The following is a 120947-nucleotide window of genomic DNA, read 5'->3' on the forward strand; positions in this document are numbered from 1 at the left end:
GCGGGGCAATGCCCCAGCAGAGCTGCCAGGAGTCCAGCAGCTTGTGTAGCTGCTCGCTGGGGCCTCACCTCCCTGGCACAGCTGGCAGCAGATGATTCTGCCTCTGAGGACCATGGCTTTAAGCTCTGGAGTCCCCCGTGGTGTGTGCTTGCTCCCAGCATGGCCACAATGGCAGGGAGCAGCTGTTAGAGACAACTAGATGGAGGAGGTGTAAGCACGCACGTTTGTGGATGGCAGAAAGTACCATCTATGGCCATGCACCAAACGAAGTCATTACTCATGAGTTAGCAGCGTTAGTAAAGATTACTACATAGTCATCCAGCAAGGAAAGGATGCTTCATCCTGTGAGTTCCTAAGCAAATGTATCTGCTGCCTCATCTTCACAGCTACTTTTGACAGCATGTGACAACATGACTGAGGGAAAGGTGAGACTGCTGTAAAGATCCTCAAAAAAAGGATGTGGGAACGTGGTATTCAACAGAGGACACTGCTAACGAAATCGAAATTTGGAAGCTCGTTTGGAATCAGCAGCCTTAAGGAAAGACAGTGCAACCGAGAAGGAATGAGGAGACTCTTGCCTCCAGAAAGTGATTTTATGTGTTTAAAAATAAATGTCAGGCGGAATTCCACGACTGAGCAATTCACTGCAAATGTTCCTCTTCTTGTTTCCGCTCGGCAGCACCCAGTTTATGGAAGCAATGTAGGTCATTTTTTCCCCAGTGACGCTGCACACTGTGCTGTCCAAGTTTTCTGCACCAGTCATTTCCCTCCAGGAGGTTCTGACTGCTTTCGGTACCAATTTCTTTCTTTCTTTCATCAGAAAATACAATGGGCACTCCCTTCCCAAGTAATGAGTGTCAGGGGTGAGGGCTTGTGCCCAGATTTCGGTTGTGCAGATGAAGTTGTGTGAGAGCAGGCACTACTGCTAGTTGGGACTATACCCTTGTGAAGTGGTTTTGGATATAAAAAAGCCTAAGCGTGCATAGAGAAACTAATGGAAAGTCCCCAGTAGTTGTCACGGCAGCTGGTTTTACCAGAGGAGCAGAAAAACAACTCCTTAAGGGATTTCAGAAGCACAAGAAACAAAACTGAAGAGCAACGCTTCAGCAAATGCCTGAGGTCCAGCAAACAAAACAATCTGTGTTACACACTGGGAATGTTTCATGTGGGATTTCCAACTTGTATAAAATTCCAGTGTGAAAAAGCACCTGCTCTACCTTCTCTGGCATCCTTTGTCCTGATGAGAGCTCGGCAGGGGGCAAGAGCTTTTCCCACCTCTCCACTGCCTCTCACCTCCCTGGAGATAGATTCAAGCCAAATTTTAATAGAAAACTGAGCCAAAAGGGATTTTCCAGGAGGCATCCAGCCTACAACTTGTCTCCGTGGCAGGGTCAGTTCAGCCTGTTTTTCTTGATTGTCCAAATGGCTTTTGGGAAACCTGTAGACAAACAAACACTTGGGAGTAATTTCTTTCAGTCTCTGAAAATGGTCCCAAGACTGAAGGCAAACTCTTCTTTCAGTAAAAGCTGAGGAGCACGAGCAGAGCTGCAAGCAGAGGCAGAACCCACTTTCCTTTACGTGTGGACACTGCTGTCTGCGGCTGCCAGTCACTTACCACCTACATTAAACACATTTTTTTTTTAAATTAAAGGGATAATGGTCGAGACCAGCAACAGTACCACTCTTTGCCCTTCTTGGCAGATCCCCCTAGAAGTTCTCTCCTTGAACTAATACCACCTGCCAGCAGAGAAGTCCCAGGATACTGTTTCAAAAAATAATGAAATGCCTAAATCAATTCAGAAACCTTCAAGTACTTTAATCCAGGTTTTTAGCTGAGGATTGTTGTAACCTTGCATTTTCCAAAGCCACAATGGTACTTCATAGTTAGTTATTCATGACCACACACTTCTGGAAATCATGACTAACCCAACAGTCTCATGCCCAGCTAAAACATCATCCCTGAGGAGAAGCAAACTTCCAGACTTGCAGTAAAGTGCCCCTTTCGCTTGAGCTTGCTATCTGTAATGTGTAAAGGTAGATCCTTACCTCAAATGAACTGATGGATGTGCTGGACGTGTTGGTGTACAAATGTTACAGGATGTGTCAGCAGTGCAGAAGTAGGATCATAAGGAAGAGGAGACTAAAAATAGCGCGATTAGGAATAAAACAACCCTACAGCACTGGAAAGGATATTAAATCCACTTCTCTATTTTAGGCTGATTTCAGTTTAGCAGAGAGTAGGAAGGATGGCCAGGGGCATATACCCCACCCACGCCTTCTGCTTGCTGCTTCACCTTGCTCTGAAACAGACAGTGTGGGCCAGAGCCTGAAATAAGACGTTGGACTTAGCACGAAGCTGTGTCTGATTTGTCCTGGTATTTCCCCTGGTTCTGTGGGACGGGATGTCACGGCACAGGGGATAAGATCTTACATCAGCATCACTGAGCAGCAGTCAGGGCGTTGAAGCAAGGCTAGCACGTCACTGTTGGCTTTTTTATTCTGTGTCTTTCCATAGTTCCAAGTGAAGATGGAGTTGCCACCACATGGATAGCACTGTGATTCACAGAGCACTCAGAAACATTACAAGTGAATTTTGTGGGTTTTTTAAGCTTTTGCCTCCCGCTGCTAACAGCTAATAAATGTTGGCGTAGCACGAAAATACCACACAGGTGAGAGAAAGTTAATCTTTTGCCAATGTTCAAATAAGGCGAGTAGAATAACTACCATGAATATTACCCATCTAGCTTTATCTCAGTGTAAAGCATGCTGAAGGAAGAAGTGATTACTGAGTGCAGACGATTAATCTGTTTCACCTTGGGAAGATAAAGCACCTTTCAGAGAAATAAATTGCTGTAAATGGGCATGGGCAAAACAGGTCCATCTCAAATGTATCAAAAATCTGAAAAACTAATTACATTTGAACTACTCAGAAACGTCCTCGCTTTGGTTGGAGGCTTGCAGGGGGGTCACTTGCAACGCAAAAGCATTTTAAATAAAAGTCTGCACTTAAGTAAAGCATAAGCCTAAAATATGATAAATTATTAAATTACTGATCAAAATATAAAATAATTCTCAGCTGCCAGCATATCTTAGACTATCCCAGTGGGATTTTTTTTTCAGTGGAGCTTATGCAATGACTACCATCCCTTTTCAGAATGCTTTTCCCCATCAATTCAGTCCTATTCCATTGGTTTGCACCGAGGCATCACCTGCAGAATAGACCTGCTCATAGAGACCGAAGCTGCAATAAAACCAACTGAAGGAGGAAGCCATCAGTGTCCTTGTGAAGCCATTTATGACCATATGGAGCAGATGCAACCAAAAACACCAGCTGACTGAGCAGCAGGCCATTGTCTGTGCTTCATGTAAAGTAACTGCACATGGTACACGATCAGCAAGATCCAAGTTCAGGCTGTGCTTGCACAGTATGATCTTTATCTTGCACCTGTCAGCTGATCAAGCTGAATTCCTTCATTGCATTCATGCTGCAGCATGGAGGACACACCAAAGCAATGCAACAACTGGCTTGAGTGTTTACCTGCTGGGCTTCCCCAGCACTCGGGAAATCTTTCAACAGTATCAGGTAGGTGCACTTTAGTGGTGGAAAAACCTGACTGCAAAGCTCTTTCCTAAAACAAACACTGGGAGCCAAGCAGCTGCATCTGTGTGCCCTGTCACGTAACTGCTGTTACTGCTCTGGAAGGTAACTCTGAACCATATCGAACTTCTCACTGCTGGTTTCAGAGAAATCCTCCCTGTTGTTTTTTTTTTGTGGACATCAGAGCATGCTCATACTTATGTATCACAGCTGATGCATCTTTCTGGGTTAAAGACTCTCCCACTCTTGAGAACTTGGAATTCTGAAGTGAAAACGTTTGCTTTAATCTCAGACATCCTGCTGATATGTGCCACAAAGCAGTCTTTGTGTCTAGAAACTTGTGAGAACAGCTATGGCCTCGAGCTCAAAACTGTTTTTTCCTCCCTGGTCTCCTAGGGAATAGGGAGAGGAAGAGATCTGAGAAAGTATGTGGAAAGCTTGGAAAACCCCTGGTGTCCCATTAAACAGACATTTCAAGTTACTTGACTAAAGTTTTGTCTCTCAGCGAGGCACTTTTGTCCACCAGTCAATGTTTTACATCTTCAGCTTAACTCTTGGCACCAACCCTGCCAACTGACACAAGAGCCAGGACCACAAAGATACCTTGAAAATACTCAGGCTCTCAGAGACGGCCAGGTGAGAGAGATTTCCCCTACAATCCATGGCCACTGGGTACCCAACACTTTTGTACACTTGAACCTCTCAGCCCTACATCACGTGCAGCACTGAGAGAAAGTGCCACTTGTTACAGCAGGTGAGTGATCTTCAAGGGATCCTCTACATTCACAGAGTGCATAAAGAAACCTGCGATGGGTCACTAGGTCTAAAGGAACCTAATGAAATCTCTGGTGTCTGAGTTAGATCTACTGCAGTTTAATTCTTCTGGGATATGGCGTTGACATTGGCACCATTCAAATTCAAGTTCAGGTACTGTGTTATACCACCTGTTCCAACAACAGCAAGTAATTGAAAGGGATTTGATATCTTATCTGGCAGTTTGCCTAGCCTTCTCCTATCCTAGCATTACTGAGAAGTAAGATTCTGCTTTCCAGTGTGTAATTATTTCCACTGACTTCATGTGCTTAATGACATAGCCCAGCTGCCCTCACACTTTGACCCACATGTGAAGGAATGAATTACATTCTCTCATTAAAAAAAATCTGCAATGAGTTGCATGCAGAAAATTTAGCAGAAAGTTCTTTCACAGATGCCAAATAACCCATCTTTAAACAAATACTACTGTCTAACTTACTGAAATAGAGCTTGAGTAACGTCCCCTTAGCTGTGTGAGCAAAGAGCACAGAATGGTCACCAGTGCCAGGAGTAACTAAAACACGCAGAGAGCAACACCCACTGCCAAAGCACTGTAAAATACATGTGAAAAGAGATATTCAGGGAAGTGTTAGTGATAGGTCAGCAGAATTACTAGCTGGGGAGGCTACCTAAGAAGTGAGCACTATTTGACTTTGAGAGCTGCCTTTCTGTTCTTTCTTGCACTTCAAATAACTAGCACCACTAGATCCAAACGTCAGTTGTTTCAGCAAAAGTTCAAAGAAGTAGGAAGCTTTATTGCATACTGATTTTTCCCTGCCAGAGGTTCAGCTTTCAGCCCAGAAAGATCACAGAGAGGGCCTCAATTCATTCCAGTTACAGAAGATACCAATTATTCTTACAATTATAGAGAATGCACAACAGAGATTGGCAGTCAGAGCAAGGCAGTGCTTCTGGAGTTCATGTCCCATTAAAAACACCCATTTTAAACAGTGTACCACTGTGCAGTTGCTGGCTTCCACATCTGCATTTACCACAGGTAAAAGTTACAAATCAACATGCCGACTGAAAATTGAGTTATCATCAACACTGTCTCTCCCCGTTATAGAAACAGCAGCATAACAGGGCCAGTAACACCACCTATAGCAACCATGGGGCTGGAGCAGCAAGGTACCTTCTCAGTTAGAAAGGACAGCCATTCCCCAGGCTCCCCCTCCCCTTTCATATTCACCTACACAGTTTCTTCAGGAGTTCCTTCATGTCACTGGCCTCTAGCCTGTTAGACTAACAAATCAAGAATCACAAAGTAATACAGTAGAAAATTAAGTCCTTTGCATCTGCAACAACGTGTAGATTGCCACTCAGTCTACGCTCTCAGGCAGATGACTTAATACTTAATGTAAGAGATACCCACCCCCCATCCAGTTGGAATCCTTTGCTCAAGTTTTTTTAGACCCAGAAAGAGAACATTTGTCTCCAAACTTAGGAAAGAATCAGGTGCAATAGGAATCCAGTGGGTCACCTTCTTTAAAGAGAACACCAAACTGTGTGGAAAAAAGACTGTCCGTTCCTTGGCTGACTTGGAATCTCTTACGTGATGTCCTTCTTTCTTGGGGGCCGGTGAATGTTCCTCACCACGCACTTCACCATCCATTCAATTCCCTCGTTCACTCCTTTGCTAAGGAAATAAGATAAGTAGATAAGATTTAAAAAAAACTCAAAAAAAACCCAAACAAAAAAAAACAACCCCCAAAAACCAAACCAACAAACAACCAAGAATAAAAAACACGGCTCATGTCGTCCCTAATTGAGCCCTTACAAGAACAAGTGAAGGGTTCTGCTCTGCAGTTACTTATTGGCCTTACTATGTTAGTTTCTCAAACACGCAAACAATGGGGATCTGTTTTCTTTTACTTCGCTATGTAAACTCCATCCTTTATTTTTCTGGTGTCTGTACAAGTCTACATCCAGTTTAGTTAGTCATCAACTCTGTGGAAACCTTAGGATGAACAAGCACCAAACCACTTGACAGTCAGCTGGTTTGAGGTTATTCTGCTACAAGCCTCAGCCTTGTTGTATCACATCTTCCAATCCTGGCTCCAACTTTCTGAAATCATCTGTACTGGGGCTGCAAGCAAGTCACCAGCTCACCGGTCTCCATAACTTCCCAGCCAGGACTTCCACAATTTACTTTTTTTTAGTGCAAACTCAAACTGAAATTTTGAAAGGAAATTCCACCCAGATCAAAACTAGAAGTGTTTGTACAAAAACCCCACAACAACTGAAAAGGCTGCATTTCATAAGATTATTATCTGATACTTCTCTTCCAGTCAGTGCTTAACCATTGTTCTTGTGGTCATTCATCTGCTTCATGGCATTTGATTCTTAGCAATGCAGACAACAGAGATCTTTCTCATGGTTTAAGAAGCTTTTCTTACCCTTTGCAGTAGTTTATTGTACAATAATACAGCTTTCTTGCTAGATTAAAAAAAGAAACCTCAGAGCTCTGGATTCGGTACAGGCAGTAATTCAGACGGGAGCATTTCTAGCCATCTGGAACAGTACTTTTGACTCGTGCCAAATAGCACTTTTCACTCAGAGAACTGAAAGTGTAACCAAAGTATTGCAAGACTCAATCTGTAATAGTGGTGCTAAGATAGCAAGAATCTAGTGGGATGGTCAAGGTCATGACACGCAGCTGTGTAGGCCTGAAGAAGAATCAGTCTTCCAAATTTTGGTCTGTTCTAGCCTTTGTATCTTAAACCACAAGCGTCCCCAGTGTAAGAACACTCTTGGAGACTGTTATGTTATCTACATAACAAAGCTCATCTGCACGTCAAAAAATAGGAAAGCAGGAGCATAATTACTCCACCAACAATGGAACACGACTGATTTCTCTGGCAGTGGCATAAACAGCTGTATTTTCAACTGACTTCTTAAATAAAAGCCAGGAGCTGCAGCAAGCCAACAACTGCAACGATTAATGTGTAGGGAGAAGGGATGATAAAAGACAAAAATCAACAGCTCCATATGCCTCCAAGTGCCGTTGCTCTCAGCCAGTAGCACATTTTCATTGTGTTTCATAGGCAGCATTTACAGATGAAGTTACTGACCTGGTGCAAGTCCAAGGTTAACAAACAAGTACCTGTCACTGCTGGGAAGGCAGCGCAGCTCTCTTTCAGGGGTTATTAAATCCTACAGTACTGCTCTGCTTGTGTGACACCCTGCAGCTGTCCAGTTAACTAAACCACCATCCATTCTCATACTTACCCAGTAAGAGCAGAGCAGGCTTGTGTCAGGCAGTCTCTCTTCCCAATTTTGTTAATGCAGTCACTAAACGCTGTCTTGATGTCAGGTATTGACAGACAAGTCTGCAAGGGAAACCAAGAACTTGCTTTCCATGCTACAGGAGATGGTGACCTTCTTCCAAAGTGAATCTTATCACATCCACAGTTCTGCTTCAGTCAGGATGGCACAGCACCGTTAGGTTAAGCCCCCTCACCCACTAACACAGCAAAGGATTTTTCCTAAGTTGTCGGCACATTCCTTGACATTAAAGGCAAGGCCACCCTGGACTTGTTTGTTTGCATTTTGCATGCAGGAGAAAATGCTGACAGCACTGAACACAGCACATTTTCTGAGGCCTGGTGTCACTTTGTTCTTGATCACTATCAGGTCTTGCACTTCTGTAAGGTTGCTAGGAGATTGCAGGGAAGTGGTTTTAAAATACACAAATGCATAAACCCCCCAAGAAACCAGTGGATTACTTTCCTGACATGAATCACAGCGTTACCACAAAAAATTATTCTTAGAGTTACAAACACAACAAAGCAGACCTGCCCTACTGAAGTCTAGACTTGCATCTTCCTCCCTGAACACAGAAGCAGGTACAAGAAACATCACCAGCCTTTAAATCCTTTTCTGATCTTGGTGCTCACTTTTCTGCAGAAGCCTTGGACAAGCCATTTAAGCACTTTAGCTGGCCACCAGCCCAGCTTTCTTCCTCTCTGCAATGACATTTTGGACCTTCAATGAGGCTCAAATACATGTTTTGGGCAAGTATTTACTCAAACGACAAACTGGACCCTTGTGAGTCTTGAGGATTAGTCCAGGTGGACGTACACTTTGAAAGAACAGACAGGAATTCAGTCTTCTACAAGTCTGGGCCTTAACTTACCAGAAAGATGGTAATTAATGATACCAGCTATCCATTTTGCAAAATACTGGTTCTGGAGAAATTAAATACAGGAAACTACTGTGGGGATGACCATGTGACAAATAAGCAGGTTTCAGTGCTTATAAATAAGAAGGGTTCTTAAGAAATGGCTTGAAATGAGTTTAATGACAGCCAATTCACCCAGTGCCCTTGAATCCAGACTTGTGATTTGCCACTGTCAACGGCCTAGAATCCATTAGTTGTGCAACTTTTGATGACTGGACTTTCTTATGACCTAAGTTACATTTCAAACTTGCAGTTCCAATCAATGAGCTGGAAGTCGTAATCAGAAATGTTACTTACTTCACTGCACCAAAGCCCTAACAACTTACTTGAGGACTTCTGCCAAATGAAAAGACTGCAGCTCATAAAGATGAGCTGTCATGCACAGGATAAATGGCTAAATAAATTTAAAAAAAAAATCAAATATTAACTTTATAGGAAGAGTCAGACTGAACTTGAGAGTTGGAATTCATACCAGTAGGTCTGGAAGATGGGCAAGAGATTACTGCAAACAATCACTCTCTACAAGCTTGTAAAAGATGCTGCTTTAGTTTTGGTATGACGTTCACTGTGAAATAAGAAAGGTGGGTCCAACTGCCTCTTGAGTTAAGGCAAAGCTCTAGACCAGTCAATCACACAACAAGTGGGAAGAGGGAAGAGCTGCACGTCAGTAATTTGAGCTATTTTTCATGTCGTTACTTTTTTTCAGTAAATGAGACTTGGCAGCAGGAAGGTTAAATCCCACGGCAGCTGCAACCGAGCAAACTTTTTTTGAAATATACTTTAAGCTTCTCACAGTTTAATATCACAGTATAATAATTTCTCCTTTTCTGAATGATGATATATTTTAAAGTCTTTTTAAAATACATCTGAGAGAAAGTGCTCAAGGTAGGAAATGACAGTGCAGAGCACAGTCATGCTGTCCTTTATTTCTACTTGCACAAGTCTGTGCAAAGCAATCAGGCAATGGACTTCCCCAAAACTGCCAGCAGACCAGCACACCTGCACCCATCCAGCAGCACACAGAATCCACCTCCTTCACCTTGTCCATCTTTGAGGCCTTTGAGAAGTCCACTTTTCCCAGGGCAGCTTACAATTGCTGTAGCCATTTTTTCCCCCAGCTTAATCCATTAGAATCACTTCCTTTTCTCACCCTCTGGTATAATCGTGGCCTGCCCTAACTTCCACAAAGCTGTCTACAACTACCTGAAGTCTAAACTACCTGAAAGGAGGTTGTAGTGAAGTGGGAGTCGGCCTCTTCTCCCGGGCAACTAGCGATAGGACAAGAGGACACAGCCTCAGGCTTCGCCAGGGGAGGTTCAGGTTGGCCATTAGGAAGAATTTCGTTTCAGAAAGGGTTATTAGACATTGGAAGGGGCTGCCCAGGGAGGTGGTGGAGTCACCATCTCTGGAGGGGTTTAAGAAAAGACTGGACATGGCACTTAGTGCCCTGGTCTAGTTGCCATGGTGGTGTCAGGGCAATGGTTGGACTCGATGATCCCAGACGGCTCTTCCAACCTGACTGATTCTGGGATTCTGTGTCCAGCCATTGCTCTCCACAGAAAGAGTTTTGCTTCTGAGGAGACTTTGCCCTGTTTACACTGTTTATACTAGGATGTCACTGCATCACTACACTACACCTGTTTTGAGGAACGTCTTTTTCCCCTTGGGATGAAGTACAGTAATACAGCAGAGGGGACAGCACCACTGAACCATCAATTCAGAGAAGCCTTTTTTTAGTGTTCAAGGGGAAGCCATGAACTGGAAATCTTGTCTCACAGCAGAGGATGAGGCAGATTACCCATCACTTGAACGAGGAGCATTTGAGCTTCTCATGCTCAGCAGAAAATGTCAGCTGTGGCTTCCAAGTTCCCCTCTTTCCTATCTCCCTATATACATTACAAAATACGTGTTTACAGATGTGTTTTGTTTCTCAACTGAAACCACATAACCCAAGAGCAAACTAGGGAAGCTGGATTTGCACTCACATAAACAGCATACCATTACAATAATAAAATCCACAGCTGACCTTTCTGGAGTGATGTTATCTACCCTACATTTCAGAGGAAACTCACACAACTTGACGGATCGTATTTCTATCATCTCATCTTCCCCAAAGGAATGCATTCCAAACCATTGTTTCATGAAGGCTCTTCAAGGCATAGTCTAGCCAGGACTGACCTGCCTGCACAACCACATTGCTTTTATGAAGAGCTCAGAACAGCACTACCCAAATTAAGACTCGGGAATGGCACACCTAGAAATATATGAAGCAGCAAGGCTCCATTTCTGGAGTCACCTGCAGAAAAGCATGAGTGGTTGTTTTATGCAAAAAAGGTTGGATGGTAGAGTCTTTGTTTGCCAAGTCCAGTGCAGGAAAGATGATGCTGTTGCTTGGCCTAACGTCAGGATAAAATCTGAAGTGTAGGCTCTTCAGCCATCTCAAGAGTAATCAATCAGCAGAATGGAACTAAAATAGAAACAACAGAAAGGTGGATAGCCTAACTAAAGCTACTTCCTAAAAAGCCTAACCAACCTGACCTATGTTCTGTGCTATCTTTTATTATAAGCTTATTTTAAATTTAAAAACATAAGCTTGTTTAAATTGAAACAAGCTTATTTAAATTAAAACTAATTTTACAGGGAAGCTGTGGTATTTCTGAAGTTGGAAATTAGAATGGCTGTCAAGCAGAAAGCCTATTTTCTAACATCTGTGTGGAAAATAGATAACACTGTGAGTCTTCAAATATACGCTGCTACTCACCGTGACTCCTCATTTTTCAAAGAGATGAGGAGGCTTTTCAATGCTCTGGAGATTTCAAATTAAACTTCCACAATTTATCTTAAGATTAGGAAGGCAAGACTTCCTCCCAAAGACATCAGACAATACCCAGTTATTTTCATATGCTATTTTTTCAGCTCAGTTTTTCCAGTATTTTTCATAGTGTTCCAAAATGAGCCATTCTATCCTCAAGTTTTAACATTTCATTGTACAGCTCAGACATATAGAGCTCATATAAACCTTCACAGCGAAACAGCAAATATAAATTCTTATTTTGCAGCTTTTTCTGCATGAAACAGCAGGTAAGCAAAACTACCTAATCCTTTCAGAAGTGGCATTCTGACTTGAAAGGGAGTCCACATGAATTATTATACCTTAGACATTTAATTACCCTACAAAGCAATAGTTCCTTTAAAAAACAAAACAAATGCTCTCCTACAACACACATTTGACCCAGTCTCTTAATTAATTACAAAATCATCCAGTTTTGAAGCCCCTGCTAAACACAGAGCATTCTCCTGGTACAAAAAACCTCATATACAGTATTGTCACGATATTAGAATTGCTATTTCGCAGTCTGTGACTGTATTTCATCTCCTGATACGGCCAAACACCACTCCTGCTTGGCAGTGCTGAGTGGATGCAATTTACCATGGGCTGGTTGTACCTATCAACAGTGGAATTCTTTTCTACGAGGAATTCAGCATCAAGGCCAAAAAATTCTTACACTTTATGCAATTTCAAGCATTTCAGGCACTGAGTCAGAATGTTTGCTAGCTTATTGCGAGGAATGTAAACTTTAAAAAAAAAATAATCTAGGTCAGACATACTACTTCTGGCATATTTCACCACGAGTCTTCTGCTGGCCTTTAAATATGTAATCATCACGAATTATCTTTCATCCGCAAATACCAGCAAGGTTAAGATACCACTAATCCTCCCTTATCATGATCCACACTGACGACAGACGGATGCTGGTGGGAATTCCCCACTACAATTATATGTCTGAAGATCCAGAGCAGAAAAATCTCTACCAGTGATAACCCTGCCATGTTCAATTCTGCTAAACTGGTGCAAGGGAAACAATAAGCTATAGTTCCTTTAATGTTTTGGTAATAGCATTGATGTCTCTTTGCTCTGTGTCCATATCCAAGATCATACTCTAGGAACAGACCTCTAAACAGACAATCTAGCTATTTCTTAAGAATAGGTGTATCTCCAGTCAGTAGAGTTTTGCTAATCTCTTGTCACAGTTCTATGACTGCATCTATGGGCTGGTCTTGGACCCTCCAGAAGGGGCAAGGAGTCAATCATGGTTTTTATCTTGAGAGCCTCTTCCAAATACTTCTTTCTAGTCATACAAAGAAGTCCACTTGTTCAATTATTTTTCCTCAGTCTGGCTAGGGTGCCAGAAGAGCTGGCGTCTGCAGTATGCCCGTAACAAAATATGCATATACAGCCACAAGAGAAACTGGAACAGCTTTCCAGGTCACTGCATATAGTTTCATTCTCAACAGCTAAAGACAAGAGTGCAGACTGCTCCCTGCTGTAAAGCTGTAGAGTTGCATGGAAATATGAGAGTTAATATTCTGGTTTCCACACAGAAAAGACAGTCGATTTCCCCACATACCAGAGTTCACAGCAGAGTCAGGACCAGAAATCAGGAGTCCTATCTCTTAATCTCATGCTGCTTTTCAAGTGGAACTACATTTATTTCTATGACTAGATCATCTTATGATCATCCGAAGAAATCTGTTGTGTTGTAAACGTGAAGTGTAACCAAATCCTCCTTTAAAGCCAAAGTGATTTCTATGAAAGCCTCAAGTATTTCTCACAAGTACACTCACTGAGATAGGTGTGAAGTCCAGGGGAAGAAGCTGGGAAGTACTGGCATACTTTGAAACAGATACTGACCACAGCTGCCAGGGCTGGTACTCCAAATCCTACTCAAAGTCTCTGGTTCCACCTAGAGATTAATCACTCGAACTGCAGCACTAGAATTCCAGGTACAACACAGGGAAAGGAGGTGGGAAACATGGAAAATACCACGACTGCTTATCCCTTGCCATTCACTGCTGTCATCGATGGAATGCTCCAGGACAAACAGAATGTTTAATTGAACAGATCTTATCTGGCTATGGGAAGAGGATGATATTGCTTCACATACATTTGCTGTGCTGCTCCCAGGTAATAGTAGAGCAGCACAAACAAAGCACACTAAACATTTTTTGCTGAATAAACAGGAAAAAACAGTATCAAGATATCAAGTCACGGTACAAGAAAGACCCACCATAGCTACGTAGTCTGTTCTGTTTACATAAAAAGTTCAAAACAGCTGAGATGGACGTGCCTGTAGTAATCTCACTTATGCCACCAGAAAAGGGTTGGAGGAGAAAGGAAAAAATTAAAACTAAATTCAAAGCAATTATTTCCAGCAGCAGGGAAGCGCCATAGGATCAGTTCAGGAAAGTGAAAAAAATTTAACATGAATGCAGAGCTCACCTTTCCAAGGCTTATTTGCTCACTTAAGTAAATCTGCAATAATCTTACCTCTACATCCTGCTTGTTAGCTAACACCAGAATGGGAACCCCTTCCAGAGCTTCGCTGGTAATCATCTTCTCTATAAAGCACAGAAACAAAAACAGAGAGGTTTAGCCAGTGCTGGAAGTTAAAGTTGTGCAAATGACACAGGCTATCAGGACACAGGGATGAAGCAAGAGGCTGCATCTTGCATCACGGTTTCATTTGATAAAACTTTTCAAGTCTATTTTCTTCAGAGAATTTTTTCCAGATCAAACTCCAAACTTTATTTCGATCAACAAGCACGTCACTGAGAATTAACAAGGTGATAAACACAGAATAAGGAATACAATTTTCAAAATCATTAGCATAGGCACAAAAAGAGATTCAAGGCCATTATAGGCAACAGAAGTGAGTCCTGTGTTACAGACAAGACAGACTTCAACAAGAAAGTGCAAAAGCACTACAGATGTGTCATCAGCAGGGCACAGAGCTTCCTTCAAGGACACAGGAACACACATGCCAGGAATGAGAGAGCTATGCCACAATACAGCATGAAATCACAGTACAGGTAAAACACAATGTACTCACCAAAAGCTCTTTTAGATTCTGAGAGCCTCTCCTCATCAGTGGAGTCAATAACATAGATCACTCCATGAGATTCAGCATAATACTGAATGGAAAACACAGATATTAGTGTATCGATTCCCTAGGACCATTTGTTCCTCTTCCTGATTTTTTTTTTTAAATTGGTACAATTTTGATACACATGGAAGAGATCAACCAGTTAGAGCCAGCTGTTTCCATAGCATATGTCTGGAGAGAATGGTGGCACACAGAATGCATTGCCTGTTCTGTTTGCAGGCCTATTGAATATAACAGGTGAAAAAGCTTATCTGTCCCCCCCCAAAAAGCTTCTCTCTACTGGCACAACCCTCACATACGGGTTGGTAATTGCTGTCTGTAAACAATAATGCAAATATTAAGCATTATCCTCGCTAATCTTGCATAGATATTCCAATCTCTGGAAGAGTGTTGCTGCTAAACACTAGGGTTACTAATAAGGCTGTATGATTATTAAATGATCATACTGCTTCAATTCTAAAAGAGACAAAAAACATTTATAAAAGAAAAAAAAAAATACATCTCCAACCTTGTCCCAAAGAGACTGTAGCTCCTCCTGTCCGCCAAGATCCCAGAACATTAGCCGAGTTTTGCCAACATCAATAGTACCAACTAGAGGGAAAGAAGGAAAGACAAAGCAATGAACACTGAAGGTGTTCTCCAAAGCATCAACACCTGCACAATCCCCTAAGGAATCCGCGGTAGAACAGTCTTCTAGAGGAACAAATCACATACAGGCTAAGAAAGCCTATTTTATTCTCTTACAAAAAACCAGGGAGAGTGGGGAGATACAATCTCTACTTCCAGGAACTATTTTGCCCTTGTCAATTCTTAAATATTTCAAACAAGAACCAGCTGTGCGGGAAAGCTGAAAAAATTCCAGAGATTTACTTACTGTTTAAGCCTACAGTGGTTGTGATTTTGGACAAACTCATCCCTTTGTAGTTCTTGTTAAATCGAGTTTTAGTTTGTTCGAGGAAGGTCTGAAAAAGAACAAGAAAAAGTATTTACTCTCAAATATTTTACTGGCTGGGGTAATCCTACCCCAAACCTGCCTTTTCATTTCTGCAGACTCCTGCTCCAACAGATACCGCCCTACCAAACCTTGGAACAAACCACTCTTATTCCCTATTTTAGCAAGGAAAGAAGGGCTCACAGGTGATTACAGGACTACCAAAGCCTCAGCTACATCCCTGAAAGCTTATACTAAATTTAAGTAAGAGGGAAAAGTTGATTCTTTGGTGTGACATCACTAAAGTAACTCACAACACAGCCAAAGAAAGACTGACCTGTCTGTTGCAAGTTTTCTCTTTGGAGGATGTTTAGAATTGCATGTGCCCTCCACACAATGGGTAATAAACAGCACTTACGGTTTTACCAGCATTGTCCAAACCAAGGATCAAGATGCAGTACTCATCCCTCTGGAACATGTATTCATAGAGGCCGGACAGCAGAGTATACATCCTGCTCCTGCAACCAGTACCAGGAAATCATTAACAAACAGGTCATTCCCAAAAGTCTCTCATTCCACAACGCAAGTTTTTCCCAACACCAGATAAACAAGTAACATTATTCTTTTATCAGTAACTCTCATATTTAGGCAACCCCAGGACAAATCACTGATCTAAGAGAGATCATGCAAATAGCTCAAGATCCAATTTTCAAATGCATGCAAGTGAGGGATTATCTTCCAAAGAGCTTAACCTCTGTTTCTGCACGTAGTGCCCAGCATCCACCACAAACTCAACCCTCATTTGAGAACTACCCTGACTGCTTTGGGGCTTAAAGGAGAGCTAAAGAAGAGCTCAAACATCTTTTGCAGTACATGCAAGACCCACAGAAAATGAAGCCAACTTCATACAAATGCACAGAATGGGTATTTTGAGCAAGAATGTACAGGCCAGGCCCTCCCTCCTTGTTCCCGATCCCATATCATAGGATCTTGAATGGTCAAACCGAGGACAGTGTATCTTAAAGGCCCCAAAAATCCCCTGCCTAACTTAATTTAAGCCTTATCTAGCAATAGTCTTCTATTACAGTACCCACCATACAAGTATTTTGTCATCTTACAACGCCACGAAGACAAGACAGGTAAGTCAACAAGCCAAAAGCACAAGACTAAGAATCAGACAAAGCGGCACCGACACCTGCAGAAGCCCACACGGTTTTGGTTGTTGGATTTACACAAACAAGGCAGAGGAGATTTTCTAAGACACGGGAAGTGTTGGTACCAAGTGCTACAGCTGACTCACATAACATTGCAACAACTTTTCTGTTTAAATACAAAGGGAACCTCAAGGCAAAGACTTGGAGAGGCAACTGTCTTTGAGCAAGTGTGCAGATAAATAATCACTTTGAAGTCAAACAATGTTGCCGAAAGGGAAAAAAAAAACGTGTTCCAGCCCAGAAGTAAGGGATTTCTGGGGCTCAGCGTGAGGACAGGGCAGCTCAGGGCTTCACCCGCCGAGGGAGCGGGGACCCTTCACCTCCGGCCGTGCAAGAGGCGCAGGCTCACACCGGCCCCGGGAAGGCATCGAGGCCGCAGGTTGGGGACAACCCCCCCGGCGCGCTCCCCTTTCGGGCCAACAAGCGATCCTAGGCGCGCCCGACCACCGCCGCGCTCCCCTTAGATCCGGGAGACCCCCCCATCCTTCCCCTGCCACAGCCTGACAGGGGAGAGGGGGAAAACCGACCCTCACCGCCATTTCCCCCTCACGGCCCGGAGCCAGGTCCCTGGCCGGGCCGGCGGCGCCTCGCAGGCCCGCCCCAAGCCTAGCCGTGCCCTGCAAGCCCCGCCGTGGCCCTTGCCGTCCCTCCGAGCGCGGCAGGCGGAGGACAGGGCCCGAAGCCCGCGGCCCCTCACCAGGTACCGGAGACGCCCCCGTCACGCAGCGCCTCACCGTTCCCCGTCGGCACCGGCCGCCGGCACCGGCCCCGCGGGGCGCTCTGGGAAATGTAGTTCTGGCGCCGCGGCGGGGCGGGGCGGGCGGACTACAGCTCCCAGAATGCTCAGCGCCACGGCCCGCCAGCTGACCCGGGTGCGCAGGCGCAGTACGGGGGGTGGCTCCCTGCTGTAGTGGCGTCACGCGTTGGCTGGAGAAGCCGGAAGTGGAGGCGCGGGCGGCCGGAAGTGGGCGGGGTGTCATGGCGGCGGCGCAGTAGGGCAAGGGGGAGCTGAGGGGTGAGCGGAGCGGCCGAGGCAGGGACGGGGAGAGGGGCTGCTGTCGGCCTCGGAGTGGAAAGGCCGCGTCGCGAGCGCCCAGGCTGCGGGGGGAGTGGTGCCGTGCGGGGGCCCGGTGGGCTCGAGCGTGCGCCGTGGCGGGGGAGGGGCAGGGCAGGGCAGGGCAGGGCAGGGCCGGGCCTGGCCTCTCCTCGGAGTCGCTCATCACCTTTCGCCGCCTGTTTGCTGCAGGAGCATCGCCAGGTCGCTTCCAAGGAAAGAAGCGGGACGGTGGGGTAGATGGTAGCTTCTGCGAACAAGGGCTTTTTATCCAAAAAGTTGCTTATCTTAAGTAAACTCTTTGACTATGTTCTGAGTTTCCGGAAAGGACACAGTTAAACACACCTTGATTTTGCTCGTAATGGATGAAGAGAGTCTGGAAGCAGCCATTCAGACCTACAATGCCCAGCTGCAGCAAGTGGAGCTGGCTTTAGGGGCAGGCCTGGACCCCTCGCAGCAGTCAGACTTGATTCAGTTGCAGGAAGATTTAAAGCAGCTGATAGAACTGACTGAATCCAGCCTGGTGTCTGTTAAGAAGAGCAAACTTTTGGCTACGTTAGATACAAATGCATCCTCCTCCTCCTCCTCCTCCCCAGTAGGTCTCCTGAAGCAGGGGACCAACCCAGACTGTTCTGCCCAGGATGAGGAGTATGCAGCTTTTCGGGAAGCCATCGCTGAGCTTGGAACTGACGAGAAGCCTTCAGCTGATAACGATGAGATATCATCAGAGAGAGATGTGGAAACCGGTGACAAAAATGAATCAAAGTACACCGAAGAGGAGGAGGAATCTGGCAGAGAGGAGGAGGAGGAGGAGGAGTTGAGTGGGATGAAGGTTAAAGCCCCCTACTACAGTTCATGGGGTACCCTGGAGTACCACAACGCCATGATTGTGGGGACAGAGGACTTGGAAGACGGCAGCGCAGGAGTCAGAGTGCTTTATCTCTACCCAACTCACAAGTCTCTGAAGCCGTGCCCGTTCTTCTTGGATGACAAATGCAGATTTAAAGAGAACTGTCGGTAAAAAAGAAAAAGGGGTGGGAGGGGGATTACATCCTTCCTGTAGCTAAAGGCCTTGTCATTCAGAGGGATGAACCTCCTCTGAGAGTACCGTGTTTGGCTTTTATACCAAATGAAATTTTGCCTTTTGTTTGTGTTTTTACACTGTGTTACGGTAAGCAGTGGCATCAGCTTGGCTGTTTTCTGGGATGAAATGGAAAATCCCATGGGAAGGTTGCAGAGACTTTAAATAATCAATCAAGTGGCTAAACTGATAACTGATTAAGTATTTTAAAATAAAATATCAAAGCTTGTCTGTTGACAGTGCACACATTCCAGTTGCTGTAGAGTCTCCATCTTTGGAGATCTTCAGAACTTAACTAGATAAGGTCTTGAGCAACCTGATTAGTCTTTGAAGTTGGTTGTGCTTTGAGCAGGAGGTTGGACTAGATACCTGTGTGATCCTGTTTATCTCAAAGGACCTGTGAACTTTTTTACTGGATGTGGCCCTGGGGTGGGATGCATTCTTTATTACACGGCCTAAATAATATGTTTAAGATTAAAAATGAATGACTTGAGTAATTGAAATAATGCACAATACAACTTCCGTAATTCCTGGTGAAGGTTCATCACCGCTGACAACTCCTTTGCATTTCATTTAAGGAGAGAAGGAATTTTTATTTAAAGCCTGCTCAAATGAGGTAGAGATAATTCCTCTTCTGCCTCTCCTGGCAGGTTTTCACATGGTCAGGTGGTCTCTGTGGAAGAGCTTCAGCCGTTCCAGGAGCCCGATCTGAGCGCGCTGGAGGTGGGCTCGGCCTGCCTGGCGAAACACAGCGACGGGATATGGTACACTGCCAAAATAACTGGTGAGTCCTGCGTGGGGGTGCTTTGCCAGGGCTCTGTGTGGAAGATGAGGGCTGATGCTTCAGTGAATATAAAACTTGACTATTTTGGTTAATGATAGAAAACCAGTAACTGTGTAGCTGCATCCCTACACTGAAAATCCTGACATAGCAAGAAAAATGATCTGAATTTTGTCAGTTTGGGAAGGGAATAGGCTGGGAAACAGGAGGGTGTTAGACAAAAAGGAGACATAAAGAGCAGGAGTGTGGCAAGGAAATGGCTACGTTAACTGCGCTGCAGGGGAAGAGTCAGGTATTGCAGGAATTTGCATGCAGATTAGGTTAGAATTGCAATAATCTCTTGTTAAAACAAAAGCCAGGGGAGCTGGCCCTGCCCATCAGCTGCTGATACGGGCTTCCCCATGTCCTGGGATGAGTGAGGGTTTATTCTCTCTTTCTGTCTTTGACTGTTGTTAGGTCAGAGGGGAGCAAGTCTAACCTCTATTAATTCCATTTCTCAGCAGCCCATCTTCATTTTCAGAAATAAACCTTCAAGTAGCAACACAGGCATTGTGGAAATAGCTTTTCTTTGCAGTGAGAATGAAAGACACAAACCTAAGCACAAATTAAAAACAAAATTTTTTAAAGCACGTGTTCCTTGGGCCTTCCCCCTCTCCCCTGTCATTCCACTGGAGCTGACTCTGTTTAAGAAATCCCTCTGCCACTTGTGTATTGGAGACTTTCTTGAACTCTTGCTCCTCGCTTTTCCTTCTGTAGACATCGACAGTGGTTACTACACTGTGAAGTTTGACTCCCTGCTGCTCAAGGAGGCTGTTGTGGAAGGAGACAGTGTCATTCCCCCGCTGCGAAGTGAAGATGGTGCCTTGTCTGCTGAGTCTGATGAGGACAGTGTTGATGATTCTGGTTTTGCTAAAGGTGAGAGCGGGGACAGTGTGAGCGAAAGCATCTTGTGATCCAGGGCTGCCTTTCTCTGGGACCTGCTGAATTACCCTCCTGCAGCTTTCATTATAAGTGTCTCACCTCTGATGAAGGAGTAGCTGGTCTCTATATGTTGCTGAAAGAGAATGGTAATTAGCTATTATGTTACAATTGCAAACTAAAATCTTTGTTTTATGCAAATTACTGGGCTAATGAAGGTTGAAGGTTTCCATGGGAACTTCCAACACATAAAAGAAGAGGGTGTGATATTTTAGAGCTGAGTTCCAAGCTCTGAGTCTGTTGTGTGGCTGGTTGAGGTGAGCTAATAAGTGAATAAGGAGACTTCCTCGTCTCTGGGAGCTCCGTGTGGCTCCGTGACACAAGAGTACAAGACCCCAGTAATTGTGAGTGTTTGGTCCTCCCAGGGCCTCGATGAGGTCGCAGGAACAGCCGTGCACTGGTTTACTATTGAAAGCTGGCACAGGGAGAGCCCAAGTGACTTCTTTGAGATTACACAGACAGCACTGTCCCTGTGCTAGTGCCACAGGTATGTCACAGGGACAGAGTTGTGTTCTGGAGCTCTTTACATTTAGCCTAGTAGAGGTTATTGGATCCTAGTAACACTAAATTAGCATTGTGGCCTAGAGGAGCCTCATAACAGAGACATGAGCTGGAGGCATAGAAGAAGTATGACGTGCCACTGTGCCAGATTTTACTCTGATGGTGTGTGTCAGTCTGTATCACCATCCTAGCAGGAAGGAAAGGAAGCATAAAAACTTCTGGATGATTCTGCCTGGAACTGTGAGATGGTATGTGCTTTAAATCAAGTGAGATCTCTTGTTTAAGTGACTCACTGTGCTGTGTTCATAAAAGGTGACAGCTCAGCAGGAACTCAGTAAGGCTGGAGGAGCAGCCGAGTGATTCTAGGGTGGCAGAAGTATATTGTACTGCCTTGTGAGGGGTTTCCATGCCGTGTGGGTGCCCCAGATGAAGGTTTTGCATAGCAGCTTTGTTTCTGTGTTTCACTGATCCTTCTCTTCTGTGCCACAGTGATAGATTCAGGAGTTCCAGAGAACGGGGAGTGGACTCCTGCGTGCAGTTCCTCTTTCGGTGGCTGGGAAGCCCATACCCGTGGTATCGGCTCCAAACTGCTGGTTCGGATGGGATATGAGTTTGGGAAAGGTAAGGGGAGAAGGTCCTGGTGCTGTGAGAGCCTGACTGCCTCAGTGGATCCAAAAGCTAGTTAAGAAAAACAAGATTTTGGATGAAACTGAAACTTTCCTGTGCTGAAGGGCCTGTTAGATAAGGCTCAAGCTACATGGTGGATCACAGCTGTGTTAGAAGGCAAGAAGGGATAACTTATTTAGGGATAACTTATTTAATCGAAGTAAGTGTGTATCAGCCCCTGTATGGTAATAGCAAAAATTGGAGGCATTTGGAACCATGGTCAAGTTCATGATTAAAGCCGTGAGAACTGTTGTGTGAGATGTTCAAAGGCTGTAGGTAGAAGGGAACTGATCTGTGAAGCTTCTGATGTCTGTGTTAAAGCATCTCCTGGCTCTAGACACAGACTTCAAAGCCTGCTGAACTAGCTTCTCAGTACACAAATTGTGTGGAGCCTTGGGGGCTTTCAGAGGGCAGCCTGCTACTTGGGTTTGTCTCTAGTTCTCGCAGAGGAACCAAACCAGTTTTAAGAAGAAGCTGAGAACGTGAGGCTGAACCTAGTTTCGTAGAAACCAGCCTGACAGATGGCCTCAGGCTTTTTGTCACATATCTTCTGTAGAAGGCTCCTGTCGCAGCATCCACCGTGCTGTGGCCTTTGCCACTGCCCTTGACTTGGCAGGTGGTCGTGGCTTTTTGTACCTCAAAAGCCTGTTTGCCTGTTCTAAGCTTGTGACTGTCAGCGTGAGCTTGTGGTGGGAGGTGACTCGAGAGGGGACGTCCCCACTTGCAGTAATCGCTTGGTGTCTCTCCTCAGGGTTAGGGAAGAATTCTGAGGGCCGAGTGGAGCCGGTGCAGGCTGTGGTACTTCCTCGAGGGAAGTCCCTCGACCAGTGTGCTGAGGTGCTTCAGAAGAAGAAACAGGGGAAGCTGGACCCAGGCAAATCAAGGAAATGCCGAGCAAAGGGAAGCAGCTCTGGACAGTCCCCTGCAGGCAGCCGTAAGCCTCCCCACAACGTGTTTGACTTCTTGAATGAGAAACTGCGAGGGAAGAGTGCTGGGGAGAGGACTGGAGGGGTGGCACTGCCGCAGAGGAACAGCAAAGAGATCTACCATGCTAGCAAGAGCACCAGGAAGGCCCTGAGCGTCCGCCTCTTCCAGACGATGGAGAAGATTGAACGAACGCAAAGGGATATCAGAGGAATCCAGCAGGCCCTGGAACGCAACATTGGACGGTAGGAAAACATTCTGTGTGGGACTGCAGCATGAACTGAGGATTCTTGGTGTTTCTGGGAAGGGGTGGGCTTGAAATGAGGTGCAGGAGGAACAAGTGAGACATAATCTGGATGAGACCTAAGGGGAGGTGGAGGAGAGAGACTTTAGCGTGTGCTTCAGACCAGCTTGGACACTGGCAGATGTATCTGGGGTCCTTTGGCTGGAATTCAGGCTGTGGCAAAGAGAGGAGCTCTCTGAGGGAAGGTACTGGCGTCCTCTCCTCAGGCCCATCTCTGTAGCATTGCTGTTGAGCATCACAGGAGGATATTTTCTAGCCCAGATTGTGCTGAGCATCAGGTTCTTCCTGGTTTTCAGCAAGTCACTTGCACTGATCCCACAGGAAAGGGCAAACCCTCCTGAGAACGATGACGAGCCTTTGATCTCATGCAGGATGACATTGCCGTAATGCTTTTTGCTTTCAGGCACAGCGTGGCTACAGCTCAGCTGGAGGAGAAGCTGGCTAATGCACACAGACAGCTGGGGCAGCTGCAGGCCCAGGAAGCCAGTCTGCAGCGGGAGCAGAAGAAAGCAGACACGCATAAGAAGATGACTGAATTCTAGTCTCTGAGAAAGGCGTTTGACTGCAGTGATTCTCCTTCTAGCCAGCCCTGGCGCTCGTGGCCTCAGAGCCTGGGTGAGCCATCCTGCTCCTCTGGGCCTCAGGCTGCCCAGCCTGAAAACTGGGCTGAGAAGCAGTTGTTTCTAAAACGAGATGCTTCGGAGCTCTGCTGGGAGGGGGAGGAGGATGCATCCATCCAGCCCTGAAAGCATTCAGTAAGCCTGAGCCTTGTGTAAGGACTAGCTACAAGAAATACGATTCTCTGCTCTCTTGTACACTTCTTTTCTCTGTTGTCACTGCTGTGGCACCTCCATCCAGAGGGTGTAGCTACTCAGGTGGTAACACTGCTGGCTACGCACCAGCTGAGGAGGGGCTTTGAAAGCCCCACATCCTGCCATCAACTGTGGCTTGTGTTTGCAGCCAACTGACGAGCACAAGCGGAGGCAGGGTCCTGAGCACACTCAGAAAAAGCTCGTTCTGGGTGAAAACAACAAAGGCAAGTGGCTTCAGCTGCTCTCTGCCTTCAGGTTTTTGCTGTGGGCTTTAGCAGAGAACTCAGTTGTTTTGGGAGCAGTTCCTTGTAGCCCCAGTGTAATGAACAGACAGAAAACTGGCAGCGTGGAGGTGGGTACTAGTGGCCTCAAGCATCAGATTTCATCAGTTTGACTGTAAGAGTATCCCTAGGACATGCTGTAGCCTAACTCGTTGACTTGGCACGGGAAGCTGCACGGTTCCCCAAGCAGAGTGCCAAAGCTGGGGGAATAAGACAGCAGAGTACAGATTCTCAAACCTCATAGAACGACTCCACGGGGAGCCTTGTGATTTTTGCCATCATTACTTGAGTTTTCCTGTCCTAGGTGGCTCGCTGAACAGAGGTCCTTTTATTAAAAAACCCTCAGGACCCAGATCCAGGATGGACAGGGCCCCGGATGAGCACAGAGATCAGGAGGTGTATGTGTGCCCAGCACGCAGCCCTGTCTGTGGGGGAGCTCCAGGCTCTGCTGGAAGCAGGCCCAGCAAGCGAAGTGCCCTTCCCTGCAGCGTGGAGAGTCTGTGGACAGGAAGGATGTCTTCTCCCCTAGGTTATATTCTACATTGGCAGCAGCCAGGCCTTGCCCCAGAGGAGATGGTGGTTTCATCAGACTCAGTTTCTGGTGGGACTTGTGCATTGTAATGGCTTTTTTTAAAAAATTTGCAATTTCATGCCAGTATCTTAAGGACACTTTTTTTTGCTTAATTTAAGAAATCGATTTCCTTTTATTCTGGTAGTCATTTTTCCAATGAAAAGTTTTGCTCCTTTAGTACCACTTTTTTTATCTGTTCCTAAGAAACTTATAAAGCTGTCAGCCTGGGCAGGGCTGCGCCGACTGGTAGGGTCAGGCTGCCAAACTAACCAGAAAATCTAAAGCTGCAGGAGATACGATCAGAGTTGTTCAAGTCATGTGGGATTTAGCATTGCTGCAGACACACCTCAGCAAAGGCAGAGTGACAGCAAAACTAAACGAGATGAACATCTTCAGGAAACCTGTTAGGGTGACCCTCTGCTCCTGGAGAACGCTTGGCTCCTGCTGTGATGGGCACCGTGTAGATGTGGAAGGTGTGGGTGGCCTTGAGCACTTCAGCATCCCTCGGTTCCTAACTGAATTGGCTGATCATTATTGTTCTGAATTCGTGTTCTCCACGTGCTGGGCTTAACTCAAGGGTTTAACAACAGTTGCTCAGTGCCCTTCCCTCACAAATGACTGTTTGTTTCCCACTCTCAAGTGTTGAGTGATGACAAGGATTAATGGGCCCAGCTTAGCATGGGTGCTTGCTGAAGTGGCCCATGACTGGTGACCTGCGCCGGGCAGAGAAATTTCTCAGGTTGGTTTTGTGCTCTGACACCATTTAACATCATCCTCTCGTTAAGAACGGGGTGTGTGAGCCCTGTGCCTCAGCTAAGTCGTATTTTGACCCTTCCTTGGGATCTCCACAGCCTCCCGTGTCAGACTCCTCTGTGAATGGCTGCCCTCCCACCCAAGGCAGTTCACGTCCCTGGTGAATAAAGTTGGGTTTTATTTTTCCCTTCTGTCCTTGTAAGGCGTTGCTCATTTGCAAGGTAACGATGAGCTGTGGCGACCCATCCTTCTACTCCCCTGCTGGCACTAAAACCAGCTCGGCGGGAAGCGAGCGCGGCAGAGGGTGCTCTGGTGTGCCGGGTGCCTGCAGAGCCCGTCTGCAGCACCGCTCGCAGCCAAGGCGGGGAGGAACCCAGCCTACCGTTGCGTGAAGCACCCACCTCTGCAGGCCAGGAAGCGAGCTGTGGTGTGTGCTGCGTGGTGTCTGCTCGGAGCTGGCTGCTCTGGAAGGAGCTAAAGAGGAGTGGGCGAGCTCAGATCAAGATGTTTGAAATGTTTGGGAAGCCCTAATGAGGAATAACTGCGGAATAAAAGAAAATTCTCCAGGTTGGCTGGCAAGGAAGAGAGCATGATCGGGTCCCTGCTCTTCACGCTCACCAGCTTTTGAGTTTCTGCAAAGTAAGTGGTGGTTGCTTGCTTGGCAAACTTGGGTATCGGCTGCTAAACCAGGGGTTGAAAAATAAGGGTTTAAAAACCCCTGATGCGTACAGAAATGGCAGCGTTGTCGGGGATGCTGTTGCAGCTAGCTGGACTGGACAGGCAGGATTCCTGCTCTGCAGTGGGGAAGCATCAGCTGGGTGAAACCTTCAGTTGGCTGCGAGGAGGCTGCAGGCTTTGTGCTGCTGAATGCTTTGTGCTCAGGAAGCGTCTGGGCTTGAAAAGGAAGAGAAGGTGCTTGAGCTTGGCAGTGCTGCTGGGGTCCCATGGCTTGAATCTAGAGGTCGAGTGGGAACCGATTACTTCTGTGGTGAATGAATTGTTGAGTTCAGAGGTGTGGGACGTTGTTTTTTTTCAACAGAAAAAAATTCCGGTTGTCTTGTGGGGAGGGGGACTGGATTTTTTGTGTGGAACTGCTGAGATCTTGGCTGCAGGTGAGGAGGCTTCAGAGAGCGTGGTCCTTGAAGCACTGTCTTCTGTAAACCTGAAATTACATAAAACTACTGAATTTGTGGCAAGAAAACCCCTGTGACAGGCAGGGGATTCTGGAGAAAACGTGCATCTCCTTCATACCCCCGTCCTGAATTTTGGAACCTGGCTTCCCAGAACGGCAGCACCGAGGTCTCGGCTGGTGTCCTGCTGCGGCTCAGCTCTGCAGAAAATCTTTCTGGCAGGTTCTCGACTTAGAAGTGCATTTCTCTGCCCAAGCGAGCGCGTTTCCAGCAGTCGTGGAAGGGCGGGAGGAAAGAAAAACGCTGACACGGTGTCAGCCTCAACCAGAGCCACCCGGTGTGGGCAGGCGGGGCGCTTACCTTACGGCTTTAAAATTATATTGTCTCAAAAGCCCCTCCAGCATACGAGTAGCGATCAGGGCTGTAATTAGAAGCGTGCACCTAAGTTTTGTGACACTGGGGTCTGGCATTTAGAAATATAGTTGGTCCTTTCTAAACGAAACGCCTCCAGAGGAGTTTGACCATGAAATCTCTCGCTCCCGCTGCAGAAATGCGAGTGAGGTGGGTGAGATCTGCCTGCTCCATGTTTGAAATAGTCTTAAAATTTACTAATTGCATCCCATGGTCTAGGGAGGGCTCGATGTTGACTAACTGTTACGGGGCTTTCACTTTTCATCATTGAAAAGAAAAAAAAAAAGATCTACTTCTGCTTCTCGGGACTTTTTTCTGTACAACTCCCCAGGGTACCTGAGCTGTGTTTGCCGCAGCCGTGTTCGCAGTCACTGGTGGAAATGAGCTTGTAACGTCGTCCTGGTTTCTTGCAAGTGCACTTTTAGTAGTTTCATAGACTTTCTTCTCGCCACCCTGCACTGTTTTATCTGGGTAGATGAATCAGAGGCCAGGCAAAGTTGTCAGCAGCAGCAGCAGCACTTAATCTTAAAGTAAATTTAATCTTGTTTTCACGAAGCCCAGCTGAGAAACTTGTGCCTTTTGTAGGAGTCACAAAAAACTCCCCCATCCTGGAGTCACAAACCGACTGCATTTATCGTGCCTGTGCTCAGCTATCACGAAAGGGAGTCACCCCTCCTCGGCGGGCTGCGGGCGCGCGTCGCACGTACGCGATGGCTGTCGCTGCTCTCTCTTCAAAGCCATCTTGGCTTGCGGAGGCAGCGCGTTACGAAATGCCGTCTGCTGAGTCTCCTGCCCTGGAGAATGGCCCCGGGACGGGGAGATCAATAACTTTATTGGCAGGAAATTCAGGTGTACGTTGCAGAAGGTCTGTTTGAGACTTTGCCTTGCAAACCTGCTCAGTCATACCTAAGCGGCTTCAGTCAGGCACTGGGTTTTTCTCTCAAATTTATAATTTTGGGAGGACCAACGTGTTGTCCCAAGAACTGGCTTCTCCCAGCGACTGCTGAGCCTGAAGGAGCATGCACTGGGCATTTCTGTAGGTCAGAAATCCAGGAGCAACCACCAACCTCCTGCTCAACAGAAAGTAGGTCAGACGAATTTCTCTATATTAATTTCAGCTTCGGAAGCCTCTCCCTTCATTCTTCAATCTTAAAAATTCAGGGGTGGAAAATCCACCTGCTGTGGGCTAAGCTGCCCCGTGTGTGCCTGCCTCAGCGTGCTAAAAGCTCCCACTTCGATTCCGACATAACACCAGCTCCCAGCCATCAGACCTCGTTATAATTTTGTCTGCTGAACCTCGCATCCTGCTCCACTCTGCCCCGAACGTAGTCGCTTCTGCAGCCTGCGATCCTGTCGCTCTAATGAGCTAAACAAGTTCAGCGAGGACTGTCTGAGGCGACTGCCCGTGTTGCAGGTAACCCGTATAATTAATGTATGCTCAGACAGAAAAGCAGTGTTGTCTAATTAAAACGTCGTTGGAGAGGGAACAACCTTCCCTTCCCAGCTCTGATCTAAGCCTGTCTGTCCAGCCCGGTTGGTCCCTAAAACCTCCCTGTCTCAGTTTCCCCGTTGAAATAATTGCTCTCCAGGCATTAAGGCTTCAGTCGGGGAAGTTTCCAAAGGTGTGGGAAGTTCTCAGATAAAAGGGTGCTACGAGTGGGCAGAGACTCGCTGGTTATTGGGGTAAAGATGCGCCGAAGATGCTGCCGTGTGGGACAGGGTGCAGGGGAGAAGGGAGCGAGATCGGTCCCTCAGTGGGCACAGACCTTCCTGCGCGGGCTGGGGCTGCTGTAGCACCCAAGATTCACTTGAGGTGAGGTGGGCTGGAGGCTGGCTTCTCACCGGAGCTCGTCTGACCTTTCTCATTAAGGTACGTACGAGGGTAAGCCACGCAGAGCGTGCCCCATGGGCTGATGGCTGAGCGGGGACGGGGATGATGGGGTTTGGGTGTCACCAAGAGCCCCCCTGGGAAAGGTGTGGGATCCTGGCGGGCTGGGGAGCATCTGCTCCTTGTGTTGGGCTCCCCGGCACCTTCACACCTCTGCACCGCTTGCTCTGGCCTTGCCGCTGCCGTGGTTTGCAGGGCAGGACCCTTTTCCTTGAATAAAGCACAAGAAGAGGGCTAGCGTTGGGCACGGCACGGCTTTTTCTTGACGCAGAGGAAGGTGGTCCAAAGGTCGGGCTGCTTCTGCTCTTGTGTCACAGCAGAGCGGCTGCAGAGCCGGGGGGGTGGTGGCGGAGGGGGTGTGGGGTCTGTGCCAGTGCCAAAGAGCCGGCCCGGCCGGGCTGGTGCCTGGTTGCGATCCCGCAGCTCCTGACCCCGGTGCAGAACCCGCTGGGATGCTGCAGGGAGCGACAATGGGTTCCTGCGAGAGCAGAACCGTGCGGTGGGGTTTGCAGGGCTGGGCTGGGTGCAGCCCCCCAGGACCTGCACACGGGGACACCGGTGACGCCGGCAGCACCATCGCTCCCACCCAGGATTTTCTCCCTGGTGACTCTGCAAGTCCCATGGCCTCGGTGGATGGGACCGGGGCTTGGAGGGGAAGAGGGGGAGACCCGCTGCGGAAGGAGGGTGTCCCAATGCAGGCCGCCGAGCCTGGGGTGCGAGGAGGGAGAGGCGGCTGCGAGGCTGAAGCTCGCCCCGTTTCCGGGAAGCTGAGTCATCTGTTTGCCCGTCACCCCACAACCTGCACTGGGGAGCGGTGCCACCCCCATCCCACAGCCCAGGGCAGTGTCCCGGTGTCCCCAGAAAGCATGCTGGCACTGTTGGGATGGCTCCAGAGGGTTTCAGGGTGCACAGACATCTCCTTTTCAATGTCTTGGTGGCAACTTGGGAGCTTGAATCCTGTTGGGTTTGTTGGTTTGGGTTTTTTTTTTTTCAAAAGGAACCAAAATCTGAAGTTTTTGCAGGGAGTGGCAGAGCACCCGCTGCGGGGTGTCTGCACCAGGCTGGGCAGAGGAGCAGAGGCATCACGGTGACCCTGGGGAGGGCCGTGGCTGGCCAGAAAACGGGGCCCCCAGTGCACGTCCCCCTCCAGAGCATCCAGAGAGACCCCCTGCCCGGGGGGCTGCACTGCAGGGGCCCTGGCAAGCCCCGGGGGCCGTGGAGCACTGGTGGGTGTCAGGGTGAGCCCAGCAGCACCCAGCTGCACCCCAACTCGTGTTTTCTCTCCCACAGCGGTGTCAGAAGCAGCTCCCCCATGGCTGGAGCCGGCGGCGAGGGGCTGCCGCGGACCCCGCTCCTGCCGGCCGGCGCTGCCCTGGCCCTGCTCGGCGTCCTGGTCTACCTGGGCACCCTGTGCGCTGCCTGCAGACGGTACGCGCTGCCCACAGCCCCTCCTCTTTCCCTCCTGGCGCTGGGGACGGGGCTGGGGACCCCTCGGTGGCATTTGGTGGCTGCACATGGAGACCCTGTGTGTGCCTGTCCTGAGCTGGGACCGCTGGGATGTGCTGCTCTGCTCACCCCAAAGCCCCAGCTGCAGCCCCAGTGCAACCCTGCCTGGCCTGATCCTGCACCCCTGTGCCTCGCTGTCCCCCGCCGCACCCCCTGTGCCCAAAGGAGCCGGTCCCAGCTGGGGAGGGGGGACATGGCATCCCTGGAGCAGTCTGGGGGGGGCTGAGCTGCGAGCGGGGTGGGCAGGATGGGTGATGCCAGGGGCGATGCCAAGGGTGATGCTGGGGATGCCCAACATGTCTCAGCAGGGTGCAGGATGAGACCACCCCCCCACCCAGCACAGACCCTGCTGCGGGGCTGGCGAAGGAGCGGGCTGTGGGTTTGGGGGGTGCTGCTGCTTCAGCGAGGGAGCACCCAGCGATGCCCCTTGGGGCCAGGTCAGGGTCCCGGGGCACCCGCTGCCCACCTCGGGCTCATCCCGCTTCTCCCTACAGCAAGGGCAGGAAGAAGAAGGTCCCTCCGGACGGGGTGAAGCTGGTGGATGAGGTAAGCGCCTGCTGGGGGGGGCAGGATGAGCCCCGGGGGAGCTCGGGGCACCCCAGCTCCCGGCCACGAGCCTGACGTGAGTTGCCCTTGTTGCAGTCCCTGCTCAGACAGACGCAGCTGCGGTCGCTCAGCAAGTCCGACACGAAGCTGCACGAGCTGTACCGGGTGAAGGCCAGGGATGACAGTGAGTGGCCATCGAGCTGGGGGAGCAGCCGGGGTCGGTGGCCCTTGGCAGGTGCCCGCAGTCCCCGCACCACCCGGCGAGCACATCATGGCACACACACACGTGCCGCAGAGCCCGCCTGGTGCCGGCGCAGGGGTTGGTGCTTGCTGCATCCCCGGCGTCCCCCCACCCATCTCCTCTCCTCTCCCCGCAGCTCAGCGACCTGCCAGCCTGGATTTCCCCTGTGCCATGTCCCCCGCTGCCGACGCCCTGCACAGCTCCGGCGTCAGCGTCCTCCTGCACCGGGAGCTCCCCCAGATCCCCGTCCCCGAGCCCCCAGCCGCCTCCCCGGCCCCCGACCAGACCTACTCCAACCTGCTCTTCACCCCGCTGCGGAAGCCGGTGCCAGACAGCGTCTACGAGTGCCTGGCAGTGGGGGGGGAGGATGCCCCGGTGCCCCCCGCGCCCACCGGCACCCGGGTGTCCCCCCCACGTGCCGGGCACGGTGCCGCCGATTACGCCTGTGTCCGCAAGGTGAAGAAGCCGGTGCCCGCGGAGGTGCAGGATGGGGCCGCAGCAGGGCCTCCCGCAGCCCCACGGTGCTGGGACGGCATGGGCGATGCCCCCCGGGCGAAGGTACGGCTCTGGGGGGGCAGCAGGGATGGGGCACGGGGCTGGGGCTGCCCTCGCTGATGGGGCACACGGAGGGGATGTAACTGCCTCCCTGTAACGCCCGTGTTGGCAGCGGGGTGTAAATCAGGCTGCTGCATTTCCAGGGGAGCTTTTAGGGGTGGCAGGATGAAGCTGAGACCCCGAGGGCAGGCGATGCCCACGGTGCTGGTCTCTGTGCCCTGCAAAAGGCTCCCTGAGTCATGCAAAAAGTGGGATCCCCGATGGGTAACCCCACTGCTGGGGTCCTGCCGGGGGCTGGGGGAAGCTAAGGGGGGCATGGGGATACCCCGTGGTGGTGGGCAGGGATTGCCCCTGCACCTCCACCTTCCTCTTGCAGCTGGAAGAGATGTACTCGACGGTGTGCAAAGCCACCAAGAAGAAAACCCAGGTCCCTGCATCGTCCCCGAGGGAGGCGGGTGCTGGGTGGCCGCCCACCCGCCGGGAGGAGGGTGCCCCGGCTGGGTGCTGGTCCCCGGCAGCCCAAGCCCCCCCAGACCCCTGCTACGAGTCCATCAGTGACAGAGCCTGGACTGCTCAGGGCCGTGGCCCCGACCCAGACTACGAGGCCGTGGACGTTAACTGGAAGAAGGCGGCGAAACGGGACAAGCCGGGGAAGGCCGGTGCCCCCGAGAACCTGTACGAAAGCGTCGGGGACATTTGGGCGGGGGAGTCCCGGCGAGCCTCGGCCAGGACGGCGGCCAACGGCCTCGAGGTGTACATCACCAACCTCTAGCATCCCCCAGGAGCGGGGTCCTCGCCGCAGCCTGGTCCCACCCCGGCCGGACACCATCGGAGGGGGGGTTCCCCCGGGACCGGCTTTCCAGGGGGTTGAGCCCCCCGGGGATGGGCGCACACGAGCCCAGTGTCCACCACGGAGGCTGCAGCCCCGCAAGCGCTTTCTGTGTATATTTTATGTTACTTTTCTGTAAGTGTCCTTGTCCCGTCCGCACCCGATGCCAGCAGGGTGATAGAGGGATGTCCCGGGGGCTCATCCCGACATCGGGCTGATCAGGGAGTCTGCAGGGCGACGTCGGGCGCGAGCTGGGTGCCACGTGGGAGCCCAGTGGGACGGGGCTGGCACTGCCACCAAGGTGGGAACTGGGTTGGGACTGGTTATGTTTTGGGGTGGCTGGTGGCAGGGCTGTGGGCCAGCCCCGTGGCCCTGGGCTGCAGGATCAGGCCCCTCAACTGCAGGGTGATGCCATGGGTGAGGGTCACCATCCTCCTCCCTCTGCCTGGGGCAGAGCAGGGCCCCATCCAGCCCCGAGCAGCTTCGCTCCCATCCCTGAACGTCCCCGGTTATGGGGAGCAGGGGCCAGCCCCGTGTCTCGGTGCAAGGGGGAGCGGGCCATGGGCTCTGCTCTGGGGTGGCTGCCCGTCCCCATCACCCGCTCCCACTCTCGGACATGTGCAGGGGTGCCTCCGTGAGCAGCCATATCCCAACCACCATTAAAGGGCTGAGAGGGGTTTATCCTTGTCAGGAGAAAACGCTCTTAAACCGGATCTAAAACCCTGGGGCTGGTGGCTGGTGCTGCTGCTGCAGCAACATGGTGGTGCCAGCAGTGGGAGAGCAGCTTCGGGCGCAGCGTAACCCTGAGCGGGTGCACCCACGGGTGGTTTTGCACCTCCAAGATGAGGACGCGCAGCCACCGAGAGCTGCCGAGATGGGGTGGCCCGTTCCGGAGCAGGGACTTGCTCTGGGGCTTTGCGTGGGGTCGAGGTCGGAGCCGGGGAGCGTTTGCACCGTCCTCGCTGCCTGCTCGCCTCCGTGGTGCTCCCGCAGCCTCAACGGGTGCCAAAAATGCTCGGGAGAGCTGGTCACGCACCCAAGCCCTTGGAGCCTGGGGCTCAAGCTCAAGCTTGCCTCCTCTCCTTCCCGAGGGGAGTTTGGCACCCCTGCCCCAGGGCAGCCGGGTGTCCCCAGGGCAGCCGGGTGTCCCCAGGGGAGCTGGGTGTCCCCAGGGGCTGCGCCTCGGGGTGGGCTCTGGAGGCACTGGGAGGTGGGTGCTGCGCTGGTGGTGGCCCCGGTTCCCCTGCAGCCCCCCGGGATGCAGCGCAGCCGCTTTGCTCGCCTGAGGCTCACCGGAGCTGGCTGGGACCTGCGGCAGCAGAGCCACCATGCTGTGCCATGCTGTGCCGTGCTGTGCTGTGCCATGGCAGGCAGGAAGCCACGCGCCTGCCTTTGGCAGCTTTGCCCTTACCTCGAAGCAGGCAAAGAGATTAAAAACGAAAACAAGGCGCTCGGCAAAACCCGCTGCAGGCTGGAAGACGTTGAAGCTGGGAGGCAGCTCAGGCGCTTCGTCAGCCCCGCGCTCGACGCCAAACCACAGCGGCTCGAGATAGGGGAGCCGGCCCCGGCAGCTGCTCCCACCCCCTGTGAGATAAGGGCCCTGATAGAAAATGGCACGGGGCGGCTGGTGCCAACGCTGCCACGCTCTTCCTGCTGCCAGCCGCCCCGCGCCGCTGCGTGGGCTCCCCCCACGCTGCCTCCGGCCGCAGCCGTCCCTTTCTCCATCATCCCATCCCACGGCTCCCGAGGGCCGGGTCCCTCCTGCACCACCCGAATCCCCTGGGAGCTGCCTTCGGGCTGCACCGGCCCCGCGCAGGAGCATCACAAGATGGTGAGATGGGCCCTGCGCTGCCTGCGGGGTCAGGACAGTGCTGGAGGCTCAAAAACTGGTGGTGAATGAAGGATCCATCTGAAACATCGCTTGGAGCCTCATGGTCTGGCTGGGAAAGTCGGGGTCGGTGTCAGAGCGAGGGGAGCGGGTAGGGCTGGGAGCACCCGTCCTCGTCCCTGGGGACAGCCAGGGGCCCCATGGGCTGCGGGGTCCCCGCTCCTCCCTGATGGCTGGGAGCCCACTCAGGGCCAGGGTCCCCGTCATGCTGCGAGGGGACGGTGCTGAGAGGGGACGGTGCTGAGAGGGGACGGTGCTGCACGGTGCCATTCCCACAAGGGGGAGTGAGCAGGAGCGCAGCGCGTACGGTGTTGTACGGTGCTGTATGGAGCTGTACGGTGCTGCACGGTGCTGCACGGTGCTGTACGGTGCTGTACGGTCCTGTATGGTGCTGCACGGTGCTGCACGGAGCTGCACGGTGCTGCACGGTCCTGTACAGTGTTGCACGGTGCTGTACGGTGCTGCACGGTCCTGTATGGAGCTGCACGGAGCTGCACGGTGCTGCACGGTCCTGTACGGTGCTGTACACTCAAAGGATCTGCACCCCACGTCCTTCCCACCCGTACACTCTACGGCTGCACGCAGCGCGTGGCTCTGCACCCAAACCAGCCCCACACCCAAACAGCCCCACACGCCACGTGGCTCCGGACCCCGTACAGCCCCGGACCCCGCGCAGCAGCTCAGGAGAGCCCAGACAAGGCCCCGGCTCCCACTGTGACACCACCCGGGAGAGGGGCACCATGGCCCAGCCCGGCCCTGGCCACAGGGGCATTCGGGTACCACGGTGGCATCTCCCAGGGATGCCAGCACCAGGATGCCACCCTGCAGAGCCACCTGCCCGGGAAGGGGGTCGGGCTGGTGGCACCTTGTGCGAGGGGCAGGCGATGCTCGCTGGAGTTGCACAACGCCGGAGCCGCCAGCTCAGCGCTTCGGCCGCGTTAACGATTAAACCGGAGCGGGGGGCGGCCGCGGAGCCACCACCGGCAGCACACGGGCTGGTCATCACCACGCCGGGGGACCCCGCGGGTGGCCATGCTGGGTGACACCCCGTCTCTTGGCCGGGAACGTGGGGGCTCTCTCGGTTTGCTGGGTTTTTCACGCTTACAAAAGCGCCTGGCCCTGGGTACGGCGCAGGGCAGAGGTGACACCTCCAGCCACCCCCAAGGGCAGGGGACAAGGGGTGGCCGAGCACACAGAGACTCCAGCCCCTCTGCCATGCCAGGGACATCGCCCCCCAGGCAGGGGATCCCCAGGGGGGCACCCAGCACCGCCAGGGCCCTGTGGGAAACACAGGTGTTGGCCAGCCCAGGGCTGCTGGGGGGATGGCCGGGGGGGACAGTGGGGTGGGGACAGGCAGGGGCCACCGGCCAGGACAGCCACATGGACTCTGTCCTGGCCTTCAGGCTGCGGGTCGGTAAATCAGCGAGCAGCAGGGCCCGGGCGGCCCCACGCCAGCACCCGGCGTGCGCAGCCCTGCAGGTTTTGGGGCAGGCGAGGAGAGGAGTGTGGCTGGGCACCAGCCCGGGCACCTTGAGCACCCCAGGACACCCCAAGCACCCAGGGCACCCCAAGCACCCCGGGCACCCCAAGCACCCAGGACACCCCATGCACCCCGGGCACCCTAAGCACCCTATGCACCCCAGGTACCCCATGCACCCCAGGTACCTCATGCACCCAGGACACCCCAAGCACCCCATGCAGTAAGGGCACCCTACACACCCTACGTAGCCCACGCACCCCATGCACTCCAGGTCCCCCACGCACCCCACACCCGGCCCTGCCATTCTGGGTGGCTTTTGGCAGTGTTTCCCCGTGACGGGCAGCACTGACCCAACCCATGCAGGGCCGGGGTCCCCTTTCCCACTGGGAACTGCTCCCCCACCCCAAAAATCCAGGCACAGTAGAAGGCCAGTGTAACTCTTGGGGGAGCCCTACAACTTCAGGGGGAGCCCTGTCACTTCCAGCGGGTCTAAAACTTCGGGGGAGCTTTGGAGGGGGGCTTCTGGGGCTTGTATCTTTGTAGGGAGCCACACAACTTCTGGAGAAATCCTATAACTTACTGAAACCCCTGTAATTTGGGGTGGGGGCCATAACTTTGGGGGGAACCCCACAAGTTCTTACACTGTTTCAACCCTGTGGCTTTGAAGGAGCCGTAGGAGTTTTGGGGGGGGGTCCTGGAAGCTGGCGAAGCCCCGCAGTTTTGGGGACGATCCTTAATTCCGCCCTATAATAATAAACCCAGAACTTTCTGGGGACGCCCTGCAACTTTCGGGGAGTCCCTTGACTTTGGCGGGGGGGGGGGCGGCTTTACGGGCCCCGCCTGTCGCTGTCGGAGTCCCCAGAGTAACGGGGGGTCCCGAAAGGCCGGTGTGAGGGGTGCGGGGGGTGCGGGGTTTGGGGGGGGGCGGCGGCGGGGCGGGGCGGGCGAAGATGGCCGCTGCCGGCGGGGGCGTGACCGCGGGGGGCGTGTCCCGGCGGAGGGGGCGTGTCCCGGCGTGGGGGGGCGTGTCCCGGCGGGTAAAGTGGCAGCGCGACGGAGCCAATAGGAAGAGGCGAAAGCGGCCGCCGCGTTCCAAACCGGAGCGTTTGGACCAATGAGCGTGCGCGGAGGGGGCGTGGCCTGGCCGGCGCCGACACCGGGGCCGAGCGCGGCGGAGCGCGCTGCCCCCCTCCCCGCCCCGCGCGCCGGGCCCGGCCGCGGCCGCCGCCGCTTCCCCCCCATGGAGCCCCCGCGTCCCTCCCCGGTGCTGTTGGCCGCCGCCCGCCGCCGCCGCCGCGATCCTCCGCTGCCTTCTCCTCCTCAGCCCTGCGCTGGTAGCGGCGGCGCCGCCCTGAAGGTACCGGGCGGGGGGGCGGGCGGGCGGCGGCGGCGGCGACCGGGGCGTGGAAGGGGCGGGGGGGGGGGAGAACCGGGGGAGGGGGGGCGGTGACAGCTGACAGCGACCGGCCCGAAACTTTCCCCGCTAAAATGGCGCCGCTCGGGGACAAACTTCGGGGGGGGAGTGGCGGCGGGGCGCGGGGGGGGGAACCCCCCCCCCCCGGTGGGATCTGGTGCTTCTCGGTGCCGGTAGATCCCGGGAGAGGAGAGGGATCCATCCCGGGTGGATCCCAGCGCTGTCCCAGAGGATCTGCCTGGGAAGGGATCCGCTGGATGCTGGTGCGTGGGAAGCGGTGCCGGGCTGGAGCGGAGCGTGAGGGGATCCCAGGGATCCACAGGGATCCCGGCCCGACCCGCTGGGGATCTGCCCCGAGAGGGATCCGCTGGGTGCTGCCGCGCAGCCGGAGGACGGTGATCCCGTGGAGCAGACCCCCGCCTGCTCCCTGCTCTGCAGAGCTCCCAGGGGATCCCTGCCGGATCCCAGCCCTTTGGGATCTCCCCCGGGGATCTGCCCCGGAGGATCCGCTTGGTGCTGGCAGTCGGCCGATGGTCACGGCGGTGTGGGAGCAGCCCCGAGGAGGGCACCGAGGGGGCTCCCTCCTTCGCGAGGCTCCGGGGAGATCCCCGCTGGATCGGAGCCCTGGGTGATCCGCCCACGCGTGGCTTGTGGAGGGATCCACCCGCTCGCCAATCTTGGCCAGCGAGTGCCACTGACCTGGGTCAGCCCCACGGGAAGGGCTGCTCCCCGCTGCTCGGGGGATCCCCCAGCGCAGCCCCAGGGAGATCACCTGGGATCCGCCTGGAGCGGGATCCACTCGGTGCCGGTGCTTAGTCAGTGGGTGCTGCCGTCTCCGATGGGCCTGGCAGGGCCAAGCCTGCTCCCTGCTGCGCAGAGCTCTGCGGGGATCCCCACTGGATCCCGGGTGATCTGCTCAGGGAGGGATCCGCTTGGTGTTGGCACATGGCACGTGGGTGCTGCCACCTTGGAGCTGCCCCACAGAAGGGTGTCAGGTCTTCTGGCTCTGCGGAGATCCCTGCTGGGTCCCTGGGGATCCGCCGGGGAAGGGATCCACTGGCTGGGGAAGGGATCCGCTGGCTGGGGAAGGGATCCACTGGCTGCCCGCGCTCAGCCGGCGGGTGACAGCGCTGGGAGGAGCCCCGCAGGAGGGTGCTGGCTGCTCCCTCCTCTGCAGAGCACCGGGGGGATCCCGGCTGCGACCTGGTGGGATCCACCCGGGATCTGCCGCAGAGGGATCCAGTGCTCCGGGGATCCCCTGCTGACGAGCACCCTCTCTCCCACAGGCTCCTGTCCGGGGGCTGCTGGCGGGGGCCGAGGGCTGGCTGACGCGCCTGGGGGAGCCGCCGCCGCCGCGCCGGGAGCCGGCCAGCCGCGAAGCCGTGCTGCGGGCGCTGGACGCCGGGCTGGAGCGATGCCTGGCGCTGCATTCGGCGTACATCCCCGTGCCCCGGCACAGGTAGGACCACGACAGCGGCGGGACGGGCGACGGCGACCACCCTGCCAAAACCTCCTGCCGGCACCGGCTTCGCCGCGGGAAGCTGGGGATTTTTTTCACCCGCTGCAAGAGGACTTTGGCCGCTCGTCCGCAGCGCCGGGGGCTCCGGCTGCGACCGGCCGGCCCGGGCACGGCAGCACCGAGGGCTCTGCCTGGCCAAGGGGCCATACACGAGCCCTCGAGCGGTTGCGGTGCTCAGCGCCGGCGTTGCCGAGGGCTCAGAGAGCATCGCCGCTCTCCAGCACGGTGTTTATCCATCCCCACGACACGAGAGGTTTGCAAAATGGCTTCTGTTGCTCCTGACCTCTCGCTTTTCTTTAATTTAATTTTTTTTTTGTAGTGTTTTTTTTTTTTTTTAATGCCACTTCAGGAAGTTGGTTTTTTTTTTGGCCCCGGCTGAGCAAAACCCCGTGTTTCGCAGCAGGATGCAGGTGCCGGTACCCGCCGGCACGGCGCTGCCCGCGGACTCGTAGGGTTCCCCCCTGGAGGGGTAAACAGCGGCGTTTTGGCTGCCTGCCTGCACCGCTGCCTGCGCCGCTGCCTGCGCCGCGGGGTTTCCAGTCTGGCTGCTGGGGTGATGCCCGGGGCATCACCCGTGGGTGCCGTTGCACGTGGTGATGCTCCCAGCACGGTGAGGCCACCGTGACCCTGTGCCACCCACGTCCCCACCCTGGGATGGGTGCAGACCTGACCACCATGGGAAGGGGGTCCCGGCACCTCGGTGGGGGATGATGGCTCCCGGGGGTGCTCGTCCGTCCTCAGCGCAGCCCCCCCCTTTGCTCTCGCTGGCAGGAAGCTCTCGGGCAAGGCGGGCATCGACGAGGTGATGGCGGCCACAGTGCTCACCAGCCTCTCCACCAGCCCACTGGTGCTCGGTCACCCGCCGGCCACCCACACCCCAGGTAAGAGCGTGCCCCTGTCCCCCCACTGTGCCTGGAGACATGTCCCATGGCAGGACCTGACCTTCCTCCTCCTCCTCCTCCTCCTCCTCCTCCTCGGCAGATCCTGGCGGTGAGGTCTGGAAGGAGGCGCCCGCCATGTCCTCCAGCTGCAGCAGCAGCAGCAACACCAGCGGGGACTGGAGCTGGGACCCCCCCAGCGACCGCTCCACCCCCTCCACCCCGTCACCTCCCCTCTCCAGCCACGTCCCCAGCACCTTCCTGCCCACCCCGCTGCCGGACGAGGGCCCCGACGAGCCCGACGGCACCCACTTCGTCTTTGGAGAGCCCATCCCGCGGAAGAGGAAGGTGGGGTGATGATGGGGATGGGGATGAGTTTGGGGTTGGGGATGGGGCTAGTGAGGATGAGGAGGATGAGGTTAGGGGTGGGGATGCGGCTGGGGATGACAATGAGGAGGATGTTGGGGATGGGGATGGTATTGGGATGAGAGTGGGGTTGGAGATGATGAGGATGGGGATGATCATGAGGATGGAGTTGGGGATGGGGATGACGTTGGGGACAGGGCTGCCAGCCTGACGCCTCGCTCCCGCAGAACTCCACCAAGGTGATGTTCAAGTGCTTGTGGAAGAGCTGCGGCAAAGTCCTCAGCAGCTCCTCAGGGATGCAGAAGCACATCCGAACCGTGCACCTTGGGTAAGTGTGTGAGGTCCCCCCGGACACCCCCAGACTCCCCCTGTGCCCATATGGGGTCCTGCTGTGGGGGGAGAGGGCCACCCCAGCCAGACCCCGCTCTCCCCACAGTCGGAAAGCCGACCTCGAGCAGAGCGACGGCGAGGAGGACTTCTACTACACGGAGCTGGACGTGGACGTGGACTCGCTGACGGACGGGCTCTCCAGCCTCACGCCCGTCTCGCCCACCTCCTCGGTGCCACCCGCCTTCCCCGGCCCCGAGCTGCAGGCCCCGGCGCTGCCCATCCCCGACCTGGCGCTGGCCTCCCCCTGCAGTCCCCCAGCCCCCCCCGGCCTCTGCCACGTCCACACCGACCACGCGTACCAGGTGAGGGGGGGGATGTGGGGCTGGAGGGGTGGCTGCTGCGCTCGCCCCATCGCCATCACCCTCGGCTCCCCCCCAGCCGCTCGGGGCCATGTCCTCTGACGTGGGGCTGTCCTCTCTCGGCAGGGCTGCCCGACCCCGCCACGGCCACCGCTGCCCCCCGCCGCGCCCACCCTGCCGCCCCTCAAGCCACCCGCTGTCCCCAGGTGAGCCATCACCATCCGTACCCCCCCACCCCGTCCCCTCATGTCTGTGTGTGTCTCCCCCCCCCCCGTGACATGTCCCCTCTGCCCGCAGGAGGCCGCGGGGGGAGGCCAAGAAGTGCCGCAAGGTGTACGGCATGGAGAACCGGGAGATGTGGTGCACGGCGTGCCGCTGGAAGAAGGCCTGCCAGCGCTTCCTCGACTGATGCCACCACCACCACCAGTGCCACCAGTGCCGCCACCACCGGTGCCACCGCCGCCGCGGCACTCCCTCCTTCTTGCACATTTTGCACTTGAGGTGCCTTCGCGCCCCCGCCCCCGTCCCCCACCACCCCGGGGCCCCCCCGGACTCAGGGAACGGCCCCCCCAAAGCTTTATGCACACAGACCCCCCCCCTGCCATGGAGCTCATCGTGTCCCCCCTCATTTTTTTCCTTTGACAATAAGCTAAATCTGCCCCCCCACACACCTTGCCGGCACCACAGCGGGGGCTGGCAGGGGCGGCCGGCTGCTCCTGGCCCCCTCCCCATGCCAGGCTGGGGACCCCCCCCCCCATGCCAGGCTGGGGACCCCCCCCAAGGCCAGGGGGGCTGCTCAAATAAGCTGTGCCTGCGCCCGGCGGGGGCTTGGAGAAGGGGGTGTCTGTTCCTGTCCCCCGCCGCTCCCGGGGGGCACCCCCAGTGCCCGGGGCAGAGGTGGGCGCCTGCCCCCCACCCCTCACCCCCTTCTCGGGGGGTTTTTACTCTTTGTATCGTCGTTTCTCTCTCTCCTTCGTACCGGGGAGCAGCGGCTCCCGCCGGGGCGATGCTCCGGGAAGTGCCTGCAGGAACGCGCCCATTTGCACTAAGCCAAACTGCACAGACGTGTCTTTTTTTTTTCTTTAATTTTTTTTTTTCTTCGTGTGTTTTTATTTTTTAAATAAAATATATGAAAAAAAATTCGTATTTTTAAATACTCCCTCCCAGGGCACAGGAGCGCACAGGCTGCGGCGCTGCGGCAGCGTGATGCCTCCAGCCCCAGGGTGGGTTTTAAGGGGCTTTATTCCCTTCAAACCCTTCTTTTTCCCCCCCCAACCCCCTCTTTTCCCCCCCCCCCAACCCCATTTTTACCCCCCCAAACCCCCTTTTTTCCCCTCTCGGCCCAGCACTCGCCTGCCCAGGCAGCGGCCCAGGGCTGGTTTGGCCGGGCCATGCCACCCCCCCCTCCCCGCACCCCTCCATGGGGACAGGGACGGGCATGTGGCTCTGCCCCCCCCGCCTGGGGCCATGCCAGGGCAGACCCCCCCGTGCAGTGGGTTCCCTTCTCATCAGGGACCCCCCCCTTTGCAGGGTCCCCTTCTCGCAGGGGGTCAGACCGCCTCGGCCCCATGGGCCGGGCTAGGCCCCAACTTGTCCCTGACGCGGCGCCGACGGGGGTTTGATGTGTCAAATCCAGAAGAAAAAAAAAAAACAACAAAATAAATATTTGGATTCGTTTGGGTTTTTTTTTTAAATTATTACTGTTCTGTACTTCCTTTCGAGAGGGGCTCTGTGCTGCGGGGTGGGCAGCCCCGGCCCCTGTGCTGTCACCCACACCCCCCTGAGACGGCATCGCCCCAGGAGCTCTGCCAAAGGGATTAATTTAATTTCAAATAAAGCCCTAAAAATAGGGCTGAGACACTGGGGTGGGGGGGAATGAGGCGCCTGTTTGGGATGGGAAAGGCCAAGGCAGCGTCACCCCCAGGCTGGGGCTGAGCGTGGGGAGCAGGCCCCGGCCTACAACCTAATCCCTACGTGCAAGATAAAGAGAAAAAATAATAATATATTTAAGTTTTTACAATAAAAAACAACCACCAAGACAAAACCATAGCAGCAATTTCCCAATTTATTGAAACTGATTGATTTTTGCATGTCTGTCTAAGCTAAATCCCATCACAAAGTAAGGACTAACCAAGAGGCACGCGTCCGGCGTGCCCGGGCCGACGAGAAACCGGGAGATCGACTAGAAAATAAAGCTCCTATTTACCCGAACTACATTTACAGAAAATCAGTACAACACAGCCATGTTCTCCCACCGACTTCTGGGTACTAAAATCTCCTCAACCTCCCCCAAAATATTAAAACACGTCTTCAATACAAACACAGGTTTATAATAATTAATATAAAGTCAGTATAATATAGAATATTCCCAGCAAAAAAAAAAATATAATCAACAATCTTCAAACACTGTCCTTTTTTGTTTAGCTTTATTTTTGTAGACAGGTTTAAAGCACGTTGAAAAATAAATATATATATGAAAGCATACACACAGCACTCTTACTATGCGGAACTGAAAGAAAAAAAAGGCAGAAATTCAAAACACAATAATCTAAAAAAATAAAAAGAACCATGAAGTATGGCTTTCGTAGGAGTTGCACATGTCACAGAATGAGCGAAAATAAGGTTATCTTTCCTAATATTGCAAAAAATTCCAGTTTTTGCAGTATTTTCATGGAGTTTCTTTCCTAAAGAGCGACGTGCAAACGGGGGGGCTCAGTGGGACACCCCGAGCCCCCCAGCCGGGTCGTCGATCCCAAACCCCACCACGACGCGGGTTTCGCTTTGGAAAAGCGGAGGAGTTAAAGGCATGAGCGGAGAGGAGGAATCACACGGGACCTGATGCTAGAGCGGGTTTCCTTTTGTACAAAAAATCTTCCTTTTGGAGTCCAAACCATTAATTTTTGATTAATAAAAAGGAACAGGACAGTCAGTGCAGCCCTCCGTGAGCCGCAGCCCCCTCTCACCCCCCCCCGCAGAGTCACGCCGTAGCTGCGAGGCTTGAGGGTGACCTTAAAACATACAAAAATGGGTAATTTATGATTTTTAAATAGAATTTTTGGAAACACCACCTTGACCCACGGCCACGCCAGGACCTCGCTGTCGCGTTAAGGACGTTCTCGAGGGCAGCAGCAGCCCCCGGCCCCCTCGGGCAGGACTCGGGGTGCTCCTCGGGGACGTCTTCCAGAGGGTGAGGGCAGGACGACGCTGTTCGCACCCCGTTCTGGGTGAGACGGGCACAGAGCATGGCTTGAAATGCTCTTTGTGCTCCTGGCACACCTTCATATTTAAAAAAAAAATGAGGATAATAAAGAAATTCACGGAGGGACATTTACAGGGATGTACGAACGCCTCAAAAAAATTAGTCGCAAGTTATTGAGACCAAGTGTATCAATTTTTTACCTATAAGGGAGTTATTTTTTTTTAACTAAATCTGTATATATATACACACACACACACATATATATATATATTTAGAAAAAATTAAAAAAAGGGAACCTCAGTGAAGTATACAAAGCCCTGAAGGGAAATACAAAGAGCAGACACTAGAGGTGACTCGCAGACCAGGCAGGACGAGGGGGTTGGTGTTTGCATCTCACAGAGCAGGAGTTTGCATAGGCAGCGGGGCCAAGAGCTCCGCTCACACGTGGCGACTGATTAAATGCTATAAAGTTTCAGCATTTAAAAAAGAAAAAAAAAAAAAAAAGCCCGAAATTCCTTTTTTTGAACCCAAGCGCTCGCCGGAGCACCGGAGTTCAAAGGCTCGTTCCTGCGTTTCCAAACCTGTGCCCCTCCCTCAAACAAAGCACTTAAAATATATGTCAGGTGTTAGAAGGATTTTATTTGTATATAGTGTGTGTTAGTAAGCTAGAAGCATGTGCTAGATGATAACGGTAACATCGTAAAAGTCAGCTTTTACGTGGATTTTCTGTTTTTCTCTCCTTTTTTTTGATTTATTTTTTGCATACTCGGCTCGAAGAGCTGCAAAGTGGCACTTTGAGGGAGTGCCCCTAAAAGCCACCTGGCTTTACTGCCCCCCCATTGGAAAAAAAAAGGAAAGAAAAGGAAAAAAAAAAGAAATTATAAAATATTTCCTGCGAATTAAAGCTCAGCACCCCATAACTCATTACAGAAATCGAGTCACACGAGGGTGGGGATGGAGCGAGGAAGAGGAGGACTTGGACCACCATCTGCTCCTCCTCAGAAGGTCCGACGGGGGATGCACACACGGGCAGCGGAGCAGAGGGGCGAGATGGAATGTCACAGAAACCGAGGGGTTTTGAACGGTTTGGGGTTTAAAATTTTTTTTTAAAATAGATTTTTACATATAAAAAGCAAAGCTACAGGTTATCTTTGAAGTACTGTATGTATTTGTCTACATGTAACAGGGGAGGCTGCAAGTTCAGGGCCTCAGACACCCCCTACCCCCCTCCATATTTACAGGATAAATGACAATAAATACAGAGCCCGCGCTCCAAGGGGCCAGGCAGGGGGACAGAGCAGCCACCTCGCCCCGGGACCCCCCCAGCCGCTGGGGAAAACGCACAGGAAGGTCCCACCGTACGCTGCTGGGTTTGTTTATGCCTTTGTGAAGGCAGCAGGAGGGCTTTGCAAGCAGCTAAAATGCAAAATTAGATTTTTGCAGTTTAATAAAACTGTTTCTGCGCGACCCGACCGCTCTGTTTAGGTATTTAAAGAGGGTTATCCAAGTCCCACCCAACTCCTTCAATCCCACCGAGCAGCAGCAGCAGCAGACGGTGCCCGCGTGGCCCCACGGAGCCAAACGGGGGATTTTAGGGAAAACCCACGTTTGCAAATCACTGACCGACAGAGCAGGAGCCTGGGAGCTGCCGGGGGCTCCCAGGGACGGCGGCCACCAGTGGGACCCGGGGTGACACACGCGGAGAGAAGGGGCGAACGCCCGCAAGGAACCGAGGAGCAGAGATGGGAACCGAGGAGCAGAGAGGCTCCCACCCAACCCTACCACCACGTGGCTTCAATCCTTCGAGATTATTTGCTTCACTGGGATTTATTGTACAACATACTTTTTATTTTCCTTTGCTGGGTGGAACCACGCTCTTCGTCATGGACCACCAGACCTGCTCCACACCCCGCCGGGCTCGCCCTGTCCCACCATGGGGGAAAATAGCACCTTGAGGCGTTTGGCTTTCTGGGAAGGAGTTTTCTTTTCAAGACACCATCGTCAGACATTGTATAAAATTGCTCCATGGCAACGAAAGAGTGAGGTCTTCAGCTTTTTTTTTTTTTTTTCCATTTAAAAAAGCACCAGAAGCAAAGAGGTGAAGGGTAAACCAAGCTTCTCCTCAGGAGCAAGACACTTCCAACGCGTTGTGTTGCTGTTGTCATTTAGGTGTAGCTGGAAGGCGGCAACAGCGGCCGATACAAACAAGGAGAATCCAACTACCTGGAGCAGCCCCACAGAGTCTGTTAGGAGATGCTGGGAGAGGAACCTGGTTCTTATTTAAATAAAAAGGTTTGAAAATTTACATGGAACCAGTGCAGCTAAAGCTGAAGGCGCTCGTCATGAATTAAGCAGGTGTTACGCCTGGAAATTTTTAGATTGGCAAGGAAGAACGATGTACCCAGGTGAAATCCTGGCCCCACCAAAGCCTCCGGGACAGGAGCAGCAAGGTTTCCACCCAGCCAGGATCTCCTCACCTCAGCTTCTCGCCTTTCCCACTTCATCCTGCACTTTGCCAAATGCCTCGTCTTTGCTACGGTTTGCATATATTTACGGAAAAGGCAGCTGAGCAAAGGGAGAAAAGTGAAGATAACTGCAGAGAAGAATGACAGGTAGAGAATTGCCCGTGTCCTTCAGAGCAAAGGGTGCTTCTGGAAGCACCAACACGCATTGCAGCGACCGCAGATAACCAAGGCTGGAAGACGGGACATGGGTAAGACGCCAGTAGGTCCAAGAGGCATCATGATCTTTCTTTGATGGTGACTCTTTTGGAAGCTAAGAATCTAAGACACGGATTGTAAGGCTGTAATCTGACTTGCCTTTTGATCTATTTGGCTCCACAAAAAGTAATAAAAACTCTCTTTAAATAACTTTGCAAAAAGCCTGTATCACCAAGGGAAGCCCTCCAAGACACACATCAATTTGCTTCCACGACATCGGCTTGTAATTCCCCCGCTGCTGGGATTTTAGCACACAAAGTGTTAAAAAAAACAACCACCACAAAAAAAAAAACCTGCTTCGGACACACAAATCTCCGCAGTGTGGGGTTCAGGGTGGGAAGGGTAGGAGGACTCATGCTTCACCCAGCTCTCTACCTCACTTGCATGCAACCTGGCTGGCTCGGCCGGAGCGGCGGCCGTGGTCGGGGCTGTTCACGAAGGGGGAAGGGGGAAGGCGAAGTCAGTCGTGTCGCTGGAAGCGACGCTGCTAAGACAGTATCTGAGTGGAACAGAGAAGGACTTGTTTAGAAAACACAAGAGTTATTTTGCACACATGGACAACCACAAGGCTACTTAGTTTTTCCAACATACTCCTTCCTCCCGCACCCTCCCTCCCCCTACAAACAACAGAGCGAAACAAAACAAAACAAAACAAATCCCTAAGAAATCCAGGTAAAATCCTTGTCGTTCTCCCCAGAGTTGTCCTGCTCCTGCGGAGAGTCGACGTCTTTGTCATCATCTAAAATCACATCATCTTGTGACATTCCCACGTCATCCTTCCACTTGATGTCGTCGTCGTCTCCCATCTCCTCGTCTCCTTCCACTTTGATGTCATCTGGGTCTTCCATGTACTGCCCTTCCCCGGGGTAGCACTCGTCCGGAGACCCTTCCCCACCGTTGTGGTCCAGGTGACCAGCCATGCCTCGCCCGGAGCAGTCGGCGCACACTCCGTGGCGGCGCGAGCCGTGCTTTATCCCCACGCTGGCCGCGGACATGAACACTCGGTTGCACACTTTGCAGACGTATTTTTTATCTTTGCTGTGGACCTGGAAAAGGAGAACGGTCAGAAACGTTAATGCCAACGGAGACGGACTGGGAGCCGCAGGGAAGGACACGCTCCCTGTCCTTCTGCGAAGGCAAAGCCACTGCAGCCCACGATGGCAGTCTGAGATTGTCACGGGCTTTCTGCGTGAACTCAAACCCACCACAGTTATCTCAACCCTGTCATGGTGTCATACAATGGAAAATCCTTTTGAGATTTGTCATACAATGGAAAATCCTTCCCTTTGGGGAGGTTCAGGTTGGACATAAGGAAGCATTTCTTCTCAGCAAGGGTCATTAGCCATTGGAAGGGGCTGCCCAGGGAGGTGGTGGAGTCACCATCTCTGGAGGGGTTTAAGAAAAGACTGGACATGGCACTTAGTGCCCTGGTCTAGTTGCCATGGTGGTGTCAGGACAATGGTTGGACTCGATGAGCCCAGAGGGCTCTTCCAACCTGACTGATTCTGTGATTCTGCTCAAAACGTTCACCTGCTTCTCTCTCAAAGGAAACAGCCAACCCATGCAGCGAGAACTCCTGAATTCCACCACGAGGAGCCTCATCAGGTACTTTCATTTATATATATATATATATATATAAAATACACATATATATATATTCATTTTATTTATATGTAGAATTGTGAAGCTGGAAGGGACCTACAACAATCATCTAGTCCGACTGCCTGACTACTTCAGGGCTGACTAATATATAATATATGTATATTTATTTTCTTTTTTTATATATATATATATTCCTTTTTTTTAATATATATTAATGCCACACTGTGACAGCCCAGGAGCTGGCCTTGGCCAGGGCCCTGCTGCTGGCACTGATCAGCAGGAGACGCTTAGGGAAGCGGTGTAGGAGCAGAGGAGGATCCACCTTGTACTACTCTGTTCTGTGGTTGGTGATTTGGGGTCGTCCTCAGCAAGCCCCTTCGTGCAGACCACCAGCTACCAGCGCCTCTGCGCATGTATCGCTGGTGCTAATCCTTTTTTGAGCTCATTTAAATTTCTTTTCACGCTTACAACGCCTGCAGGAAAGGTTTTGCTGGTTAAACATCCCTTGTGTGGAAAAGCCCTTCCTTTTATTTTAAATCAGCTGCCTGGCGAGGCCAGTTCCCCGCTCCTGCCCCAGCGCGGGATCACCTGCTCTCACAACCACATTCCCCATCACCCTGCGCTCGCTGCTCGTCCACAACACCCCGCCGAGCTAAAGGTATTTGGGAAGAGGACAAATTGACCCCTCTCACCCCCTCGGCCCTCGCTACCGCAGGACATTCGCTCAGGCTTTGCGCTGCGCCGCTCCCGCCCGCGTTCAAAGCCTGCGAGCTCTTCTGATGTTGGCTTCAGGTTCTCCTCGCTCTGAGCTGGTCCCTGTATTCTTCAACTGCATCAAGCACAGTCATTGTATTTTTTTTTTAACTACGTGTCAGCTTTTTTAAAAGCAGCTGGACAGGGCTGGTCAAAGTCATCTAACAGGCTCAATGGGCATCACTCATTTTTTAACTTAGAAGAATGATTTTCAAGCATCAGAAGCTAAATAGGATCATGGAAGCGGTCAAGGGTGGAGAATAAGGGCTGAAGGAGCCACACAAAAGAAGAAATTATTGAACAGGTACTAAACCAACACACAACTGAACTGTTAAACACCTGATCATCCTCCTCCCTCTTCCCCAACACCGACAGTTTAGTCAGCGTATTCTAAGTGAACCCTATTACTGAGCAGAAATTAATCCTATTTCCCTTCTTGCCAAATTAGTAAGTATTTAACATGAGAAAGACCACGTTTGAACTGACTAAATACCGATATTCCAAGGGAGAGGGGGGCAAACGTGCTGACAACATCCTAAATTTCCTGCAGTAATAACTGAGTTCACTGCGGATTTAAAAAAAAAAAATTAAAAATAATAATAAAAAAAGGTCTAGTTGACAATGGTTGGACTCGATGATCCCAGAGGGCTCTTCCAACCTGATTGATTCTGTGTGAAATAGCAGCTCAGCGCACAAACAAAACCACTCTCTCCCATTAAATTTATCCTGCCACCACACAGAAGTATCACTTGAGATGCAAAGATTTTCCAGAGAAAATCTTGTTTTTACTTTAATATTCCAATTTGAAGAAAAGAAGCATTTCTATTCAATTTAAATTTTATATAAGACTATAAAATCATGCTTTTTAATCTGAGTTAAACTAGAATAGTCCCTTTTGTCTTCGGGTTATCAATTGAGGAACTGAGAGAAACAAGGGTTTTGGTGTGTCAAACCTACTTCCCTTTCCTACACGTTATTTTTATAACACGTATTTTTGACGCACACCATCATTCATCTTCACAGATCTACCCGAGAGCTCACGATTAAGCCCCAGAACATCAGACGCACCAGAAATAAGATGACAAGCCAAGCAAAGCGCCCGGACCCAGCAGTTCAATCCTGCCACGAGCCCTCCAGCCCACACGGCTGCTTTTGTAAACGAAGATCACGGTGCTGCTCCCATATAAAATACCCCTTTTCGTAGCTTCATTTCAAAAGAAGCTTCAGATAAATAAGGAAAATGGAAATTTTCTGGGGCCTTACAACAGTACCAAAACCCCCTCCGAATCGCTGTCCTTTTTTCTTCAGCGCAGCCATTCCAAGACACCTCTGAGACGTTCACAGCTCTTTGGAAAGGAAAATAAATCAGTATTGTCAGGGCTGCACTTTTGTCGGGAACTGGCACTAAGGATTTGCAATCCAGCTGGTATTTTCTAAACCAGCTTCACTCCTGACATAAAAGAAGTCATACAGAGCTTCAGACAGACACATATCCTCTCCCGTCTGTGCTCACAAACAGCTGATTTCATCTCCCTGGGTGTGTAACAGAACTTGAACTTGAGACAGAATCACAGAATAGAATCACAGAATCAATGAGGTTGGAAGAGCCCTCTGGGATCATCGAGTCCAACCATTGCCCTGACACCACCATGGCAACTAGACCAGGGCACTAAGTGCCATGTCCAGGCTTTTCTTAAACCCCTCCAGAGATGGTGACTCCACCACCTCCCTGGGCAGCCCCTTCCAATGGCTAATGACCCTTGCTGAGAAGAAATGCTTCCTAAATGTCCAACCTGAACCTCCCCTGGTGAAGCTTGAGGCTGTGTCCTCTTGTCCTGTCGCTGGTTGCCTGGGAGAAGAGGCCGACTCCCACTGCGCTACAACCTCCCTTCAGGTAGTTGTAGACTGCACTAAGGTCACCTCTGAGCATCCTCTTCTCCAGGCTAAACACCCCCAGCTCCCTCAGCCGTTCCTCGGAGGTCAGACCCCAAGTCACCCACCTAGAATGATTTCAGCAGCAAAAAACTGAGAACTAAAATTAATTTGCACATCACCTCAGTTTCACTCCTGGAGGGTATAACGCATCTTCCTGCCGTCCCCACAGCATGTAAAGATCTGCTGCTTCTCATTAGCACAGAAATTTATAGAGCAAGGAAAGGGACTGCACATTTTGTTACACTCAAGCCAAGCTGCATCACTGCTATTAAACTGCCTTTGGATGCAGTCACTTGCAGGGCTGGGATGAGGGAATTAAAAGTTCTTTGTGGCTTTTTGAGAATTACAACCAGGAAAACATAATTACTCTAAGCACGCCTCCTGCAGTAAGATATTCTTTACATTCAACATTTAATAGATAATATAAATATGGAAAAAGTTATTTAAATGACTTCAACGTATCAATTCTTAGTCACTAAAACTGTCGACACTCTTGTGATTTTTTTTTTAATATCTCACTGTATTAGACCCTCACAGCTACCATCCGCAGTATTTAAAAAGAAATACAAGTTTTCTCTATGAGCTTAATTAGAGGGGCAGCAGAGCTTGTTACTGAAATAATTACATAGAAACTATTTGCTCTTCCACAATATCACCTCTACACCAAGCTTTGAGAAACCGCTTTAAGATGGAAAATTAATTGTCCCCTGAAAAAAAAGCAAAGTTTGGCTTAAAAACCTTTGAAAGGTGGGGAAAAAAAAAAAAAGATACTGGGGAAGCCTTCAGAGGAGAAAACAAAATACAGAGCTAAAGGAGACGAAGCTCCTGGTATCTTTAACTGAACAAACACCTTACCAAGGTGTGCCGCTTCATGTGCTCCCGGCGCGTGAACTTCTTCCCGCAGATCTCGCAGGGATAAGGTCTCTCTCCCGTGTGGGATCGCATGTGTCTCTTCAGGATGCACTGATGCATGGCTGAAAAGCTGCAGTACGGGCACTTGAACTTCTTCCTGATGACTGTGAACTCGTTGACTGTAAAAGAGCAAGAAAGACACGCAGGTGACTTTCAGAATGTCTCAAAAGCATCAGTCTTCTCGTTTACTAGTTAAATTAGTTCACTGTGAAATCACACTTTCACCTCTTAACCATGACAATTTTTTTAAATCCTTCTACTATATTATTGCACTGACATTATTAAGGCTAAGAGCTTCAAGTACCTTCATCAGAGCAGCTTTCGGACAAGCCAGCACACAAACATTTAGCGAGTCTGTAACGCATGTTGCCTAATGCTCGTTAAAGAGCAACTAAAGAGGGTTGACAATCTACTATAGTTCTGATTTACTACAATGGAATATCCTAAATATCAGCATCTACAATTCTAACATGATTATTTGTGAAAGGAGTAGCTAGCTGTGAACAGAAGACCACAAATGTAACACCCCGACAGTGCCACGCGCTTTAGTTGTATTTATGGGGCGATGCAAGAACGTCATCCCGCGCCCCAGGAGCACTTCAGCGAGGGTGCAGAGACCCAGGATCACCCAGAAGAAACAGGGCAGTTACAACCACCACACTCTGCACTACCCAGCTCTCAACCAGTGCTACCGCTGCGGCATCTCCTCCTCCAAAGTCCAAGTGCAAGATGCAAAATGCAGCAGGTGAAAACAGTATTTGCTGCTCCCTGAAGACACCCACCCACGACAGACTTGGAAGCAACCGTCCACGTGGGTATGATTTTAAATCTCCACCTTCTAATAATTCTATTGCTTTCCATTAGCATGTTAATTTTCACCCACTTTCCTCCTAATTATTGTCATTTCTCAAAGCAATATATTGTTTACATAACAACGAGGGGGGAAAAAAAAGAAAGCAAGTTCTAATTAATCACCTTAAGTACGCTATCGTGTATGTAAATGGCTTTTGGTAAATGAAAACAGGCTGTGGAGGAGAGCTGAGGGAATCGAGAAATACCAGACCTGCCACACAGCTTCTAACACACCGAGTACTCTGCAATACTTTTAGATGCTCATTGAAATGTTGTCTCCTACAAATGCCCTACTAGCTGAACGCACACCCCACATAATGCCCTGGGAGTTACACTTAAAAATGGCCTTTTTTAAGAAAGTCAGTACTCGGTGTCATTTATTATGTCCAAATTAACTGTTAATGTTCTTTTTTTAAAGTTTACTTTGCCTCATATTTGCAATACAGATAAAACAACGTGAAAAGTAACTACCTTACGTAAAAGTACAAACTACATGATGCTATAAAGAGACATTTTAAACAGGGTAACACCACCCTTCGTAGTCAGGAAAGAAATGTTTCAGGACAAGTTCATCTTAGAATACTTTTCTAAGTAGTTTTTTATTGTTCTAATGCAGAGTAAAAGGCTCAAGACCTTAAAAGTTGCCATTATATAAAATTTGTCTTTGCATTTGTTTTGACTATTTGGGATTAAACACAGCCTCCACACCGGGAACTTTGAGGAAAAAATCCTCCCTTTGATCAGCAGTTTGAATTGGATCTGATAGTCTCATATTCTTTTCTCGTGCTCCCAACTTGCTGCTTTGGCTGCTCAGCCACTGCTGAGTCCAGCCTACAGCTGGTATTTTTTTTTGGTGGCTTGGTGGGGTTTTTTTCAGCACGTTTGTAAAGCTGTCAGTGACGACAGGGGGAGTGAACGCTAGAGAATATTTTATTCCCCCGTCAGTAAGGATTACTCGCTGCGAGCAGAGTCCTGAAGGGCTGGTTTGAAGTGACCACGCACCTGCCCTGCTCGGGAACCTCCTGGAGCAGACGCTTCCCCACGGCCTGATGCCCACAGCCCTGTGCAAGCTCATGTTGAAAACCTGACAACAGGGCTGGGCAGCCCTTCTCCTGTCCCGTGCCTCGCTTCTGATTTACAAGAGTTTTTTGGAAACAACTAGACTATGAAAAGTCTTTAATATTCCAGGAAAAGTATTTTTTGCTTTACCACCTTCTCCTTTGGATGTGACACCCCCTGTCTACACAAGCAGAGGCAAGGAGCCCACTTTTTTCCACAGGAAAGTCTTAAGCAAGTATCAATTTTATGATACAAAGCTATTTATGATGAATACGTTTCTGGTTTAATCTTGTAACTGCTCGAGCATTAGCGATGGGCCGCGCAAACGCGTATATTCCCCGGGATCACTATAAACCTATTACTATGGAGTCTAGACAAGGTAAGCAAGCTCTAAGCTGATCAAGGGAAGTCAAGCGGGGACACGTAACCCTCGCTCCTCCAGCCCAAGGCCACGTCCAGTGCTAACCACCACGAACACTATGTTTGCAGACCACAGCCAGCAGGACGAGCTGCTCAGCAAGTCGTTAACCACCTTGGAGAAAAACTGACACGTAGATCCTCCCAGCAACCAGAGCCCAAGATTACGAAGCAAAAGTGCTTTACAGAAGAGAACACCACAAAATCCCTCCTTTCCTACACCACCAGACTGTGCCTGATCCTGACATTTCCCAGATGACCAGCTGCCTCCTCTCCTGTCCCTTCGCTGTAGGGCTGAGCCACTGCAGGGGCTGGAAAGGCACCTCCAGCCCTTTGGTGCACAACCCGCACCATCGGCACGCCACCTTCATACACTGATAGCCAAGTGTTCTCAACACATAAATGTATTTCCAACATCACATCCATAACACTTTCTGTTTTTAAGATCCCTCACACTTCATATTGCCTGTATTCAGCTTAAATCACTCAATAACATTTTCATCTCCTAGCACGCTTACATTTAAAAATAGTCAGAGGACACTTTTTGCAGCTCTAGTTTTATTGAAAACTATTTTTTTCCACCAAATAGCCACATATTTAGTTCTTGTATCTACAAAAGTAAACACCTGAAAAATAACATTGTTAGAAAAATAACTGCATTGCAGAGGTAACATTTTCACAGTACTGTTAAATAGATGCACCCACGAGTACATATATTTAGTGAACAACATACCAACTTTGGTACAGGTATAATCTTTTGTCTAAATGACAATATTTTATAGAGCTTAAGTATAGCAGCATTAAGGTCCTAAGAAATAATCTCTGACACAATCATCACGACCATTAACAGCAGCACCACAGGTAACGAGCTACTGGGCACAACCATAGGGAGAATAGCACCAAGAAGGGGAGAATGTAAAACAAAACAGTGCCATAGTAAAAAATGTAGGTACTTCAGTTCCCTGAAAGATTTACAGAAGGTGTGTGTTTTTAAAACCAACAAAATAATGCTTGGAAAAAAGCCTTTGGTATTGTCATCTCAAGTAACTTGACTGATCTCACTGAGACTGTTAAGTGAAACAGGCTCCTACAGCCCTGACTTGAGAGAAGGGAAAGCCCCAGGGATTTACTGCCCGGCAGAGCTGGTTTGTATTAACTGTAAACCAATACGTAGTCAATAATCCCTGAAATCCTACACTCATTTGCTTATTATGAAGAATTCACAAACTTGAAGGCAATTCTTGTGCCCTTAATCCGCATTATATTTAACGTTATAAATACCAAGATGCAATTTAACTGTCAAAATTACAATTCCTATCATCTTCCCATGCTGTTTTCTAACAGGAAAATCCTGCTTTTACAAAGAAACTCCGTAAGCCTCTGCTGCGTGACACCCTATGGTTCACACATTCAAACAAACCCTAGTCCTGATCCTGAAGGGCAACACTGGAAATTCTCAGTGCTGAAGTCAGCAAGCACCCAGATGTACAGGCCAAGTAAAATACCACTTAAACCTCTGTTAGAGAGAATTAGTTAACCTGACTATAGAAAAATAGTTCCACGTTGAATTAAATTCTCAACTATGAGCAAAATGAACAAACATGAAGTGTCATTAGCTATTATCACGTGAACGAAGCCTTTTAAAATGCGCTGAAATTATTTTTCCTGACATCTTTTCTGATTCAGACAAATCCTACCACGCTGCTCCCAAATTTCCAGATAAGACTCATTTTGGTCACAACTTTCTCTTCTGGCTCAGCTTTCTCCTTCCTCACTTGCTGTTTGTTTAAGCGCAGAGTAAATTACAAGGCAATTAAACTGACATCGTAACGAGGGAAGCTGACAGACTATGAACTATACCCATTCACAGACAGCCGTGATCCACAATGCCAAACATGTCAATGGGAACAAGAGCAAAAAAAATGAACGTGACTTTGTAAAACAAAAACAAAAAAAAAATTAAAATATTTCTCATTTTTGTCTCCCTGAGATGCAACAATACGATGAGAAAGAACTTTCCTGGAGAACTCTAAAGATCGTTTGCAGAAGCTGCTTTCTCTCCGCTGTCTCTCTTGCACATTAAGGAAAACAACCCCACAAGACAGGCAAGGCTGAAGCTCAAGCTGCCAACAAGTTGTGTTGTACACAGTGCTTCTGGAAAGCACCGCACTCAATTATGCTACTTTCGTTTATACTGTGTTTTTGCATGTAAATATATAGCAAGAGACACAGAAATATTTAATCTTTTTAAAAAATAAATGAATTTCACATAAAAAAATAGAATTACAGCAAGACTTCTCTCCAGTAACAACCATTATTGATTTTGTGTGTGCAACCTAGGTTACAATTAGATCTCCTACGTAACGAGCCTCCTCTCCTCAGTTTCAACAACATACATTCAGTCTGGCCAACTTAATTATATAAAACAAACGAGTCAGAAAAATTTACAGAATTCCTGAAAACCACCACCACACCCCAGTATATTCTTTAAAAAGTCTTAACCGTACTCAAACGCAGCATCAATAAAATACACAAGCCTTGCGACAACTTTCAAGCCCCAATAATACACCCTGTTGCACGTATGAACAAGCAGCATGTTTTTTTCCTTTAAAGGACACAGAAAACCAGACTTACAACAGCTTCCAGGGCTGAGCAACCCAGCGCTTTCACAGCTCCTGCTCTCAAGCTGAAAACCCCTGAAATGCCCCAACTGTCTAATGGACAGAGCACTAGACCACAACTCAGAAGACTGAATTCTACTGTTAATTCGATTGCTAACACGCTCACAAGATGAGGTATGTGATTTTCCTAGGGAACACGAGGAAAACATCACCATTTCTTTTATAAAGCACTTTGAGATCCACTGATAAAAAAAAGTTTAAGGCAGTATAAGCACACAGTATGATCACACCAATAAGATGGCCAAAGTGCCCATTGTATGGACTGACAGAAGTTATCTTCACACAAAAATTGCACCGTGGCTGCAGCTAGAGCACGTGGGACCAGCACATGATCAACCTGAGCAGCTTTGGGGAGTCACTCTACTGTATTACACCTGTGGCACGTTTATTTGCAGCATGAGAACAACGGAACAATGTGCTTTTCCTAGTTTAAAAGGGGTGTCTCATACACCCAACAGTAGCTACGCATCCTCAGGATCCTCGGTTTGTCCTACACTGTCCAAAAGCTCAAAGGTGCCCAGCTGGGCAGAGCCCAGGTAACAGGCCTTCACGTGGTTAGTGAGGTTCTTCTGGGTACCGAAGCCCTTGCCACAGAAGAGACACACAAAAGTACGCTCGCTCGAGTGCACAGACATAAGATGCCGGTTTAAGTCTGTCTTGTCTCGAAACAGCTTGGCACAGTTAGGACACTGCATCTTCTTACAGTTGAAGTGGATGGTCTTTTCGTGCCGATCCATGTTTGATTTCAGAGTGAAGCTCGCGGGGCATCTGGAGCACTGGAAGCGGGCGAGCTGGCCAGGAGGCACGGCGTCAGCCAGGCCGGGCTGGGAGCAGCCAACCAAGTCGAACGGAAGAAGCATGGAGAAAGGATGCTTGTGGATGTGCTCCTGCAGCTCTTCAGCACGCTGGAAAACCCTCCTGCAGAAACCACAGGTCAGCCTCGTGGCCAGGGCTGAATGCAGGAACAGCCCATCGGTGGTGACGTCCGCGTCGTCGCACCTCGAGAACCTCGTATCTAAAATAGGAACACACACACACGCACGTACAAATCAGTGTCTTCTGGCATAAAATAATGAGAATTAAAAAAAATATTTTTTTCTCTACTTACCTGAATCAGAGTTATCAAACTGCCAGAGTGCTAAAAATCCATCATAAGCGGCCTGCAAATGAAAAGCACACTTCAGCTCAGGCAGGCGTTTACCAGGACCCATCTCTGCAGTCAGGGCTCAGACTGCCACCGTCCCATTGCCTTCACCCCGTCCCTAACGGAGCCCTACTCGCCTTCAGAGCTTTCACTGTTGAAGCAGCTGAGTTAACTGGGCCGTATTTTGCAAGACTTGGTGTTTAGAGACAGTAATGACCATGCCTGTCTAGGTTCTGGGTTACTATGCAGTTTTCAGTCTCACTGAGCATCTGTAGCTCCCACTCAGGCCAACGGGAAGGAAACACTGGGTAGAAAAGGGCTAGGAGATACAACAGAGTGGAAAATTTCCCCTTAGCCCTACAGAGCTGCTTTTCCTTTCCACACAGAAAATCCCATAGAAAACAAACACCTTCTGCGTAGTCCCCTTTATGCAATGCTCTCTGGCATTGCTGATCCAAGTTATAAATAAAAGCTGATTTTTTTGTGTGTGTTTTTTTTTTTTCCATAAAGCATTTGCAATATGCCAGCGTGCAGCAGATGGCAACCCTCTATGAGGCAGAGGCACGATGCAGCCTGGGCAGGTCTACCCTGGCTACCAGCCGTTCGTACTGGCTCACTTTGCTCTGAGGTGACTGCAAAGGAAAATCTGTATTTCCACCCATTTAATGGGACTAAAGCCTCATTCAAAAGTATTAAGAGTAAGAAATGCCACAGAAAGCTAGGGATTTTACGTCAAACCCCTGTAATACAGAAAGCCAGCCTGCTTCTAGCCAAATTTAGACAGCTACAAGAAACCCAAATGCAAACAAAGTGTGCAATGGATAGCTGGGGTCTCAGCTATCTTTATGCCATTACTATATTCTTGTATGTAATGTTTTACAAACAAAGGGATTTACAAGAAAAAGGGCATGTATACTTAAAAAAAAAAAAAAAATACAGTTTTTGGAATGTGAGTTCTGTTGAGGTAAAGGCAGAAAGGATCAAATTAGGACAGCACCAGCCCTGACCTCAACACACTTCTAGTTTTGAAATAACCTATATTTAAAAAAAAAAATAAAAAAGGAAGCTAACAGATCAAAGTATAAGGTATTACGGTCTTTCAAAGTACTCCTAACTGGGGAGGATTTGATTAAACAGACACCTTTGCATTTAAATCTCTTTGCATTTTTCCCCACGATCTTACCTGGGTTGAGGAAGGCACCTCTCCTTTTAGCATGGTTTCTGGTGACATTTCACCAGAAGAGCAGATCTCAGGGGGGCTCTGAGTGGCAAGGTGTGATGAAGGCAGCGGGGGAGATGGTGCTTCCACTTTGCCATCCCATTCGCCCCTTGAACGAGTCAAGTTGGTGCCAGGCCCTGGGGAACACAGGAAACGAATCTCACCCACGTGAACGAGCACCAGCTGGTGGGGTTAGAAAAGGCCTTGCAAAGGCAGCGCACCAGCACTCGCAGCTGATCTTCTGTCCCTGGGAGGGAAGGCAGCAGGACAGCGATGCCAGGCTTTTTTTTTTGGTCTGTTTTTTTTTAAAAAACCAGCCTCCCCACCCAAAACGCCTCGTCTGTGCGCGATGTACGTAGCGGAGGTCTATCGCGTGGCACGGGCACTAAAGAGTCCATCGGGAGAAAGAAGCCTGGAGCAACACAACTATCCAGAGCAACGGCATTTCTGAAGGACACCTCTTGGAGAAGCACCGTTTCCAACACGTACATTTCAATCCTTAAGTTAACATACACACAAACTTTATTCTACTACTCACTTGATGAAAACTTCTGCCAAAGCTTCACATCTCAAGATTTGCCCGTCTTGTTTTATTTAATATAGTACCGTTAGTCCTTGATCTCAAAGTGCTTTACAAAAGATGGGGAAAAGTATTCCCTTCGTTCTACAGCTAGCAAGCACAGAAGTTCAAATATTTGTACAAAACTATTCAATTATACCTGACAGTTGTTACATTCTAAAAATTTACTGTAGTTAAAAAGGAAAACATTATTTGTTCGCCGAAGCATCAAACCCCTCTTGCCTACGCTGTAGCAACAGCCAAATGGTAAACGATATTCCAGAAATTGCACTGATAATCAATGACAAATCTATGTACAAATAAAGACTGTGTAATCGAGATCAGCATACGTTACAAATTGTTAAATGAATAATAAACACCTTGACTGAATATCGGAACGACATACTGAGCAGGTTGCTGTTTTTGAAGAGCAAGCAGGCGAAATTAGAAGCAAATACGGCATAAGAGTAAACAAATACATATTTAAAGCACTCTGTGCCCTAAAGGCTTTTTTATTTCTAACACAAAAGAGTCTGATTGAAACCTTTACACATAGAACAACCACACTCTTTAATTCAGCTACAAATAACTAGTCAGAGTTTATACTATGTCCGAATACAACATGCTGGGTCACAACAAAGCATTCGAGCGAGACCGCACAAAGGTTTCTACAAGCGAATAATCCCAAACCTGATTTTTTTATCAGCTATCACAGGAAATTCTGCTTTTGTGCCACGAGCTGGATGTTTGATTTACCTTCCTCCGCTCTGATCGCAGATTGAAATCTTTCACAACTTAAGTTAACTCTATTCAAGTGGGATAACAACGCTTGGAGTTTTCATTCTGGTGGTGCTCCTCTATCGCTGTCATCATTTAAAGGCAGGACAACAAAATTCTAAGCCCCACTAAGTTCAAGATAGGAAAAAAAATGGGGAAAAAGTGACTTCATCAGTATTTCCCATTAGAAACTGTTGCCAGGAATCCAGCTCTCCGGGTCTGTAGCAGAATTCCTGCTTAGCCATCCATGGGCTCCTTTTTTCCCAAACGGATTCAGACTGCCCTCCTTACACTGGGGCTACACACCGTGACCATCGGCAACTTCGAGGCGGCTCCGGGTTGCACTTCCTTAAACAAACGGTATTTTAGCATACAGTGAAGGTCAGCCAGTGGGGTCTGGCTTGATTAATTCTTTATTAGCACCTTTACAGAGTTAGACAGGTTCCTAAGAAACTCTGCACTTCTTAAAGCAAAAGTTAAGGCTAATGAACGAGCAATGGAATAGAGTAAAGGAGAAACAATAAACTCAGTCATCCAACATGAGCCACAAAGATGTACAGCAACAAAGTACAAAGATGATTTTTAAAAGAATAATTAATATTTATTTGGTTTCAACGACTGCAGGTAACACAAGAAGAGAAACCCACATAAATGACCCATACTTTGTACATGAGAACACAAATAGCACCCGAATTTATGTTTTGTCCCATTCTGACTAGTACTGTGAGAAACATTTTTCCCCTCCTGAATGTGTATTGAAATGAATTTTAATGAAAAGGAAGTGACTTCCCTTCACTCCACTTTGCGTACGGAAGATGATGCACTGGTTTAGCAGTATTCACATGAATATAGTTTTCTCTGACAGCTGCACAGTAAACTATTGTGGAAAAGAGCAAGGCAAAGGTTATTATACCTAGTTTAAAATTGCACCCTTTCTCCCCTAAAGCTTCATTTACAACATGCAAAAATTCCATGCCAAACTGAACACCTTCAACTCCCTCTTGGGAAAGTTGACCACTCTGTAAAATGTATTCCTTTAACATCCAGTGCAAGTATAAATTATTGGCTCCAATGAACCGCTAACTAAAAATACCGTATTAGCTGGTTTGCCCAAAAGAAAAGGGCTCTGTGTACCATGTAATCACTTGGACAGCGAGCTTCATAGGAATTGCTTCTATAAACAGTTTCAGTTGCAACAGGGTAAACAGGAAAAGCCAAACTTAGACATATAAAAAAGTTTGCAATGTACTATTCTGAAAATGTGGAAAAGTCACCCTCTGAGGCAGTCAGTCACCCCCAAATCTGAAAGTTTTCTGATCTTTTTTTTTAAATGAGAAAGCAAAGATGAAAACTAGCCAGCTCATTTTCTAACGAATATTAAAATTCTCATTCTCACGATTATACTTGGCAAAAGCAGCTAAAAACACTCAGCTAAAGCCTTTGAGACTTTTGTGGATGTGGTGTAACCGTACGGAACAATGCTACCAAAGTTCAGTATCACAAACGAAATAAGACACACATCATTAAACCCAGAGGCTCAGCAGAACAGCCCCGCTGAAGCTGGACACCAGAAAATAACCCGCTTTTACAGACAAACCATGAAAACATGAAGATGAGGCCAACTGAACCTCTTATGTTGTCTTATCTAAAAGACATCCCCACCACCAAACCACGCAGGTTCAATAACTAACAGTACCCCAGACGACCTCAGCGTTGCCCATGAGTAACTGACACGTACTTTTGTTTCTGCAAAGCCCGCATGTTCTTTAGGTTTCTGACAACGTCAATCTTGACCATAGACCACGAACATCACAAGTTCTCAGAGCCCTTCAGCTGCAGGGTATCCAGCAACTGTGTTCCCCAAATGGCAAGATATTTATATCGTCCCTTTTGGTTTTTAAGTCAGTTTGAACTGGTCACCTTTAGAAATGCTGTACTGACGCTTGACTACATCATAGGGATACAACACCCCCCGCCCCATCCCAGACTTCATTTTCCATCAGCGGAACGTTAAGTAATTTCACACCTTACACAATCGTTACAATATACAATGAATTAGGAAAAAAGAACACGGGGTAAAACGAAAACCTTGGGGTATCCTCTATTAACTTCTACAACAGTATGAGCTACGCGGAAGAAAAATTAAAGCTTGTAATGTACGCAGTTAACTTGGAGAGTAGCATCCCCTTAAGAAATGGCTCATCAGAATTTTAAACATATATCAAGTACTCTTCGGATCTGTCCACCTCCATTAAGCCTTTTCCTCCAGAAAAGAAAAATAAACATGAATGCTGCTCCTCGAGTCAGTTCCTTACTGTATTACTTCGTAAGAGAATACAAAGACAACCTAGTTATAGCAGTTAAGATTAAAAATACACTTCAGGCTTTTTTAAACTCGAGAGAGACTGATCACTTAAAAATCTTGAAAATAGTGTGTTTCCTTCTCAAATCAGACAGATGAAAACCACCACACACTGTGCTGGTTTTGGTTTTTAAAAAAAAAGAATCTTGTTCACTGTGCTCCTGCCTACTCCCCCACAATGCTCCCCCCCCCCTTTTTTTTTTTAATATAACCCAGGACTTAAAATGACTCAACATCTTCAAATTGTTTTTGAAGAAAAATGTGAAAAACACCTACAAAGCTAGCACCAACTTTAGCCTGTGCTTTTAGATCTCCAGAATCTTCTTACCACTTGCTTTAATGTCATTTTATACACTGAAAATTCTCATTAAACTTGATGTCCTGTTGTATTCAGTAACAACCACTTAAAAGCAAGCGAGTCTTGTATCAGAACATCTTCAACTGATTAAAATAAATTGATACCTGTGAATCTGAATAAGATGAAAGAAAAATACGTCCCTTAACTCCCTGCGTCTGTAAAAACCCTCTCACCAGGCCACGGCCACATCCACTACTGGCACGAGAGCTACAGACCAAGTGAGCAGTTTTGGTTTTGTCTTACACAATTCACTTCGCTTCCATAAAAATGAGGTAACTGAAGCTTAGCTGAATGAAATTCAAATGATAGTGAGAGGGAGGTTGTAGTGAAGTGGGAGTCGGCCTCTTCTCCCAGGCAACCAGCGACAGGACAAGAGGACACAGCCTCAAGCTTGGCCAGGGGAGGTTCAGGTTGGACATTAGGAAGCATTTCTTCTCAGCAAGGGTCACTAGCCATTGGAAGGGGCTGCCCAGGGAGGTGGTGGAGTCACCATCTCTGGAGGGGTTTAAGAAAAGCCTGGACATGGCACTTAGTGCCCTGGTCTAGTTGACATGGTGGTGTCAGGGCAATGGTTGGACTCGATGATCCCAGAGGGCTCTTCCAACCTCACTGATTCTGTGATTCTGTGACTGGAAAACAGGGACCTCAAACACAGGCTGGAAGGACCTCCTCAGTCACCGCATCCCTCCATGAGCTATCATTTACCCCCTTTTCTCAATCTATCAAGCTTTATTTTAAACCTGGTTGGTCTACACCACGCCTGCTCCTGAATTCCGCTTCTCAGCTCGTTATGCCACCTCTAATTTCTAGCCCAAATTTACGACTGCCTCATACTCCTTTGTCTTTACGCCAAGTGGTCCTTCAGCTTTTAAGTAAAATCTGAAATCCTCCGACCAAGAGAAGGGTGATGGATAGAGGGCAGCCCCGAAATTATCTCGGTTATCATGACAGAAGATGAAACTGCTGATGTCCCCTGTCACGAGTCCCAGATAAACCCCTCGCAGCCGGGCATCCATCTGCACCCACCCGTCCCGGTGCCAGCTGAGGGCACTCTTCCCACTGCACGTGAGCCCGGCCATCAGACTGCTGCACGGGATCTTTGCTGTCTCATTGCAAGGAAGGATTTGCAACCCAGGAGCCTAGTTTGAACCATCTAAATCTGACTGAACTGGAAATCATCCAGTAAGCAAAGTACCGCGGACGAAACAAGAACACTGCATTAGAAATTCCCCTCAAACATTTAAGCTTCAACACAAGGTACAAAAAAATGTATTTTTTTCTCTAAATTTAGAGAGATTTTTTTTTTTAAAAATAATTCTACTGTTCAGACATGAGAAGCAAAAAGACATACTAAGACTAACATTATGTCGTGCAGTTATTTCCCCTTATCATACAACCCATGTGACCATTCTAAGTTATCTATTTTTTTGCCATCAAGGAAACTAAAAATAAGTATCCTAAGTGAACTCTTCATTCTATTTAATTGGTCAATTTTCTCTGTATAGTTTAAGAAGAAATATTTTCTGCTGGAAATTAACACACAGTACCCAAAGTCACCGCTTGCTCTATTTTACGTCACAAATGATAGCCCCATCTTCTGAGAGTATTAAAATACAGCATTCATAATTTTTCTTTCTTTGTGCACTAGAGAATCCATCTATTTTATGACTGCAATGAAGAAAATACTAAAGTATGCTGAAAAATAAGCTGTCCACACATAATGGTACACATCAGCTGTCTGCAACAGATCACCAGTAGAAAAACATCCATTTCCATGGGCAAGTAGAACAAAACAATTGATAGCTGCTCATTGCTGAGAGAGAGGTCTAAAAGTGAACAGCAAGAAGTAAAGATCGTGCGATCTACAAAATCACAATTGTTTCTACAGACACAGGAGCAACAGCCAAGCCTCCTTGCAACATCAGGCAATTTGGGATTCAGAAACCTTCGCAGCTACTTCTTGTACCACAAGGACTCAAATACTTGGTATTTTGTTTGTAAGTACCATTTTGCAAACAAGTAAAAGAGAAATTTGAGGACAAATGCTATATAGACATACACTAAATCCTTCCTTCCATGGCTTCAGCAGCTAACGTTGAAGTTGGGTCAACACCAGACACAGGTTTCCAAATTTTATGGAAAGTGGGATTAAGCAGGACTTAAAACTGGATATAAACGTATCGGTAGTAACAAACGGGACAGCGACCTGTATTTTCTTCTCACTAAAGATTTCACTTAAAGTGTCAGTAAACAAAAAAATATAAAAAACACAAACTTACGCGAGAGAGAATGCGTGCCTTTGGGTAAGTACTCAAACAGCAGAGAACTGTCCTCTCCCAGCATGTCGGCTTTCAGGGACAGCAAACTGTTCTTACTCATGAGAGCCGCGCGCAGGTTGGCGACGGTGGCAGCCTGGAGCGCGTCCTCCTTCTCCGGAGTCAGGGGCTGAGAGATGTAGCTGGCTTCCCCGCCGAGGAGGGCTTCCTCGACGCTCGCGTAGGGGTCTGGCCGCTCCACTCTGCTGTCGGAGCTGCTGGGCTCTGTCACCGTCACATCAGCACCTGCGTGACCAAAGATGCCATCAGAGACCCAAACAAATTCCTGAAGACAAGGCACACCGACCACACGTGCCCGTCTAACCAAGGGTCCAAATAACTGAGGACCAGGACCTTACCACCACCTATTTTGGCCTTATTGTCACCCTTCCCGTGTCTCGATCCCCTTTTCCAACAGTCCGAAGATGCACTTGGCCGTTCGGAGGCTCGGCAGAAAACGCACCCACCCCACAGCTGGGGCTTCTCTTCTTCCCACCCGCACCCTTCGCTCCTGCCCCGAGGAGCAAACTGCTCTTCACTTCAGTACCGCACACCAAGAAGGCAGGGCAGAGGGAGAGAGATGTGTACAGCCTCCTCCCACTCAATAACTGCATAAAAATATGATTTTTAATTTTTTTTTTCCATTAAGGTTTCAGGATGGTGTGTGCTAGCACTGAAATTACTTTCAAATATTTAAGTCCTGTTCTTCCATAATTCTACTCCAGCAGTCTGAATCATCATTCTTTCATTTCTTCCTGATGTTGAAGGTTTTGAAAAAAACAGTAATAAACAGCCTACAATAGTGCACTGCTAATTAGTATAAATTCCTTGGGGTCACTTATTTGAAAAAGACACAGTAATCAGTGGTTCCCAGCATGTATCCCAGGGTAGGTTTTATATAGAAGTGATACAGCTGAAAAAAAAAACAACCCCAAAACCAGAGATTAGCCACCTTACAACAGGTAGCTACCGAGAAATTGTATATAAATGTAACAGACTATTACAAAAACATCAGTCAACCCAAACAAAAATGAAAAAGCTGTAATAAGGTTAATTCCTCCCTGCCAAAACACCGTTTATTTTTGTGTTTTTAGGAGGTCTAGTTAAAGAGTTTCTCTGTTTGAATTTGTAGCCTGGAGAAGAGGAGGCTCAGAGGTGACCTTAGTGCAGTCTACAACTACCTGAAGGGAGGTTGTAGTGCAGTGGGAGTCGGCCTCTTCTCCCAGGCAAGAGGACACAGCCTCAAGCTTGGCCAGGGGAGGTTCAGGTTGGACATCAGGAAGCATTTCTTCTCAGCAAGGGTCATTAGCCATTGGAAGGGGCTGCCCAGGGAGGTGGGTGAGTCACCATCTCTGGAGGGGTTTAAGAAAAGCCTGGACATGGCACTTAGTGCCCTGGTCTAGTTGCCATGGTGGTGTCAGGGCAATGGTTGGACTCGATGATCCCAGAGGGCTCTTCCAACCTGATGGATTCTGTGATTCTGTGAATTTTGACTCTCATAGTCTTAAATACTTTCTGTATTTTTATGTAAAGGGAAGTGACTCTCATACTTCTCTCTACTCTTCACACGAAACAAAAAGTTACCTACAAAGGGTGCTGTTACTCCATTTATAAAGTGCTTAACACTAATTGCAATTACCTAATCCAGAATGTGCAGCAGCAGAACAGAGGGACGTGCTCAAGCCCCGATCGAGTACCTGGCAAACAGGGCTAAAGCCTCACAAATGGGGGCCTTTGTAGCGTTTGTACTATCAAGATGTAGAAGGAAAAAATCCAAATCCAAAGTGGGGACATTGATAGATGATCAGATGGAAAAAGCAGCTGTTTTTCAGATCCTGAACATTTTATTGCCTCCTAGTTCAAAATATGTTTAAAACTACTTAATGCAAGAGGCAGCTCCTGCAGTAACACCAATGGTGGCATTATTACATGTACAAAACTAACACTTTGACAAATTAATCTTGCACTTCTCAGGGCAAGGAATTCAGGTGGTGTCCATACACACCCCAGCAATAAACTTACTCCCGTACAGAAGGGAGAACTTGGGAAGAGGAGGAGTGTGGCACACTCACACTCAGTTGTAGCGTTCAACCACATCAAACCAGGGCAAGACATCAATCTGCAGAGCCTTATTAAAAAACGCTAATGAGGCCACTGGTACAGTGCCTACCTCCTGTAACCTGGAAAACTGCTAACGGAAGATCACTATTTCTATCTCCATTTTACAGCCACGGTGACTCGCTCAAGGTGCCCAGCCCACGGAGCCAGCATCCGCCAGTGAACTCCCCAGTCCCAGCCCAGGGCACGCTGGATTCCTTAACACGTTCAGATTCCCTTTACAAAGCTGAGCTGTACTGCCTGTACCTCTTGCTGTTAACTTTTTCCACTTCCTTTAAAAACCAAAAAGCCTCAAAGCAAACAAGGAAAAAACAGTCATCAGCCGAGTACTCCTACACCCCGGAGATGTACGGAAAGCCCAAGGCTGGGGGCTACAAACACAGCAGCGCAACTACGTGAACTATCAGAGATGCTCTCTCTTTACATCATTTTCCCTCCTCCATCTAAGTTTTGCTTGTATAACATCACATCATTAATTTTAATAAGTCTTAGCCAAGCAGAATAATTCAACTGCTTTGAATTTTTACATATTTTGTCATCCCTCTGCTACTGAGCGAGCGGTTAATGGGTACGCACAGTTTTCTCGATGATAATGAAGTTTGTTTTAAAAATTAAATTTTCCACATAAATTGCCATAGCTTAAAAACCAGCAGGTGTTATAAAAGGTGGCAAAGAAAGTAAATTCCTGCCCTTTAAACTGGTCATGTATGAGACAGGTTTATCAAACCAAAGCAATGATAATGCTGCTGTTCCTCTGCTCTGACATGGCAAACCACAGCAAGCAACAGGGGCCAGAAAGGGTGTTTGTCAACAAACCCGTGTTGCCAAAGAAGCGGGCAGGCAGTAAATCACCTGGAGTTTCCTTTTCCACAGCCTGTTACAGATGCTGATTGACACTTGCCAGAATCTGCTGCTGCCTGCTGCACATAAACGCTAATTGCTAAAACACACGCAGATTAATTGTAACCACAACAAGACATTAAACGTTCCTCAAAAGCCAAGATTACAGACAGACAGTGAAATAGAGGCTTCAGAGCTTCCAGTATTTATAGCTGATGTAACCTAATCAAATACATATTAAGGCAAAATAAATACCCACTTAGTCACAGAAGTACTAAAATACTCTCAGTACACCAAAACCCAAAAAGGCATGAAAAGTTCCTCCTCACGACGCTCCAAAACCACTTCTCCCTTTCTCTAGAACACGGCTTCTTGTACCAAGACGTGGCCAAAGAATTAAATGAATCAAAAGTATCCGTCACTGCCCAGTAATCCAAACTGTTTACTACAGCGCTTCAACAGGACGTAAACCAAGCGTCAGTAAATGAGCTCCTATTTTGCAATTACTCAAGGCAGGGGGTCACGTGGCAGCCCGAGCTCCATCCAGCTCCTCCACATCTCATTTTTCACACCGCTGAGACAGCCCCTGCGCCTGCACGGCTCCCAGGCACCGCGCGCGGGAAATCCCGACCGGGGCAGCGAGCTGAACAGGGGATTAATGCTGCTCTAAAAATCCGAGCTCATTAGTCTCTTTAGCAAATAATTATTTTGCAGTTATTCTACTACACCAGCCCACTTTCCAAAACGCAGAAGCTTTAGAAAAGCTTTAGTAGTTTGTTGACTTGGGTGCATTTTTTCTGTTATTATTTTCTATTTTCAATTAAAACACAGGGAATATTTTTACAGTTTTGGCAACAGAATTTCCATGCATCCCTGAGACTCTGAAAGCAACTGGCAAAGTTATTTACACATGAAAGCCTAATGTAAAAGGAATATAGGAAGCTCGATTAGGAGCACCTTCTCACAGACTTCACACACTTCATTCCCAGCCACCCTTTAACCGAGCTACAAGCTCATCTACAGACATCTGCCAGCCCCACGGGAAGGGCTGTGGCACAACTAAAGGTGATGCAACTTACTACAAGTATCCGAATGAAATGCTAACGTGATAAATTGTTTTCCAAGATGTAGGAGAAAACCGACAGTGAAAAGCATTAAATCTAGGCAAACAGCTGAAAAAAATACATGTGCCATTTCAGAAAGACCAAGGAAAAGCTTCTCCATTTTAAAGAATCCATCTGAGTACCTGCGTTAATTACTTTAACACACAACATGTTTTCCTTGTATTTCTTCTCACTGTTTCAGTTAAACCTGCTCACAGCTTAAACTCAGCTGTTACCAAACCACCTCCCTCAGTGTCTGCTTCTCTCACCCCACTTATTTCTTGTTTGCGTTGTGTTTTTACCTTCCCAGTAAAACCCCAGTGGTGTTTTCTGTTGCTACCCCTACTCCCAGTGCTATTATTCTCTTTCAACATTGTTTTTTTCAAACATTTTTTTCACCTTTCCACTTTTATTCCCACTCTCTCATGTACATATAGTTGAATATCTTCTAGAAATCTGTAGCTGGAGGACTAAAACCATTAGAAGAGAGAAAGGTGTGAATAAAAGGCACACAAGATTACATCTGCTGCTGAGAAATTCAAAGTAGGAACAAGCTCTTCCCCAAGATCTAAAGGCAACGTTTTGCCAGGTCGCTATTCTTCAATATTGCTCGTTTCGTTACGGCCTCAAGGTAAGAGGAGATCCAAGAAGTCTGTCATCCTCTCTTCCAAGTCCCTTTGCGTTTGGCAGAAATGCAGCGACCACCAAAGCTTTATGCCAGTTTCTGTAAGGTTTCTCCATCACCTTGGCAGGTTTCAGGAGCCCTTCCAACCTCTCCTCAACCCCCCTCGAATTTAGCGCCCTTTCACACAGCACGAGCCACTCCTCCAAGCACACCTCTCTGAACGGGAGGTTATCACTGCTCAGCACCTGGAGTAAACTCCTTGGGTCTTTACAAGTCCCCACAACCTCCAAAGACAACGGCAACTCAAGGACACAAGAAGCGTCCTCACCGCTCCTGCGCAGCTCACCCGATCGCACCGCTGCCGTACCCCTTTTGGCAGAACTCAAGCCCGTGGGTGCTTCAGCAGAACCAACGCCACCGTCCTGCCCGTTTCACCAGCATCCTTTCAACCCGACATCAGTAACACCATCAACAAAACCCAGCCAAAGTCACTGGCTGCTTGCATTTTGTGGACGCTTGCCAAAACTAGGGGTGACAGCAAGATCCCACAACTATCTGGAGCTAATTAAAGAACCACTGGATAGTCTTATACCCTACTCTTATTTATAAAGCACACTTGACAGTCATGAACAGTAGAACCCCCACCTGAGTCCACCAAACACTTTCCCTCCTATAGGTGAAGGTGAAGCAGGGCTGGCAAGTCATAACGCTCACCTTCTTTTTAACAGATGTAAGAACAAAGCACATAAAACCCCCCAGCAAAGTTTATATGCGGAGACAATATTCTCTCTTTACATAGATTAGGATGGAAAGGTGAGGGGAAGACAAATGTTCAGGCACCACAAGTCCTGCTGTCAGAAACAGAAAGGCAAGCATCAAGGAACGTACACTTTGGACACAAGAGCGACTGAAGTTACGTCTGAAGTGGTGTCAGCAACACCGAGCAGCTGTCCTGACGTGTGCCAGCCTTACTGCTGCATTACCTGGCACCATTTATAAGAATCGTAGAATAAATTAGATTGGAAGTGACTTCAGGGCTACTTTTGGAGTTAGATCCTGTTGCTCAGGGGCTTGTGCAGTCAAGTTCTGAATACCTGCAGGGAGAGAGATACCACAACTGCTCTGGGCCCCTGCTCCACCATTTGACTTCTCTGTGAAGAATTTCCTCCTTTTACCCCACGAGAATTTTCCTTCCTGTAACTTGTGTCCATTACCTCTCATCCTTTCCCCACATACATCTGAGAAGGGTCTGGCTCTGGACAATCCATCCACCCCTCCTTCTCTTCAAGGTTAAACCAAGCTGTCTCAGGCTCTCCTCGTATACAACATCTTGATGGCCTTGGCTCGGCTTGCTCAAGCTCATCAGAGTCTTTCTTGTCCTGGAGATCCCCAAACTGGACCTCGTACTCCAAATGTGGTCTCACTTCCCTTGACATGCTGGGTACGCTCTTCATAAGGCAACCGAGCACGCAGCCAGCCTTCGCTGCCGCCAGAGCACGCAGGCTCCTCCTCAGCTCATTACTCACCAGAACACATTTTCTGCAGAGCTGCTTTCTCACTCCTTGGCTGCCAACCCATACTGGTGGTGCATGGAGTTATTCTGTCCCACAAGCAGGACTTCACATTTGTTTTTGTTGAATTCCTGCTGTTTCTGGCACCGCTGCTTTCCAACAAATCATTCCTCCCGCTCTGGTGTCATCCAACGACTTGCTGAGGGCTCACTCCATCCCACCACCCAAGTTGTTAATGAGCAAAGTAAACGGCATCGGCCCTGGAAGCTACCTGTGATGGATGCAGACATCACGCTCTCTGGGGTTGGTGTTTAGGATCTCCTGCACACAGCTGGGTAACTTTTAGTGTGGTGGCAAATGTCTTTTTTTTTTGTTTACAACACGACAGGCAGAAAGGGCAGAGGGGGCAAAGGGAAGACGTCTCAACATTAGCAACCTCTCCCACCCCAAACGCTCATTCCTGCATCCTCCCCTCCTACTCCCTCCGTTGTACCAAGACTACGTGTATAGTTGTGAGGGGAACTTGAGCCAGGAACTAATATCTTAAAAATAAAACTGGTTTATTAAAAAAAGTTATTTTTAAACCCAGATCAGTTCCCCAATCCGGTTCACTACAGGGCTGCACAGACGTTCTCACCGGAACAACTGCAGGAGAGCGTGGGGGTGCAATTAAGTACCAAGGGAAAGTGGGAGCCACTTAAACGAAGTTTTTCTGTCAAGGGCACTGTCAAATTATGACCTGAGCCAAACTCTTCTGGAAAAAAACTGGTGAAGTCAAAGATTTAATTTTCCGAGGCTCTTCTACCTATTTGTGTCAAGTATCTATAGAGATCTGCATGACAGTAGATTTCACCTACAATTTCAGAGATGATGTTTCTTGTGTTTAGGAAATTTGGCTTGACCTCCTTATGCGCAAAAGACGTAATTAATTTTTAAACTCACAGGAAAACAAAAAACCCTTTCATTTCCTAGTGTTTTTTCTTGGGGATAAAGAAAAAAGGAGCACTCGGGCTGTGGAAAAATGACAATCTTTTACCAGCTGCTAAAAATATCCTTGAAGTTTGCATTTCAGATACCCTCTCCTTTCTAACAGAAATCCTCCAAAAGCATTTGCCAACTTTTTGTTACGCAAAACCCAGCACTGTCACATGCTGTAATATTTACATAGAGAAGTGATGCCACGAGCTACCTTGGTTTTGATTAGCACTGTTTTACGACCATAATAGTATACACGTGGATATAATAAATGTGCGCAGCACTCAAAATAACTCCAATTTCATAACTCAGGAAGCGATCAGGCAAAAAAATATCTGTTATCATGCAGATATTTACAGAATCACAGAATCAATGAGGTTGGAAGAGCCCTCTGGGATCATCGAGTCCAACCATTGCCCTGACACCACCATGGCAACTAGACCAGGGCACTAAGTGCCATGTTCAGTCTTTTCTAAAACCCCTCCAGGGATGGTGACTCCACCACCTCCCTGGGCAGCCCCTTCCAATGGCTAATGACCCTTGCTGAGAAGAAATGCTTCCTAATGTCCAACCTGAACCTCCCCTGGCCAAGCTTGAGGCTGTGTCCTCTTGTCCTATCGCTGGTTGCCTGGGAGAAGAGGCCGACTCCCACTGCGCTACAACCTCCCTTCAGGTAGTTGTAGACTGCAACTAAAATACTATTTTAGAATAGTATTTCTAAAATAAACCAGGCTTGTTCTACACAAATACGACCTGATTTTATATTGATATTTCTGCAGTGGTATTCTAAAAGCACGAGTGTATCTCCATCTTTGTTTTCCTCAAAACACTCATCAGTGAACGAATTGGGTCGATGGTTGGACTTGATGACCTTTTAGGTCTTTTCCAACATTAACAGTTCTATGATTCTATGAATACCAACTGGAACATTCCCTCCACTCCTCCAGATAGCTGAAAAAAAAAATATCAATTTTTCCTCTCTTTCCCGTAATATTTGTTTTTCTAACAGTGAATCCAATTCTGCAGATATTTTGCTGTGGTCTGTGTCAGCAAAAGGAGCTCCTGGCCCCAACCCAGCTGCTTGTCACTGCTCTCGCAACGCCTGTTAGTGACCTCAGCTCAACTGTTTGTAGGGCTACAGAGTAAACCTGGTCAACAAACTGATCTTCCCCCAAACAAGATACAACAAAACACCCAAACCCAAAGAAGAGAGAAATGGTTAAACTGGATGAGTTAATTGGTTCTGAAACTACTCTAAAATGGAATAATACAGTGGTCCTTGCAGGAGCAGGAATGACTGAGCAGTGCACAAATACCTTAAGCCACACTCTTGTTTCCCCACAATACAGAGAATTGTTCAGTAACTTCAGACTAGCACTTGAAAATACCCAGGCTGACTGTAAGCTTAACCTCTTTTTCTATGTCTCCTAACTTAAGGAGTCAAAGGACTGATGTGATTCTCCGCTGCTCCTCAGTACAGAAATAGTCTCTTGCTGCACATGGATAAACACAAACACGAAGGGACAGAAATACAACATTAAAGTATCACATTAAATATGAACACTAGTGCTCATGATGTGACAGGATGCTGAGCTATAACCTTTGAAAACCCTCAGAGCAAATATTTACCTTTTGAAACAACTGCCTGTACGAAACGTAGGGGGGGGAAAAAGAAAAATCTGAGACCTATACAGCCAAGTCAGTTTTTGGGGTTTCATTCCTAGACACTGCATCGAAAGAATGAATTCCTGATGTGTTTTAATGCAAAAGCAGCACTTCAAATAGGAAAGTGAAAGTCCTGCACAGTGATGACTGCAAAGTAGGATTAGAATTTTTTAATGTTAAAACCTTCTTGATTTCTCACTTGTAATTTCAGTAAAGAAACAAAAAAGGGTAAAAAAAAATTTTTTTTGAAAGGTTGAGATCTCTGTAAGGATGAGCCTAGTGTAACCTTGGCACAAGGAACACATAAAATAGTGAGAAGGGCACTCAGGAGAGGGGAAGTGCCTCTGATCTCTGGAGTTAAAGCAGATTAACAGAATCAGGGCTGTTACCATAGGGAGGAGGAAGAGGAGGAGGAGGAGGAGGAGGGCTTTGGAGCCTGGGGAAAATGGAATGCAGGGTGGGGAAAGGAAACAGACACTGAGCTTTGAGCTAAGCTGGTTTAGGGTGGAACCATTTTAAAGCCAGGGTGTAGCCAGGGAATAAGTGTCTGGGTTTAAAGCGATGATTTTCGGTTCCAGACTTGAAAATAACCTGACCTAACCCTTTAATAACAGGAACGCAAGAGTTATCAGGATGCAATCTTTGCAGGAATAATTTCGTTAGCCTGTAGCTGTGATGATATGGAGAACCTGCATTATTCACTGAGCACTCTCTGCAATGTTCCTGCAAAACTCAGCACACGGACACAGAAGTCAGGTTTGTTTTTTTGCTTGGTTTCGTGTTTTGCTGCAATTAGCAGCTACCTCTGTGCAGTAACTCCATGGCCACGAAGAGAGTACCAAAGACGGTCTAGAAACCTGGGCAGCTCCGTAAGCCAGAGGAATGCAGAACACGGGCTAAGCTGGTTTTGGCACTAAGGAAGAATTCTGGGGGTGGCATCAGAGCACAGATCTGTAACCCCTCCAGGTCTGGCTGGGAAAGCCAAGCCTGACATCGCTGACCACCACTGCTTAGGGCATCAAAGTATCTCCCCAATAAAACCATCATTAAAACCCTTCCATTGCAGCAAAGAAAATTTTAACACCTTGCACCATAACTACAACTTCATGAAAAGCAGGTGGAAAAATGTAGTAATTAACTTAATTTTCCAAGTGGCAGGCTGTTTGTAATTTATTATTATCTACCCTCAAAAATACTCCAACACTTTTCCAATAAGCTGAACGTTCTGGTCCAAAACGTTCATCTTCCTTAAAAAGTGATCTTTCCAAAACTGAGCATAAATGATCTAAATTATGAACTAACAGTAGGAAACTACCAAAATTTGAGCCTGTTTTTTTCAGGACATCAGATATTAATCTGACAACGGACATTTTAACCAGCCTAATTTTCATTCACGGCTGTACCAACTACTTAAACACCTGTCTTAAGTTTTTACATTGCAACCAGCACTCAGACCATGGCAGATGGATTGGAGGCTCCACCTCTTCAAAGCAAAATCCATTTAAAGGAGGAGTAAAGACCATCTAGTTCCAACCCCCCCTGCCACAGGCAGGGACACCCTTCCCCTGACCAGGTTGCTCCAAGCCTCATCCAGCCTGGCCTTGAACACTGCCAGGGAGGGGGCAGCAACAACTTCTCTGGGCATTTCTTATACTCCTCTCTCCTACACCACACTACCCCTCCTTCCTTCGCTTTCCCCATCTCTATTCCATGTTGGCATAATCCTTCACACCAAACAGCCTCCATCACCGGTTGCAAAGCCCTATTCTTTCTGAATCACACTGTGTTTTCTTTATTTCTTCATTAATATTAACCTCCAGTACTAGCCTGCAGATCTTTTTTTCTTCTCTTTTAAACACCAGCTCTTCAGGACAGGTAAACTGATTATTTATAAAGCATCATGTAAAGCCATAAGTATTACACAGGTTTTGCAGAATAAAAATCTTAGAGAGTTCCTTGAACACCTGAATCCTGAATCCAAACACAATGCTCAATTTTTTCCTCTTCTCATTATACAAGACCTCTGTTCCACTACTTGGACTAATATGCTTGCCAGCTATCACAATGGATTTTTCACTGTTTTTCTAAAAATAATATTTTTTTTTTTAAATCAAGGAAAGATTTGAAGATTTGCATTGAAAAGGTGGAAGAGTCACAAGAAGCCTGTCAGCTTGCTGAGAAAAAGACTTTTTTGCAAGAATAAAATCATCCTATAATAAGACAATCTACACATTCACCTACCTGTACTCAGACAGGTGCAGAGACCTCACCTGCACAAAAACAGCTGAGAGTTCATCTAGACAGAGCTCGCTCTTGCCTCCCTCTGAAGCCTTCGGAAACGTAAGCTCACTATATGATCCAACTGTTAGGCATCTGTGCTCACCAACAACTCCTGTAATCATAATTTGCTCCCTAGAAACCCAGACGGAAAAGGGAATAGGAAAAGTCTGACGACACCAGCTGTCTGCAGCCTTCGCGGAGAGCCAGCAGCACAGCTCCCTGCAGCAGGCTCTGAAATCACATCGTGTCATTGGAAAATGATGGACTTGAACGTCTCCTCACCACGAGGGAGGAAACTTGTGCATAATCAAAGACTTGGATGGGAAAATATTAAAGGAACTTGGAACTCTGTGAAGTCAGAAGGATACAGTGAAGTGCTGTCCATCTTTCCCACAAAGGTCACACTACTCTGGGCTTACTTCAGTCCTGAAGCTTTTCTTCCAGAATACAACTTCACTACACGTAACCGAAGTAAAGCAAAAAGTTCCCAAACTGTAACGTCTTTTAAAATGACAGTTCTGGTTTGTAAATAATTACCTTCATTTCACAGTCAATTGGCACACAAAAATTCACTCGCAGCTTTAGAGTGCAAACACTCAGAAGATGTGTGGGAGTATTTCCTTGGAAATAAATTCCTGAATCATAACGACTATGCTTGAACTAACACATTAATAAAACCATCAATAAATTCTTCAAAAGACACCCTCCAAGTGACAGAGTTTTCCATTATATGAAGAGGCAAAACCAGCAACATTTTGCTAGCTTAACAGCTCTTCTAGAGAAGATAACTGTCATCTTAGGTGAGAACACCTCTAATACCACCCGATCCTGCAGTACAGGCACTCAGGACGTGTAATCCTGTAAAAAGTTTATCCAGCAACGTTAAAGGAACAGCAACCTAAGGAAAATGAAGATGCTCAAGGCACAAAACTACTTCATAAGCATCTTTGATATCAAAGACTAACAAATAGCAATGTGTTTCTTTAGAAAACCTACAAAGTTCAAGAGAAAAGGTTAAAATAAAAGGCAGAGCTGTTATTTTGGCAACTCTGTGGAGGAAATTCTTCTTGGCTCCGTTATGAAGAAAGTTATTATTTATAAAAGCCCATCCCTCAGTTTACTTTGGAGAATTGCTGTTCCAAGTCAACGTGGCTTCGTGAGGAAAACATATATATGAACGTTTCATAGAAGGAATGAGAGCGACATCCTGAACGACCCAGATTGCAGGAGGAAGACACTAACTAACTTCTAACATGGACTCTCTCTCCTAACTCAGCTTCTGCACTGCCAGAAGGTCTGTGTTAGTCCTCCAGTACAGAAGCATTTGCAAATAGTACCCCAATTATCCCACAATGAGGGCTTTCAGACTGAACAAGCAGCATCTTAAAATAACTGAATGGATCAGCAAAGTGAATGAGAAAGAACAAAGAGTTCTAGGTAACTTTTTTCCTCTTAGCTACTTATGAAAGAACATTCAACACCCATTTCCTCAGCAAAGGAGTACCTTTTCATCTTAGCTATGAACAATACAGATAGGGACATTTCTAAATAAATTAAGTAAAAAAAAAAAAAAGAGCCCTAGACGATGAAGTCTGTTTTAAAGAATGAAGTCTGACACTACCAAATCAAAGACAACTTCCAGCTGAAATTTTAATATATCCTAAAGACTCACTACACAGTGCAGACACCTGTCATTATCCATTTTCACACAAGAGAATAAATTTTTCTTCACGCATAGGAGTTAAGTTTGCAACACCTCTTGTCTACTTCTGAATTCTAGCAGGAAAGAGAAGAACCTGGGGTACTGCTAACCAACCCAAGCAGAACCCTGGAGGCTTGGTAACTTGGGAGATGGAGCAGTTTTCAAGGGGGCTGCTCCAGCTGCTGGAGAGGGGAAATACTAATGGGAGCCCAGAAGACCCTACTGCTTGTAGGGACCAAAACAGAGATGGTTTGGGGTAGCAGGGATGCTTTCACTTCATGCTGAAAGAGAAGCAACCTCATCTGAGTGACCAGCTCTGATTTCGCCCAAACCACACATCTATGGACACGAGCACGTGAGAGGCTTGCTGCTGAGGAGATGTCCAAGTGTTACCTGAAACTGAACGCACACAGACCTCAAATCCTCTGAATTCATACCCAAAAGGTCCCCCAAAAGACAAGAAAATTCAACCTCAAGTGCACACAGTGAAAAATGTTGCTATTTGTTTTTTCCTTTTGCTTTACCAGCACTAGTGGAACACTGGAACTACTCCCTCAACCACCACCACTGCTCTGCTTCCCCCTTCCGTCGTTAGAAACACCTCCTTTATCGGAAACCACATTTAAGACAGGATTTGGAACAAATAATTTGATTGTGCCTGCTGATGCGCTGTCTCAGCACTGTGCTGAGTCAACACCCAGAGCCATCTTCCTCTCATTTGCACACAGTTGTAAAGAAAAAAGGCCATTTCTATATAATTCCTTAACAATTAGGAATTAAGTAATCTAGACATCATTCAGCTTCCAGTAATAGTCTCTTGTATTTTGCACCATTTTCAGTAAAGACATTCAATCTATGCCCAGTTTGCCAAGACAATCAGAGCTGCAGTTCTGCTTCTGCAGTCACTCCAGCACGGCTGGTTTACTTCATATACCTGTCCAAACCCCCCACACCTCACAGACAGTACAAGGATCGAGTTGTTTTTATGGGATACCATGAAAATGAATAATATTTGTGTGTGAAGAGCACACCAGGCAATCCCTGCTGAATCTTCATTCAAAACCATCCTAAAATACATGCATCATAAAAACAGGATTCGTCATAAATCACTGTTATCTCAAGTTATCTCGCATTTTTCTTCTAACTGACGTTGTTTAGATTTTATCATCTGCTAATTAGAATAATTACATGCAAGCTTGCTGCAGCAGATAACTCTAAAACATAATAAATCTAAAGCCATTTGTAGAGTCACCCGTTCAATGAAAACCGCGTTTGAACTTCAGTCTGTAACCAACTTACACATCCTTTTTCAGCCCATAAAGACTCTTCAGACTTTCAGTACTATTTATATTGCTTTTTTCATCTGAATTTGGCAACACAACCGTATATAATCTCACACGCCCTTCTCCTGGCTGACTTGGACTCTGGTATGCAATGAAACATAGGCTAGCTCACAGCACAGACTAAGTTCTTCAAGTCAGCTTGGAGGAGTTTAATACCACACTCTCTTTAAGTCCTTGGGGAAAAAAACACCCAAACTCCTGTATCAGTAGCATTCTGGACCTATTAATTGCCAGTGATTAATGAATCAAATAGGACAGTTATCTTGAGACATAAAATAACTACTGAAGATTCAAAAGTCAAGAAAACATTTTTCTCCCCAGCTATACACTTCAACAGCAGCCACTCATCTCAGACTACAAGTAGTCGCACATCAAAATACATTTGAAGCCTTAGTAGTACCTCAAAAAACTGCACTATTCTTAAGAGTTACCAAACACTTACATTGCCATTACCAGCAACAAGCTCTGGTGATATTCTTACACACGAGAACATGACACCTGAATATCAAGAAGTACTGGAGATAGTATCTTTGAGACTAAATTACACCTGTGTGTGGTGTAATTACATCATCAATATATGGTGCAAAGAAAATTCTTCAACCTTGACACCAGTTTGCACAGCTGGTACAATAAATTCCTACCTTTTCTCTCCTTAATTCCAACAATTATAACGGTGTTTTAGGGGTGATTTATGTTCAAGGCCAAAACAAAACTGCCAACTTCTTGCACAGGAGAACCAGCCTGCGTTGCTGTGACACTAAGCACCAGTGCTTGGTTCTTTTGAATTTCTACATTTTTCAGTTTCTGGCAGGCTAATAATTTCAGACTGATAAGATCATACCGTAAACAGATCAAATTAACTCAACGTTTTTAATTTCAGCCACGAAAATCGGAAGAATGACTTACTGGGGTCTCGACTGCTGTACGGCCATCCTGAGGCAGGTAAAAAAGATGGCATTGGAGAACTTGCCCTGCTGTCATCCTCCACTTGCTGCGTAATATGCCGCACAGTTTCTTTGTTTTTGCGGTTCTTCCTGCGCCCAGTGGGTTGCCAGCCATCCCCTACTCCTTGTTCTGAGAACGCGTTCTGTATTGCACTATCCTTGGCAGAATGTAGTTCACTCCCTCCATAATGCGACGGTGAAACCTGCTCCTCTTTGATACGTAAAGACCCATAGCCCATGTCACTAGACCAAAGAGACTGGGATGAAATGTCTTCGTGGCTGTCTGTTTTTGGTTCTTGATCCTCTTTGCCATAACTGCTCCCTCCCTCATGGCAGCTGGCAATAGCTGAGTCTCCAGAAGAGTTTGCTGGACTTGTTCGCCGAGCTAACCAGGGAGATATACTCCTGCCAGCCACCACTGCTGAAATCAAAGCATCCGTACTACTGCTGGAAGGGGCTCCAAGTTCATAATCAACGAGGTCATCCGAGGCATCAGACTTTATGCTGATGTCGAGAGCTGCTTTTATGAAATTGTGACAGGCCTGTACGATATCTGTCATTTGCAGATAGCTAGCGGCCGACATCACCTCGATGACGTTCCTGCTGGTCAGCGCTAGGTGTGCAGAATACATGAAGTCAATGATTGCTTTGAAGCCTTGTGCAGTGACAATGTCTAAATGGGTGACCGTGGCCTGGTCGGAGGTTTTCTGTACCTGGCAGTAGAGCGTTTTGAAGTAGCGACTACTCCCAAGCAGAACGTTTTTGTGAGCTTTAAATATCTTCCCCTCCACTATAATGCAAACGTCGCAGAGGATGCCGTGTTGCCTCTGCTCGTTCAGCTCCCGCAGCAGATGACGGTAGTGGGAAGCGATCTCCATATCTTCCTTTCGGTTATTCATCTGGAGATCTTTGTGTTTCCTCTTCCACAAGTCCTGTATGGGGAAGGAAATGACAGTATTACGAAATCCAACACAAGCTTACAGATGTGTTTTTCAATGACTGAGAGACAAACCCCAAGTTGGACCAAATTAAGTAACAGGTTCATGTGGAAAGAATACCACAAAATACAACTACCGCCCAGACAGACTGCACGTTCATTACACGATGCAGCTTATTTTTACCAGACTTCAAATAATTTACGTTAAAAGGGACTAGATTTGAAGCTCAATCCTCCAGTGGCCCATAACATCCCAGAGAAACATTTCTTTAAATTACTACAGACTTGTAAGCAAACCTGTCTTAAGTTACGTGGTAAAACAGCTGTCAGTTTTTACTGTTTGCGTTCAGTAAAGTTTGGTTTTGAAAGAGGTTCTACACTTGAAACCGTGCTGATGGAGACAAACTCCTGAAGAGCGCTCTGTAACACAATTTCCTCAAGGGAACAAGCATTATGTGTAGCACACTGAGTAGCTGAAATCCTCCGACAGCAAAAGCCAACTGAAACCAGCTATTTCCCTCGCTATATTGCCGTTGAGGGGCTATAAATACTGGTTTCAAGTCAGAAGAGCAATAGGCAAATCCAAGACCACACATCACAAAATTGTAAGTCCCCACCCAAACTAAACTGGCAATAGATCAGAACTACGAAATTAATGTTATTTGAAGCTTAACTACTTATAAGTACAAGATTTTTAACTGTGCAATAAAGCATGTTATTTCCTTGGCTTTATATCTCAAAGTTTGCCCCACAACCACCACAAGATTCTAGAGAAATCCTAATAATCACCTAAACATGCATGTTTAGAAAGGATGCTTGACCAAAATAACAAAGCATCCATCAAGCTGAGAAGAATTCACAGGATTTTTGATCACCTTTCGTAAAATTTGACAGTATTATCCAAAAAAAAGGCTAGTTAGTGACAGCAGCAAGGCACAGACCCATCTCTTGTAAGTTATGCCCAAAATTATCCTTCCCTTACACCTCAAAAGAGAAAAATGGGTCTTAAATGTGGATATGTCGACAGTAATCAATGGCATTAATATTTTCAGATTGAATTTTATCCCACCTGCAAAGTACAAATATGGGAGAAGGAATACATCAACATGGATGGGTGCACACACACAGTTCTCGCAGCGTTCCTTCAGTCACTCCTACCACAGCAGTTTTGTCCGTTGTCCACTCAGCTGCACCAGAAACTCCCTGCCCTTCGTCTCCCAAGGTGACACCGCACTGGTATGAGGCGTATCAACACATTCCTTCTCTCAAGTGAGATGACTTCAAGTTCACAACGCTCAGGGTGTCAAGGATGGACGCGGGCAGCACCAGAACAGACCGATGAAGTACCCTCCGCGACACCATACCTCGACTGCCTCTGCAACTCCACACTCGCCTTTGTTGCCACAGCTTTACAAATGCCTTGGTATTAATTTCTGTCATTTTATCTAGCTTACACCACTCATTTGGAAGTTACTATCAAGATTTATATACCGTGTAACAGTGGTTTAATGGTGCAACTAATTCAGAGCGACGAGCTGCCACACAACGTGAAAGATATCTACTCCTTTCTCTCAAAAACTTAAATTTGTTCCAATATAAGTTCCAACTGTAAAATTGACGTGTGGGTCCACATGTCAACATACAACTGTAAAATTGGTGTCTGCTGACAAGACCAAATTCCGAATGCAATTATGGGCAGGCGCACACATCAGAAGCCTGGATTTAGGCTACTGGTGGTTGCTCATAAACCCCAAATCACTGAACTTCTGAGGTCTGACGGTCCTGAAGCGTACGTGGTTAAACACAAGCGCTGTCAGTAAGGAGGCTGACGCGAGCTTGAAGCAGCTTTCTAACATACATCGAGTTCAAACACAATTTCAGTCCCATCTGTTCAACTTGGCTCCCAGCAGTGGGCAGCCCTAGGACAGCCATGATTAAGAAGGTTTCCCGACACACACAAGTGGGTTTCCCGTACTGTGGAACACAGATCCCTAAGCCCTCTGCCCCCTTCCCCTGGGCTGGGCTATTATTATCATCTACAGGAGCAAAATAGCTACAGTTCAGCCAACACCATTGGTTAGAAAGCAACCCCTCAGCCCACAGAACATACGTGACGCAGGAGAACGGTTCTCTCTCTTCTAGAGAGCCACCTGATGATTCAAAAGTTCAAGTCATGCAAGATTGCCTGCACGAGCCTCTCCAGTTCTGCAAGAATGGAGCTGTCTCTTCGGCACTGTCAGAAATGCTAATTTTCAAGACCAGCTCCTCCCTGATCATTGAGAAGCATTTGCTTTGCTCAAGAGAGGAAGAACCATCTTCCTGCAACACAAACAGGCTGAACTGTTGGTTATGTATTTCAGATTCATACAGCTTTTCCACAGAATTAAGCACAGAATGCACGAAGCAGCTTATTTTTTTTTTATTTGAACTGGAAGAGGTCAATGATAGTGTAGCTTTACACTCTCTGAATGATGCTACCCATTTACCACAGAAATCTGCCTGAAGACCTCAAATCTAGTTCTCACACAGAAGCCATCTCCATCTCAAATAAAGAAACGAAATAAAGAAATAAAAATCAAACCAAGAATCAGAGTTGGGAAGTGAGGAGGGAAAAAAAAAAAAAAAAAGAACAACTGATTTTTCAGGTGTTTTGCCCGAGAAGGTTGTGCTAGAAGCAGCCGGCACAGCAGGTCTAACCCAGCTCTGAGGGTGGCTGCCACCGCTTCCCAGCGCCTTCGTGTTTGAGAGAACCGCCTCTTAAGGCAGAATGACAGTTCAGTTTTGTCTTTATTCCAGAAACCACGACTGCGTCTACTTTTAGGAGCTGAAGAGTCAGCTTAGTCCCCTCAGGAAATATGAATTGCCACATAGGATCAAGTGAGTTGTCCATCACCAATCCTGTCTTCAGCAGCTGCCACATCCCCATGATTCAGAGGAAGCACGCAAGAAAACCTCACGGCACACGATTACGAAGCGATCAGAAGGTTTCAGATATGGCATTTCCTTTTGCTGTTCCTTCACAGGTATAAAAATCCATATTCTAAGGCAGAATCTCTCTGGAATTGGGGGGAGAGGGTGGAAAAAAGTTTCCTGCAAGGATAATTTTCTCTTCCTCGGTTTAACACAGATTAGCATCAGGAGTACTTGTCAATGTCTTCACTTGCGTTTGTGCAACAACAGCTTTTCTTCTTGAATGTTTTTCACCTGGAAATCACACCAATTCCTTGAGATTTTATTTGTTTACTATTTCATACGTTTATTCAGCTTAGTTCAGTGCGTTGGGTTCCGCCTCACAGTCTATTTTAGATACACTTTGTTCTTTGTTTAAGCTGCCTACGGCAGAAACCCAGATTAAAATATTTGACTCTTGATACCTTTGGTTTAGACTGGACCAGTTTGAGGTTCAGGCACTAACCTGGTACTTCTTACGGATGAAGCTAGCCTCTTCAGGAACCAGCTTTTCTCTGACTTTATTTCCTATCAAGGGATTTTTACTAAACACACACACACAAAAATATCTATGCAAGATTCCTTACTGGCTTCCCTCCCACCCACCAAGCTCTTGACAGAAGACACCCTCCAGGCAAGCCGTGGATGAACAAAAGCGTGTCATTACGGATCGTACAGTCCTTGTGTGGTACTTGCCCACATTGCCAAGGACATCGGGGACAAGAGCAGAGGGTGGGCAGGTACCTTTGGGACAAGAAAGCAAAAATACCTGACATTCTAAAATATGACGAATATAAGAAAACAAGGAAAAATAATCATAATATCATTCCTCTACACCAAGGGAAGACAACTTGTCCTTGTTCCAAAGCACTTTAAGTATAAAGAGACAGAGAGATGAATGTGGAAGATGCCCAAAGAGCAGCATCCTTTCCACTGACAGGTCAGCACATTACAATACTTTCAAGTATGCAAGCAACGATGTGGGTACTCCTGTGTTCAGTCTAATCAATAAAACTTAACATCTTCCAAACCAGCAATTATGATTGCAGATGTCTTGATCTCCCTCTGTCTAAAGGTCTGCTACCTTACACACATCGCTCCACATTCAACGTTTGTCACAGCATTGTACCTTTTAAATGAGAGGTCTTTAGGGGAGAAAATTAAATATGCCTCAAATTCAGAGGAATTAATTAGTTTTCTGTCTACCCATGTCAAACCAGAACATCCGTTTAATGTCAAGGATCACTAGGGAATTAATCCAAGTTAAATTTAAGGCAATTTGCTAGTAGTTAAAAATTCGGGAAGCTTCAAAACCCTGTGCTCTTGTGTTCCAATTTTACATGCCGTTCTGTGGCTTGTTGTTAGGGGTTTTTTTCCCCTTTTCCTGGTAACGATATTTATCTCCACTTAAAGGATGTCGTGGAAAGATTTCTTCAGAAAACCAGTGGAACTTCTAGTGGAAGCGTGGTAAAGATGGAATAAACTGTGGAGATTTTTTAGAAACAGACCTCGAAGATCAATGATATATTTTTTTTGTTTTATCTTGGGTCTTTTTAGGACACTGAAGGATTTCAGAGTTGAGCACCTACTAAAATCCTTTAGCCTGGGCCTGCGACGACAGCACATGGCCACAGTACAGCTTTCCAAGAAGCCAATGAACCGTAAAAGCTCATCTGTAGATTTTCAACAAAATAAATTGTAGATCAGGCTTTCTTCATAAGTCAATTTGCAGACAGTACAGTAACTCAAGTCTGTTACTTTTCCAAAAATAACAAAAAAAAAAAATTGTCCCTAAAGAAACAACACTTGGATGTAACAGCAAAAAGAACAAAACATGAACAGATTTAATAATCACTTTCATGCAAACTTCTGTCAAGATACAGGCCAGCTTTTTGTTCTTCATGTTGTCAAAAATCTGGTTTTAAAGTAAGCTTTAACAATTTATATACTCTCTAACCCTAGCTAAAATGAACCTAGTTCTACAAATATACCAGCTGTGAAAACTATTTTGCACTATCAGTACAGTTATTTGAACACGAAAATATCACCTGATGACATAATAAGAGTCTAAATAAACACAATCTTCACCTACTGTTGGAAAGGTTTTAAAAAGAGTAACCAGTAGTACTTACAAAGCCAACCTCGCACCCATTGTAAGTCTCCTGATCAAAATCTTTACACCAGTAAAATTAAGGGGTACAAATCCGTTGCATCGAGAACTCAGCACATGATTTGAATTTTGAGAAAAAGCCACAGTCAAGCAATGGCATACATACATGAAAGCCTCTACAGCACAGTCCCCCGGGAAATTGTGGGGACAAAAATAAACTCCCTTGACTCAGAAGGAAAACAGGGGAAAAAAAAAAAAAGAGGACTAGAGGGGGGTTTTGGGTTTTCGTTGTTGGTAAGGCTTTTTGTTTGTTTATTTTTGCTGTCACAGAATATAAGCAAACAAAAAATTTCAGCTACATGACATTTAGTCTGTTACAATTTTCTAAACATGTTTCTACACTTAATACTAAGGACACAAGTTATGAGTACCAAAATATTCACCAGTGCACTCCTCCACCAGCCACTCCACGCTCCCTCGAGAAAACGGGCCAACTGGAATTTAACCAAAAATGTGTTGTTTCCTCCCCCCTCTCCCTTCAGAGAAAAGTAAAAACAGATTAAGGAAGAACTCAAATTCACTCCAATGGTTTATTATACAAAACCCCAACTAACACACCCCACTTCTCTGCTTCCCCCGTGTCCCATCCATGTCTCCACTCCCAAGACATTCCAACATTTTTAAAATTCCTCTGCAGAGGAGCTCTGTAAGGTGAGATTGGGCTTGAAACGCCTCCTTGCACACCGAGACACAGCGTGTATACGAGTTTCACTTTTATCCAGTTAAAGACAACAGACACACACAGGATTCCTCCTGTCCACATGCCCTGTGCAGAAATAAGGGGAGAACAAAAAAAACCCAACGTAACCTTAGCAGCTGAAAAGGACGGTACCTATAGTTGTTCTCCTAAATGAGAGAGCAAGAAGACTTGGGATATTAATGAATGTTAACTCCCTGCAAAGACATCACTCCTGAGCTTTACAAGCACAAATCTCCAGAAGCAGTGTTTGCACATAAGTGTGTTTGAGGAAGAAGAGCACACAATTCTAGAAGAGTTTCAATTTCTTGATATAAGATACCCCAAAATTATATTTGTACGTTCAGCTTTGTTCACAGTAGATGCAAGTAACAGCTCATGCAAATGAACAGCTACCAAAAGAAACTCTCCTATCCTATTCTGATTCACAAAACCGATCATTCGTTGTTTAAGTTGGTCATTCCAACCACAACCCTGAATTCAAAGAGAAAGAGGCAGATGTTTGTCAACAGACCAAACCAGACCCTTGGGCCAAAGAGGTTACTCGCTACGCACGGTTTCATGAAAACAGCAGCGTACCACTTTTCCCTTACAACTGGGGATGAGAATGTTTAATTACAGCCCAACACTGCATGTTCATCCTTATCGGTTAGGAGGCACAGGAAGAAAACAAAAGTTTAGTCATTCAGTTTGGGAAATACTATAGAATTATAGAAAAGGCAAGAATTTGAGAGGTAAATGATTTTCAGTGCACTTAAAGACAAATACTAGTTATATTTTTATTATGAAATTTAAGAGGGTCACTCAATTCTCTATGACTGTAGGGCAAAAAAACCCCAAGCCCCTACAAGTATTCAATTAACACCTGCCTGATGAAGACTGACTAAAATTCCTCTAACTTCAAGCCAATTCTACCCCACCATCCACAGCATTAAAACAGCATCTCCGTTTAGCATCTCTGTAGCAGTTACAATCCAGAAAGCCCATGAGTAAAGCTCAAACAGGAGCAGCAGGACAAGCACTACACCCTCAGCAGCTGTAACACACTGGCAAAGAAACCACTCGCTCGAACTGCTAGTTCTCAGGGTGGGCAAAGAGATTTCACCTCCCCATCGGTCCAAGTTTGATTTAGTCAGGAAATACAACACATTTAAGACATCATCAGTTTACAGTCGCTTCTACCATGAAAATACATAGACCTGAATGCAATTAGGAAATAAAAGAAGTCAAATTTCAGCAAAAAGAATGACATGCAAAACACTACGTGCTTCTAGTCATTCATATCATCAAAGCTTTGTTTCTGCAATCCAAACATGAACCACAAGCGAAACGTAACTCCAATAAGCAGAATATAAAGTAACAAGGAGCTATCATTAAACATTTCACTCTCTACTCCAAAACTTTAAACCAGAGACCTGGCTTCGGCCTTTGACCTGTCAAACCATCTACCCGAAGTCACGGGGCCAGCCATATCGTGCAGAAGCTGGACCCTACAAAAGTGCAAGCAAAAGACAGGATTTCTGAAAGTATCTTAGAAAAATCCATTTATTAACCTTCATTAGCTCCAACAGCTTATGAAGGATTTCAAGAGAAAACTAGGTCTGAAAATGAAAGCTAAGGGAAAACTGATAGCCTCCACATCTTGGAAGGAGGGCAATTAGAAAGTAGAATTAGAAATTTATAAACAATAAAGTTAAAAATAGGAGGGAAAAAAAAAAACAACAAAAAAAAAGACGAAAGATGCACATTTTGCTATAGTGAAGAGATTTTTAGTGACTTTGTTAGAGAACACATACAAACTTTAATATAAAAAAAAAAATAAATACAATCCAAGACAATTACTCCTTACCAGTAACAAACTGGGTTCCAGGTCTAGCGTTTCTCCTACAACAGCTGAGGACATCAACAGCCCTAGGGCAGCACAGGGAGTGCACTGTTCCGCGACCTTCCGATAGCACTGGTGTGAACTCTTGTAGGAGAAAGACAGAACTATGACAAAAAAAAAAAAACAGAAGAAGTTATTAGCATTAAACTACAAGGTTACTGAACAACAGTGATACATCTTGAAGTCCTGTCCCTCCAAACTCACTGTTATAACACCCCTATTTATGACCTACTGAACCCCAAAAAATGTTAACTCAAAGTGTCTCCATACACTGCAGGTAATTAAAGCCTGGTTACCTTTCTGCAATAATATAAGCACGAGTTACTTCTTAAAGCATGGGAAAAAAAAGTCTAATTTTAGACACTAAAACTTCAAACAGATCCTTGAAACAACAGTGTTTCCTGTTCGGTAGCTTTTCAAAACATTCTCACTTTAATGACTTTTTAAAGAGACATTTGTGGCCTGAAGGGCACTAATTCACCTTATCTGACCTATAAAACACTGAAGTGAAAAAGCTACCAATACAGCTCCTGGGGGGAAAAAAAAAAAATCAAGTTTGCAATGGAATATTCAAGAGAATTTCCTCTTGAAATGTTTAATGGCCAGTTTCTACTGGCTGATGCCATTTGAGCTTAGGAGACTAAACAATCCCAGATTTCAAAAATTCTGTGTAAAATACAGGTACAGTAAGGCACCTTCACAGACAGACTTCTCAGATAAAATATTAACATTTATCATTACAAGGTATAAAGAAAGGGAGTAGTTCATCTACACAAAGGTTTTTTGTCTGTGAGGATGCATCCACTATATCATCTTGTACATGTTTTTTCTTACATAAAACAGACTCGATTTTCTTCAGAATAACATACTCACTTGCAACATTTAACTTCAACTAAAACTTCTGACTAGACTTTATTCAAAACTTTATACTGTTTATATACTGTCAGACATTACAGCAAAGTATTTGCCTTATATTTCTGATCTCAAATATCCAGATCTTCAATATACAGATAAATTCTCTTAATGAAAATAAGCTGTAAATCAATACTGCTGATTTCAAGACTGACCTTCTGTAGTAACAGATTGTGAAAGAAAACATCAGAAGATACAAATTAAGAAAGCTTTTCCAATACAAACTAATGTCATTACAAACGGTGAAATAACAGATCTAATAAACAAATGAAGTAATAAGGAAAATCCAAGCATTCTTATGGCAACAAGCAGAACCGTGAAAATCTTGAAAACAAATATGACCCAACTGAAGCAAATACCATTGACTTTGCTCTCAGTTTCTATTTCAGAGTGCCAAGTCTTGCCTTTCTCTAATTCTGATTGCTTCTCCATAGCAATTGTTTTGGCTAGCTCTTTTTAGTCCCGTTATTTAGACAGTTAAAAAAAATAAAGTGAGGGAGTGAGGGAGCCAGACCAACACAGACAGATGGGAAATCACTTTGTTAGCAAAGTGTAAAAGTAATATGTATTTTCACTTAGTCTTAGGACCGTCACTGTCAGGGCTCTCATTTACACATCTGTCCCAGAGTCACAAAATGAGCCAGAACAGTCTGCTAAGAATGGCAAAGCTCAGACCTGCACTGTTCTGCACTGCTCTGCATTTTTTCTTCTTGCTTTGAGCTCTGCACCTGTTTTCCTCTTCTAAGCGAACAGAAGAGAACCAAGCGACCATGATCAAGGGAGGCAGCCCTACCACAAGGTAGGAGCAGAAGAATAGCCAGAGGTTTTTCTTCAGCTTTTGCAGTCAGGTAAGATTTCTAAACGAGCTTTGTTATCAATGTTAAGTCAAATTTTATAAAGAACCATAAGCCCTCATGACAATGTTATCTCCAGCTACTCTTTCTCTTTCCTGTACCACGTTACAAAAATATCTTTAAATGCTGAGAACTTACCAATACTTGAAAATGTTTCCTGTTAGCAAAAATAAACGTCACGATGTTTCACAGCTGGATAGTGCATGATTTAATGAATAGAGGAGAATGGTCTCTGGTAACAAGCTCCAAAAGGTTCATCAGATGTCCTGTATTTGGGAATGGGAAGAATAGGAGGCAAAAATTAAAATCTAAACTTTAACTTAATATAAAAACTTCCAGTGTCACATAATTACAAGGAACAGTTAAAATAACTGCACATTTACAACACTGTTTGCCATTTCAAACAAGAAATACTCTGATATATAGGAAATATATTCTAACATATAGGAAAAATGATTTAGCTCTTGTGTTAAAGAAAGAGTTTAACATACAAATTTTAAGACTATTAACAACTGACTATGCTTTGACAGTAGTGCTTTGAAGAAGTCACTGTAAAAAAAAACAGTACTTTATTTGAGGATTTGAAACAATTTTAACAATATTGTTCTAGTTAACATCATAAAGTTTCAGTTAATGTTTCTACGACACCTGCCATCCACACACTTCAGAAGGGGTTAGTATTAATCTAACCTCACAGTCACAGAGATTCCCTTCCCAACCAAAATATTTGCCTAAGGTTACAGAAAAATTATGTGCCCACATTGTACAAAAGTAAGATATTTGAGTTCTGTTCCCACCCAACTCGACTGAATCACAGCCTTCAAAAGCCAGTGTCACCCTCAAGATAAAAGCGTGCACAGAAGTACTAAGCAAAGCAGTTTGTTCCTCTTACAAAATTTAAAAATTTTGAAAAAAGAAAACCCACAAAGATACAGAAAAAGAGGCAAATACTGAACAGAAGGTAGAAGTTTTATTTTCCATGCCTGTAAAAGCCATGCAGCCCGAAATACAATATTCCAACTGGTAACAATTTGCTAATACAACAGGATGCACCTTCCCAGCAGGGCACTAGGTGCATGTTCCAGTTCAAAAGGCTTCCTTGCAGTAATATTTCTTTGTATTTCCTCTTCATTTCACTTACTCATTTCCCCATAACTTCCAACTCTGTCCATGTGTCTGTCTCTCCATCCTCTCTCCATCACGGTACAGAAACAGTTGCTCATATCATTGCCCTATTTTTGATCTCCGTTCCCTCTCATCTGGTGGCACCAAGAACAGATCCACCACCACCCATGCCACAGACCTTGCAGAACACAGCAAGAACATGGAAGAGCTACACCACTTAAAAAGCAAGGACCTTACAGGGTACCAGGCTTGAGAAGTCTGGTGATACCAAAAAAATATAAGAATTTAGCTACAGATATATCTGCTACTCTAGCAGTGAAGATTAAAAAAAAAAACTGTAAAAATCCAAACACTGTGGCTAGTACACCTGTGCAAGTGCCAGTAAATCCTACAAGATCTTAAGCTTCCACTTAAAAAAGAGTCACAAAAGAAATCAAAGCAAAAGACTTCGCCCTTGTGCATCTATTAACCAAAAAACAGCACAAAAAGCACCTTTAAAAGAAAAGGGGATTAAAGAACCGCAAGCATATCGCAGTGGGAATTGCCCTGAAGAATGGTTCCCCCAAAACTTTTTCATTGGTTTTTGGCTTTCTAACTAGGGGATCTTTGCTAAAGTTCCCAAACTCAGCTCATGAAAAGGGAGGGAGGCAAAGAAGGAAGAAGAATCACGAGGTAATTTTTAAAGAGAAGTATAGCGGTGGGAGGAACCGAGGGGAAGAGCACCGAAAAGACATGTAAGGAGTCACGAATAACCCAAGAGTAAAATATCAACCAGTTCAAAACCAAAGATAACATACGAGGTGCTCTGTGAACAATCTAATTTAGTTGGTGTAATTCATGGCACAAGCACTTAGTGCCTTGGGTAAATATCCCTTTTGAGTTTTCAGTATAAATCTCATAATCCAGATTTGATCAACTATTATAAAAAAAAAAAAAAGTGGAGTGAAGCCAAGAAGGATGCAGTGGTGATAAGAAGGAAGTCAATAAGCTAGTTTTGTATTTAGCCACCACCTCATTCTCCAATACTACAGCAGCAGGACTTCTGCATCCCAACTGCTTCGTTTATCAGTCCTTAAATTAGCTGGTGTCAAGTTTGGGTATTTTAAGCACCTAATGGCTAATACAGACCATTGATTCCTCCGTCTCAGAGCACGACCTGAGCACTAGTCAGAAAGGTGTTGCCTCCAATGGTATATTAGTGCAAAAGGTGCAAATTTTGTTTAACCCTTTCCTCAAAGACAGCGAGTGAACAGCCTGAAATATCAACTCCTCTGCAGAGTTCTTCATCACAAGGTGAGAAATACCAGGAAGCAAACTCGATCGGATGGAATAAGCAGTTTGTTCAACACATGAGGAGGAAATAATTTGGAAATATAACCAGGTATGTAAGTATACACAGGTATAAACATATTCCTTGAGATGTAAACCCCTACTCACTTTTCTAAGTAGGGTTCTTAAGCAGCTAAGATCCTGGCACACACTCTGACATTCCTGTTACTGAGTTTACTTTAATCCCTACACAAGCTAGTAGCTGTGTTTGCAGAATATTTCTGATGCCTCGTTACCTCCCTCCGTTACAGGAGACCCCGACTCAGTTTTACTATAGAGCAACCACCAGGAAACTTCCAACATCTGCAGAACTTCTTCTTCCCAAGTGGATGCACAAGCCAAGCGAACTCGGACTGAAGGGCTCAGCACTGTACGGGCTGGAAGGAAAGCGAGCCACAGCCCCCAAAAATAAGGCAAAAAAAGGTGAGTTTCAGCTCTAACTCAGCATCTACCTGTTACATTTCAGCAAAGCTCCTGCTCCTCTCGCCAGCTGCGTTGTTCGAGGCACTCGTACATCCTTACCTACGCGCAACAGAACACCGCAGAGTGGAACGCATTTCCATCTAATTAGAATTACTGTCAAGGATCTCATCCTGCCTGTAAAGCACTCGGAAGCTATTCAAAACCAACACTGCAACAGCAGTCTGATCTTTCTTAAATATATGGGTATGAAAGAAAGTTAAAGCAACCGCTCAGAAAATAACTGCACCACAGCCGACTTGGTAAGGGACAGAAAACCCCACCCACGAGCCTCTGAACTCCACCAGATCTTGTGGGAAATTCAGTCAGCACTTCACACGAGTTTGCATTTATGAAAAATAGCCGGGTTTTAGCACAACTATGATTTTTCATCAGGATAATAGAAAATGTTTTGGAAGAGCCGAGTAAACCCCAGCACCCCTGTTTCACAGAAGGGGAGAGTGATAAAAAGCAGTTACAACACCAGCACGTTCAATCAACAGCAACAGGATGGGAACTGAAGGCCAAGCAGCGATCCCTCCGAACTGGACACCCTTGTGTATCCAACTGCACCGAGGCAGCACGAACCAGAAAACTACTGAACTGTTTAGGGAAGGTGAGATTCTTTCCTCCAGCATCTCAAGCAAAAGAAGTCCCACAACAAGCAACACACGCTTTTATTTCTCATCCTGCCTAAAGGACTAAAGATCTAGAGGGAATTGAGAAAACCAACTACTGAAGGTTGTATTTAAGGAGGCTGCAACACAAACACATCGCCTAGTGAAACAAGATGCCCTCAAGAAGGAATAAAGTGAAGTTTTGAAGCAACAAATTTTAATACCGGAGTCCTGACTGTCATCGTACTTGACTAAAATATCACAAAAATGCTCACAGCCATCCTTAGGTAGGGAGCAGGATCGCAGTGCTTCAGGCAGACCAAATCCCTCCCTCTATCTCCCAGCCGTGGTAGGTCCTTGTACTCTCGCCTAACGTGACCCCTGCTATCTACAGACAGCCCCACAGCACGCTCGCTTTCACTATTAATACACTTTAAGTTTCAAATATCACACACATAAAACACAGGTAAGCTACGCGCTTAAAAATATTCAAGCCAGTCGTAAACCAGAAGCAAAATATAAACACGGTATTAATCCTTTTGTGCAAAGTGTCAGGATTTTCTAGGGAAATGCTCGCAGCCAGGAATGGAGACGGACCGCAGGCTCCTGGGAATTATAACGGGCTGGTGGGATAACCATTATAACTGCAGGTAGCTCTTCAAAGACTTAAACTAAGCCCTCTCTCTGCCCTTTTGTCTGCCCATTAAACTAAGCACACAGGAGCAAGGAAAACCCCTGTGAACGCTTTTTACCAATTTAGGGGAAGCCTAGAGAGGGTTACAGAGTGCTCTGGAGCAGGCAGTAAAACCGGCAAGGACATGAAGGGAAAAATGTCCTGGGAAAGGTTCAGCTGTTTATGAAATAATTCTGCTCTGAAAGCAAGCAGCAGCAGTTTGGATTGGGTGTTAGCCTGCTGCTGCGCTGCTGGGAGGACAGGAAACTTTGCTTAGAAACTTCAAAAACACGTATCTAAAAAAAAAATCCACAAAAGTGGATAGCAAAGACAAAAAGAATACGCTCAACCTCACAACAACACGTTACCGGAGGAAAAGCAGGCGTAGTAACAGCAAATAACAGATCTCAACCACCAGGCATTTTTCCTTTCGACAGAGAACTGCTGGGGAGGGGGGGGGCTGCTAAACTGGTTTTCCTCTAAGCACTTCCAGTTATAAAAAAAAAAAAAAAATCCTCTTGCAAAGAACATATCCACTGTTGTACAACTGTCCCAGAAAACAAAGACCACGGGGAGAAAGTGGCCCATTTTCTTCAGTCTCCAAGAACCCCATGTACAGGTCGTGTTTTCAGAGGCTCAGTCCTACACACCCTAGAATGAAGCAGCATTTAAAGTGCAGGAATAAACACCCAATGTTGGGATTATGAGAACACCCCGTTTTTTTGGTACCACGCTAAAATTGACTCAATTACCCCAAAGCTAACACACAGCCTATGAAAACAACCGCGAGAGCAGTTTAGCTGTGAGTGAGTTTCCCCCTCCTGGACAGGCTGCATCAAAAACCAACAACTAGTTTTCTATTTCAGTTCCAGTTACCCCACCAGCACACCCAACCACGTAATATTTTTCAGAAGTGTATTTTTGGGAGCTCCCCTAAACACTCTTTTCTAGCTCTCCCTCCAGCCCACGGGGCAAGCTCCTCTACCCATTTCTTGCCAGCTCCCCAAAAACACCTTAAAGCGATAATTCCTCAGCACATGTTGAAAATATTGTGACTAATAATACACTCCACCCATTTTTTTCCATCACTAAGGATTTCAAAATATAAAACTTGACAAACAGCAAGAGAAGCTAGACAGAATTTACAAGGGGAAAGTAAAATTTTATTTCCAGTTAAAAGATGCTATAAAAAACATAAAACGTTCAAGCAAGGCATTGATAAAAGTGGAAGAGCTATCCAGTCACTACAAGCTTCTTCCTCAAAATTTTTCTCACTCTGCTTGGATAACGTCGCTTTTCCTTTTAATCCCCACAGGAAAAAAAAAAAGAAAAGAAAAAATCCTCCCTCTCCTTTTTGAGAAAATACATTTAAGGCATTAGTAGCAGGGCTGCTCTATGTACACAGAGAACCCACACTTGTAATAAATACTTGATCGAGTTCAAGAACTGAGACCTAGATCTATATGACAGCGACCAAATGCTAAAAATGATACCGGTGATGCAACTAAAATGCACGCAAGAACTTTGGTACAGGTGTCTACAATACCACCGTTTGCAAAACACATCTCCTAATTAGCATGGCTTTAAACAATGCTGATAATAATCCGCTCCCTGTAAGGCTTGCCAAATGAATCATTGAGATTGCAAAATAAAAAGCATGAGGAATTCATTAAAGAGCTGTTAAACTCTCCTTTGTTTATCTTTCCCCTGTCAGGTGTAAAAATAAATAAATAGCGGTTTATATCTCCGGATTTCACCCGCACGCTCAGCTTCACAATAACGCGCCGGCCAAGAACCTCCTCAGGAGGTACCAACATTTCTTCTCTTCCCCCCCCCCCCCGTTTTGAAAAGAGAAATCCTCCCACTATTACAGCCCTGAAAATCTGCTCCATTCTCTGTTTGTCATCGGGGATTGAGTTATCAGACACTACTTGTATTACTTTGGGAACTGACATGTCTATTTACAGAGACACAAAGGCAATCCAGCAGCACAGCCCCTGCCTTCCCCGCACCTTTCACAGCACCTCTCCTTCTCCCCTCGGCCAAATTTTACAGACACTTTTCTTCTGGGGAGGGGGGAGGACACCTATCTAGTTTCCCAGCATGACAGCAAACATTTCCAGCCACTTTTGCACTTGTTACAGCCTTATGAAAAATCACCTATATCCCCCCCCAAAGGAACAGCATTATTTTTTCAAGGTTTTTTTTTGTTTGTTTGTTGGGTTTTGTTTTTTTTTTTTAATTAAAGAGGGTCACTTCCCCCATTTCAGCCTGCAATTAAAATGGAGGCAAGGCCAGGCGATCTATGTCTGGCTTTAGGGGGAGACAATAACCCAAAACAGGCCTGGCTTTTAAAAAAAAAAAAAAAAAAAAAAAAAAAAGAGGAGAGGGAGAAAGAGAGACAGGCAGAAAGAGAGAAATACAACATGCTTCACCAGTATTATTACCTCATCCCTTTTTCCAAGCAGTTTTGAACCACACTCCTGACAAACTCTTGGTCCAACTTGCACGGATGCTGGTTTTTAGGGGGCGGAAAGGGTTTTAATGCTGGAGCCGGGATTGAGCCTGGCTATTCGCAAGTGGAGCTGCTGTTAAAATGCCCCCTTGTCTCTTCTCCTCTCCCTTGAGCTGGGTGTTGACGCAGCAGAAATTACCAGCTGGAAAATTCCCCTTTTGGAGGTTACGGGGGGGTTGGAGGGGAGGGGGGGGGGGGAGGGCGGAGGAGCGAGGGGAGGGGAGGGCCGGGGGAGGGGGGTTAAACCCTGCCACTTACCAAGTTAAGCCATCCACCCACACCAAATAAGACATCGCGTCCCAAAGAAGGCACCGTGCCCCCCTCCGCGGGCAGGCAGCGATCGGCCCCCGCTCCCCCCGCGGCGGGCTCTGCCCCAGGCGGAGGAGGGTGCCCGGGGTGGGGAGGGGACGGGTGCGGGGGGTGATAATAGCGATGATAATTAATGAGGCGGTGGGGAGGGGGGGGAGCAGCGCGGAGCGGGGAGGGGGGGGGTGCTCCCCGCCGCCCTGCCCGCCTCGCCTCGCCTCAGGGCGGCCGCGGGGATGAGGGCGGCCCCGCCGCTGCCGCCTCAGGGGGCGGGCGGCCATGGCGACCCCCGCTCGCCTCAGGGGGCGGGGGGGCGGCGCGCTTACCTGGGCCCCATGGAGGAGAGCGGGGTGGCGGAGCGGCCGGAGCGCTGGCTCCGTCGGTCACTCCGTGCCTCTCCTCCCGGGTGGGGAGGGAAGGGGAAGGGGGGAGGAGGGCGGAGGAGGGGGGGAGAAGCCGGCAGAGGGGGGAGGCGGGGGGGGGAAGAGGGGGGGGGCGCCCGGGCGCGCTCCCGCCGCTCCCTCGGGCGCGCGGGGCGCGAGCCCGCGGCGGGCGGGGGGGCGGCGCCGCGCGGCGCGTGCCGGCGCTTTCCCCGCCCCCTCTCCCCTACCGGCGGCCGCTGATTGGGCGGCGGCGGGCACGGGCCTCCGTAAGCACCGCCCCTTTTCCCCGCCCCCTCCCGCCCCCCTTGCGCCGGGGGAGCGGGGGCGCCGCCGGCGGCGCTGCCACTGCCGGACACCGGAAGTGAGGGAGGGCGGGGGCGCGCGCCCGGGCTCGCCCGCGCGGGGCACGCCGGGACGGCGCGGTGACAGGGCTGAGGCGGCGGCACCCGGTACCGCTGCGGAGCGGCCGCCGCCCCGGGCCCGTCCGGGGTCCCTCGGGCCTCTCCTGGCCTCGCCTCGCCGCGGCGGCAGGTGCGCCTGGCCCGAGGAGGGGGCGCGCCGCTGCGGCCGGCTGTCGCCCCTCGGCGGGGCGCATCCCGTCGGGCCCACCGCGGCCTCCCCGGGAGCCGCGCCCGGGCCGGGGCGAGGAGCGGCCGGGATGAAGGACAAGGGGTTGCTCATCACGGGAGCCTGTGCTCCCGGTGGGGCTGGGCCGCTGCCTGGGCCGTGCTGCAGCCTCCTTGGCACCTTGTGGGGTAAAAAAAAACCCCAAAATCACTTTTTCACTCTTTTAAGAAATAAGCCGTATTTCACACAACCCCCTGAAAAAGAAAATAACAAATCTGCAGCCCTGCAGACTTCAGAGCCCCCTGACTTCACTGGGCAGCAGGGCGCTGGCCCGGCTTAATGGCTGGAGGTCTGGAGAATGAGGTCCTGCCAGCGCGAAATGGAAATCACAGTTACTCATCGGCCGCCAGATCCAGGGATGAAAAACCTCTTGTTGCAACAAAGGGCAGGATTTTGCCCTTTTGACTGTTGTGCTGAAGGATCTGACAGAAACTGCCCTATATTTCAAAGGACGGAGCTTAACAGGACAAGATAGGTCTGGAGCGTGGAGAAGTCAACGCCGACGGTACGATAGCTGTGGCGAGCGAGGGAATCGTTCTTGAAATCTGTGCCGTTGCTGGATTGTGAAAGCAGGAGCTGGGCCAGCAGATAAAACGTTTGCAAACTGTTTATCAACATTTGCATACTGTGATTGTGCCCCAAAATTGGGGAAATACACGTACGAGTAACTGGGGTTGGCCGTTTGTTAGTGGAGTTAACCGATTTAGGTGCGTAATCACAGTAATTGCCTGGATAATTGTGTGCCTAAGGTTTAAAAACTTCCTCCGTGGTTTCCTTTCCCGCATCCTATATATTTTCTTCATCTCTGGCTCTCAAGTAGGCAGACCTACTGTGAAAACCTCGGCGTTGACTTTTATGCCTACTCTTTATTCAAAACCATCTCTACCAGGTGCTTTTAATCTCTAGGGCATCCCCTCACAAAAAGTATTTTCCACTTTTTAATCTGTAATTTAAATAAACAGATGTTCCGTCATGTGTTTACCTCCCCCCCATTTCCTCCTACGTACCCTAAATACCTTTAATTTTGAAAAGACTGTGAATAAACCTGATTAATGAAAATGAAATGTCTTTTTAACTCCAGCATGGTTTTAATTACCTCTTTATTTTATATTGCGACAGAGTCCAAGCAGCACCTTCCTAGAAAGAGTTCCATTAAAATGCAAATGAAGACTTTGCAGAAGTTGCCTGTTAATGCAACGAAGGACACAATTTCTTAAGACTTAAGCAACACAACATCGTCGCCGGGCGAGGTTTCTTTCTGCACATGCAATCCTGTGTGCTCGCCGTGCACATTTCCCAGTCTCTGTCACCTGTGGGTGAAGCCTGCTGGAACTAAACAGCCCAAATCCCTTTTCCACCCTGAATGCTCAATCTGGTTTTTAGGTGAAGCTATCTCCTCTGCGCCTACAGGTGTTAAACCCTTCTGTGCTTTCAGGCTTTCTTTTTTCTTAGGCTCCACGCTGAAATGTGAAGGTTAGAGGGGCTGATTGAAGGTTAGAGGGGCTGATTGCAAAGGGAGCTATACCTTTATTATGCAAATATATCTATTTTGCATAAAATCTACCTTATACCTGGTTGCAGCTATGAGCACCCCTGCCTTTCCTCAATCCTCCGTATATGAGACCAAGCTTCCTCTGTTACCCCAGAGCTCCTCAGGTTCAGCGTGTACTTTCCCTTCTCCTCCTCCTACCCAGAGTTTCTTCCTCAGGTCTTTGTTGGAAGAAAGTATTTATTTATGTAGTATTTATTTGTGTGTCCGGCTGGGCTGAGTCCCCTGGTGCAGCAGCAGCTGCAGCCTGGGCACTGCCCTGGGGAATGCTCTCTGAGAGGGGGAGGGTGGCGGCAGGCCGAGCTTCCCAAAGCTCTTCTGCACAAAGGATTTCAGGAGACTTGAAAAGGTTTAATATTCTTTTGCCAATCACACGCACCCCCCCCCCTCCCTTAATTAGAAGTTTGTATTGTGTTTTAGGTGAATACTGCAGTTGCTCAGGCTGTCCTTAGAGGAGAGGTGGTTTCTTCTCATAAAGAAGGAAAGAACGTGCGTGGAAAAAAAGAAGAGAATAGGAACAAAGACGAGCTGGAGGAAAAATCAGGGTAGTTCATGTGATTTTTGGTGTGCAAAGCACCGTGGAGAAGTGCAAAGGAGAGTGTAAGAGTGAACGATGCACCTCTTCAGAGACATGTCAGGGATTAAAGACTGTGTGTTCCAGCCCAAGCCAACGTCCTTTTGCACGCCACCATATCACAGATTTCATCACGGCAGAGACTGCTGGAGGTGAGGACTTCAGTCGCACCACTGATAGTTTTTAGCCGCTGAGGAAACAGGTAAAAGTCATATTCCTGTAGCACAAGAGAGCTTTGGATCGCCCCGACATGTTCCCTTTGCTTTCTTTAGGAAGAGCGTGTGAGCGCTTGAACGTACCCCAGCCGCCGGCACAGCCCAGCCACAGCCACGTGCCGATGCTCATCGTTGTCACTGGCTGTGAAGTGAAGCACACACAGACTTGTGTGTCGTTGGATTCTGCTGCCTGCTCTGCGTCCCTGCACGCCTGTGATCGCTCCCTAGAGAACCTCAAGGACCCTACCAGTGCTAACAAGCCAGCCCCCCGCTGTCCCCAGTGCTGGGGTAAGGTGAGACCGGAGTGGGGAGCAGCAATAGAGGAAAGCTGCCCGGGTTGCTGCGTTTGCACCATGTCCCATTTGCAAAATAATCCATAATTCTGAAGCATTCTTGTTCCAGCTCCTCTCTTCAGCTCTGCTCTACCTTGTACTTATCTCAGTTGTGGGAGATGTTGCATTTGATAAATTAAAATGATTCCTTGTATGTCTTTGTGATGTGGTCAGTTTAGAAACAGGTTGGGAACACCCAAGTGGCCTAATTACTCTGTCTTTTTTCACCTACAAAAGTTTTGTGCTCTGAAATAGAGATGCAAAAAAAATGCTGAGCGATCTCTGATCCGTAAGCTCTGCTCGCAGCGATTCGCCTTTTGCTTCTGCGCTCCGTACACGGTAGCCGTGGATCTCCATCACCAAAGCCTGTTCTCTAGCTACAGCAGGAAGAAAGGCGTTTTGCAGGGCTCTGCTCCTACCCCTCGCGGCAGCTCTGGGTCCCTGAAAGTCCTGGGACCATCAGCTTTGTCAGCCAAGCGCGAGCAGCTGGCTGGTGTTGGAAGAAAGGGTTAAGGGACCCACATTCCTGTCCCTATTGCTCCGATCAAAGGTCAGGCAGTTCTTTAGGTGAAGGAAGGGAGGGAGGTGGTGCGAAGCCCTGACCAGGTCATTTGAGGAGTAAACCACATCTGAGGCGAGCTAATGAAGCAGTGTTTGTCTCTCTCACAGGCACATACTCCCATCTGTGCCGGGCAAGTTAGAATTCCTTCTCTAGTGGGAGTGAAGATGTCGATTGTATTTTTTCCATGATGTGGATTGAGGCATTTGCTAGGTTGTGGGAGTAAACACTTGGGGGAATTCTCCATGAGCTAGCAAGGGCAAGTCACAAGCCGACTAAATATGGTGAATGAAGATTACAAAAAACCCCTGGAGAATAAAACTCCCTCTTTCCACCCCATATCCCCCCCACCACCACCACCCCTGCATATTTTTTCTCATTATCCTGCACTGCCATTTCTCTGCTTGGTGGGTAAATCCATTGCCATTTGTGTGACTAAACACATTGCGCTGCTTTAGTTTGTATTTTCGGTGCTGAAGGGCAGCACTGGGGTGGTCCTTCACATCTTCACCACGAACCGAGACGCACCACACCATCCTGCTAGAGAAAGCGGAGACACCAGATATTCCACGGCGGGGGGAACAGCAGGAAATGCTCTCAGGTCTGTAAATACTTGAGGGGGTGAGAGATGATGTTCATGTACAAAATATTTGACCAGCCGCATCCCACTGACCTCCTCTGGTGCTGCTCTTGAAAGGGATTGGCCGGAGTCAGAAACAGTTGATCTTTAATGCTCCAAAAATACATTCCCCTTCAAAGCCTCTCAAGTGGAGAAGCATCCAGGCTGCCAAATTCAGTCCCCACTCCCAGCTCCTCGTGGCCTGGCTGAGTTCTTCTCCTGGGTGTTTGTTTAGGTTCACCCAAGGCTGTAGATGCTGGTAAGGATGAAAGGTGCCAGGGCCATGGCATGAGGGGGTGCAGGAGGGTGATAGCAGCAAGCTCTGTCCCCAGACCTCCTGGCTGCTGTCCCCACCATCCCCGGCTTGCTGCCCCAGCTCTGTGCCTCCTCTCACCAGCTCTCCTCCCTGGGGTGGCCCAGCAGCAGCCAAACCCTGGTTCTGCAGACCCCATTGGGAGCCCAGAGCCAGCCTGGGGCCCCTTCCATTCCGACCCAGAAGCTGCTGATCATTTTGGTGCCGCCCCAGGCTGAAGCAGATCACTTTGCACTCCGCCGCCATCGCCCTCCTCCTGCAATAAAGGATCTCTGCTTTCCTTTTGGTGAGCTTGGGCTCTTCTCAAGGTTTCTTTCTGCTATATTTTACACCGTAGCGCTCTGGAACTTCATCCCTCTAACGGGTTTCCTCCTTCCCCAGGTGTGGACCCGGAGCAGCTCACTCCTCTGCGTACTCTTTAGCCAGAGCTTCTCCTTTCGCTGACGTTCACCACTGGGAAGAGCCAGCGCCTGGGCCGTGCTTCCTCCTGGGACCAGCAGCGCAGCGCTGACATGTTTAGAATAAATTTTGATCCTTCCTCCTCCGGCATTGCTGTCCTTCACGCCTGCAGCCTTTCCCAGCAGTTACCCAGGGGCTCACACGGGCAAACCCGTTGCTCTTTGCAGTCGTTGCAAGACACAAATAGGGCCATTCCCATCCTTCAAAGTCTGATTCAGCTCCCGGTTAAGCTCAAGCCTTTTTGCTACAGCACCTCAAACTACTCAGCGTTTGAGAGAGATTTAGCTGAAATAAATCCCTCTGTTTGCAAAGATGTTGTTTCCTTCAGAACCCGAGGGGATTGCAGGGCTGCACGCGAGCCCTGTGCTTCATGCAGTCTGAGTGGTGCGTGTAAGGGAGCTACGCTGGCAAAAGGCAGAAGCAACAGTTAAAATATATATAACTACTGCAGCCTGGGAAGTGTGGTTCGGGGTTTAGTCAGGCAATGGGTAGTTCGCCTGAGGATCCAGGCCACAGGAGAGGTTTAGCTGGGTTAAACATGGCAAGCCAAGCTTTGCTCTCATTTATGCAGGCACGGTCGGGCCTTTTCTGGGTGAATTAACCCCACCTCCGTTCCCCCTCAGCTCAGGAGGGATGGAGAGCTCCTCTTTGTTTTGCTCCGGCTCTGATGCTTCCCTTTGGTTTTACCTCCAGAATTTGCCCAGAGAGCCCAAATTTTGAGGTCTGACGTGGAGCAGTGCCTGGAGCTGAGCTGGGGACGGGGGGTAGCAGCAGATCTCTGCAATCGCTTCCCATTCTAAAATAATAACAAGAAAATAAAGGAGGACCTGGGCAAAACACTCACAAAGTGCTCTTAAGTAAATAAGAAGTCGGGGTCACGCCGGTGGCCGTGCATCGCGTGGGCAGCATCCTCCTGCTGCGATGCCCACGGCTGCCCTCTCCTCCTGCCCTTCCCAACGGGAAAGCAGCTCGTTTCAGTGCAAAAAAGTTCTTGTTGGTGTAAATGGCACATGGATGGGTGATGGGTGTCCACCGTGGGCACTTCATGGTGGTCTCCACTCTCTCCTCCTGGGTTTCTCCTTGCTCACCCTGGCTTTTCCCCCCTGCCCGGAGCAGCCTGATGTGACCTGTAGCCAAAATCGCAGTGCTGCCTGGCCCCGAGGAGAGCTCGGCTGTGGTTCCCAGCCCTTGGCTCCGCAGGATTTCCTATCTGGGCAGAGCCGGGGTCGGCAGGGAGGGGTCCCACCGGGCGCCCCGCAGCCCCCAGCCCTCGCCCAGCTGCAGGAAGCGCTGCCGGGTGCGTGGGGTGGGGACTGGAGGGGAGAGGAGGAAAATGGGGAGTCACGGGGGGAGCCGCCAGATAAGGCTGGGCTGGAAACGCCGGGCGGATGCAGGCCTGGGCCGGGGCTCGGACCCGTGCCCCGGTCACTTCCCTTGTGCCGCCCGGCCAGAGCCGTTACAGGAGCCCAGGGCTGAAATTACAGCCAGGGAGATCCAGCACCTGAGCAGGGACCGGGCTGGCTGCGGCCACACGGCAAACAGACGGTGGAAAATCCCTCCCGGAGCCAGCCACCCTCGGGAAGGTGTTTCCTCTGCTCCTGGCGCTCTTCGATGGCCAAGCAGGGCAGGGCAGAGCCCAGCACCGCCCAGGGCTGGGGCCAGGGGGGTATCGGTCTGGAGGGATGCAGGGGTCCCGGGGAGGCAGGGCTGCATGTGCCCCAGGGCCTGGCTCTGTTACCGAGGCACCGGCAGTGATGAATTCACAGAATCCCAGAATCAATCAGGTTGGAAGAGCCCTCTGGGCTCATCGAGTCCAACCATTGCCCTGACACCACCATGGCAACTAGACCAGGGCACTAAGTGCCATGTCCAGGCTTTTCTTAAACCCCTCCAGAGATGGTGACTGCACCACCTCCCCTCTGCTTCCCTTTGTCCCTCCTCGCCCGTGCCCAGCCCCACGCAGGAGCCCTCTCGCCCGGCCATCACATCTGACCTGATTTCAACCATCGGATGGGAAAACAGCGCCTGGCTGGGTGAGCCCTGAAGCCCGTCCCGGCCGGAGCTGTGCCACCGGGGCCAGCACCTGCACCCCAGTTCGGGGATGCTCCGAGGCAGAGGGAGGAATGCTGCTGCCCCGAGGCCTGGGAGAGCCCCTGCTCTCTGCGGAGCGGCGCAGGGATGCAGGAGCAGATGGATGCCTTCTTTATTTTCTTTCCCTCTGGATTTAGTAGTTCTGAACCTCTCCAAAAATTTCCCCACTTCCTTCTCAGCTTCCTGAACCCAACACACTCCGCTGGCCAGTCTGTTCCCTGTAACACATTATCTGCTCCCAGCATTGCACTGGTGCCCGACCCCTCCCCAGCTTCAATTCCTGCCCTCGGCTGCCAGACCCAGCCCCGGTCCTGGCAGCCCCGTAGTGCCTCTCGCACGCCTGGCTCGGACCCCGCTCAGTCCTTCCTTTCCCTGGAGAATGCAGCACTGGAGCTGCTGGTGTAACCTCCCTGGCACCTGCACCCTCCTCCATCTTCGGCCTCTGAGGGTTTTTTGGGGTGAGGAGAGCAGAGCCCTGGCAGCGTGGGCTCCCAGCCGCTGCAGGGTGATGCAAACCCCCAGGTTGGGTGGGAGCACCCTGGTCCAGAGCCCCGCCGGGCACCCCATGGGCACGGGCAGCGCTGAGACCTGCAGGAAGCTGGGGGGGTCCAGCCTCTGCCAGAGTGGGACCCTCGGGGGGTGCAAGCAAACCCCAGCCCCGCTCTGTTTTCCCCCCCAGGCGTGGGTCAGCGAGCAGCAGACGAGGTGTGTCCTTGGTTTAATCTGCAGGGAAATCTTCACACCTTCCTTCGCTCTTTTCCTCGCCGGCCCCTCCGCCTGCCAGCCCCTTGCTGTCGTGGGGGCAGCTGCCCATCTCGTGGCAGTTGTGGGTTTTTTTAAAGGTTTTCCTCCCTCCCTCTTCCTCCTCCACCCACGCAGCCCCCTCTGCTCCTCCTCCAGCGGCACCTTTGCTTTCTCCATGCATTTCTTTATTGCTGGTGCCACACGGATGTGGCTCAATGGGACAAGGGAGGATGGAGAGATGCTGTGCCCGTGCCCACGCCGGTGCCAGCTGGGATTTGACTCTCCCGACCTCCAGCAAGGGCAGTTCCATGGGGAGAGCAGCTCCCAGCCTTGCACACGCGTGAGCAAACCCTGCTTCTCCTCGCAGGGCTGGAGGTGCCTCTCCTCAGGACAGGGTTAAGGCAGCAGACACGTTGCCTCCTCGTTCTGCGAGGGGTTAGAAGGGGTATAGCCTGCATCCGTGCAGATGCGAGCTTGTTTATTCTTACCAGATAGTTTGATGGCTTTATCTGATCACAGGTTTTCCTGAGGAAGGAAGGGTGAGTCTGAGTCACTTGAAAATGGGGGCCCTTCATCTCTGGGTACGGCTGGTGGGGCCAGGGATAGCAGCAGAGCCCCGAGGGCAGCTCTCCAGCCTTGGCTCTGCCACCGTGCCACGTGGGCATCGCCGTGCAGGGTGGGCATCACTGTGCGGGGTGGGCATCGCCATGCCAGGTGGACATCGCCACGGTCATTAATAGATGTGACTCCAACATGAGCACCAGTTGGAGGGGGATGCTGTGGGGTGGGTGTCGGAGGAAGCGCCCAGGGCTCGATGCCGCAGAGGGAGGAGTGAGCCCGTTTACTGTGTCCCTCCTGTGCAAAGAGCTGCTGACACGGTGCCCCCGGTGCAGAAAACACCACCACAAGCAAATGGAAATCGAGAGATAAAATCTAGTGGCAATTGATAAATTCACCAGAGCGGCAGGTTCACGCCCTCCTGGAGGAAAACCCAGATAATTAAACTCCAGTGTTCTGCTAATGCCTTGCGTGAGGGGCTGGAGGAACCCGCTGGTGGAAGCTCATCTGCTTCTGGAGCACCGGGGGAGCAGGGTGCTGGGGGCAGTGGGGTGCTGGGGGCAGTGGGGTGCTGGGGGCAGCGGGGTGCTGGGGGCAGCAGGGTGCTGGGGGGTCCCTGGGAGATGGGGAAGGGCAGCGGGTGGAAACAGCTCCGGCTCCTTGACGCCACGGAGCTGGGCTGGGGGCTGCAGCGAGCCAGGCCCCCCTCTGCTCCCACACCAGCACCCTTCCCCGCTGCCTCTGTGTCTCCGAAAACAAATGAATTTTCCAGAAGGTGCCCTCAAAGCATTCGCTTGCTGCATTTTATGGAACCGGGGGGCTTTTGAACCCCTCTGAGCCCAGGCAGGCTCCGGAGAGGGGAGCGGAGCGGGCGACGCCGAGCTGCTGACTGCACACAGCGCCGGGCCCCTGGGGTCCAGAATTAATAGGACAGAGCAGGGGCTGTTCCCTGCATGTTTTATTTATGGGAATCAGGCCAGTGAAGTTCCCTCAGCTCTCCGAAATAGTCACATCGCCTCTGCTTTGCGCTGCCCACGGCCGTGACCTTGATAAATGGGCCAGTGCCCGGCCCCCTCCGCGCGCCCGGGAGGATGCTCGCCCCACGGGGGCTGGCCAGGCTCCCTCCCACCACCCCAAAACTCGTCCTCGACATGCCCAACACCCCCCACAACCCACGGGAACTCCACCGAAAATCCCCCAAACACCGAGAGAGCACCGGGCACCCCCCACACCCCCCTCCTGAGAGCGGCGCACGCCAGGAGCCGCATCCCCGGCACCGAGGCGACGTTTGGTTCTCGCACCAAACTGAACCCTTGGGGCACCGGCTGGCGGCGAGGCTGGAGACCCCAAAACAGGAACCAAAAGTGGGGCTCCACTTGGTTTCTTTATTTTTTTTTTTCAACCTGCATTTTTTAGCCGTTTCCTGGTGCCAGATCGCAGGCACTGCCTCGCCACTGCCGTGGCATCTCCACCAGTCCCGCTCACAGCCCTGTGGCCACCAAAGCAGCCCTGTGGCCACCAAAGCATCCCTGTGGTGGTGCCTGGAGGGGAGGGATGCTGAGGGTCAGATCCTGCCGGGGGAAATCCCAGCGTGCTGCCCAGATTTATCCAGAGAAATTGTGGGTCTGCACCCCAGGAGCGGGGCGGCAGGAGGGTGCTTCGCCAGGCAGCACCTTTGGGTGCTTTCAGCACCAAGGTGGGCAGGAACAGGCAGGGGGAACCCATCCCCTCCCCGCTCGCACCCTGGCTCTGCGCAGAGCCCTGCTGCAGCAGCTCAGCACCCTGCCCGCGGCCAGGGGCCCCATCCTGACCCCCTGCCTGTCGGAATTACGGAGCGAGGCGGCTTTCCCCGGGCTGCTGTGAGTCAGTGGCGGAGCGGGGAGCAGCACGGTTCCTCTCCCACCCTCCAGCCCCGGCACAGCATCTCCCTCCCCGCTTCCTTCCCTCGCCGATAACTAGCCGGGGTTGATTCACCCGCAGCCTTTGGCTTCATGGTTCCCGGTGATTTCTCCAGGCACAACGTTTCCCCATCCGAGTGCTGGGAGGGAGACGTGGGACCTGCACCCACGGCAGCTCCCACCGTGGGAAACAACCGTGGGCGGCCCCAGGAGCGGGGGACCGGGCAGGCGTTTCCCGAAAATCCCATGGCCGGGAGAGGTCCGGGCCAAGGGGCAGCGGTGCCCTTTGCCGTGCAGGAAATCCTCCCCGGGGCTCCCGAAGGCCGGGGGCTCCGTGGAGCATCTCGGTGGCTCCAGGCTCTGCCCTCCCCGGGTCCGTCAGCCCGGGGCAGCGATGGTGGGTGTGGGCAGGGGGTCCCACGCTGCCGTCCCGCTCCGGTGGGGACCAGGGGCTGGGGGAGGCTGCACACCCGCCCAGCGTTTGCTTGGGCAAAGGCAGCTCCCGGCTCGGCCGGTCCCCGGGGAGGGTGTGTGGGGATGGGGCCACGCGGAGCCCGTCAAGGACCTTCTCGTGGCTGCTGCCAGCCGAGGCCGACAAAAGGCTCCGGCCGCCCTTCCTGTGGCTCCGGGCGGAGGGGCCGCTTCAAACCCACGGCCCCACCCTGACCCCGGCCTCGGCCGCTCCGGGTCCTTCATGGCTCAGGGTCCTGTGCAGTACCAGGACGCCAGGGCTTGGCTTGCTGGGGAGGCTGGGGCTGGGGCGGGGTGGTGGGATGCCATCGGGCCACTTTGGGCTCCCAGGTGCTGGCTCTGCCCCACGCTCTCCTGCAGCCTCAGATCCTGTGGATCCTCTCCTGGATCCGCACTCGGACTCATCCCGCTGTGTGCTCGGTGCTCTGGAACGGGCAGAGCCCCTCGGCATCCCGTCCCACCCAGGAGACAAGTGGACGTGACCTTGGCCCTGCCACCTCCCTGAAGACCCCTCCCCGCAGCCCTGTGCCCGCGGTAGGGTGAGGATGCCCAGCCCTGCCACAGCCCCTCTCCATCCCCCCTTGGCATCATCCCCCGCGGATGCCCAGCGTGCGGCACACGGCACGGGGCTGTTTACCCTTTCCTAAGGAAAAGAAGCAGCTGAAGTCTTAAAAAACAGGCTGAGAATAAATTAATTCAATTAATAAAAGGAGCCCTGTTAGAGTACGGAAATTATTTACTGAAAGGGGGAATTTGCCAAGTATAATAAACCTGGAGCAATTTTCTCTCATCTTCGCTTCGTGGCAGACAGTCTAATTAGCCGTTTGTTATTTCCAGTGATGACATTTTTGTTCATTAGGAGCCGGGCAGGACTCTGATCGCTTCCCCTGGCCCCTGCTGTGGGGTTTGGCCATGTCACGTCTTCTCCATCACCACGAGAGGTTTGCTGACCTGCAAGGTGCGCGTGGGGGGTTTGCTCTTGGAAGGGTCCAGACCTGGCAGAGATGTTTATGTCTACACAGAAGGGATTTCTCCTCCTCTGCTCCAAGATGGGGTTACATCCTTCCCCGCTGCCTCCCCAAGGACTCGAGGGGCTTTACCCGGAGGTACGTGTCCTCCGGCAGCGTCTCAGGGGCTGGGCAGTGAAATCAATAACAAAAACGATGCTCAGCTCCTACACGGAGCCCTTTCCTGGCTTAAGCTCATTAACGGCCAGGAATGGAGTTCCTCGTCACACAGGTCTCAGGGATGCAGATCTTGGGGGTGATGGACCGGAACGTATTGTAATAAGAAATAGCTGCTGTCGGTGGCCCCGTGCGCGGGAGGGCCCCGAGGAGCCGGCGAGAGCAGATGGAGGAGGGAGGGCTGGATGGAAGCCGTGCCCACGGTGGGCTGGCAGCATCCCGGCAGCAGAGCCGCTTCCCCTCCCTGCAGCGGGTCAGGGTCGGGGGTTTGGGCCCCCCGCGCTCCCCACGGGCCCCCCAGGTCCCCCAATGCAGCAGAGAAGGGTCCAGCACCACCTCCATGGCTCCAGCTCCCTTTGGGCACATCCCACCCCTGCCAAGCTCTGCATCCCCGCTGGAGCATCCCCGGCTGCCCTGGCCCCGGCTGCCCACCCTGGGAGATTTGTTTAACACAAGCCAGAGCCTCCCACGGGCCTCTCACCCTGTCCCCCACCTCCCCGGGGTAGGACCCCCCAGGAACTCCCCGCACCCCCAGTGCTGCCCACTTGGCCCATCCCACCCAGACAGGGGATGCTCGGGGATGGATCTCAGCCTGGGTGTCCCCCCAGGGCTCGGGGCATCTTCCCACCCATGGCCCTGGCCTTGTGCCCACGGTTGGGTGGGGAACCACAGCTCCTATTTCTGGTTTTCTCCCTGGGAGGTGCTCCAGGAGGGAGGACGGGAACACCCTGACCTGGTCCCCGAGGTCCCCAAGGTCCCATCTCCAGGATGGGTCCAACACACCCATGCCCAGGGGACGGCTGTGCTGGGAACGGGGAGGGGAGGGATGTCCTGCACCTCTCCCCTTCCCCATCCCTCCTCCCTGTGGTCGGTACCCTCCGTGTCCCCATCCCCGTCCCTGTCCCAGTCCCCGGGTGGAGCCGCCGCTGTCCCCACCAAGCCCCTGCGGCTGCGAGGCCCCGGGAGGCTCCTCGGCGTGCGGGGGCACGGAGGGATGCGGAGGAGGCACGGAGGGATGCGGGGGCACGGAGGGATGCGGAGGCCGTGCTCAGCCGGGGTTACCTTGGAAACGGCGCCTGAGCCACACGTCCCTGTCACTGCCGAGGGACCGAGCCACGGCGGTGGCGAGGCCAAACCCCGCTCGCCGGGTCGGGGTGACAGCAGGGTGTCGGGAAGCGCGTCTCCCCATCCCGCCCGATGGCTGATGCTGGGCAGGGGGAGAAGGGGCTGCAAAGGGGGCTGCGTCCTCCCCCCGGGCAGGGGGACATCGCCCGGCCCCGTGCGGGAGAAGAGCCCCAGCGAGGGCAGCCAGCGGCCGGATCCCTCCCCGCAGGACAGGCGCTCCCCGCAAAGATGGAGCTTTAAATAAATAACGAGCTGCCGACATCTCCTGGCTCTGCTGGCAGCGCCACGCTGGGAGCCCTCCCCGGCAGCCCCCGCGCTCCGAAATGTGCTGGGAATGGGGACGGCGGCTGCTGGGAGCTTGGCCCGGGGTGGGGTGGGGGGAGAGGTGGGGAAAAGGGGCTGGGGGGGTCCTGGGGGGTCAGCGGGTCCCTGGCAGGGTCAGCGCTGGCTGCCGGCGGCTGCCAACCCTCCCCGCGAAGCCTCCTGTGATGGGGCATCGCAACCTCACGCTGCGGGGATGCGGGCAGGGCGCAGGCAGGGTGCGGGCAGGGTGTGGGATGTGGGCAGGGTGTGGGGATGCGGGCAGGGTGTGGGATGCAGGCAGGGTGTGGGGATGCAAGCAGGGTGTGGGATGCGGGCAGGGTGCGGGCAGGGTGCAGGCAGGGTGTGGGGGTGCAGGCAGGGCGCAGGCAGGGCGGGGGAATGTGACCCATCCATTTGTCCCTGATGGAAGATGCTTCATTGCAAACGGGTTGGCACGGCGGAGCGCTCCAGCAGCCCGTGCGGGCTGGGGGAGGCGGGCAGGGGTGCGGGCAAGGGTGCGGGCAGGGGTGCGGGCAGGGTTCAGGCAGAGGCCAGGCAGCCCGAGCGGGCAGGGAGGGAGGAGAGGGACTGGCCAGCGAGCCAAGGCTGAAAGGGTGGCCACAGGCTTCAATTAGCGATGGCGGGATCCTGCCTGAAATAGAGCCGCCGTGCCCGGCCGCGGGCAGGCGGGGAGCCGTGCCCGTGGGCAGTGTGGCCTCACACCCCATGGCTGCCCACACCCAGCACCCAGCACCCAGCACCCATCGCTCGCCCGGCCGCGGTCGGGGTGTCGAGGGGCAGCTGGCGATGGAGGGGCTGGGGGATGCGGTGGGCAGGGGGCTGGCGTGGCTGGGGAGGGGGAGCGGGGCTGGAGTCTGCTGCGAAAGCAGCTGAGAGGAAGGAAGAAGCAGCTAAAATAAGCAGGTGGGTGGTCAGGGAGGAAATAATAGCGAGATGATAACGAAGAGGCTGGGGCAGGGGGAAAAGAACCAAAGTGTCCCCAGGAAATAGGAACGGGCCCCTGGGAAGTAGAGGGAGGTCATGGGGCAGGGGGGGCAGCACAGAGGGGTATCCCGAGGGAGGAGAGATCAGGGGGAGGCGGGGGGAGCGGGGTGCTGTGCCCCCAGGGGTGGGTGAGTGGGCAGGGGAAGGGCCGGCCGCTCTGCCCGGCAGCGTGGGGAACGCTGGCCAGGAGTGGGGCCAGCCCTGGTCCCCCACCCCGCTTTAGGCAGGGGGACAGCAGGAGGTGGGCGCAGGCAGGGGCACCCCGAGCATCCTCGGAGGGTGGGTGGGAGCCCTGGGGTGAGCCCCCATGGGAGGGAAACGCCAGGATGAGGTGGGCAGCACGGAGCTGGGGGGGTTCACGTGCAGGCAGCTGCTGGGAACGGCCCCGCTCGGCTGTGGCGGGGGGACAGGGACTGAAACCCAGTGCCCAAGGAGCAGCTTGGGGTGGACCCGAGGGGGACGGGGCAGGGGGTGGAGGGATGGGAAATGCTCTCTCAGGCAGGGCCCTTCCCTGCCCACCCCTGCCCGCACCCCGGGGCTCCTCCAGCACCCACCTCCCCTCCGTGCGGGGGGCACGGGCCGTGGGGCTGTGGGGCTGGCACAGAGGGCTCAGGGTGCCAGGGGGTGCCCAGGGCCCCGCGGTGGGGAGCAGGAGGAGGCAGCATGGCCGGAGCACGGGGTGCACGGGGCCGTGGCTGCTGCCCCGGGGGGGTTTCCACGCTAACCGCACGCCCTTCGCCTCACCCCGCTTTCCCCTCGCCAGGGCCACGCTGCTGCCGGGGGCTGTTTCCTGCCCTTTCTGCTCTCCCCCCGCCGCCCCGGCCTGCCCCAGCCCCGCTGCTGCTTCCTCTCGGCCGCCCCGGGGGCTTTCCATGCTGCCAGAAAATAAATCTCATCGCTATTTTTAACAGAGGGGAAAACGCCAAGGTCTCCTCGAGCCTGAGCGCGGACGGGCACCCCCGGAGAGATGGAGGAGGGAGAGGACGGTGCGGGGGAAGGCTGCGGGCAGGCTGAGCCTTCAGGCAGGATTTTGGGGAAGGCAGAGGGAGGGGGGGCACCAGCTGGGTGCTGGGGGACCCCCTGCGACTCCGCCACGGCCCCCTGCAGCAGATGGCAGCCCCCACCCAGCCCAGCACCCATTGTTAATGTCACCCATCGCCTCCCCCCCATGCAGGCAGACAGGGTGGGTGCGGGTGGGTCACCCCACGCCTGCCCCCACCACCCCAGCTGGGAGGGGATGGGGTGACCAGGAGATAACACCCGTGAGCGGGGGGTACCCAGGCGGGGGGGATGGCCACAGTGCCCACCCCGCACCAGGGCAGCACCCCGAGGGACTGGGGACGTCAGAGGGTCCCCGGGGTCAGGGCTGGGACAGTTGCTGTTTTTAACCCTGGTAAGTGCCTTAGGGAGGCTGCCAGCGGGATCAGCTGGCTAATGCCCGGCGGGGGCCGCGCGGGGCTGGGGAGCCGATGAAGCTGATGATAACTGGGGGGCACACATGCCCCCCCGCCACCGCTCCCAGAGGGTGACTGTCCTCGCTCGAGACGGGGACGCCGCCATCCCCTGCCAGCTGCCCCCGCTCTCGCCCCACAAGCATCTCTCTGGCTGTAGCATCATGAACCAGGCAACTTGCACTATCCCGTGACTCCAGGAGCTGGAGATTTATTCTTTGCGAGGCTCCTGCTAAAATCTTTTCACCTGCAGGTCCCCCACCTGCCCCTCCACCCTCAGCGCACGCCATGGCATGGCCATCACCGGTGGCACCCGGGGCTCAGCGCACACCATGGCACGGCCATCACCGGTGGCACCCGGGGCTCAGCCCACGCCGGAGCTTTCTGGAAAAACCTGAGCTCCACATTCCCGGTCCTGGTGCCTCCGGCCACCGTTGGTGCCACTTTCCTGCAGCCGGTGGGAAGGGCCGTTCGATGCCCATCGGTGCTCTGCGCCGGGAGGCAGGGGGACATGTCCCACCAGTGTCCCCCCGGTCCCATGGGCATCCCCGGGGTGGCTGGCAGATGCCCAGGGACTGAAGCCCCATGCGGCTCCCAGCTGGGTGCTGCCGGGGCTCTCCTGCCCGAGCAGGGGGAACGGGGAATGGGGTTCGAGCTCTCGGGGTCACGCAGCCCCGTCCCCAGCGCTGGGGAGGGGGACAGGAGTTCACAGGGTGCGACACACGGCTGAAACCCCCGGGGCTGGCCGGGATGGGGGGGCCTGGCTGTGTCCCAGCATCGCCCCAGGCTGGGGGTTTCCAGCACTGGGTGCGGGGCAGCCCCCGTGCCACGGGACACCCGCAAAACTCCAGGCTGGGCTTCACCCGCGCCTGCCCCCGGCCGGGCCTGATCCTGCCCACGGGGAAAACCCTGCTCTGTGCCCCGGGACAGCCCAGAGCGTCCCTGGGGACTTGCCCCAGAAAGGGGGATAACCGGCTTTTGGGGACCATCCCCACCATGGGGCTCACTGGGGTCACTGGAGTGGGCCTGATCCTGCAGCAGGGGCCCGATCCTACAGCAGGGCCAGCGCCGAGGGGCTCTGCCCGTGGCCAGATGGCTCCGAGGAGCCCTAAGCTCCCCATAATGCCCCTAATTGTCCCACAGCGCCGGAGCGGGCAGCCCGGCCCAGCTGGTGCCTGCGTCCCCCCGCAGCAACGGCTTTGGGACCTCTGGCTATTTTTAATCCCGGGAAGCTATTTCGGAGGCGAGAGGCTATTTTCCCTGCCCGCGGCTAATCCTGTCTTGCTTTTCAACCTTACCCAGCTATTTGCCAGGGCCGGGCGATGGGCAGCTCCCTGCCTGGGCAGTCCTCATCCCGGGGGACTCGGGGCAGGAGGAATGGGGTGGGACGTGCTGGTTGGGATGGGGTGGTCCTGCACCCTCTGCCCCGCTCTGCTGGGTTCCCTGCTTGGGATTGGGGCTGCTGGGCGCCTGGCCTGGCACTGGGCAGTGCCACCACGGTGCCACGGAGGGGAACGCACCCCGTTTGGGGACACAAGCTGATGTCCCCCCCCAGCCCACCCCGCGGGAGCCGGGAAGGCCATCAGAGGATGGGGACGCCAGAGGTGACGGGGCCGCGTGTCCCCTGGGCGTTGTGGGGACCGCGGGGTCCTGGGAACACTGGCGAACTGGGATTGAACTGGAAGCAGGTGTTGGGCACGTCCCGCAGGAAGGGGGCCGGTGGGGAGGAGGCAGGGTGGGGGCGCAGGGGCCGGGGGGGGAGCGGGGCGCACATCTGGCAGCGGAGGGGTGGCAGGAAGCATCGCGCTGGCTCGGCCGCCTCGGGGTCCCGGGGGGCCGTGCCGCTGCCAGATGTTGTGCAGCTGTCTCCAGCGCTTCCTCTCCCCCCCGCGTCCTCCGGGAAGCTCTCCCTGTGCTTCCTCGGCAGGGGGAGCGGGGGGAGACCCCCGGCCCCCCGCTCCTCCGGCCCCAGCTTCCTGAGCCGCCGGCTCTGTCTGCTCCCACATTTGGCTCCTCCACCGCCGGCTCATCCCCCATCTCCCCTCCCCAGCCCCTCGCTCCCTTTCTTCTCCTGCCAGCTGCCCCCCAGCCCCGGGGGGGTCTCATCCCTCTGCTGCCTCCCAGTCCCGGGCCACATCCTGCGCTCCAGCCCTCTGCCACGGTGCAGAGCTCATCCTGCTCCCTGGGGCGGAGAGGAGGGCAGGGAGGCGGCAGCAGCGGGCATCGGTTGTGGCTTTTCTTCCTTCTTCTCTCCAAGCATTTTGCGTTTTCCCGCAGCGCAGGGGCTGGGCTGGCCGGATCCTGCCCAGCACCCAACGAACCGCAGCACTGCGGGCAGGGAGAAGCCGGGAGAGCCGCAGGGAGCGTGGCCGTGGGCTGCGGGAGCCGGAGGAGGTGCCCGTCGCCTCACGGGACGCAGATAGGATTCGGGGATTAGGGCAGCTTAGGGAGCAGGGTTTGTCCAGGCGGCAGATGGTGCTGGATGGATCCCAGGGCAGGGTCAGCAGGGTGGGAAGCAGGTCCCCGAGCAGCCCTGGGCAGGGCCGGGGAACATGAGGCAGAAGCGGGGAGGAGGAGGAGGATTTTCACCCAGCCCGTTTCCGGACAGGAGCACGAGGGAGGGCCGGATCCTTCCCCCTGCTCCCAAGCGTGCCGGGTACCAGCGAGGATGTCCCACGCTGACGCCCAGAGCTGGTCACAGCCACGGTGGCAGCAGGGGGGCTCCTGCCCCCTGAGAAGCATCCCCTGACCCCCAGCCGGGCTGCGGAGCTCATGTCCCCAGGGACGGGTCGTGGCTCCGTCACCCATTTGGTCCTTTGGCTGCACAGGCCCCCCGTCCCCACGAGTGCCCGTGTCCCCATGGGTGTGAACATCATCCTGGGAGTGCAGGGGAGGCCCCAGCGCCAGGGGTTTCCCCCCACGTCCCCCTGCATCCCCCTGGGAGGGGTTGGCCAGGGTGATGGGGCTGTCATGGGGCCGGAGCGGGGCGATTCCTCCTGCCCCGCGGCACTGGCAGCTCCCCGGGCTCTGCTGCGACTGTGGAGATGAGCAACTCCACCCCGAATGGTGCCGGGGGAATTCCTGGTGACGAGGGTGAAAATGAGCGGCGTAAGCTGGTTCAAGAGGTGACGAGGTGGGGAGCGGAGAGAAAACCCCCGGCCAGGCTGGCACGGTGGGCTCAGGCAGCCCCAGGACCTGCTGCAGAGCCGAGAGCAGGCAAATGAGGCGGGATAATGAAGCAGAAATTAAGGGCCCCACTTCCAGGCAGAGGGGTGCAGCGACCCCAAAGGAAGTGGGAGGAATGGAGAGGAGTCCAGCCTGCCCCAGCTGGGATCGGTCCCATGGCTCCCGAGGGTGTTTGGGGTGGGAGCAGGGGGGGCTCCGGCTGCAGGCGGGGAAGCCCAGCCGCCAGCCAGGGATTCACCCACACTTCCCAGGGAAGAGCAGGACCCGGGTGGGAACCCCTCGGGCAGCCTGTGGGTGCGTGGGGCTTTCTGCTCGGGGCGGGGAGGTGGGCACGGGGACCCCCCAGGAGGTGCCGGGACCCCAGCCCAGCTGGGCTGCTCGCTGGGACGGAGCCACGCCATCTGTGTGTCCGCAGAAAGCTGTCTGCACTGGCAGGAGGATGGCACCGTGTTGGGTTGGTCCAGGTAACGAGCCGGGTATCCCGCAGAGGATGCTCCGGATCCGGCCCCCGGGCCCCACGTCTGACGTCTGTCCTCCCGCCCACGTCCCCTCAGTTCAGCCCCGCTCGAGAGTCCCCGTCTCTTCCCCAGCAGTGGCTTGGAAAGAGGAAGCGTCGCCCCCGGTGTCCCCCCACCACGGCCCGGGGGGTATTTTGGGTTTGGAGAAAAGCAGAAGGCGGCAGCGGGCGGCTGCTGCGGCAGCGGGTGGGCAATGCCCCGTGGCACGCAGGGGATGGTGGCGAGGGGGAAGGAGGAACACCAACACCACCCCGTGCCCCCAGCTTCTGCTCGGGGGACAGGGAAAGAGGATCTGTCTCACCTGAAGCATAAAAGGGTCTTTTTGGGGCACACAAGAGGGGCTTGGGCAGCCCCCGGGGTGATGCCTGGGGAGTGATGGGACCCCTCGGTGCTCCCACCTTCATGTTTGCCAGTGTCCCAAGAGTGCAGGAGCAACGGAGGAGGGGAGCCACGGATGGGTGGGTGGGTGGATGGACAGACACATGGATGGGCAGATGGATGGATGGACAGACACATGGGTGCATGAGCGGATGGACAGACACATGGATGGGCAGATGGATGAACGAAATGACGGATGGGCAGACGGGCACCATGGTCACAGTCACGCTCCACTGGAGGCCATCCAGCCATGCTCCTCCCGCTGCACCCCCGGGCGAGGCTGTGCCCCCTGTGCCAGCCCAGGCACTGGTGCCCTGCTGGGGCCGAGGGGTGGGACGTGCCAGGGGGCTCGTCAGGGATGGGGGGCACTGCCGTGGGGGGAGCAGGCAGGGATGGTTGCTGGCCGTGGGCCGTCACCGCTGCATCTGGGCGCCCATCTGCAGAGCGGAGATAGCCCCTCCGGCCGCCCCTCCTGCACGGGGGACGCTCCGTTAGCGCCTCGCACCTGGGAACCGCGCTCGGCTGGGCAAGACGCGATAGGGCTCTATCAGCCAGCGCAGGCTCGCTCCCGGCGGGGCTAATAGCCACTGGCTTAACGAGCAGGAGCCCGGGTGGCTCTGCTGGGCCCTCGCCAGCCGCGGGGAGGAGTGACGGGGAGAGCAGAGCCCAGCCGGCTCTGCGGCGGGCAGCGAAATCTAGGTCAGGGCTTGCTTTAAAAGGGGGCACAGAGCCCAGCTCGTGTCGGCTTCCAAGCGAAGCCACGGAGCAGCGGCGCGTGCCCGAGCCCGGCACGGACACAGGGATGTGGTGGCCGGGAACCACCCGTGCTCACCCGGAGCATCCCCGTCCTGGGAGCCGCTTCCCATCTGTGCGGCCGTTCACACAGTTCCTCTCTTTGCTGGGAAACAGGCGTGATTTGTACCTCGGGCTGTGCCAGGGCTGGAAAACAACGTGCTGCCCGGGGACACGGAGCGACGCCCGGGCACGGGGAGATGCCGCTCGCCTCCCAAACGAGACGTCCCCCCACCCGTCAAAGCTGGCCCCTTCCCTCCCCTCCGCACGGCTGGAAGGGGATCAGCAAAGGGAACCGGCCCCAGGCCTGACATTTCAGCGTTTGCCAGTAAAAAAAAGCCCCAACCGAGCGAAAAGCCCGGCGGCAGCAAAAGGGGAACTCGGGGAACATGGAAGGTGCGAAGCTGCGGCTGCCGGGGCGAGCAAACACCTCTGTGGACGGCGCAGACATTTTGCCCCCGAATTACTGCCCGGCCCCGGCGGAGCCGCAGCGGTTTCGAACAAAAGCAACGATCCTCCACAAACAGGATTTTTCCTTTTTTCCCCTCCCCAAATGCACGATTGTGCTCCGCTTCCCAACACCCTTCGAGCGCTTGGGATGGGGATAATTAGGTTGGCAGCATGAGGCATTTAATTAAAAGTCAGTGCTTGAACGTAGAGGGAAATCAGCCGCCGGAGCAGTGGATCTGGGGAGGACGATCCTCCGCGTCCCCACGAGGCACAGCCTGGTCCCTGGCCCTCGGTGAGGCTGCCTGGGCAGTGGGGCTTCACGCCTGGCAGAGCTGGCAGAGGCCACACAGCTCCCCGCGAGCCGCAGCCCTCCCGGCTCCTCCTGCTGCAGTCACCTCTTGGCGCCGGATTTTCAGGAATCTGGGCTGTGGTGAGCCTGGAAAAATCCAGATTTTTCACACGGGCTCAGCACTCGGCCACTCCCGGGGTTTCCACTGAGCTCAGCTTCAAAATGAGCCCTGCGCCAAGGCTTCGAACGTCACAATAACCCCCCAAAAAAACCCAAAATAAAAAGCTGAGCTGTTCAAATGCTCCCTGTCCTTTCCAAGACAAGCAGACGCGCAGGATGGACGGCGGTGACGGGCCGTGCCCCAGAAAGGGCATTTCCAGCAGCGCTGACGGGCGCTAACTGCAAACCCTCTGCTCGGGTGCGCTGCTGGAAAGGGCTCTGCAAAATTAATGCCCGTTTCCCCATTTATATTCGCTTCCCTTTTCACGCCTCAACCTGGGCAACCCACAGAGACCGAGTGGAAAAGGTTCTGAAAACAAAAGTGGCTGGAACCGAGACTCCAACCGAGCTGGGTTTTCACCGAGGCGGGTTGCAAACGTGATGGAAGCGGAGCAGCCCAGGGCTTCCCCGCGCCCTCCTGCGCTGCCCAGACCCGGGGCAGAAGCGGAGGCTGCACCACCGGGGAGCTCCGGCTCCTGCTCCGCTTCCAGCCCCCCCAAAATGAAGGGCAGGGTGGTCACCGGGGGCTG

General features: G+C 50.2%; 5 protein-coding genes across 13 annotated transcripts; 3 read left to right on the forward strand and 2 right to left on the reverse strand.

The window, feature by feature from the left end:
* Positions 1 to 5145: 5145 nt before the first annotated feature.
* On the reverse strand, positions 5146 to 17448 carry ARFRP1 (ADP ribosylation factor related protein 1). 2 transcript variants are annotated; one of them, XM_068416272.1, is made up of 8 exons: positions 17416 to 17448; positions 15886 to 15985; positions 15411 to 15498; positions 15045 to 15127; positions 14483 to 14564; positions 13921 to 13991; positions 7640 to 7740; positions 5146 to 6047 (listed from the first exon to the last, which is right to left on the reverse strand). In XM_068416272.1, exons 2-8 carry the CDS (start codon positions 15976 to 15978, stop codon positions 5960 to 5962), a joined length of 606 nt encoding a protein of 201 aa, XP_068272373.1. In that variant the 5' UTR covers positions 15979 to 15985; positions 17416 to 17448; the 3' UTR covers positions 5146 to 5959. The 2 variants fall into 2 exon arrangements, with proteins under 2 accessions (XP_068272373.1, XP_068272372.1); XM_068416271.1 differs by having other exon boundaries at positions 17379 to 17446.
* Positions 17449 to 17854: 406 nt separating this feature from the next.
* On the forward strand, positions 17855 to 25576 carry ZGPAT (zinc finger CCCH-type and G-patch domain containing). The gene is made up of 6 exons (XM_068416131.1): positions 17855 to 18752; positions 19467 to 19600; positions 20354 to 20512; positions 21566 to 21697; positions 22494 to 22911; positions 23374 to 25576. The coding sequence occupies exons 1-6, from the start codon at positions 18097 to 18099 to the stop codon at positions 23510 to 23512; spliced, it is 1638 nt and encodes a 545-aa protein (XP_068272232.1). The 5' UTR covers positions 17855 to 18096; the 3' UTR covers positions 23513 to 25576.
* Positions 25577 to 30128: 4552 nt separating this feature from the next.
* LIME1 (Lck interacting transmembrane adaptor 1) lies at positions 30129 to 32436 on the forward strand. The gene is made up of 5 exons (XM_068416016.1): positions 30129 to 30244; positions 30817 to 30868; positions 30965 to 31052; positions 31246 to 31667; positions 32041 to 32436. The coding sequence occupies exons 1-5, from the start codon at positions 30129 to 30131 to the stop codon at positions 32434 to 32436; spliced, it is 1074 nt and encodes a 357-aa protein (XP_068272117.1).
* Positions 32437 to 37075: 4639 nt separating this feature from the next.
* On the forward strand, positions 37076 to 42421 carry SLC2A4RG (SLC2A4 regulator). Its single transcript, XM_068416241.1, has 8 exons — positions 37076 to 37218; positions 38562 to 38734; positions 39566 to 39675; positions 39776 to 40020; positions 40266 to 40366; positions 40475 to 40730; positions 40854 to 40933; positions 41025 to 42421. Exons 1-8 carry the CDS (start codon positions 37102 to 37104, stop codon positions 41134 to 41136), a joined length of 1194 nt encoding a protein of 397 aa, XP_068272342.1. The 5' UTR covers positions 37076 to 37101; the 3' UTR covers positions 41137 to 42421.
* A 353-nt stretch (positions 42422 to 42774) lies between these two features.
* Positions 42775 to 98563, reverse strand: ZBTB46 (zinc finger and BTB domain containing 46). 8 transcript variants are annotated; one of them, XM_068416221.1, is made up of 11 exons: positions 98452 to 98563; positions 97752 to 97932; positions 91240 to 91367; positions 89300 to 89439; positions 80660 to 81629; positions 65556 to 65837; positions 59185 to 59357; positions 57966 to 58017; positions 57561 to 57872; positions 51792 to 51967; positions 42775 to 47692 (listed from the first exon to the last, which is right to left on the reverse strand). In XM_068416221.1, exons 4-11 carry the CDS (start codon positions 89351 to 89353, stop codon positions 47306 to 47308), a joined length of 2406 nt encoding a protein of 801 aa, XP_068272322.1. In that variant the 5' UTR covers positions 89354 to 89439; positions 91240 to 91367; positions 97752 to 97932; positions 98452 to 98563; the 3' UTR covers positions 42775 to 47305. The 8 variants fall into 8 exon arrangements, with proteins under 8 accessions (XP_068272322.1, XP_068272319.1, XP_068272320.1 ...); XM_068416218.1 differs by having other exon boundaries at positions 97752 to 97961; XM_068416219.1 differs by lacking the exon at positions 98452 to 98563 and adding an exon at positions 98078 to 98412.
* Positions 98564 to 120947: the final 22384 nt, after the last annotated feature.

The sequence above is a fragment of the Nyctibius grandis genome, chromosome 19 (genome assembly GCF_013368605.1).
Source record: "Nyctibius grandis isolate bNycGra1 chromosome 19, bNycGra1.pri, whole genome shotgun sequence".
NCBI lineage: Eukaryota > Metazoa > Chordata > Aves > Nyctibiiformes > Nyctibiidae > Nyctibius > Nyctibius grandis.

Excerpts from the sequence above, each read along its gene's own strand:
- ARFRP1 (XM_068416272.1), bottom strand. The coding sequence starts at position 15,978 with ATGTATACTCTGCTGTCCGGCCTCTATGAATACATGTTCCAGAGGGAT. Across the intron at positions 15,499-15,885 it reads TGGACAATGCTGGTAAAACC|ACCTTCCTCGAACAAACTAA; the intron begins GTAAGTGCTGTT and ends GTTCTTTTTCAG. Across the intron at positions 15,128-15,410 it reads AACCACTGTAGGCTTAAACA|TTGGTACTATTGATGTTGGC; the intron begins GTAAGTAAATCT and ends CTTTCCCTCTAG.
- ZGPAT (XM_068416131.1), top strand. The coding sequence starts at position 18,097 with ATGGATGAAGAGAGTCTGGAAGCAGCCATTCAGACCTACAATGCCCAG. Across the intron at positions 21,698-22,493 it reads GGGATATGAGTTTGGGAAAG|GGTTAGGGAAGAATTCTGAG; the intron begins GTAAGGGGAGAA and ends GTCTCTCCTCAG. Across the intron at positions 22,912-23,373 it reads CTGGAACGCAACATTGGACG|GCACAGCGTGGCTACAGCTC; the intron begins GTAGGAAAACAT and ends TTTTGCTTTCAG.
- LIME1 (XM_068416016.1), top strand. The coding sequence starts at position 30,129 with ATGGCTGGAGCCGGCGGCGAGGGGCTGCCGCGGACCCCGCTCCTGCCG. Across the intron at positions 30,245-30,816 it reads CTGTGCGCTGCCTGCAGACG|CAAGGGCAGGAAGAAGAAGG; the intron begins GTACGCGCTGCC and ends TTCTCCCTACAG. Across the intron at positions 31,668-32,040 it reads GCGATGCCCCCCGGGCGAAG|CTGGAAGAGATGTACTCGAC; the intron begins GTACGGCTCTGG and ends TTCCTCTTGCAG.
- SLC2A4RG (XM_068416241.1), top strand. The coding sequence starts at position 37,102 with ATGGAGCCCCCGCGTCCCTCCCCGGTGCTGTTGGCCGCCGCCCGCCGC. Across the intron at positions 38,735-39,565 it reads ATCCCCGTGCCCCGGCACAG|GAAGCTCTCGGGCAAGGCGG; the intron begins GTAGGACCACGA and ends TCTCGCTGGCAG. Across the intron at positions 40,934-41,024 it reads AAGCCACCCGCTGTCCCCAG|GAGGCCGCGGGGGGAGGCCA; the intron begins GTGAGCCATCAC and ends CTCTGCCCGCAG.
- ZBTB46 (XM_068416222.1), bottom strand. The coding sequence starts at position 89,353 with ATGTCCTCAGCTGTTGTAGGAGAAACGCTAGACCTGGAACCCAGTTTG. Across the intron at positions 81,630-89,299 it reads TGGAACCCAGTTTGTTACTG|GACTTGTGGAAGAGGAAACA; the intron begins GTAAGGAGTAAT and ends TTCCCCATACAG. Across the intron at positions 65,838-80,659 it reads GTACAGCAGTCGAGACCCCA|GTGCTGATGTGACGGTGACA; the intron begins GTAAGTCATTCT and ends TTGGTCACGCAG.